This window comes from Notamacropus eugenii, chromosome 3 (genome assembly GCF_028372415.1).
Source record: "Notamacropus eugenii isolate mMacEug1 chromosome 3, mMacEug1.pri_v2, whole genome shotgun sequence".
Lineage (NCBI taxonomy): Eukaryota > Metazoa > Chordata > Mammalia > Diprotodontia > Macropodidae > Notamacropus > Notamacropus eugenii.
In genome coordinates this window covers 294,150,779-294,294,957 of record NC_092874.1, presented here as the reverse complement: position 1 = coordinate 294,294,957, position 144,179 = coordinate 294,150,779, and the positions used below count along the sequence as shown (strand labels likewise).

The 144,179-nt window shown below is 43.1% G+C and overlaps 3 protein-coding genes and 1 pseudogene across 9 annotated transcripts; 3 read left to right on the top strand and 1 right to left on the bottom strand.

The window, feature by feature from the left end:
• Positions 1–15,213: 15,213 nt before the first annotated feature.
• On the top strand, positions 15,214–47,489 carry IL2RB (interleukin 2 receptor subunit beta). Of its 3 annotated transcripts, XM_072655966.1 has the most exons (13): positions 15,214–15,461; positions 18,116–18,181; positions 18,376–18,489; positions 25,959–26,096; positions 27,505–27,619; positions 28,677–28,791; positions 34,026–34,107; positions 35,358–35,460; positions 36,392–36,540; positions 38,859–39,027; positions 40,363–40,465; positions 41,221–41,305; positions 43,029–47,489. In XM_072655966.1, the coding sequence occupies exons 4-13, from the start codon at positions 26,076–26,078 to the stop codon at positions 43,758–43,760; spliced, it is 1,674 nt and encodes a 557-aa protein (XP_072512067.1). In that variant the 5' UTR covers positions 15,214–15,461; positions 18,116–18,181; positions 18,376–18,489; positions 25,959–26,075; the 3' UTR covers positions 43,761–47,489. The 3 variants fall into 3 exon arrangements, with proteins under 3 accessions (XP_072512067.1, XP_072512066.1, XP_072512065.1); XM_072655965.1 differs by lacking the exon at positions 18,116–18,181; XM_072655964.1 differs by lacking the exons at positions 18,116–18,181; positions 18,376–18,489.
• Positions 47,490–66,677: 19,188 nt separating this feature from the next.
• TMPRSS6 (transmembrane serine protease 6) lies at positions 66,678–114,093 on the top strand. Of its 2 annotated transcripts, none has more exons than XM_072655958.1 (18): positions 66,678–67,059; positions 70,904–71,138; positions 71,808–71,941; positions 72,800–72,867; positions 75,190–75,374; positions 76,917–76,958; positions 78,954–79,158; positions 80,805–80,941; positions 83,950–84,062; positions 84,288–84,397; positions 102,033–102,178; positions 103,741–103,839; positions 104,524–104,637; positions 106,809–106,925; positions 108,437–108,605; positions 110,895–111,166; positions 111,854–111,990; positions 112,977–114,093. In XM_072655958.1, exons 2-18 carry the CDS (start codon positions 70,913–70,915, stop codon positions 113,133–113,135), a joined length of 2,433 nt encoding a protein of 810 aa, XP_072512059.1. In that variant the 5' UTR covers positions 66,678–67,059; positions 70,904–70,912; the 3' UTR covers positions 113,136–114,093. The 2 variants fall into 2 exon arrangements, with proteins under 2 accessions (XP_072512059.1, XP_072512060.1); XM_072655959.1 differs by lacking the exon at positions 66,678–67,059 and adding an exon at positions 69,188–69,269.
• A 1,024-nt stretch (positions 114,094–115,117) lies between these two features.
• On the bottom strand, positions 115,118–133,713 carry KCTD17 (potassium channel tetramerization domain containing 17). Of its 4 annotated transcripts, none has more exons than XR_011977417.1 (7): positions 133,340–133,630; positions 130,534–130,642; positions 126,863–126,954; positions 124,678–124,773; positions 123,171–123,296; positions 118,392–118,579; positions 115,118–116,305 (listed from the first exon to the last, which is right to left on the bottom strand). XR_011977417.1 is itself a non-coding variant. In XM_072655962.1 (7 exons), exons 1-7 carry the CDS (start codon positions 133,586–133,588, stop codon positions 116,028–116,030), a joined length of 1,071 nt encoding a protein of 356 aa, XP_072512063.1. In that variant the 5' UTR covers positions 133,589–133,713; the 3' UTR covers positions 115,118–116,027. The 4 variants fall into 4 exon arrangements, 3 of the variants coding, with proteins under 3 accessions (XP_072512063.1, XP_072512061.1, XP_072512062.1); XM_072655962.1 differs by having other exon boundaries at positions 118,459–118,579; positions 133,340–133,713; XM_072655960.1 differs by having other exon boundaries at positions 115,118–118,247; positions 118,459–118,579; positions 133,340–133,631.
• Positions 133,714–135,233: 1,520 nt separating this feature from the next.
• On the top strand, positions 135,234–136,354 carry LOC140532054 (suppressor of hairless protein homolog; annotated as a pseudogene).
• Positions 136,355–144,179: the final 7,825 nt, after the last annotated feature.

Sequence of the window (144,179 nt, the reverse complement as noted above, 5' to 3'; positions counted from 1 at the left end):
TTGCCCTGGACAAGTCACTTAATATGTGCTTGCCTCAGTTTCCTCAGTTAAAAAATAGGGATAGTAATAGCACCTACTTTCCAGGGTTGTTATGAGGATCAAATGAGATAATATTTAGAATGAGTTTAGCACATTGCCTGGTACATAGTGCTATATAAATGTTAGTTGTTATTATTGTAATCAAATTCAAAACTTAAAGTCCTCTTGAAACACCCCTAAGTATTTCATGATAATCCATTATGCATTTTAGCCGTTAATTTAAGTCATCCTTAAATCAATGTTTTGTTCTCAATCTGTAACATTCTATAAATGTACACATAAAGTCGATAATTTAGACTGATAGCAAGAGCCTGGGTCTTGGAGATAAGAGCCTTGCATTTTAATCATTTACAAACTAAATCCCATCACAAACTGGCTCCAGCTACACTTTCCAGGCTGATCACGTATTACTCCTATTCATATGCTCTGGTGTTACCACCAGACTGGTCTAATGGGCTATTTCCTGTTTGCAAAAGTTCATCTCCTACCTTCAGGATTTTGTCTTCTGTGCCTAGAATATGCTCCCTCCTCACCTTTATCCCTCCAAAAGTCCTGCCTCCTTTCAAAGCTCAGCCCAAGCACCTCATCTTTTACTAGGTCGTTCCTGATCCCCCCAGTTTCTGGTGTTTCTCGGGCCTCCCCCGCCCTTGGTAATGTTTTCTGATAGACCTGAACAAACAATAGAGATAAAACAGAAGTACTCAATTCCCATTTTTGCAGGTCTTCTTTACCAAGAGAAATGAAACTCAGAATTTGAAAAAACAATAAAGCAAAAATGACTAGACAGGGTTTAATTCAATCAAATCCAACATCTGTTATGCACCTACTACAGGTAAGAGACTGCTCTGGGGGCTGAGAATTCCAAGATAAAAATCACTACTGCCTTCCCTCAGGGAACTTCAACTCTACTGGGGAATACTGCATGTAAGCAGATGACTGATTCGAGATAATTAAGCATGGAGAGGGTTTAACTTACAAATGAGAGGGGAGCAGGGAAGTGAGAAAAGATGGCCTGAAAAAAAAATTTTTTTAATAAAAAAAAAGGTCACCTTGGGTAAAATTTGGCATTGATGGAAAAGTTAAGGTTTTTAACTTGATTTTATGATTGTTATTTAATCAGGAACTAGAACATGTATAGAAAGTCATGTAAGCCATTTAAGACTTGCCTCAAAAGATGTTACTTAGCCAAACTGAAACCTGGCTATTGGAACTTGCTATTTTAAGATTCTATGGGACTATTAGCTGACTGTTCTTCTGAGTCTAACTCCAGGTATGGATAGCAAGAAAGGCAGTCTGAGCCTCCAATCCATGATGCTAGTAAGCCTGAGATTCTGGTATGAACTGCAAAAGGTGATCTCGTGGGAAGAATGGGAGAGTGGTTGTTCAGCCTGGGCTGAGGTAGGATTCTCCTGACTCAATTCCCCCACTGACACTTGGCAGACTTTAAGCCTGACTGAATGCAAGTTGACAATCTACTCCTGCCTGGAACTGACATGAAATTAGTGAGATGTTGTTTCTCTGCAATGTCCCTACTCTTAGTAGCAATTTCCTATAGTCAAAATAAGCTTAATACCGAATCTATTAAATTATAGATTGTTGGTAGGGGAACATCCGAGATTAAGTCTAAAATTAAGCTATTAGGCTTAGGACCTTAGACCAACAACAGTAAATTAGGGTCCTTTAATTCTTAATAAAAGGGTGGAAACAATTGACAAAGTGTCAAGGGCTTGTGAAGTTAGCACACATAGTTATTATTTGTGTCTCAGTTGGTTAATGTTAAAAAAAATTCGTTTGTGGTCTATATTGTAAATGCTTTAAAAGAAGTATCCCCTGACCAAAAGTTAGAATTGTTTTATGTGATATGAACTGTGTTTAAAAAAAAAAGAAAAAAGAAAGAAAGAAAGAAAGAAGAAGAAAAGATGGCCTGACATCCCTGGGACTTTAGGATGGTAATTCGAGATATTTGAGAATGGAGAGGGTTTAACTTACAAATGAAAGAGGAGCAGGGGATTGAGAAAAGATGACCATCCCTGGGACTTAGAATGGTAATTTTTATAGCTATATTAAAGATTAATTGGAGAAGGGGGGAAGCTAGAGGCAAGGAAATGAATGAAGAAACTATTTCAATAGTCCAGGCAGGAATTAAAATTGAATACGAGTAAGAATCATCTTAAATCACAAATGAACACTCCAAAGCTGGATGGGGCTCTGGGGTCAACGAAGTCCAGCCCCCTTATTTTGTAGAGAAGGTAACTGAGACTCAGAGAGGTTGAGGCTAGCCCAGCATTACACAGCTAGTGAGGGCCTGATTGGGGATTGAAACTAAGTCAGATTGCTCTGAGTTCAAGTCTGATACCTTACTCACTATATCACTCTTTCTCAGGGCGCTAAGAAGGCACTTGACTGACCCTTAGTTTCTAGGACTAGGCTGGAATGAAATATATCCCATGGGTGTTTTATTTTAATGACAGATGTAAATGGTGATGCTGTAACTTGGAGTCAGGAAGACCTGAGTTTCAATCCTGCCTCCGACACTAACCAGATATATGGCCCTGGTCAAGACCGTTTTTTTCTTAGTGTCAGTTTCTTCATCTGTAAAATGGGGATAATTATGGTACTTCCTTCACAAGATTTTTGGGAAGATCAAATGGGTTGATAAATGGAATGCTTTGTGCAAATTATTGTAAATTATTGTTGTTATTATCATTACCTGTTACTAATTGTTGAATGCTGGAGGTGATCTTTGAGGAGTTTAAGAGAATAGAAGAAAGATAATAGCTCTGGATATGGGCAACTCTGTCCCAGTTTTCAAAAGGGAGAAGAATATAAATCCCCAAAATTTTCCATCAGTGCGCTGGTCTAAAAAGTTCTGATGCTTTCCTAAGTCTGGTCTTTCCTGTGACAGACTATCTTGGGTCTAGCTACATCCTGGGATGAAGACTTGCTGACCAGAGTTCCCACCTCCTACTTGGAACTGGACCAGGGAAACTTCCCTTTGCCCAAGAGCATTCTCTGTTAATTATCTTACAAACCTCCCTGAATTTTCTGCCCTCACCTTAAGGCCCTGGTGTTTCTAATCTTTCCAGTCCCTAAGCCAGCCTGGCCGCCTGGATCCATAGCTACATTCTGTGCCTTCCACCAAGGCCACCACCACTGAAGGTTTCTGGTTTTCTCGCTTCCTCACAAATCTCCCATTTCCAAATCTATAAGACCACAAGAGTGCAGTTTCTCAGGTTTATGAGGTGAAAGATAAAATGGAAATTTAGAACGAATGTACCAGGATAAGACAATTGGATCATGAGCCTATTACATTAATACCATATGTAAAGGATCTGTGGGACTTCCTCCCTCCCTCCATCCATCTGTGACTTGGCAGAGAGTTGCCTGAGTCACTCAACTATTAAATGACTTGCTGCCTAGGATCTTAGAACTAAGTGCCAGCAGCAAGATTCAAATCTAGTTCTTCCTAGATTTCCTAGAGCCCAATACCCTATCCACTATGCCTGGCTGCCTCTATGTGAACAGCATTAGATTCTCACCTAACCCTTTCCCAGTGAAAAACAAGAAAACCTCAGCGACTATTTTTTTTCATCACCATGAAATCTTTCTAAGAATCATTTGGACAAGGCTGCTTAACTTTGTTCTGTAGACTTAAAAAAATTATAAGCATTTCAATATAATTAGTTTCCTTTATAAAAGTATATATTTTATATCATGTATTTTAAAAACATTATTCTAAGAAGTTGTCTGTAGGTTTCAGGGGGGTTCCTCCCAGCCCTGACATTCCCTGTTCTAAATTCTTTCCCAGCTCTCATATTCTCTGTTCTAAGGCCCCTCCCAGCTCTCACATTTCCTGTCCTAATGGCCCTTCATCTCTAATTTTCTAAAAGCCTATAGGGGTCAGGGCTGTGATAGTGGAGGCAGAGGCACATGGAAAAAGGCTGAGCTCATCTCATGCAACTATTGTTATAGTCTTGGTTATATGAGATCCATCAAACAATAATCTGGTCTGAGGTTCCCACAATTCTAGTGTCCCTAATTCAGGTCACTGCTTGGGAAGACAGGGTTATGTAAAGGAAAGATCACTTCCCTGGGCTCAGAATAGACTTGGGATCAGATTTTGCCTCAGACAAGTACTTACCAGTCACATGACCATGGGCAAGTCACTTACCATCAAAGAACCTCAGTTTCCACCTCCACAAAATGTGGATAAGAACCCTTCTAGTACCTACCTCAAAAGGTAATTATAAGGAAAGTGTTCATTGTAATGAGTATCTGGAACATGGGCAGATTCCCCCGTGAGCTTGACTCTGATAGAGTCACTGTCTGAAGCAAGCTGGATAGAGTACCAGGCGTGGAGTCAGGAATACCTGAGTTCAAATCTGGCCTCAGACACTAGCTGTGTGACCATGGGCAAGTCACTTAACTCTGTTTGTCTCAGTTTCCTCATCTGTAAAACGAACAGGAGAAGGAAATGGCAAACTACTTTATAATCTGTGCCACAAAAACCTCAAATGGGGTCATGAAGAGTTGGATATAACTGAGCAACAGCAAAAATTCTCTACCATTACTCTCTGGCAATCTAAGCCAAGTTGATGGGGTCTCTGCCCACGTACCAGATTCCTACTTATACTTCTGAACCTTAAATCGTTACAAAAATATGAGTTACTTAAATGAGCCAGTTCATTTGGATCGCTTACCGGGTGTGTGTTAGCTTGAAGGATGTAGGTTACTTTTGAGGTGTGACTGGAAATGAGCACACAACAGCATACAGATATGCAAAGTTACATCCCTACATGTACTCCTCATTCAGTGTAGCCACCCCAAATAGTTTCCCAAACTCTGAAGTGTGCTAGGAGCCAGCGTGTCAAGCGGGCATTTATTAAGAGCTTGCTATGGGTGAAACACTCTGCTAAGGTAGGGGGATACAAATTCTAGAAACTACATACAGGCTGGCCCTCAAGTAGCTTAATAGGGTAAAATAACACATAAAATGAAAAGAAGTTAAAATGGGGTGGGGATGACTAGACAGGAGCAATGAAAACACTTTTTAAATGGAGTTTTAGGGAGGGGGTCATCCAATGAGAGGGAGAGGCTACAGGAGGGTGCTTTCGGCCTGGAGTGAGGCATCAGAATGAAGAGCTAGGGCATGGTGGAGGAAGTCTGGAATTCAGTCTTGGAGAGGAATGGATTATCAAATGTGTGTGGTGACAGTCATGATGAAGCCATCCTAGAGTCAAGTTGGATCCATTCTTCCTTGGCACACATACTGGAGTGTACTGGAGCCAGCAGGGGCTGGGAAATTGTTAAATTGTACAATTTTCAGTATGAATTTACACCTCTGAGATCAGCAGCAGCTACAAACTGGAGCTCGACTTATTGTTTTATTGATTGTCTAGACTTAGAAAGTGGTAGAGAAAGTGTTGATAATGCAGTTTAAAAACTCAAAAGTGTGTCCTATGCACATTCATTTTTTCTGACGGGGGAGAGCTGGTTGTTAAACATTAATCAACACACCACTGCCCTCATCCATGCTTCTTATAGATTTCGCAAAGCAAGAGTATGTCAGGGCAACATCAGCCCTCACAGTGATCTCTCATTCTCTAAGAGGTTCTGAATTGTATTCCCTTGTGCTGGCTTTGGGTGCTGATTCCGAGGTCAATAAGAAGTGGGTTCCTTGTCCCACCCCTTGTTCTGGGCTATGCAGGGGTCTGGTGGGGGGTTGGAGTGGGGAGAAGTTATCAATCAACAAATTTGCAATTGCTAATTAACAGGCTGTGGGATCTAGCTAAGGGAGAGAAAATACATTTCAAGTCATCCATTACCCCAAACAGAATTTAGCTGCACATGGGTACAGATAAATCTGCTGCCATCCTAATTATGTCTGTGATTTATCTCTCCTGAGACAGCCTTGTACAGAATTTATTCATAGCGAAGGCAAGGGCAAAGATGTCTCTCTTCTAGAAGCTTTAATTCTTCTTCCCCCTCCCATTCCTGAACAGGTGCCAGTGTTTTAGAATTCACCTTTAATCATCTGTTCTTCCCTTCTATTTTCTTTCTCCCTTTCCCTAATTTCCCACAGATTTAGTAAAAACAAAAATCACCCTGGATTTAACAGCAGAAGACCTAGGTCTGAGACATAGATTCACTGAGTTCTAGCCATATGACCTGGGCAAGTCACTTGGGTCTTGGTTTCTTCATCCATAAAGTGAGTGTGATCCAGGCTTGCACTACTTACCTCACACAGGTGAGGCAAAATGATTTGCCAATTGGATGATACTATGTGCAATATTATAGCTTCTTCCCTTGTCCTCATTCCCCTCCCTGAAACCTCAAGCAGTTTAAAAGAGGTATGTGAAGGATAAAGGTGGAGGATGGGGGAAACAGTAACCATTTCTTTATTTCATGCTTGGGCTTCTACTTCCTCTGTCCTGATGTGATTGCCATGCCAGCGACCATCTCCAGAGCTAAAACTACATCCTGCTCCCCTTTGGACTAAGAATGCCCTACTCTCTCTTACTTAGCCAATAAGATTTACCCAGCAGGGTCCAGCTTGGACCATCTTGAGAGAAATAATAAATCCTATTTTGGGGGGGAGTGCTTCATAGAAGCATAGAATTTTAGAGCTACAAGAGACCTGAGATCATCTGGTCCACTTGTTTCATATGTGTTACAGATGAGAAAGCAGAGTATTGAAGGGTCCAAATGACTTGCCCCAAGTTCATGACTAGAAAACCATTCAAGGTCACCTAGTGAACTAATGGCAAAACCAAGCCTAGAATGTGGCTGCCTTGTAAGTCCATCTTCTTCTTCTCCAGCACTTCCCCCAGCTCTGGGCAAAACTCAGTAGTTATCTCTAAAAATAATCCATTTTCTTTGTCAAGATCCCTCGCACTGATTTTTCTTTCCCCTCCAAGGAAGCAACATCCTTTGGATTTTGTCTCTCTGCATTCTCCAATCCTTCCCTCCACTTCAGGAGCCATCCCTGATCTGCTTCATTGGAATTCCAGACTTACTGGTAAATGTTTAACCACTAGCACTCTGGAAAAACTGTGTGATGACAAACTTTTAAGTTTAATGTACATTATTAAAATTTTCTCCATCACTTTCTTGAGTCTAGGCAATCAACAAAACAGTAAATCAAGTCCTGACTTGTAGCATTTGCCAGTTTCCCGAGGTGTTAATTGCTTGTACTGAAACTTTAACAATTGGCTCTCAGAGTCAGTTCGAGCTAGTTTAAACCAATCCCTGACTGGTGTTCAATCTCCCTTAGCCTTCCAGCTCTCTTGAGAAAATCTTTGATCTTGTCTTCTGCTCCCTAACCTCCTTAAAATGTTTTGTTCATCTTGATATGAGAAAAGTGCTTTTACACAGCACCACTAACGAAACCCCTGGGCCCTTCTCAGAATAATGGTTTTAAATGTATACAATCAAATACATAGAATTACAAAGGAAGTCAACTATATTGAAATAGGAAAAATTAACTTTTTTAAAAATTTTAAGTTACAAATTCTCTCTCTTCCTATCAACCATCATAATATATACATAAAATAATATTTTATTTTCCCCAATTACACGTTAAAATAATTTTAATAGTAAAAAAGGTTATGAGTTCCAAATTCTATCCCCCCCCCCCACCTTTTCCCCTTCCTGTGAGGAATCTGAGAAGTTATATGCATCATAATATATATTTTTTAAAAATTTCACTGACCCCAGGCTAAAAATCCCTGACCTGGAGGAAGTCCACCACCCTGTTAGTCAGAGCCTCTTTGGACAATTTATGGCAGAGCATAGACAAGAATCACACAAGATGAGGGAAAGAGGGATACAGTGTTCTGCACCAATGAAGAGTAACCCCTACCAATGAGATCGTTGATCAGCTTGAAGAAGCTAAGTATAACCATTGATGATTCAGTTACAAACCTCCAAGCCAGAATGAAGATGAGATGTCTCTTCTGTTCCCTGTAACTTTGCTGGGTCCCTCTGATTAACAAGTTATATCCTTGGTCTAACTGGCCAGTTTGCTATTCTATGACCTCAACATCAATCTCTTGACTCTGTGCCTTATCATGGTCTCTCCTCCATTCCTGGGATTCACTCTCTCCTTCCTTCCACCTCTAGGAATTCCCGGCTCTCCTAAGGCTCTGCTCATATGCCATCTCCTACAGGAAGCCTTTCTAGTGGCTAGTTACCTCCCCTCTATGCTCCAAATAGCCAGTCTTAACTCATTCTTGTCTTGTCACTGGAATTCAAAGACTCTGGAGGAGATAGTGAGGCTGATGACTTTGCACAGCTCTGCCTCACTTCAATCCAATTCACTTGGAAGTCAAGACCTCGCCTTGCTGATGTAATTGGCTGTCTTCCAGAACAGAGGACAAACAGAAACAACAAACTGATAACAGTATGGTCTGTGTTCCCATCCTGGTCAAGAAGCTATCCCGAGGATAAAAACTCTCATTTGAATCTATTCGGATTTAGCCTAAATGTCCAGGCTAATTATGCATTACTTTCCATTATGTTCACAAAGCTTCAGCCAGATTTGCATACTTGCCACCTCTGTGCCTCTGTAGAGAAGGTTCTCAATGACTAATGTGCTTTCCTTCCTCTCTTCCACTTCTTGGAACCTCTACCTCCCCTGAAAACTTAGCTCAAATACCACTTCCTTCAAGAGACTTACATGATTCCCCAAATCCTTAGCGCCACCCCCACCCTGAGATCAGTTGGTACTTATTTCGTAGCCTCTCATTCCCTGGGGCAAAGGCTTTCACTTTTGTTTGTACATGTGTCAAGCACAGTGTTTGGCAAATGGTCAACTTGTTGATTGATGAGTAAATTCGTGTTGTCTCCTCCAGTAGAATATAAGCTTCTCAAGGGCAGGAAGTACATCATTTTTGTCCTTGTATCCCTGGAAGATGGTAAAGGACCTAACAACCTGATAATTCAAGTAAATGTTTTAATTGATTGATTAGCTGATTGGTTTTAGGCAGCTAGGTGGTGCAGGGGATAGAGTCCTCTTCATTTTCTTGTAGTAGCTCTACTTGGTTTCAACTCCATGAACATCTTGCCCTCTATGCTGGGTATCCCCTTTTAGATTCCTTTGGTGTATTAGATTCTAAGCTCTTTGAGGGCAGGGACTGTACTTTTTTCTTTATTTGTACCCCCAGTCCTTAGCATAGTGTCCCTTTCATAGTAGGTGCTTAATGAATGTTTAATAAGCCAAATTGAATCACTGATCAAGGCCTAAATTCAAATTCTACATCAGACACATTCTAGCTGAACAATTCAATCTGTGCCTCAATTTCCTTACCTGTAAAATGAGAGAATTGAACTTGATGGCATCCAAGACTCTTTCAGCTCTAAATCTAGAGTATAGTAGTATATCTACCTCCAGGGATTGGGAAGAGTACTAGAAGACACAAAAAGAGACAGAACACCTACCTCTTAGGGTTGTTGTGAGGATAAAATTAGAATATTTAGAAAGCACTTTATAAACCTTTACATGCTATATAAATGCAACTGTTATTAGAAATGGAATTGGCAGAGAGGTAAAGGGGAGAACCATGCTAGTGTGTAAACAAAAAGAGATTCTACAGTGGTTTGGAAAGGGTCATGGAGGATGAGAAATGAGAAAAGACAACTGGGTTTGATGACAAGGAGAAGTTTAATGACCTTCCAGAGAAGTGTGGAGTAGAGTGGCCAGAAGAGAAACCAGACTATAAACATGAGTGGGAGGTGAGAAAGTGGCAATACTTGGGGGGTGGGGGTGGGAGGGGAGAGGTGTTATGATGTCTTGTTTTGGTCATTTTTATTAATAATAAAGCAGGGCAGAATACAGCAGAATGAACATTATGGGGTAACAATGAATTCTCTTTTGGCTATATAGAGTTTGAGATGCTTCCAGGACGTCCAAGCAGTGATAGGGGATTGGAGGTTGGGAGAGAGTTCAGGACTGGGTATAGAGATCTGGGAGTCAGCTTGAATTGAGATGATATTTAAACCCATTGGAGCTGCCAAATACATGGAATATGTAGAGAGAGAAGAGAAGGTGGGCTAGGACAAAAACCTCTGAGAACACCCACCATTGGGTGGTGGAGGAAGGATGATTATTTTGAAATTGGTGTTGGAGAAGAAAGAGGCAGTTGGGTAAGAGGAGAGTAAAGTATGAGCTATATCCCAGAGGCCAGGACCAAGGACAGACGGATTAGGAGGGAATGATCTGTGGTGTTAAAAGCTATACATGATAAAGGTGGCATGAAAACTGGGTAAATACCACCAGATTTTGCCTCTTAGTAAATTATACTATGGTAGAGTTTTGTTTTCCATAGCTCAATAAAATTCAATATGTAATGTAATTGATTATGGCCCCACTCTCTCAGGACAAGCCATTCAGGGTTCTCAGTTACTCTTGAAGGGATTAGGGAATCTTTTCTCAGCCATCTGTTTGAGTCCCCACCGGCCATCTTTCCTTTCTCAATTGGAAGGTCCTAGTGAGTAGCACTCCAATTTCATTTAATTACTTAACATCGAATTAGCTTTTCGGGGAGGGAGGGTTGGAAGTGGGGGATGTTTAAGAGATAAAGTAAGAACAAATCTACAAACATTCCTCCAAACACCTCAAGGGCATAACAAAGGGGTGTGGATTTTTTCACAGCTTAGCCTATATGGATCTTGCTGTTGTTTAGCTGTGTCTCACTATTCTTGACCCTGTTTGGGGTTTTCTTGGCAAAGATACTGGAATGGTTTGCCATTTCCTTCTCCAGTTCATTTTATAGATGAGGAAACTGAGGTAAACAGAGTGAAGTGAACTGCCCAGGGTCATAAGTTAGTAAATGTCTGAGGTCACATTTGAACTCAGGTCCTTCTCAGGTTCAGGGATAGTGCTCTATCTACTGTGCTACTTGGCCCATACAGCATTACAAGTATAATGGAGCTATGAAGAGAACGTATGCTTCAGTTTAGTCCAATAAAGAATAATATTGTGTATTTGTGTGTGTGTGTGTGTGTGTGTGTGTGTGTATGTCACATTGGTTAGATAGCCAGCCTCTGAGTCAAGAAGACCTGGATTCAAGGCTTGCCTCTGACCCCCACTGACTATGTGAACCTGGGAAAGTAACTTTGCTCCTCAGTGCTCTATACCAAAGGGATCAAACAGAGCCCCTTGGCTGTAAGAGATCTACCATGTGTGGCCCAAACTAGATTGAAATGTAATTGATAAATATTTTACAAAATAAATAAAAATACTATAGAACATAGATAATGCCAAGATGTGATTTTCTAAGTCAATATACAGCTGTAGGGATCCTTCCAAGTTTGACATTCCTACTCTAGTTAAACTCTCTAAGATTGGAAAGAAAGTAGACCTGCGTGGGGAAAGGAAGTTCTTTCTTTCAATTAAACTAGAGGTCATGTTCTGATGCTGCCCCTCCCTCCCTTTCCCATTATCCTGTGGTGTAGGAAATTGTGGTGTGGCGCAGCTTTGAATTGTACGGTACAGTATAGTATAGGAAGCATCAATGGAGTATTATGTCACTTAACGCCAATTGCCTTATCCTGGGTCATCTCCAGTCATCCTGATGAAGATCCGGTCACTGGATTCAGATGGCTCTGGAGGAGAAGTGAGGTTGGTGACGTGCACTGTCCTCCCTCACTCAAAACAAAGTCAAGTGCAAGTCATGTCATCATTTCTCTGATAGCACGGTCTTCTTCTGCAATGAAGGACAAACACATACACACATACACACACACACACACACACACACACACACACACACACACATTATGCAGATAAGCCCAAAAGTCCCCAACAAGCATAGGAGTCAGACTCAAGGAAGACACATTGTTTCACACTCAGTTTACTGGATAATATGCAAACCACATGGAAATATTCCCTCCCACAAGAAGGTGAAGAATACTTTGTCGCCTGCCACTACAGTATAGTCCTGCATGGGGAGGTGTCAGTCAGAGCTGTGATTCCACCTATGCAGGACAGTGCCAGAAAGGAAACTCTGTCCACTAATGCAGATCGCCATCCGTGTCACTACTTAGTCTTAGAATGCAATATGAGGGCAAGGACTGTCTGTCTTTCTTTTATGTCTTTCTTCAGTGCTTAGCACAGTGCCTGGCATACAGAAGGGGCTTAATAAATGCTCTCTCTTCTCTGTCTCTGTGTCTCTGTCTGTCTCTGTCTCTCTGTGTGTATCTCTATCTATGTCTCTCTCTGTGTCTCTCTCTGTCTCTCTGTCTCTCTCTCTCTCTTTCTCCTCCAGAGGTGCTTGAAGTACTAAAAAGTTAAGTGACTTGCTTAAGATGACACAGAAAGTATATATTCTAATTAAGACGAACCCAGGTCTTCTTGACTCCAAAATCATTTCCACATCACCTCTGTCACTGATGCCTCTCCATGGCATTGTATAATAATAGCTCACATGTACATAGTGCCTACTATGTGCTCATCACAGTGCTAAACCCCTTACACTTATTATTGCATTTGATCCCCACAATAACCCTGAGAACTAGGTGTTATTGTTACTTTCATTTTACAGACCAGAAAAGTGAGGCAAACAGAGGTTAAAGTGACTTGAGAAGGATCAAACAGTTAGAAAGTATCAGAGTTCAGATTTGAACCCAGGTCTTCTTGACTTGAGACCCAGTGCTCTAGTATGCCACCCAGCTGTGTTATAGAGGTGCATTATATATTAAACCATTCCATAGTACAGTACAGTAGTAGTATAACTCGGGATTGACAGAGATGGCAAAAATATAGAGTGCTAGAAATAGGAAGATAAAGGTAGATCAGAGTTGTAGAGCATTATTAAGTGCTTGCTATGTATCAGGCACTATTCTAAGACCGGAAATACAGATATGAGCAAATAAGGCAGTCCTTACCCTCAAAGGGCTTATATTCTAATGAGGGAAGATGAAACATAAAGGGAACTGGAAAAGAGGGAGACTGGGGAGCCTGGCTAGCTAGAGTTAGCCATGAAATACTGGTCCAGAGCAGGGAGCCATCCACTGGAAAAGGGGCTGCAGGGACAGAGGTATCTGCAGGGCAAGAAGGCTGGTATGGTGGAGGTGGAAAAGTCCAGAGGATATGGAGAAAAGCCAGGAGAAAAGAGTTCAGAGAATGAATTATAGGATGAAATTGTGAAGTCCTGTGCAGTGAGATATAGTAGTACTGGAATCCCATCCCCCAGTCCAACATCAAGATATAGATATCTGAGTGCTCCCCAGCATAGCACAGTATTACAAGTTGGTCCTGTCCTTCTCTCAGGACCATGTATCCTGTGTCTGCCCACATAGTGTCCTCCTACACAGGACTTGGAAAACCTGGAATTAGCCCAGACATGATGGAAGAGGAGGCTGAGAAGCCTGTTCCAAGGCCCCTCTCAGCTCTGACATTCGCTGTTCCAAGGCCCCTCTCAACTCTAACATCCCCTGTTCTAAGGCCCCTCCTAACCTTGACATTCTGTACTGCTGTATTTGTCTATGAAAAGTGGAGGCCTATTCATTTCTGTTCTAAGTCTGTTTTGCTGTGAGTCATGAAATCCATAGGTAGAGGCATCTTCAGATGCCTTTAAATCTATCATGAAAGAAGGGCACAGACCCTGCCCACACAAACATGAGAGGGTGGGGTGGCCCGATGAGAACTCGGAACAACACTTTGGGCTTCCTCTCACTTCCCCACACCTCATGCAGAAAGCATAGTCCCCTGCCCAAAGGGAGAGCAGGATACAAAGCAGCCACCTCCCCACTCCTCTGAAAGATACCTGAGAATGAGGCTCTGTGTGTCCTATAGGAGTGAAAGCCCTTGTGGGGCCCATGGCCATGACATCTTGTGTCCTCAGTGCCCAACTTCCCAAGGATAGAGGCTGTGTTTGCCCTCTCCTCCCCCCATTTCATGTTGTTGCTGTTTGTCCTTAGTTCTCAAAGAGGACCATGACACCAGGGTGATGCCATGACTTACAAATGAATTGGATTTAAGTGAGGAAAGCCTGTGCAAAGTCATCAGCCTCTCTTTCTCTTCTGGAACCATCTGCATGCAGTGGCCAGGGATGGGTCAGGACTAGTGGAGAGGGTATTGGATGCTGTGGGAGCAAGAACTCTCCAAGGGCAGGGACCTGTGTCTCCTTCTTCCACATCCCCCTTATACCATCTAATGAAGGATTCAGCTCTGCAAATAAGCATTGACTTACTGAATATTTCTTCTGTTTAAGAAGCACAGCCCCAAGGGGGGCCTTGCCCAGGAAGTGCCTCTGGGAAGACAGAAAAGTTCTGGGATGGGCATCTAGGTTGTCCTGGAGAGTGATCTCTGAGATAATACCAGCAATAATGATAGGTAGCACATTAATAGCTCTCTAAAATGGCTAAGCATTTTACATACATTATTTAACTTATGTATTGTGTATGTACTATATGCATATACACATAAATACAGCCACATATGTGGAGAGAGGGACACAGAGAGATACACAGACAGAACTGAGCATGGGACAACATCTGTGAATGAAAGTGATTTTTATGTCACTGTGTTACCAGGTTCTAATTCTTGTCTTCCATGTTTACTAGCTGTGTGACGAGGGCCTAGCCACCTCCCTCTTTGAGTCTCTTTTTCCTCATCTGTAAAATGGGAGTGATGACAACTGCCATACCTACGTGACAGAGCTGCTGTGAGGACTAAATTATATTACACAAGGAATGCAGTTTGTAATCCACAGTGTTATTGGAATGTTTGTTATTAGCTACACATATGTATGTGTAGCACATGTGGCAATGTGTGACTGTGTGTAAGAGAGTACTTGACTTCTACACTGGGTGGTCCGTGTATAAGGTTGGGTTGTAATTGAGCAGGATTTTGTGGTTTAAAAATCTGAGGAGTGGAAGCTGAGGCCTGGGGGGCCTTTCTCTGGAGGTACAGTCCAGTCTTGCCTCTTCCATACAGAATGGGGTGTATGTGTGCACACATGTGCACTTGAATGTGGGATGTGTGCTCAGGCTGTGGGAGTGTGTGGGGGAGATCTCTATCTGGTACCTGGTTGCTCTGTTCAGAGTTTCAGACTTAGCCTAATTTCCACCCACCTCTGTCCCCCTCCCCCAGTCACCACAGGAAGTGGGCTGAGCCTGGGGGATTTTTAGTCTCTGCCCAGGTAGCTGCCTTTTCATACTTGGAGGCCCTGGGCCAGGCCAGTGAATGGAGCCCTTAAGGCAGAGTGGCAGGCTGCTGACAAGGTCCTGCCTCCCTAATCAGGCCACCTAAGGGACAGTGATCTCTCCTCTCTGGGAATCTTCTCTTACTCCAAGAAATCCCTGCCTCGGAGTGCGTTTGCCCCCTCTGGTGGCCCTGGTAGGGGCTGTGTCCCTGAAAGAGGCAGCAGAGGGGGCAGCCTCTGAGGCAGAAGGTAACCAAGCCTGGGGAGCTGGAGGAGGTAAGTCTGGGGCAAGGCGCCTCCTGAAAGAGAAGGAGATGAGGGAAAAGAGATGATATGGGGGCAGAAGTAATGGACCTTGGGAGAGGGGAGAAAAGAAAACAGGAGGTGGGGGAGAAGAGATGCTCAGGGGTCCCAGTTGTTGTGGTGGCTCAACAGCGTTGTACTTGGAAACAAAGGACCTGGGTTCAAATCGTGCCTCTGGTACAACTCAGGATAAGTCCTTCTACTATCCGAAGCCTCAGTTTCCTTCTCTGCAAATATATAGGATTTGGAGCAGACAGTAATGTTTGGATTTGAGTCCGTTTTAGGAAGGTCATTGATATGCTGGAGAAAGCATTGGTTCTAGAATCAGAGATCTTGGGTTGGTCTCTGAGTTCCCTTCCAATTCTCTTATAATTTGGAGCTTGTCCAGGAGAGGGCAAATATGGTCATGATGAGGATGGCACTCCTGCCAAATGGGTTGGAGGATACTGATTCTGAAGGGAAGACTGAGGGGGGGAAGGGAGCATGAGATCTTCCTCCAGATGTCTGGAGGGCTGACTGTCCTATGCAAAATGGGTTCAATTTGTTCTGTTTGGCTACAGGGAGAAGAATTGGAAGGAGAGGGTGCAAGTCTGCAAAGAGGTAGATTTGGGCTTATATTAGGAGAGAGAGAGAGAACTTTCCCAAGAGAGGTGATGGGTTTCCTCTCCTTAGAGATCTTTGAGCAGAGAGTGAATGAGCACTTAGCAGGTGTGTCCTTCAGGGAATTCTTGGTCTGGAATGGGTTGGACTGGGTGGTTGCTGAGGTCCCTTTCAGGCTCTGAGATCTTGTGGTGCTGTCATCTCTTAAGATCCATCCAATCTGAAATCTGTGGTCTTATATCCTCTGTTCCTTTGGGGGAGGGACCTTTGAAGTAGGCAAGAACAGAGGTTAGAGGGGTGGAGAAGGTGGGAAGTGGGGACATGGAAAGCGAAGGACCTTTTGAAAAGAGGGCTATGGTGAAGAATAATAACGGAGAGGTTGAGGGACAAGGGAAAGATAATGGGCCATGAGAAAAGGGAGGGGCTGCCAGGGGATGCTTCCCAGCTAAGGAGGGGGTGGATGGCAGGCACGTATTTAAGTAGTTTCATTCTGACACATCTTTCCCAGCAGTAAGACAGATCTGGGGCCCCGTAGGCGAAAGATTACCATCCTCTATTTTTCTGTTCCTTTTCTCTGGGGACAGCCAGACAGGGAAGTGGCAGCCTTGGAGAATGGGTGAGGAGGATGCTTCCAGATCCCTCCTTCTAGATTTGCTCCCTGGTACCCTGAGATCTGCCTTCCCCCTCCTTCTTAAAAGAATGGGAGGGCATCTAGGGTTGCCCCTCTGAGGCTGTAAGTGTTGAGTTTTCAGAGAGTGGGGTGGGGAGAGGCTTGCGTCTGCCCTTGTGTTTCATCACAGGAGATCAAAATCTATCTCTATGACTCAAGATTCCCCCACTCCTAACCCTTCCCCCTTCCCCTTGTAGAAGTCTGGGGGTTATGGTATCATAGGATGCTGCAGTGATCATGTAGTCCATCTCTCTCATTTTCAAAGGAGGAAAGTGTGCCCCAAAGAGGGGATGTGCTTTGTTTAAGGTCACAGCCAGTAATTATGAGAGCTAGGTTTTGAAAAGAGCTAGGACTGTGAACTCCTGATGAGTCAGCTGTGCAGCTGAGCAGCCTCCAAAGCTGATGTCTTCCTTGGCCACAGGAAGAGTGTCCAGAATAAGGGAGATGATATTCCTACTGATCACTGCTTCAGTCAGCCCCCACCTGGAGCATGGCCTCTGTCATTGACCGCTTGAGCATGGCCAGGAGAGGGCAGCCAGGATGATTCACAGCATCTCCATATGGATGGGTTAAAAGAACTAACCCTGATGAGAGAAGTTTATGAAAGAGAGGGGTAGACATGATGACTGTCTTCAAGTTTCTGAAGGGCTGTCACCTGTGAGAGGGATAAGGCTGTTTTATTGGTGCCAGAGGACATAACTGGGAGAAAGAAACCGAGTCAGCTTGAGGGATGTTATTGATGGCATTCCTGGGCATTCCGAATCTGATGTTTTCCATGATACCTTGAAGCCAGATGCCAAGGACAGCAGAAGTCTGAGCCTCTAAGTGCCAGGCTGGGGGTGAGAGAAGACTGATGTGGGGGAAGAGATAATCTAATGTGAAACATTCAGGGAAGGAAAGGCTAGGAGGAGACAAGGAACAAGATGCTCCCCTTCTCTGAGGTCCTACCTAAGCTGAAGGTCTTGGGATTCCATGAACCTGAGCCAAGGAGAAGAGCGACCAGATTGCACAAGGTCTTCCATTGAATTAGGAGCAGAGCAGGAGTCCAGCTAATCCTCCAGCAGCTAGAGCAGAAGGCTACAATCTGGGCGCCAGGCTTCAGAGAAGACAAGCTTGAGTATATTCCAAAGACAAGTGCTCTATGTCAACAATGTGGAGCCATGGACTCGTGGCTATTTCCTGCCTTGGGTTTACATACAAGCGCACACACGTGCGCGCACACACACACACACACACACACACCTCTATGTTGATGCTGTTGTTGATGTTGCAGTTTCAGTCCTACCTGACTCTTTAGAACCCTGTTTGGGATTTTCTTGGCAAAGATATTATAGTGACTTGTCTTTTCTTTTTCCAGATCATTTTACAGATGAGAAAACTGAGGCAAACAGGCTAAAGAGACTTGCCCCAGGCCACATAGCTAGTAAGTGACTGAGGCGGATTTGAACTAAGGCATTCCTGACTCCAAGTCTAGTGCTCTATCTACGGTGCCACCTTGCTGTCCCAAAAAGCTCTGGTTTTTGCCCCTAAAACCTCATTTTTCCTATCCTGGCTATAAGTCCTTAAAATATAGAAGTCAAATTAATTCAACAAATATTAAATAACCACTTGTTTCAGGCACTGTACCAGATCCTGGGGATACAGAGACAAAATCACAACACTATTCCTGCCTTCAAGTATCATGCATCCAAAGGAGGGGGTACAATATGCAGAGAGACAAGTAAATATAAGGTAATTTGAGAAGAATGAGTTATAAGCTGTTCAAAGCATCTGGTCCTAAACATGAACATTGAAGAAAGCTAGGGATTTTAGGAGGCCAAGATAATGAGGGAGAGTGTGCCAGGTATGACTGACCACCTATGAAAAGGAAGAGACAGGAAATTAAATGTTGAGTTCCAGGAAGAACTTTGTCTGAGACAAAGTATTCGTGAGAGTGGGAATAGTTTGCCTTTTGTCTCTGCATCTTTTTTATTTTGTTTTGTTGTGGGGGAGGCAATAGGGTTAAGTGACTTGCCCAGGGTCGCTAGTGAATGTCTGAGGACAGATCTGAACTCAGGTCCTCCTGACTTCAGGACTGGTACTCTATCCACTGCACCACATAACTGCACTATATTTGTCCCTTTAGGACCCATTGAAGTGCCCTGGACACAGAAGGTGCTTAATAAATGCTTGTTGATGACTTGATCAATGAAGGGAAATAGCAAGAAAAGTCAGGAAAGATTTTCAGGAGTCAGATTGTGCAGGTATTTAAATGCCAAACTAAAGTGTATATTTCATCTTAGGGACTATAGGGAGCCACAGAAGTTTCTTAAGCAGGGATGTGACATGGGAAGACCTCTATTTAAGAAGATTAAATTTGGTAGCTATCTGGAGATTGATTGAAAAGAGGAGAGAGCTGATTTAGGGAGATTTATTAAGAGGCACTAATCTAAGTGAGAGGTGAAGAAGATTGGAGATAAGGTGGTGGCCATCTGAGTGGAGAGAAGGGCAAAGATGTTATGAGAATCAAATTGATGAGCTGGCAATTAGCTGGCAATGGGGTGTCAAGATGAAAGAGAGAATTAATCTATTAACAAGAATATTTGAAGTGGTTGCTATGTACTAGACAGTGCTCTAGGTGATGAAATACAAAGAGAAAAATGAAATAAAGGCAGTCCCTGCCTTCAGGAAACTTACAGTTCAATGGAGAGACAACCTGTGCATAAATGGACATCAATTCAGAGACTATTTTAGTAGTCCTGGGGAGAGGGGATGAGGACCTGAATGAAGATGATGGTGGTATTAGATGATGATGATAACGAGGAGGATGAAGATGATGATGGTGGTGGTAATGATGATGGTAACTATCATTCATACAATGCTTTAAAGTCTGCAAATTGTCTCATTTGCTAAAAAGAAAGGGGCAGATGCAAGAGCTATTGTGAGAAATGAGGAGAGGCAGGAAGACCTTGGTTCAGATCCTGCATCAGGCGCTAGCTATGTGACCCTGAACAAATCACCACCCAGTTCTTTACCCGTTGTCTTCCCATTAGAATATAAGCTCCCTGAGAACAGGAGCTCGTTTTGTTTTTTGTTGTTTTCTTGTTATTTAGAGCAGTGATTGAGTCTTAGTAAATTCTTGTTTATGGGGTGATTATATGGAGATATCTAGGAGGTGATTTGCAGTGGAGGGCTGGAGTTCTAGAGAGATTGTAAGTGACGATGCACAGATTTAGGAATCACTATGAAGACTCTATTTCACAGGAACCTAATTTGAAAGTTGAAAAGGACTTTACGGGTCAATAAGATCCAGTCCATAATTTCATCCGGAACAAGATTATAACTAAACTGTAAGGAGCTGAAAGAGTTCACTAAGGGCAGTTGTAGAAAGAAAAGGATCCAAGACGGAGTGTTGCCATGAAGCCACGTTTAAATTCAAATTCTCTTTCAAAGAATGAGAAGGCACAGCCAGAGAATTGGGAGGAGAACCAAGTCAGAGCATGGTCACAGAATTCAAAGGAGAAGGCAAATTCCCAGGGCAAGGAAGAAGTCAGAAAGTGTCAAAAAAAAAAAAAAACTGCAGAGAGGTCAAGTAAATTGAGGACTGAAGAAAAGTTTTTAAATTATTCCACCAGGTCATCACTGGCAACCTTGGGAAAAGAGGTAGTGGAGGAGGGGTCAAAAGATCCATTAAAGGGATGAGAAATAAGTGGGAAGTGAGCAAGTGTAGGTAATGAGAGTTGTTGTTTTCTAAAAGTTTATTAGTGAAAAGAGAGATATGAGAGGAGAGGTCCAGAGACCTAGAGGTCCCTGAGTCAAGGGAAGCTTTTCATAAAGATGGGAAAGTGTGGGCATGATTGTTGGCAGCTGGAAAAGAGCCAAGAGAGATAAGGGGGGTTGAGTATGAGAGGGGGGAGACAAGTTCCAGGAGGAAGCAGGAGAGAATGAGATTTAAAGCAATAGGGAGACTGAGCTTGGGAAGAAGAGCTACTCCTTCAGAGACTGGAATAAAGAAGATAATGGGGGTTGACATAAAGAGGTTTGAGGTGTGGAGTCAGGGAAAAGGGGGAGTACATAAGAGAAACATTCTTCCACTGACAGAGAAGTCGGGGCGGGGGGGAAGGAGGTTGCGTAATGGACTTAAGATAAGGAAGACAGTTTTGGAATCAACACTGGGGATTGTGATAATCAACAAAGGGAGAGTGAAAGGATTGCCAGCTGTTATGGGGAAGAGAGGAAGAAGAAGAGGAAGTCATAGTTCAACCATTAATTATACTGAGCAGGAAAGTGAGACCTTACTCAAGGTAACAGAGGTAGTGAGTAGATGAGTCCAGATCTGATCTTGCCCCTCTGACTTTGGATAGAGTCCTCTTTCCATGTTAGCACCCTGTTTCCCTTTTAACTGATGGTGGCTTTGGCACCATCATGGTAGTGATTAAGAGATGAAAAAGAAGGCCTAACTCTGGGTAAGGAGGAAATAGCAGAAAAAAATGATTTTAGCAAATGAAGCTAGAAGGAGGATGAGATCCCCTCTAGTAATCAGAGGTCTTGGGTGGCCAGGCTCAGAAAGCCTCTGTGTGTGATGACTTTCTGAGTATTTAGCACAAACTCTAGACAGAGTTTTGGAAGAACATGAAAAATGAAAGAACATTTAAAAAAAGTTAGATAGAGTATATTAGAGTAGGAATCAAGAAAATGTCCTTTGCAGATCACCCCAAATAGCTCCTATTATATTCATTGGTTAAAGTGGGCACCAGGGGTTCCTCTGAGAATAACCCAACTTTCCATCATGGTTACAGTACAACAGAAATATGTCAAAAAGATTTTGAGAATGCATATCTTGAGGAGGACCATAGGTTTAGAACTAGAAAGAACCTTAGGGGCCATTAAATCCAATCCCTTCATTTTACAAATGAAGAAACTGATGCTTATGAAGGCTAATTGACTGGACTAGGGTCACACAGGCAGTAAGGAATAGATCTCAGACTTGATCCCAGACCATAGACTCACAGAGAGAGAAATTAATTTATTAAGTGTCCACTATGTGCCAGAACTGTGTTAAGTGCTTTATAAATTTTGTCACTTTTGATCCTAACTATGACCCTGTGAAATATATGTTGTAATTGTTATTCCCATTTTGTAGTTGAGGAAACTGAAGCAGTCAGAGGTTCAATGATTTGCCCAGAGCCACACTGCTTGCAAGTATCTGATACTAAACTTGAACTCAGGTCTTCCTAACTCCCAGCCCCAAATTTCATCCATTGCCTCACTCCCAGGATCCCTCAGGATCATAGCCCTGGAACTGGAAGGGACCCTTGAAGCCATCTATTCCAAACCCCTCCCTTTACAGAAGAGGAAATCCCTCTGTAAAATCTGGGGGGTTGGGCACCAGGATATCTCAGGGTTGTCCCAGCTCTGATGTTTTCTCTGATGTTCTGTGCTCCGGTATGCAAGAGGAACCCCTGACACAGGAGAGTGATGTGGTTAGACCCAAACTACTGCCTCCCCACATTTTCCACATCCTGTATTCATGTAGCTGATTATTGGACCCAAGTAGAGGCCTATCCTTATTCATCTCCCTCCTCTTCAGTTCCGTCCATCAGTGTGTCAACTTTTTTAGATCCTGATTCTTTCATCCTACAAGTTAGATATCCCTCGCAGCTTTGTGACATGACTTCAGTGCCTTCATTCGAGGAGCCGATGGGGATAAGAGATTGGGGCTGGACCTTGGATTCCATCAAGAATGCTTGGATGGAGGAAACGATCTTCAAATGCAAGTTGGCATCTTCACCCCAACTTGGAGTCTTAGAGATTTGCCTAGGGCACTGAGAAGTTTAGAGGCTTGCCCAGGATCATTCAAAGGCAGGATGCATCAAAGGCAGGACTTGAAGCCAAGCTTTCTTGGCACAGAGCCCACTTCTCTATGTGTCAGTCATCGGGCCTCTCAAGTCATTGATTGATAAGTGTTATGTAGAATAGGACCAAGGACAGAGCTCTGGGATACTCCACTTTTCTCCAGCTTAACGCAGATTCATTCAAACCATATTATGTCAGAACTGGGAGGAACAAGCATGTCATCTAATCCAATCCCCTCAATTTATGGATCAACAAAGTGTTTTGCAAACCTTAAAATGCTATGAAAATGCTCACTGTTACAATTATCACTTCATTATTCAACTCAGCTATATTTACCATTAATTAATGATTGATCTTTATATGTCATCATTCTTTGTCTCATTGTCTTTAAACTCATCTAATGGGATCATCATGTAGTTCACAAGGATATTGTGGGAAACCATCAAAATCCATGTTTATTACCTTCCTTTGATTTGCGCGTTGGTAAGTCCATCAAAAAGGGTATTTGGTTACCATGGCATGACTTGCTTTTAGTGAACTCATACAGATTCCCAGATTATCGCCACAACAATAAGAACTGAAAAGGGTCATAACATTTTTGCTCTTGGAAATTACTGGTGACTGGAGGGTCACCAGTGGACTGGAAAGAATGGAAGTCATATTGAAATGATTAGAAGGAGGCAGTAGTGAGGAGGGAGAAACAGAGAATACTGTGAGACAATCAGGCAGTGCAAGGAAGAGTTATCAAGCCAAGGAGAGAGGAGTGCGTGTTTGGCCTCTGATCATGACCTTCAAAGTGCCCAGCTGTGAAGAGAATGGGGTGTTAGCAGCTCACCACCACTTCAAGTAGCAAACCTGGGGGATTGTGGGATATAGGAGTAACAACCTGAATTAGATGACATAGGAGTAGAGGGACGAGCATTAGACGTAAGAGTGAGGACAGTGGGATTCCTGTGCCAATTCTACAACTTACTATGTGACCCAGGACCTCATAGAAACATAATTTCCTTGAGTGGAAGGGACCTTAGAGGTCATGTAGTCCATTTTGTGGAAAGGCAGTGTGATCAAATGGTTAATGTGCTGAATCTGGAGTTTGGGGACCTGGGTTCAAATCATAGCTCTGCTACTTTCTATCTGTGTGATGTTGGGGAAGTCTTTTCATATACCTGGACCTCAGTTTCCTCTCTGTAAAAGGGGTAGGGTCAGACTAGATGGCCCCTGAGCTCCCTTCCAGCTCTAAATCTATGATCTCTGGGTCTCAGTTTCTCCAACTGTAAAATGAGGAGGTTGGACTAGATGTCTTCTAAGGCATCTTCTACCTCTGGATTTGTCATGTTATTTTCATACGCTTAGGCTCCCAAAGAGGGAGATGATCTTGGATGGCAAAATGGCAAAGGTGGGATTCTAACTCACTGTCCTTGACTTGAAATTCAGCAATCTTCCCCTCATGCCACACCACTTCTCTCTGGGTCTCAGCTTCCTCCTCTGGAAAACTGGGTAATGATGTTGGCATTGCCCCCATCCTAAGGTTGTTGTTAACCCTAAAGTGTGCATTGAATAAAGGGAAGTTATTAATTTTACCATCATTTCACTTTTACTCTGTTGTTTTTCCACTCAAAAATCTCTGATGCCACACTTTCCGCCACTTCTTTGAATGATAAGTTATAGACACCTAATGCCCACAGTTCACCTCTTCATGGCCCTTTGGATGACTGTCAGGGAATTCTCTTCGCCTTTTGGCAGAGGCATATTCATAAGTGATGGTCTGATGACTGTGGGTCAAAGATAGGAGGCCAAACTCAAAGTAAAAAAGATTAATTACCCTGCTAAGGAATCTCCTTCTGCCAATAACATATTCAGGTTTCTGGAGCTCACATTTGACTTTTGTGACCTTTCAGACTCACCTCAGCCAATTATCAGCATTCTGTGACAACTTTAAAACAGTAAAGCATTTCATAGGAATGGGTGGGGAAGAAAAAGTTGAGGATCAATCAAGGGAGAAAAGAGGAATATTTGGAATGCAAGTGGCAAGATTTATTAAGAGTAAGAAAATGTTCCCTGTTCAAGGTCAGGAGGCAAGGGGAAAAAAATAAATTGCTTTTGCAATCATGAAAGAAGTCCTTTAAGATAAAACTTTGTGTTCTCTTATCCAAGGACAGTAAGTAGTTGTTAGACTAATGGATGAAACCATTGGCTTTATCATGTACTTATGAAGAACTTGAGGACTTTTTAATATTAGCCCATCATGTGGTTGAAAGATTTCTAGTTAGTTCATAAATATGTGAAATGATTGTTTTTCCTATTTTTTTCCCATATTCACCACTTTAATTCTTTGAAGACTATAGTGTTGCAGGGCTCAAAGCCACAAGATATCCCTGGGAGAATGTGAATGTTACAAAGAAGAGGTTTTGCTTGAGACAGAAGCTAGTGTTGCCCAAAGAAAGTGGAGTTTTCCTTTAAGGAAAGCAAAGCATGAGCTGCTGTGTGTTTTATTGGTATCTATAATGATATATCAAGGGTCCTAGATGGATTCCCCATGGACAAGTCACAGGAAGATATGGAAAAAAGTTCCATGGGATGATTGATACTGGCAATAATAGAGATGATAGTAATAAGAATGAGAACGCTAATGGAATTGATGACTGTGATGATGGCGACAGCAATGGAAAGGATGCGGATAGTTGCCACAATCATGATAGTGTTGACAAAGATGATGAATATGAAGGTAGTGTTGACTAGGATGGTTATGGCCATTGGGAGGAGGGGAATGCCTGTAATGATAACAGGGAAGATTATATAATGGTGGTAATATTGGGGGTGACAGCTGTGGAAAATGGGAATGATAGTTATCGTGATGAAGATGATAACAATATGATGGTGATGGTGTTGGTGATTCTGATTATGGTAATGTAATAGTAGTAGTAGTAGTAGTAGTAATAGAAGTAGGAGTAGGAGTAGGAGTAGTAGGAGTAGGAGTAGTTGTAGTAGTAGTAGTAGTAGTAGTAGTAGTAGTAGTAGTAGCAGCAGCAGCAGCAGTAGTAGTAATAATAGAAGTAAATAACTTTCTCTAGTGTTTGATTTAATAATTATGAAGTACTTCCTTCATGGCAACTTGAGGAGCTATATTATGTGCTTATTATTGCTGTGATAACAATGCTGGTGATACTTTATCATAGTGATGACCATAATTACAATAATAGCTAATATTTGTGCAATTCCTTAGGGATCACAAAAGGTTTTGCCTAGCAGGCATGGATGGGTTGCAGTTTGCATCTCTGGATGGAGTCCTTGTGCTGAAGAGCTCACAACTCCATTGAAATTAGTTCATTGTGGACCTGAGCCCTCTTATCTCTTTCCTTTTCCAGATGAGAAGACTGGGGTACAGATGAGCACCAGGCCTGATCCAAGACTCCCTCCGCTATTGATAGCTGAATCAGGAATAAAACTCAAGAGGACTTGTATCTGTTTCTAGGGACCTAACTATGCAACCTTCTCTCCAGATGGTAACTTCTGGGATCTTTGTTCTTAGTATGTTAGAAAAGGCTGAACAATAAATGGCTGAACCATTTCCCCCATTCTCTTTCCCCAAGTGTACATAACTTAAGCATTATTGGAGGGGGAAGAGGCAAAGGATCAAGCCCACTACCCATTTCCCATCATTCCTACTCTATTCCGTTAAGTCCCTTCAAAGAGGTAGTGTGATAGAATACCTGAGCAATGGAACTGGCATCAGAACTTCGTTGATGACTTGGAGAAATCATTGACCCTCCCTTTGCCTCAAGTTTTCCTCTCTGTAAATAAGAGGGTGATCTCTCCCATTAGATTTTAGGTTCTATGGTCCTAAAAACAGCATGCAATAGTGGCAAGAGTCTTGGACTTAGAACCAGAGGCTCTAGCTTTGAACATTGGACCCAACACTTACTAATTAATAGTTAAGTAAGACAGAAATAGGATTTTGAACTTAGAGTCTGGAAGTCTTGAGTTCAAATCTGCCCCACAAATACTATCAATGTAACCCTGGACAAATGACAACTTCTCCATGCATCAGCTTCCTCATGTATAAAATGGGGATGAGGGCAGCATATCTCCCATAACTGACATGAGGATAAAATGAGATAGATATTTGTAAAGCACTTTCCAAACCCTAAGGGGCTATATAAATATTAGTGGTTATTATTAACCCTGTGACCCTGGGCAAATTAGTTTACATCTCTAAACCATTTTTTATAAACTGTGGACTAACAATTCCCCAAATATTTATTGATATATAATTATATATTTATATATACATATATTAATATATACAGGGTACTTTTTAAGGTGCTGAAGATATGAGGTAAAACCAAAGCGCAGTACAGGATAATCTGAGGGAGCAGGAAAAGTACTCACAAATGGTACACAATATATTATAGTCTTTTTGTGGCTACTGCACACCATCATCTGTCTCTTGGTGACTATAATCTGACTTCTTTGGATAGGTACTCATTGACTTGTAGCCATATGGCATCTCCTGAAGAATATTTATATTACAAAGAAGTGCCTTGCTCCAAGAAAAAGGTTGAGACCATTCAGAGGATGGTGTAATTTTCTAAAGATGATAGAGCTGCCATTTATTGAGATCAAAGGATGGAGAGCTGTAAGCCTAGTTGATCTCCTTGTTGCAACAAAGGAACAAGAGGAAGACCCTCCTCCCCCGATTGTTGGTTATATCACCTGAGGAGGATTGACAGGAAGCCACAAACCAGAGCCACACAGGAAGATGATAGTGATGAAGGTGTTAATGCTATTAGTTTTGATGATGATGGTAGTGATAATAGAGGTGACAATGCTCTTGAAGATGATAAAAGTGACAATGAGAGTTGTGGAGTGATAATACATTGGGGATATTCTCTCTTCCATTCTCTTTTCCAGGGACCCCATACTCAACTTCACCCTGTGGGCATGACCACCTGTTCTCCTCTTCCATGGTACCTACCTTTCTTCCTCCTCCTCCTTTTTCTCCCTTGGATCCAAGGAGCCTTGAACGGTGAGGGAATCCTGTGGTTTAAAAAGCTGGTGCAAAATACTGAACTTCATAGGAAAACTGGCTTTGCCTTTAGTACCTCTGTGATCTTCCACCTCTCCTTGAGGTGGAATTGGGCACAATTATCTCCTCTGTAAAATGAGAGTGTTGGACTAGATGGTCTTTTGAGTCTGCTTCAGGTCTATGGTTCCATTATCCAACATCTACCCTGATCCAGGGAAGGGGAACCCATCTCTCAGTCCCATGCTCCATAACCTAATTCTACAAACTGAGCATCCAGCTTATAGGAGAGTGTGCGCGTGTGTGTGTGTGTGTGTGTGTGTGTGTGTGTGTGTGTGTGTGTGTTGAAGGTACATCTAGGGATAAAGACCAGGTTGTGAATTTTGAGTGTTAGGAACTCTCCTACATACTCAGAAGTCTTTGTAATGGACTGAGGAATTGACCCTGGGTTGGCATGAGAGTAGAGAAGACCAAAGGAAACAGACTAGAAGAATGTTTAGTGCTTCCTAGCATAAGGTTCCAGAAATGACTGAGTCCAATGTGGTCCAGTGGAAGAAGTGTTGAATTTGGAATGAGAGAATCCCATTTTTGTAACCACAGTAATAGGCATCCATAGCAGATCTCTCTGAACCTTAGTTCCTTTTCCTGTAAATTGAGAAGATTGAACTAGATATCCTTTAAGGTCCTTTCCAGCTCCATACCTGATAAACCACGGGCACTTCCAGTGTAGATGCCACCTAAAATCACCCACAACTTTGCTTAAGGAAAATAATTCAGGAAGAGGAGTAAGGAAGCCTGGGTTCTAGTTTTTTCCCAGCCACGTATTAACAATGTGATCTTGGGCAAGTCACTGAGCCAGTTCAGGGACTCAATTTTCCCTCTGTTAAATGGAGATGATAAACCCATCAAACATAGAGTTGTTTGCACTGAGAAAGAAAAATCATTCCATGACCCAAGGGGAAAGGCTGATGATGGGAGAAAGGATGAAGGTAAATAGTAAATGACAGAGGATATTGATGGGAGGATTTTAAGCCTTGGTTGATGTTTGGATTTCTTTCAGACTCTTCTCAGCTCTCTTGCTTCTACAACTCGAGAGCCAATATCTCTTGCACCTGGAAGCCAGAACCTACCTTGAGGGTTGAGCAATGCCATCTCTCTGGCAAGTACAAGCAAAGGTAAGAAGAGGTGGTCATTAATGCTTCTCCCATTTCCTGTGCTTTTGGCTGTCAGGTCTCGATGCTGTCTCACTAGGAGCTGTTCTCAGGACTGCCTTTCCCCTCTTGCCTGCTGTCAGCTAAGGTGGTCTTGAAAGTGATGGGGAACCACATAATGAGGCTTGTTGAGCTGAATAGGCTTTTTCTACATATTACAATATAATGAGTTAACCTTGCTTGGCTGGAGCTTCCCAAGTGGAAGAGGCCATTTCCCCTCTTGTATGTATCTCATCCCCTTTCAGTAAACTCTGGTGGCTCTCTCTTTCCTCCAGAATTAAATAAAAATCCTTTTTGGTTTTCAAAGTTCTTCAAAACTAAAGCACTCTCATCTTTTCTGTCTTTTTTACACCTTACACCACTCCTTCCCCCATTTACCTGATGATTCAGTGGCACCGACCACCCGGCTGGTCTTCTCATAAGCTGCTCCATCTCCTGACTTGGAGAATTTCTGCTGACTCCCCCTCCTTCCACCCCTTAGCTGGGATCCTGTCTTTCCTCCTATCTAATTCTCAACTCTCTTGGCTTCCATCAAGTTCCAGCTAAAAGAAACCTTTTTCCTGTCCCTCTATTAATTCTACTGTCTTCTTTCTGTTGGCTGTCTCCAGTTTATCCTGTACATAGCTTGTTGTACATAGTAATTTGGTTGTCTCCTGTATTAGATTGGGACATCCCCCACTCCACCCCTCCCATCCACTCCCAAGGCAGGACTGTCTTTTGCCTTGCTTTGTATCCCTAGCACTTAGCATAGTGTCTGGCACACAGTAAGAGATTAATAAATGCTCATTCACTTGATATGAGTGTCTTCAATTAAAAACCAGATAAACCCTTGTTGATTATATTCCAAAGGGGTAGAGGTCATGCATGGGGTGGGCAAGAGGCCCATTGAATTCCTTCCAACTTTGAAATTCTTCTATCCCTTTTCGATAAAGTAAAGAGCAAAGAGTTGTGACAATTGTTTCTGTGATTTGTTCAAACACCTTTTCATTATTGTTTTAACTCTATCTGTGTTTTTGACCTCCTCTGAGTGGCTGAGGTTGCTGATTACCCTCCTGATCATGACTACTGGGATGGTAAGGAAGGAAAATAGCATCTGACAGCCACAAATTTAAAGCTGAAAGGGATTTCTGAGGCAATCTAGTCCAACCTCCCCATTTACAGATGAGAAAACTGAGGTTCGGAAAAGTTAAGTGACACCCAGAGTCATTCAAGTATTAAATGACAGAATTTGAACTCAGGCCTTCCTGACTCTGAGTGTAGCATTCCATCCACTATACCTTCTAGCTTCCATACCCAGCAGGCTTATAGCCCAGTAGGCTTCCATAGTAAGAACTCCCAGACAACTAAGAGAAGCAATGTCATGAAATCAATAAATCAATCATTAATCAATAAGGGTAAGTAGGTGGCACAGTGGATAGAGCACTGGGCCTGGAGTTACGAAGACCAGAGCCCAAATCTGACCTAGCTTTGTGACCTTGTCACATGACCTTTGTGACCTTTGTCACATACTAGCTGTGTGACCTTGGGCAAGTCACTTGAGTCTGTTTGCCTCAATTTCCTTATCTGTAAATTAAGAGAAGGTAATGGCAAACCACTCCAGTATCTTTACCAAGAAAACCCCAAATGGGGTCTTCAAGAGTTGGACATGATGTCAAATAATTAAACAACCAAAAACTCATTTAGTAACTATTAACCAAGTGACAGAGATACAAAAAAGACAAAAATGACAAAGCCCCCAAACTTAAGAAGCTTACATTTTATTAGAGGAAATTTCATGTACAAATATATGTATTATGTATATCGATAAACCAACAAGCATTGACTATGCTCCAGGCACTCTGCTAGGGACTAGGAAGTCAGTGACAGACAGTGAAACAGCCCCTTCCTACAAATTGCTTGCATTCTATTAGAGGAAAGAACTTACCATCAGTACGGTAGTTGACCTTGATGTGGTGTTCATCCTCATTGAAAGCATTTGACAACATGGCTGAAAACATCATACTAAAAAGTATGGGAGCAAGCACACAGCCCTGTTTCACTCCATTGGTGACTGGGAAGGCACGAGAGCTTTGTCCGTTATCCAGAACCCGGGCAAACATGCCATCGTGAAATTGATGTACAATATTGATACACTTCTCCAGGCAACCAAATTTTGACATAATTTTCCATAAACCCTCATGACTAACAGTGTAAAAGGCCTTGGACAGATCTATAAACGTTGTGTACAGACCTCTGATCTGCTCCTGGCATTTCTCCCGGAGTTGTCGGGCAGCAAACACCATATCAACTGTTCCTCTACCTTTTCTGAAGCCACACTGCCTCTCAGGTATATGACCATCTTCCAGGTGAAGGATCAGTCTATTAAGGAGGACTCTAGCAAGAATTTTGCCAGCAATGACTAAGAGAGAGATCCCCCTGTGATTGTCACAGGACAATCTATTCCTTACCTTTGTAGAGATGGACAATGGAGGTATCCAAGACCAAAGTGCAGGGAGTGTTGGTGCATGATTTTCTGTTTGCAGATGATTATGCACTCAGTGCAGCCTCTGAAGCTGAGATGCAATAAAGTATTGATTAATTCTCTATTGCCTGTGCTAATTTTGGCCTGATAATTAACACCAAGAAAACACAGGTGTTCCATCAGTCACCACCACACCATCCACACGTGGAACCATCAGTTACAACAAATGGAGAAGTTTTGAATGCTGTGGATAAGTTCACTTGTCTTGGTAGCATACTTTCCAGGGATGTTTACATTGACAATGAGGTTGATGCACGCATTGCCAGAGCTAGCTCAGTGTTCGGGAGGCTCCGAAGAAAAGTCTGAGAGATAAAAGGTATTAGACTGAATACCAAACTGAAGGGCTACAGAGCTGTTGTGCTGATCTCATTGTTATGCTTTTGAAACATGGACAGTCTACCAGCACCATGCCAGGAAACTGAATTGCTTCCATCTGAATTCCCTTAAGAAGATTCTGAAGATCACCTGGCAGGATAAGGTACTGGACACTGAAGTCCTTGCTTGAGCTGAACTGCTAAATATTTAAAGTATGCTTCAGAGAGTGCATCTCTGATAGGCTGGCCATCGAATGGAAATTGTATGCTTGTCAAAAAGACTATTTTATGGAGAACTCACATGGGCCACGCGATCACATGGTGGCCAGAATAAGCTTTACAAGGACGCTCTCAACATCTCTCTCAAGAACTTTGGATTTGACTGTGCAACATGGGAGACACTGGCACAGGACTGCTCAGCATGGCGTGCCCACATCAGAAAGGGTGTTGTATTTTTTGAGCAAAGCAGAATTGAGATGGCACAATGTAAACGCAGGATGCACAAATTTGGGATATCCACTCCAAATATTCACATGGATTATCTGTGCCCAACCTGTGGTAGAGCATTCTGAGCTTGTATTGGTCTGATCAGCCACAGTCGGACACACTGAAGTTTCACCTTATGGTGATGTCATTTTGATCCTCTTCAAAGACAAAGGATGACAGCCATTAGGGGAAAGTCACTACAACCAGAAGCATTATGCAAATCAATTAATCTACAAGCATATATTAGGTAATGATAACTATGGCCCAAGCCCTGTTGTAGACATTCAAAGACAAAAATGCCCTGCCCTCAAAGAGCTCCTATTTAATTGTAACAAGAAAGAGAGAGTATCAAATACTCCCTGATGTCAGATGTTAAGGAGAGGAAAAGGAGGAAGAGGGCTGAAAAAAGGCCACTGGATTTGATGATTGTTAATTCACTGGTGCTCCAAGAGAGGACAGTTTGAACAGAATATTAGAAGTAGAATCCAGGTCTCAAGGGATTGAGGAGTGAATGAATGATGAGGAAAGAGCAGCTATGAACACCCTTGCTTCTTTCTAGAAGTCTGGAAGGAGAGAGCAAGCTTGAATTCCTGGGAATGGCAGGATTGAGGACATTATTTTTTTTTCAGGATAGGAAAGACCTTAACACAACTATAGACTGAAACTTCCCCTCCCTTCCCCCAATAGCATCATTTCTGCCAATTCTACCCTCTGGAGCCAAGCAGACTATCCACCTGACAGCCTTTCAAATATTTGAAGACAGATTTCATGTCTTCCTCCCCACCTCCAAATCCAGGTCACCCTCAAGTATTCCCCTGTCCAGATTCAGAGTCCTCAGTTTATTTAGCCAGGCTTCATAGAGCATAACTTCAAGACTCTTCAAGATCTTTCTTCCACTTTCCTGAATGCTCAACATTCTGAATTCCTTGGATAGGATTCTGTCCGGCCTAACTGCCGTGGGCTGCCCTGGTCATCTTACCTATCTCCAGGTCTTTGGAGGCCAGCCTGATAAAGGTATTGAGAGAAGAGACTTCCAGAGTCAAACAGAAGTTGTAGGCTTTATTCCGGATCTTAGATACATGTCAGCTTGCAGGGCAAGTTCTTCCTGGGGAGAAAGGAACCCCACCCCCCAGTATGCAGGGCTAGTGCTCCCCGCGGGAGCCCCTTTCTCCTCCCGAGGAGCAAGGAAAAGACAGGGAGAGCCCTCAGGCTTTCCTGTCCCCATTTAAGCTCTCCCCCTGCTAATTTGCTCCTGGACACCGTGCATGCTCTCATACCCTTAGCTAATTAACAACAGGTGTGCTCAGACCACGGACCAATCTCAAGGGTGGGATGCTCTCCCCAGCATGTTTCCACTGAGAAGAGGTGGAAAACAAGATAGCTCGTGTCTCACTCCTCAATTCCCAGCTGTTCCCTGGGGGGCCTCGTGAGAGCTTGGCAGTTTCAAGAAGCCCTCACCTTTACCCGCCCGAGACCATTCACGTGAGAACTGAGCTTACACCCCAACAGGATTCCAAATTGTAGACTATATTTTGGCCTTTCTCTTTGGATACCATGAGTGTTATAGACTCCAGGTGACCATATGGCAGCTAGAGAATGGGCAGTTGAACCCAGCAATCCAATAAACAGAGTAAATATTGTTATGGTTATATTAAGTAAAGAAAACACATGTTTTTCTATGGTCAGACACAAGTGCTGGGGATAGAAAAAAGGACAAACACTACAACGTGACCTCAAGGTGCTTAGTCTACCAAGGGGAGATGACATGTCAACAACTATATACAAACAAGATATAAACACCTCGGGACAGATTGGAATGACTCGATTGCTGGATGCCCTAAAAGAGATTTAATTTTTTTTTTTAATTTTCCTCTTAGAAGACCAGGGAACCCACGCTGTGAGCTTCTCCATGTGGAGCCAACACTCTGGACTTGTGACTTGATCTTAGGAGAAATTGATGTAAGTGGCTGGAATCCTCTGAGCGAATAGGGCTGAGAGGGTAGAGAGGGGGAGGGTGAAATCCTTAGGCAAGAGGCAGATTTTCTCTACATTTAGACACATAGCCAGCAGACGGCTTCAGATCTGGGGTCTGCCACTCACCATCTGACCTTACAAAGATTTCCAACCTCTATGAGCTTTAGCTGCCTTATTCATAAAATGAAGAGATTGTATTAAATTACCTTTAAGGTCCCTTCCTGTTCTAAATCTGTGATCTTTCCACTCTTAAATCCCTGGCGTTATCTACCATCCCAACCCTCTGGACCTCCTCCTATGCCCATATAAGTTACAATCTCTTCATATTGGGCAGCTGCAATGGGGATAGAATAATGTTGGATGCCTGAAGGAACCACAGGATTATATGCAGAACTGGAAGGATCTCAGATGCTGTCCAGTCCAACCTCCTCATTTTATAGATGAGGAAACTGAGGCCCAGAGAGTGAAGGGACTTGAAAAGTACCTTGAGGGCCATCAGTACAACTGAGGAAGGAGAAAGGAGCAGGAAAAGTTGGGGATGTTGAAAGGAAACTCCAATTGCTTCATAGAGCAAATGTGTAGTGACTAAGTAAGGACAGACTATCACTCAGGGATAATCCAGGGTTCCTTTGACAGCATCGTAAATCTAGAATTGGAAGGAATCTCATGGTTTCTATCCCAGCTTCCTAATTATACAGATGAGGAAACTGAGGCCCAAGAAAATAGACTTGTTCAAAGTCAGGCAGTAAACATTGTCAATGGGATTTGAGTGGGATTCTAGCTTCAAGTCTGCCATTGGCTTTGGCTAAGTGACCATCCCTCTCTGACTCTTATTTTCATCACCTCGAAAAGGAGATGAGATGAACTCTTTGAAATTAAAATGTGACTATATATATCTTGAACTACCATATACAGTAGAATTAAATGGCATAGAGAGAATGCAGGAGAGGGCATCTTGGGTCTTCAGAGAATCAAAATAGGAGTGACCTGGGAGACTTTGGGCTTTAATTCTGTGGCCCTGCTCACCTGGAAAGTGAAGGGGTTCAACTAAATTATTTCTAAGGTCCATTCTGATTCTACAGTGCTATGAACCTATGAAGACAAGGTATGAGGGGAAGGGGAGTTTATACAAATGATTTATTGTTGATGACCCAGGTCCATTTTCTCACAACCCTATCTTCGTCAGATTTGGCTTCAGGACCACTCATTGTAGCCCTGACCTCTTATTCTTCCAGAGTCAGTCTGTGACTGTTGTAGATGTCCTGGTCATGAAGGTGAGCTGTCTAATTGGGGGACAGAAGATGGAGATGGAAGAGGAATTCAGACCATTTGAGAAGAGTGAGTGAGGGTACCCTGGACAAGGATCCAGGGTAGGGTGGGAAATATGGACCCAACTTTTCTCCCTTTTCTTGAATGTAATAAATAAAATAGGGCTGGTAGAAAGTCAACTCCTTTTCCTGGATTCATGGTACCAATGATGGGCAAGATACGGGCTTTATCTTCTGCATTCTGGTTCTGTGCCTTGCTTTTCCTTGATTCATGCTCCCTTTTGGGCCTTAAACTCATCCTCTTGGCCTTGGAAATGAATGTGGTTCCAAGGGCCTTCCCAGTTCTGAGGTTATAGAATTTTTGGACTGTTTTAGCCAATGCTAAATTTTGTTATGGTTATATTAAGTAAAGAAAACACATGTTTTTCTATGGTCAGACACAAGTGCTGGGGATAGAAAAAAGGACAAACACTACAACGTGACCTCAAGGTGCTAAGTCTACCAAGGGGAGATGACATGTCAACAACTATATACAGTCTGTGGTCAGCGTTTAGATCTACTCAAATATTGACTCTAGCCTCTGCAAATTTATCCTATGCTTATTTTCCTGCTTCCTGATTTAATTATTTTTTTTTAGCTTTTCTCAGTTGAATTAAGTATGAAGAAGAGAGACCTGCTTTATTATACCGTGGCCATGATGGCGGTGCAGGGATAAGAGAGGCCAGAGAACCCAGATGATGGGACAGTTGTCCAAACAAAATGGGTGGAACTAGCTGGAAGAAAACAGGAGGGAGGGGGGAGGGGACAAAAGGGGAGAAAATTTGGAACCCAAAATTTTGTTAAAATGAATGTTAAAAGTTAAATAAATTAATTACTAAAAAAATAAAAAAAATAAAAAGAAAGAAAAAGAAAGAAAACAGGAGGGAATAACTGAGTCCCTACTGTATTGGAGTTTCCTCCCAGCATCCCCAACATTTCCTGCCTCATTTTTCCTTCTTCAGTTCGACTGATGGCCCTCAGTGACCTCTGCCTAATCCAGCAAGAAGAAAATGCCTACAATGTGTCCTGGGCAGTCCCACTCTGTTCACACTACCTGGAGAAATACCTGGTGTTCGAGGCTAGATATAAGGTTCAGGGAAGCTCCTGGGAGGTGAGTGAGTGTTGAAGTTTTGGGCTCAGTTGCTTTGTTCTCCCTGACCCCTTAGGGCTACTCCCAACTCCCCTCCCCTGACTTCTATCATCCCACCAGACACAGCCAGTCCTTCAGAATTTGGGACCTTTCTGGAAAAATCCATACCTACCAAACCCTCTGTATAGCCCAATCCCACCTGTCTATGGCAGGCAGAAAACCACAGGATTCAGAGCTGGAAGGGAAGATTCTCAGACAAAATCAAGTCTAGGAGTTGTTTATCTGGGATCAAAGGGGTCCATGAAGAGATTTCAAGAAGACTGTGAAATTGGATGGGGAAAAACAATCTTCATGTCAATAGAATTATTTTCCATTGTAATCCAATTTTTTAATGCATTTACAACCATTATTCTGAGAAAGGATCACTAGACTTTGGTAGTTTGACTATGCAGGGTGTACAGAACATAGAAAGAAGGTTAAGAGCTGCTTCTCTAGGGCAGGGAGCGTTCCGGCTTGGAGTATTATTAGGATAGCTACCCCCATGCCTTCTTTTCCTACTTCTGTTCCTCTTAGCCCTCTTGTGGTGATGGATAGTTTAAAACGGGTTCTTAACCTGGAGACCATGAACTTTGAAAAGTATTTGGATAACTATTTCTAGATAATTGATTTCCTTTGTAAGACTATATATTTTATCCTGTTCATTTAGGAGCATGATTCTGAGAAGGGATTTCACCAGACTGACTATCTTAAGGGTCCAGGACACACATAAAAAGTTTAAGAACCTCAGGACTAAAGGAGCTCTTGCTTCTAGCCTGAAACATAAATTAAAGGTGTAATGGAAGAGTATGATTACTGCAGAGGCGATTTGGCAGAGAGAAGAGAGTAAGGGAGACCGGGGTTTAGGTCCCACCTCTGATATATAATTGGCTATGTGACTTTTGACCTCTCCGTGCCCAAGCAATTCTCTTAACTAGTGGAGAGGAGATGCCAGTCTGCTTTGGTAGAGGGTGTTTCCTCAGTGGGGACTTCCTGATACCAATGAAAAGTCAGCAATTAGAAGCAAATATAGCATAGTTGAGAGAGACTTGGTTTTGGGTATTTGAAGACAGGAAAACCTGGATTCAGGTCTAGCCTCTGACACATACTAGCAGTGGGACCCTGGGCATATCCCTTCATCTCCCAGTCCCCTAGCCAGCTCCTTGAGCTCTAGAAGTGGCCAAGGAGATACTGGTATGTATTGGTGGAATTGGAATTGGAATTGGTGGGATTGGAATTTCTTATCTGGGATTCCTTATGCCAATGAAATAATCTGTCCGCTCCAAAATGTATTATAAAATATATAATAACAAAATAATAATTGTTATTATTTACTGGGGCATATTATTACATTATTGAACAGCTTTAATCTTTAGGATGTTCTTCCTTACATCTGTACAAAGTCTTATTTCCTGTAAATTATTTTGCCGTCTGGGACCAAGTGAAACATTAACCAGGACCAGTTGTCACCCTTTAGTCCCTTTACTTGAGTCAGTCACACCCATGTAAAGGGACACACCTTAAACCATTATCAGTTGATTATACTTTGGTATGAATAAGGAATTGGAGACTAGATGCAGAGTGCCATAGAGAGAAGACCAAGAAAACATGAGAATGTGAGCACCACTGGAAGAGAGGTAGTGAAGGGAGAAGGAGCTGATTATTAACGGGGCAAGAGAGGACAGGGCAGTGTGTGTGGAAGACTTCACTGTCCCATCATTTTATTGCTGTTGTCCTGAACCCTGCATATAGAGTTCTGTTGATATAAAGCAGGTCAACAAAGAAACTCATCTACACCAAATAGTCCAAGATCCTAAAGATCTCAGGATTCTAAAAGTTCAAGATTTTATGATTCCAGGATTCTAAAATTTTATAAATTCCTTTGCTGCCCCTAATACACAATACAGTTCATCTCTTGTGCTTTTGCATAGGCTAGGCTGAGCACCTGGAATAGCCTTTCTTCCCTCTGTTTCCTTCAAAGCAGGGTTAAAGTATTGACTCTTCCAGAGGATTTCTCCCCTTGCCAGTACTTCCCCATCCCAATCACCTTGTGTTTAGTTTGTGTGTGTGTGTGTGTGTGTGTGTGTGTGTGTGTACACAGAGAAATATATACATATATGTAAATACGTAAAAATGTACAAAGTTATATGTTATTTCCCTTTCAGAACAGAAACTCCTTAAGTTGAGGATTGTTTTATTTATCTTTTTTTGTCTTTGTGTCCCAATATCTAGTTGAGCCTAGTTCTGGACACACAGTAGGTACTTAATAAATGCTTATTGATTAATTCATTGCTTCTCTGTAGAAAGCCACCGTGCTGCACATAAAGCAAAACCAGAGGTGGGTCTACATTGCAAAACTCTCTCCTGGCACAAAATATGAGTTCCAGGTCCGAGGCAAACCAGAAAAAGATGGGTGTTCAGCATTCTGGAGTCCCTGGAGCCAGACCCTTGTCTTCCAGACAAAGCCAGAAGGTATCTAAGGAGAAGATCATTGGGGGAAGAAGTAATTGGGAGCAGGGATGGGGTTATGATAGATAACTCTGAGCAGAAAGATTTAAGGAGGGAAGTCAGGGAAGGGGAAGAAGAGAGGAGAACATGACAGTTAGATGTGGAAAGTGAGGGAGAGGAGCAGGGGAAAGTTTGCTACTGAGGGGAATGGGGGAAGATTGGACTGGGACCCCTCCATGGTCTAAGAAAGATAAATAACCCATTGGCTGGTAAATTCAAGAAAAATTAATTAGACTAGAATGGTGGGTAGATTCTAATGTGAGGAAATATAATAAAGAATAAATGTAAAGTTCCACATTGAGGCTCAAGAAATCACGTGGCCAGGTAAAGGATAGAGGCAGCTATGATTGGTCACAACAGTTTCTGTGAAAAAAGATCCTGGGTCTTTGGTGGTCTGAAAGTGCTAAACAACTTAACAAGTTATTCGGATTTTATCAAGTACCTACTATGTGCAAGGAACTGTAATAGGCACTGGGGATATTTCAGCATTCTTATTAATGTGGCTATCCCAGTCAATGATGCAGATCAGAGCTCTTTTCCATTGGCCCCCTCTGATCACCTCTTCTCCATCCCCATCCCCCCCCCCCCCAATAAATCATCTACAACTAACCTATTCCTAGGAGACTTTGAGTTCTCTTAACATTATGTGAATATCAATGGGAACCTTCAGTGCATGGAATACTAAGATGAAAAACAAAACAATTCCTACCCTAAAGATACTTCCATTATCCTGAATCTGTCCATGTGAACCATCCTTAAAAGCTCTACATATATTTTCTACATGTATAAATGCCAGGCAGCCAACAATCATTTATTAAGTGCCTACTATATGGAAGGCACTGTGCTAAGTGCTGGAGATACAAGGAAAAGAAAAGGAAAGTCCGTACTCTTAAGGAGCAATTCATCTACGTGAGCTTCAATTTTCCTCTCTGTTAAATGTAGATAATCTTTAGTTGCCTCACAGAGTTACAATGAGGAAAGAATTCTGTCTCAATTGGAATTGTAAAGGAATAACATTCATTGGGTTTGAAACTGAAAGACCTAACTAAATTCTAGCCTTAGCTTGTCACTCACTGACTACCTGTGAGACCTTGGACAGCTCACTTAGACTCTTTAATTGTCAGTGTCCCTCATCTATAAAATGGGGCTAGTAAAAAATATATCCTACTGATCTCAAAGTGCTATAGGATTCTATATTGGGGGCCAAACCTGGTACTGAATCTTCCCCGCATTATATCCCCAGATCCTTGACTCGGTTCCATTTTTAGTAACTCCCCTAACTTTTTCTCCCCTTTCCAGTGCCCACCTTCAAGTGGTTGTTCCACTTAATTATGGGTCTATGTGGCATTGTCAGCATCTTCCTCGTGCTCCTGCTGGTGCCCAGGTGGTACCCACAGAAATGGTGAGACATTTTGACCAACCTTCCTTCCTGGATGCCTCTCTCCTTCACTGACCCATCATTAAACACCCTCATCCTCTCTCCCTTCCCCTTCTTAGATCCCTTGAAGCTCCTGGTTGGCTCTTGGTTAAAAGTAGTGAAGAGCCTGCCCCTCCCCATCCTTCAACCTGAGAAAGACTGGGTGGTCTGAACTTGATCTATTGAAGAAAAAATTCCTGCATTGTGGGAATGAATAAGGAAGCCATAATACCCTCACATATCTTGGTGTCTCAGACTCAGTGCATGTGAACATGTATGTACATGTGTGTAGAATTTCGCATGTGTCTATGTATGCTCATGCCCGAATGCACAGTTGTGTATATCACCTTTGCACTGGTGTTTTGGACAGGTGAATTTTCCACGTTTTTCTTTGTATTCATGCTTATGTGCATGATGTGAAAGGTATTGTGTTTCTGTTGTGGAGACCATATTTGTATACATCATACCTTGCATACATTGCAGCATACATGTGTGTTTTTACGCATTGCATATACATAACATAGTTGTGTTTATTGCATTTGCATGTGTTCTTGCATATTTGTGGACACATGTTATGGATGTCTTTGTATGTCATTGTATATATGCATGGAAATATGTTCCACTGCCAGTCCTGATAATAATTGTTTACTATTTTAAAAAAAGAACTCTGGGAAGGAGGAAGGAAGGAGCATCCTACCTCCTGGTTTTCCCCTCTCTCATCCTCATTTCCTCCTTGGCAGGTTGAAGAAGGTTTTAAAATGTCACATTCCAGACCCTTCCAAATTCTTTTCCTCGTTGAGCACAGAGCATGGAGGAGATTTCCAGGTATAGTTTTGTGTGTGTGTGTGTGTGTGTGTGTGTGTATGTGTGTGTGTGTGTGTATACATAGGTAAGGTGAAAGAAAGTAGGAATTGGGAAGTGTAGGAGGGGAAGGTGAATGGAAGAGGGATTGGCCCCTTAGGGGGAATCCTCATTATTTCTATTTAATAGTGAGAGGGAGAGGGGGACAGAATGCTGAAGTTGGAAACAATATCACCTTTAGGCCTCACACCCTCTGTGTCAGACATTTAGTCATTCAACAAGCATTTATTAAAAGCTAGGTATTTTGTGAAGTGATGGAGATGCAGAGAAAGAAAACACACATACGGGGTCCCTTCTTTCACAGAGTTCACAGTCTAATGACTTGGTGGCCTTGCAGAGCTGGGCCACCTCCCTTTAGGCCCCAAGTCCCTACCTCAGCCTGCTTCCCATCCTCCTTGTATTGAGTCTTGACATAAGCAAGAAGTTTCTGATATCTGTAGCTGTCCAACAATGAAATGGGCACTGCTTTACAACTATTATCTCATTTAATGCTCAGAACAACCACAGGGAAGGAGGTGCTATTATTATCCCCATTTTACAGATGAGGAAACTGAGGCACAGAGAGGTTAAGTGCTTGCCAAGGGTCACACAGCTAGTAAGTGTCTGAGGTTGGATTTGCATTCAGGTCTTCCTGACCCCACATGCAGCACTTTATGCACTGTGGCATCACCTATCTAAGTCTTGTCTAATCTTCCCCTTACCAAGGAAGTGGTCATTTTAACTCTGTTTCTCCTTCATCCCCAATTCACAGTAACCCACAATACCTGACAGTCAGATCCACTTGCTATTTGAAATTCCAGCAAACGAAAAGCCATCTCCTCCTCTTGTTCCATCTTTCATTTGTGTTTGCTTTTTCTTTCTCTCCTCATTCTCTCTTTTTTTACCAAAAATTCCCCAAAGTCACCAGTCCCTTTCATGAAAAGGGCCTGAAGAGGCCAGTGAAAGGTGATTCTAAAAGACCAACAAAACGTGTAGCAGTACGCTTCTCATCCTTCCTCCCTTGGGACTGGCCAGCCCTCTACCAAAGGAAGTGGAAAGAGAATTAGTGGAAAAGGAAGGAGGGAGGGAGGGAGGGAGGGAGGAAGGGAGAGAGGGAAGGGAAGAAGGAAGGAAAGAAAGAAGGAAGGAAGGAAGGAAGGAAGAAGTAAGGAAAGAGGGAAGGAAGGAAGGAAATAATTAAACACTATGAGCAAGACACTGCTAAACACTGAGCCTACAAATACATAAAACAAGACATTCTCTGTCCTCAAGTAACTTGAATGGCAACAACTCATTTAGGGCAGTGGTGTCCAGGGAACAGTGTTTTGATCTGGGAGGTCACAGTAAAGGTGAGTGGAGGTATAGGGTATGTGACTGACACAGCTTTTCCTGGAATGATGGTGCTGATTTGATCACTGCTCCCAGAGGCAGGGCAGGAAGACTAGTGGGAAGGGTACACTGTTGACACAATGCCAAGAATAGGGCCAGAGAGTGCAGTTAGTGAGTCTGGGGCACACTAGATAGGCTGAACTCTTGACAACCAGAAGGAAAAAAAAACACCAAGGGTGAACTATGCCCTAGGAATGGGAGAAAGAGTCCTAGTCATGCTCAGAGTTACACAACTAGTAACTAACTGTCTCAAGTGAGTCTTGAACCCCGTGAGTAATGACTTGTAATTTTGTATCATCACTCTTCCCCTCTCTGGCAGAAGTGGCTCTCGTCTCCTTTTCCCACTGCCTTCTTCACCACCAGCATTTTGGCTCCAGAAATCTCTCCCCTGGAGGTGATGCAGAAGGAAGACCCAAACTTGGGCTTGTTGCTCTCCAAGGAGTTGGTTCCAGCCTATCGATCCCCAGAGACCAGCGGTCACTCTCTGTCCAGCTGCTTCACCAACCAGGGTTACTTTTTCTTCCACCTTCCTGATGCTCTGGAAGTTGAATCCTGCCAGGTATATTTCACTTATTCTCCTTTCAGTGAGGAAGAGGAAGACAATAAAGAAGAGGGAGAGCAGGGCTCCCAACTGCCCCCTGGAGGGCCTGAAGATGACTCATATTGCACATTTCCCCCTGGAGATGACATGATCCTCTTCTCCCCCAGGGTCTTTCAGGGCCCTGGGAATAACCTGGCACCCCAAAGCATCTCTTTCTCAGGAAAGGAGGCAAAGAAGGAGACTTCACCTCCTGAAGAAGACATAGCTACTACCCCATCCTGTGACCCCAGTTTCTCAAGATCCCAGAATTCCTTGGATTCAAGACCTGAATTAACCCAGGATAGGGTTCTTCTGGGTCCTGGAGTGGGACCTGCTCCTCCCTTTCCCTGGAATGTTCCCCCTACACCAGACCAGACTCATGCTGTCTCTTCTACCTATCCAATCCTGAACACTGGTGCCTACCTCTCCCTGGGAGAACTCCAGAACCAGTACCATACCCATTCAGTCTAAGCAGAGAGACTTCTCCCAGAGAGGACAGGGAGGAGAGGCATGGAAGATCCCCAAGACTCAGGATAACTCTTGGACAATGGAGCAAGAAGGGTTATTTATAGGTAAAAAACTGGATTTGGCTTCACACCCTTCACATACCTTACTACCTCCATGACTTTGAACATATCACTTTAACCTTTGTGAACGTCAGTTTTCTCATTTGTAAAAATGAAGATCATACAAAATAATAGCAATAAGAGACTTGATTAAAATATATAAACGTGGAAATTATATTACTCTGAGAGAGATAGTGAATTACTTTCAATATTAACTTATATACATCAAATGGTATGTAATCTAAATACTTAAAGAAAAAGTTAAAGAAGTTATGGGGGAACAAAAGTCAAATTACAATAATGGAAGATCTCAGTGTAACCCTTTCTGACACATAACCCCTCCGAAAATAAGTCAAAAAAGAAAATAAGATCCTTGAGTAGAATTTCTAAGTTAGATATGACAGCTCTCTAGTGATTTTTACAGGGGAATAGAAAGGAATATATATATTCTAATATGTGTATGGAATATTTATTAAAATGTATCAGATCATGAAAACCTCAGAAATACAGAAAATCAGAAATATTAAATATATCCTTTGCTAATTAAAATGCAATAAAATTATATTCCATTAAACGCTACTAAAGAAATTATTAAAATTTACTGGGAACTAAATAATTTAATCCTAGAGAATCAGTACATCAAGGAACAAATCATTGAAATAATAAAATAATGTCATTGAGGAGACACATACCAAAATTTGAAGTAGGTAACCAAAACGGTTCTTAGAGGAAAAATTCTATCTTTAAACAGTTTCACCAGTAAAAGAGAAATAGAAGAAATCAAACTGGGCATGCAGGTAAAAATGCTAAAAAAAAAAAAAAAATCAACAAAATTTTAAAACTAAATTAAACATCAAAGTAAAAATTCTGAAAATCAAAGATATTAACAAAATTGGAAGCAAAAACAGGAATGAATTTATAAGAACCAAAAAAGTAGAGAAACTATTAGCTAATATGATTTTTTAAAAGAAAGAGAAACATAAAAAATCAAATCAGTATAAAAAATATTTTTTCATGAAAATTGAACTGTAAATTCAAAAAGCTACTTCACAACAAATGAAGATGAAATAAAGAAAGTTATTAGAAACTATTTTGCCTAAATATGTAAACAAAACTGACAACTTAAATGAAATAGATGGATATTAACGAAAATGTAAAATGCCCAGTGTAATCCAGCAAGAAACAGAAAATTTAAGGAGTTATTTAATTATTGAATAGTTATTGAAAAAGTGAACTCCCTAAGAAAAATAAATCTGAGAACCAGGTGATTTACAAATGAATTCTATCAAATATCTAAAGAACAATCAATTCCAATATTATATTAATGGTTTGCAAAAAAAAAAAAAAAAGGAAAAGAAAGGATTCTTCCAAAGTCCTTTTGTGATATAAATATGATCTTGATACCTAAAGCAGTGAGGGTCAGAATTAGGCATTTTAGAAATCAAAGAACACTATAGACAATTATATCTCTAATGGAAATTGACACAATTTTTAAAAATAAAATCTTAGTAAAGAGATTCCAGAAATGCATCAAAAAATATATACAATATGACCAGGTCATGTTTATACTAACGATGCAAAGCTAATTCAATATTAGGAAAATCATAAATATAACAAACCATAGAAATGACAAGAAGAGCAAAAAAGTTTTTGAAAAATAGTGTGCCCATTTCTGGAAAAATAAAAGCAAATAGCAATAAATGGAATTTTCCTTAAAATGGTGAGTAATAGCTATCTAAAACCAAGAATCAGCATTATATGTAATAGGGATAACCTAGAGTCTATGTCAGTAAAATTGGAGATAGAAAGAGATGGTCCATCACTACCACTCCCATTTGATAAAGTGCAGTAAATGCTACCTAGCAGTAAGACAAGAAACATAAATTGAAGGAATAAATATAGGCAAAAAATAAACACAATTATCTATTTTTCCAGAAGGTGTGATAGTTTATTTAGAAAACTAAGATTCAACTAAGAATTAGTTGAAACAATAACTTCAGCAAAGTTGCAGGATATAAAATAAATCCATACAAATCATCAGTGTTTGTGTTCATTAGTAAGATCTAGCAGAAAGAGATAGGAATTCCATTTTTAAATAACTATGGAACATATAATATGTATTCCATATATAAGATATATAAGAATATATAAGATACATGGGAGTTTACTTAGCAAGATCCACACAGGAACTGTATGTATACAACCACAAAACACAAAACAGCAAGCCTAAGTAATTGAAAGAATATTAATTGTTCATTGGTAGCTTAAATTATAGAGTAAGGATAATACTACCTAAATTAATTGACTTGTTCTGTGATGTACCAATCAAACTACCAAAGGATTGAAATAATAATAATTATTATATAATCGTATTATGATATTATATCATAATAATATTATAAATAATAATTATTATTGAACTAGAAAAATTATAACAGAATTTATCAGGAAGAACAAAAGGTCAAGATTAGCAAGAGAAATAATGAAAAAAGTGAAAAGAAAGAGGACCTGGCAGAATCAATTCTCAAACAATATTTCAGAGTGCTGATTAAAAACAGAGAAGTCAGTCAACCAGCATTAATAGCTACCATTTCTATAGTACTTTAGGGTTTTCAAAACACTTTAGAAATATTATCTCATTTGATCCTTACAACAATGTGGGAAAGGAGGTGCTATTATTATCCCCATTTTACAGATGAGAAAACTGAGGTTAAGCGATTTGCCCAGAGTCATACAGCTAGTAAGCGTCTGAGTCTGGCCTTGAATTGACTGAGGTCTTCCTGATGCCTTCTACAATGTTCCATCCATTGCATCACCTAAATACAATTTAAATCAACTCTGAGATTCCACCTCAAACCCATCAGTTTTGCAAAGTTGATAAAAAGGAAAATAAAACCATTGGAGGGGATGCATGAAAAACCAACCCATTTAGGGACTGCTGCTGGAGCTATGAATTGGTACCACCATTTCGGAATGCAGTTTGGAATTATGCCACCCAAAGTCACTAAACTAAGCCTACATTTTGACCTATGAATGTCCTGAGGAAATCAAAGAGAGATCTTTACTTTTTTTGGGTGAAAAAAATAAATGGTCACTGTTTTCTTCATAGCAAAACAGCAAACACACACACACACACACACACATACACACAAACAGACAAAAACGAAAAGGGAAACCAAAAATGTGCCCACCTACTGTTCATGGGCTAAAAAACTGGCATGTAAATTTAATGGAATATTGTTGCACTATAAGAAATGGCAAGTTTCAGAGGAAACTGGAATACCTTGTGTGAACTGATGCAGAGTGAAATCAGCAGAACCAGCAGACCAGTTTACAGGAGAAAGGCAACATTAGAAAAGGTTTAACTGAAAGACTTAAGAACTCTGATCAGTGAAATGTTCAATCACGATTCCAGAGGATCAATAATGAACAATACTGCCTGTCTCCTGACAGAGAAGTGAGGGACTAAGGATATAAAATGAACAATTTTTTTTTTTACTTGAACAACATGAGAATTTGTTTTGCTTGGCTATGCATGCTTGCTACAGGAATTCTGGGGTTTTTTTTCCTATTTTTTCCCCAGGGTGGGATGTAGGAGGAAGAGAGAATAAATGTTGATTCATTGAAAGAAAAAGTAGCATTTAAATTTTTCTTTTAAATGAGTGAGTTGGATTATGTGGCCTGTCAGGGTCCTTTCAATTCTAAGTTCCATGATTGAAATGATAAGAATTCAGGAAAATTCCTGACCCTATCTTTCCTAGTCTCTCTCTCCTACTACCCCTGAGATCATTTCCAGGCAGGATAAGTTGAGATCTAACTAGTGTAGGCATCTTCAGGCTGGAACTTTCAGAGGGACACAGGACCTTTTGTTTCCTCTGTCCTCTGGCTAGGTATTTGAGCCAGCCCCAAAGGACCCATGCCAGCTGGGACTGGGAGAATGAGGGCCTGTCCCCAGCAGGTGGAAAGTGAGGAGAAAGTCTGGGCTTGGGGCCCTGGAAGACAGAGCTGGATGGTGTGTCCAGGGAGGGAGAGGAGGGATGCCAGGTGGAGAGAGGCTGAACAGATGGAAAGAGTGTGGGAGATGAAAGGGGAGATTGGGGAAGCAAGGGGATAGGATATGCAGGGTGGGTTCCCTTTGGGGCCAGGCCAGGTGGGAAGTAGAACTGAGCTGGGTTGCAGGGCAGAGGAATGCAGTCTATCTAGGGACAGAAGTGATAACTGAGCTCCTCAGTGAGGGGACTGCACAAAGCTTTGCCAGGTGGAGGGGGACAGAGAAAGAAAGAAAAAGAAAAACCACTAAGATCCCCAAACTCTAAATCTGAGGTTGGAAGAGGGATGACAGTTGGGTGGTACTCTCTCAATTCCGTCCAATTCATTCTTGGCTGATCAGAACGTAATTCTTTGAAGCCCTAGATCACCTCCTGCTCAGCCAAATCTCTGCTTTCCACTTGCTATATTTCCCACTCAAGATAATGTCAGGGGAAAAGCTCCAGGATTGTAGCCAAGAAGCTTGGGTTCTGACACTGTAGTGTAGAGGATAGACCACTAATGAGACTTGGAGTCAAGGACACCTGGGTTTGAATTCTGCCTCAGAAACTTACTAATTTGTGAGGACATGGCTTTGCTTATCTGGGTCTTAAGAACCTCATCTGAAAAAAGATGTGCTTAGGTCCCTTTACTTCTCATCTGCCTATGACTCTGTATCCTTTTGTGCAAAACACTTGACATTCCTAGGCCTTGGTTTCCCCACCTATAAAATGAGGGGTTGGCATGAGAATGTACTCAAGAACTCTGGACCTCCAGGTAGAACAATCTCTGAGTTTCTGATGCAGAAAGTCATAGACTGTGACCTTAGAGCCCATCCAGTGAGGCTAACTGTCACATTTCATAGATGAAGAAATGATCAGAATATTTACCAGGTCAGTTGTGAATATTATGAAATCCAACATGGGAAAATTCTCTGAACTGCAGAAAGGACTACAACCCCAGAAGGGATCTTGGCTGTGTACACCACAAGTTGCCTAACCCAGGACTCAGCCCTCCTTAAGGGAAGCCTGGAGTTTTCTCAAATGAAAGGGGTTCATGTGGTCAATACGGAGGTTCCAGAAAGGATCTCCAAGAAGATGTTGCTGCATTTAGATCCAATGATAAAAGTCATGGGCTGCAGGGGAAAAAAATCAGCAGATTTGGAGTCAGAGATATAGGTTTCCTGTTACAGTGGGAGGACCTCAGGTAACCTTCCCTTCTCTGGGATGCAGCTTTCTCTCCTGTAAAAGTGTTGGAATTATAATTAGTTGATCTTTTACCTCCTTGCCAGCTCTGACGTCCCACTTCTAAGATCCCTCCCAGCTCTGACATTCCATGTTCTAAGGTCCTTCCAGCTCTGACATTCTGTGAATTTTGAATTCTGAAATAACAGCTACAAAAGTAGATTCTTAAAAACCCTTAAAGACTTCAAGAATACAGTGGCCTTTTCCTTGTACAGGGGAGAATATCAGTCTTTGCACCTCTTACCTGAAAATGTGACCTTTGATGGAAAGTTTTTTTTTCTTTCATGGAACATTACATGAAACTGCAATTATTCTTTTGGCAGGTGGTATTTACATTAATTCAATTATTTTATTTTTAAAAGATATTTTCAAGGAAGTACCAAGACATAAGTACCTAACAACAGAGAAGAGTCAGAAAAGGACTGATATATTTTGTTCCAACCCTACCTCTAAATTTCCCCTTTGTGACTTACTACCTGGGTGACCATGGACAGGGCAAGTGTCCTCTCTGGACTTTAGTTTCCTCATCTTATAGATGAGGAGTTTGGACTTCCTGGCCTCTGAGTTCCCTTCAAGTTCTAATATGATTTAAGTCACTGAATCTCTCTCAGCCACAGCTTACTCCTCCTTAAAATGAGAAAGTTGGAATAGATCAGGAGTTTTAACTATGAGGGTGTGTGTGTGTGTGTGTGTGTGTGTGTGTGTGTGTGTGTGTGTGTGTGTGTGTGTGTGTGTGTGTGTTCCATCTCCCTTTGGTATATCCTATGGTATCTTTTCATAATTATATTTTAAAATGCACATAATGAAATGCAAAGGATTACAATAGAAACCAATTATACTGAAATAGTTATCAAAATATTTTAAGATGAGCTCCTTCTCAGAATACTTAAAATTTAAAACCCCTAAAATAAACATAGAAAGAATCAAACCAATTATAATAGTAATTAATTTTTAAAATTGTTTTAGTTATCAATTTTTTAAATTCATGGAACCCAGGATACAAACCCAGTAGACTTGATGACCTTTAAAGTCATCTACCTCTAGCTCTAAATAGATAATCCTCTGATCCTGGTAAATTCACAATTTAACTTCCCACCATTAACAAATGCCATCCCTAGAAATATTTCAGTTCAATAGAATAGAATGTTGATTGTGGTCACAGCCCTACATGAAATGACCTAGCTATCAAGGCCTTGTCATGATTGAGTGTCTACCCTCTTCTGGTGCCAGTCCATGGTCCTCACATCTCTCCTTGTACCTGGATGGTCTGTGCCACTGTATTCTAGCACCACCCTTTTTGGGTCCCATCACACTTTGCTGCTGCTGCTCCCACTGGCCCCTTAAACTGAACATGCCACAGACCCAATTCCTAGTCATCACCTTGGTGATTTCCCCTTTGGTTAAAAGGAAGGAAGGTCGATTGCTTCCACTTTAACAACTGAGTACCAGTGTAGACAATTCTTCTCTTATTTTTTTACCCTATCATGTGGCCTTATACAGATGCCTTCATGTATATTTTTTTGTGGTCAGTAGATTTATTTTCCTATATATCAGCCTACCTCAGCTGATAAAAGAGCCTAGAGTCAGGATGCTTGAGGTTCAAGACTTACCTGCGATACTTACTAGCTATATCACCTCAGAAGTGACTTCATCTCTCAGTGTTATTTTTTTTTGTCGTAGTTAAGAGTCTCTCCTTTCCCTCTCCTCCCTTTGACCACAAGGACATTGGACAGATTCACCTGAGGACCAGGGCTGGCTTATGTGATGCAGCAGAAAGATAAAGGAAGTTTGGTGATCACCATACCTGAGTATATGTCCCAGTTCTGTCAATGACTCAGTGTGACCTTGGGCAAAACTGTGTTGGGGAAAGAACTCTGGACTTGGAGTTAGAGGACCTGGCTTCGAATTCTGTCTCTCTCACTTTTTATCTGTGTAACCCTGAGCAGGGTAACTTCCTTTCTCTGGGGCCCATTTTCCTTAGCTCTAAAATGAGGTTAGGTTAGATTATCTCAAAAGTACTTTACAGGTATTAAAAAAGATCTAAGTCTCAGTTTCTGTATCTGTCCAATAAAGAGGTTAGATTTAATAACCTGCAGCTCTTTAAAAAAAATCATGTAACTTGAAATCACTCCCTTCCCTAGAGTTTAGTTTTTTCAGCTGTCAAATAAGTGGATATATGAATGAATGAATAATGAAAGAGCATTTATTAAGTGTTTATAATATAGAGAGAGATATGTATGCCAACTGATTGTGCAGTCATTGGGAAGAAATCAAACTTTAGGCAATTTTCTTGGGCCCCTCTCAGATCTGACCCTATGATATACATCTGAGGTAATGGCCTCCCCAGCTAAGCACTTGAGACCTCTGCCGATTCATTGGCCGTTTCTTGGGATTTTTCTAGTGAGTCTTGGGGGGCAGGGAACTAAAAACCTAACCCAATCTTCACCCATTTCTGGAAAAGGTGAAAGAGATCATTGCTAGGATTTACAGTTAGGAAACAACCCAGTCCACTTAGTTCAAACCCCTCACTGTCAATGAACCTGAAATCCCAAAATGTTGAGAGGCTTCTGTAAAACTACAGATCAGGATTGGGACCCAGGCCCTCTGGTTCTGAATCTAGAGCTCCTTCCCCAGCACCTCACTGTTTCTGAGAGAGTGGATCAAGTAAACAGGTTTTTAGAAGCCCATGTTGGCTGGTTCAACGTAGACTTTTTTTCCATGCCTGGTAGCCCTGTCTGTTTTTTTCTAAGTATGGCATGCCTGGTGGGACATTAGATGATCACATTTCACTAGGGGGGGGTGAGGTGAGTGTGAAGCCACAGGCAGGAAACCTGGGGTGATAGAAATGATATTCAGAGATACCAGGACTTCTATAACAGGAAAACAGGATGAAGAAGACTGCGTTGGGTGATGTGGGGAAAGTAGAGATGAATTAGAAGGCTGAAAATCATTCTAACCAAAAGGGACCAGAGATGTGTAAGCAACTGGAGGTGGGATAGGGATGCCCATTGACCTTGGCACTGACTTGGAGATGCTGCCCTTCCGCAAAATTGTGAAGTTTTGTGAAAAGAGCACTAGACTTGCAACAGAAGAACTGGTTGCAGGCAAATTCATCCCCTGTGGATGAATTTTCCTGTGGGAAAGCCTCTTCATCTCCATGGACCTCAGCTTCCTCATCTGTAAAATGAGATCATTGGACTAGATGACTTACAAAGGCTCTCAGCTCCAAGTCTATGAACCTATGTTCCTCTCCAAGATCAGAACAGCCCCATCCAGATCTGACATCTAAAGGCCCCTCCCACTCTAAATTCTATAACCCTGTCACCCTATGAACATGTATACAAATGTTTTTAATACAAGGTGATCCTGGAAGAGAGAGAGCTAAATAAAGTGCTTCCACCTTAGGGAGGTAGGCAAGGCTGTTAGTCGGGACATGGAGGGAAGATAGTACATCCCAGGGATTGGGCTGTGGGCTGATGTAAGCTCTCTCTCAAGGCAAGAGTCATTCCCCAACTCTGAGCTTTAGCTGTTGGATTGAGATAATAGAATTTGTACTCTCTGGTTCACAGGATTAGTGCAAAGACCAAATTTGATAATATAAGTGATATACTTTTAAGAATCAGCTCAAAAAAATTTTAAATTTAAATTAAAGAAGGAATCAGCTCCATTTCCACCACCTGTAGGAAATTTATCACTGAACCCCTCAGGCTGGTTTCTTCCTATCTAAGGCTATCTTTCCTCTTACCTACTTTACATGTATCTTGTGTGCACTTTTAAGTGAACAGACTCTTGAAGGCAGGGACCATTTCTCTTTTGTATTTGTATTTCCAGTCATTAGCAGAGTGCCTAGTGTACAGTAAGTTCTTAATAAAGGAATATTGATTAATGAGAATGTAAATCCCTTCGTCATTTGGAGCTCTCAATTTCCTCTTTATCACCTTTCAACTTGGACACCACTATTTTTTCCATTCTTCCAAGGACTCATAAACAAGAAATACACTGTTGGCAAGTTAATGTCTTCCTCTATCTATGAGGCAGAAAAGTAGGAGGAAGGATGGGGAAAAGTATTTAGTAGACAAGACACTAGCCAATCTACTTACAAGCTAAACTCTCTCTGTGTGCCAACACATTCCCTCTCTGGCTAGTCTGATAGTCATAAGTCCACTCTATTTTGGAAGTGATAGGGAAAACTAAATTTGAGCTTCTTCTTTAAAAAATCCGCTCTTCCCTTTGAGCAGAGGAAAATGGCATACTACTTTTGCTCCCTTATGACAGGTATGTGAGTGCAGAAAGGTCCATTGGTCATCAGAAAGCTTCCTGATTGGCTGAAAGTGAGCCAGAGATTACAGAATTAACCAATGATCTTACACCAGAGATCCCTAATGGGTTCATCTCAAACCAGCCCAGGGATATTTTGAGGAAAAAGACATAATGTTGGGAGAGGGAGGAGAGCAGGTATGCTATCTCAAAGAAACTCAGCATTCCAGAGTAGGGAAAGTCAAACTTGGGATAAGCCAGACCTGGAGACTGAAAGAGAGCCACAATAGCTTAGATAATTTAGGCTTAGTTCATATGTAATCCTCTTAATGTTTATCTTTAAATATTAAAATGTTCATATTTGCTAATTTTTTAAAATTCATAATTTTTTTAAAAGTACAGGCATCAACCACATTTGGGATTGGATAGTTTTCTTTCACTAGCATTTCTCATGACCCCAATGTGAGATGATATTATTCTTTTCAAAGCTTTACTGATGCCTTGTGTTGATATACCACAGTCACTTCCTGATATACCCTTTCCTTTGAACCTTCTCTTATAACAAAGAAAAACAGTTAAACAACAACAAAAAAGCCTACAGACAAAACTGAATGTGTCTGGCAGGCTATGAACATTTGGCTCCTATGATCTCCCTTCTTTTCTGCCGAAAGGAAAAAATTATATGAAAAGGATAAAGAGTGGACCCTTCAATCATAAGAGTTCAGCTGATCTTTAGTGCCCTTTCTACTTTCATTGTGATAGTCATTCGATATATATGTATGTGTACATATACATGTGTGTATAAGTGTGTACATCTATATATGTGTGCATATACTTATATATTTACATACATATGTGCATACAAATATACAGTGCATACAAATCTCCTTAGGTTTCTCTGGTTGTCGTTGTCTGTTACAGCACAACAATATTACATTACACTCATGGGTTAGAGATAGGCAACCACTCAGCTTCCAGTGTATTGCTAACTTTGGTACATTGTATTGGAATTTGTAGATTCCCTCCATATTTGCCTATGAAAAAATACCCTAGAAATGTATTCCTGTTATAGAGTATGTATGCACTTGCAGAGGGAGGGAAGGTAAAGAGGGAGAAGATGTCAGATTAAGGTATCCAGTTACAGTAATGGAGGAAGAATGGAGAAGATAACTGGAGAGAATGGCAGACTGCTAAATCTGAAAGCCAGATTATCTCTGGGGGCCAAGAAAGTGAGGAAGCCTGGCCTTGTTAGGGTAGGCTATTTGATCAGGGAAATTGTAGAAAATGATAAAAGATGAAAGTCTTGGAACTGAGGGGAAAGCCCACCTCTCCACACTGATTTTTAAGGAGGAGTTGGCTCACTGGTCATATCTGCGCAAATAATAACATTGTCAAAACCCAAGACACAGATTTGAAGTCCTTCACATCCTATTACACTTTTAGTTAAAACATCCATTCATTGAAAAACTGAGCCAATGACTGCATTCATGAATCAATGCAATCATCATCATAGTCCTTTGCTGTTCATAAATCAATTTATCCGATAATAGGAGTAATATCTAGAAAAAATAGGGATTGATAAAAGTATATAAGAATAAGAACCATTCCCCAGTATACAAGTGGCCAAGAGGAGAAATGTAGTTCTCTGACTCATTTCCTCTATTTTGGTTTGTAATTCTCAAAAATACTTGTTATTATATTTTCTATTACATCTATCTTTCTCATAATTCTATAAACTCCACTAAGGCAGAGTTATGTCTTCTCTAAACTTTGTATTATCCTCCCTCAACATCTGCATAGTGCTCTTCATGCATTAGGTTCTTTTTTGAGAGAGGGGAGTGGAAATAGACACCCTTTATCCCTGGCTAATATCTTACAAATTGGAAGTCCCTTATCATCATTATATACCGCCTTCATCTCAATTTTGTGACCTGGGTGAGAAACTCATCACCCATTTCTTCTCTCTGGCTAGGTAGTCTGCAGTCTACTTTCCTTCCTCCTTTTATCCACTCCCTTAGTAACTAATCATGGTCTGTGATTCTAACAGCTCATGATTCTATAGATCTGAGGCTCCATGATTCTAAGATTCTCTTTAAATTGTATAGAATATAAATGCTTCCTAAAATTTGTGAATTTCCATGTAGATGTAAGTTTTTCACAAATAGCCATTTTGAGAAGGGACCAAAGAAGGCATCTAGCTAAACTCTTTCCTAATGAAGGAATATCCCTCATAACACCATGGTCATCTAAAGTCTGCTCAAACACTTCCAGTGTCTGGGAACTCACTACTTGACAAAGCAATCACTTCATTTTAAAAGGAACTTTCACTAGGATTATCTCATTTTGAAGAGCATTCAATGAGGAACCAAGTGACATAATGTCTAGCTTTGACCTTGTAGCTAAGTATCAAAGTGACCTTGGATATGGTTGTAGATCCCTTCTCTAGTTCTCCATTTCCCTCATCTGAAGAAGTGAAATTGATGGTCTCTAAGGTTTTTTATATTCTATAAACAAGAGGGTGTCTGAATGGAAACCTGTGGCATGTCAGTTTATATTTGTTTCTTGGTGTGGTTAAAGCCAGGCCTTCTGTCCATGAGTACACCTGACTCAAAGTTTCCATTATCACAAACAACGTGAGAAAGTGTTCTTTTAAAACCCCCCAAACATCTTTCTCAGCCCTTCAACACCAGACCACTGCTGGAGAAAGCGGCAAAACTGTTAATGCCAGAGTGGGCGGTCATGACCACAGTAGGGCTCCTCCTTCAGGCAAATGGATGTCAACTTTTGGGGGAGGTAGGGGTTGTGAAGGAATGTCTTACAGGAACACCACTGGCATTTTTGCAAAAAATTTCACTACAAATCCAGACCAGTTATTCTAAAATACTAAAATGTATAGGCAATTGGATAAATGAAATTTTAATAAGAATTATTTCATTGTGTCCATGTCACAGTACCTGGCACTTAGTAGGCACTTTAAAAAACACTTGTTGGTTGAATAAAATGACTTTAGAGCTAGACGGTACCTTAGAGTTCATTGAATCTGACCCCTTCAACTTAAAGAAGAGGACAGAGAAAGGAACAAGCTCAAATTCTCCCATCTAACAAGTGGCAAAGATAGATTTTGAACTCAAGTCCTTTGATGGGCAGTTATAGAATCTCAATCTTAGAAGTCATCTTGTTAAACTCCCTTACAATGTAGGAATCATGATACATTAATTGTTCAGTAAATGTTTGGTGAATGAATAAGTTAATGAATGAACTAATACTGAACTTGGAGTCAAAAGATCTATGTTCAAATTCTTACTCTAATACTTGAAAACAGATGCTTTCCCCACCATGAACTTTTTTTTTCCTTTTCTGGAAAATGGGGGTATTGGATTAAATGACTTCTCAAGTCACTTCCAACTTAAAATATGTGACCCTATGACCATTTTAGGAGTAGTTAAGAAGGGATGGGCTAGAATAGTCAGGGAAGACTTTGTGGGGAAGAGGTAAGGGTGGAAAGGGAAGAGGAATACTACAGGAAAGTTGAAAATGACCAAGAAAAGCATTGAGGTGATTTCTGACTGGAGGAAGGTCATACCCTAGAAAGGAGGGACAAGTGAGCAAGAGAGTCAGAAAAATAATGACATAACTTTCATTCTAGAATGTCATGGGGTTTATGAAGAATTTTCTCCAGGGAATGCAGTCAGGGTCATCCTCTGAAAGCTTGGAGAAAGAGCTATGAAGAGTAGTTAAGAATTGTTCCTTTTAGTCATTCACCACTTGATAAATGGTCAAAGGATATGAACAGGCAGTTTTCAGAGGAAGAAATTAAAGATATCTACAGTCATATAAAAATGCTCTAAATCACTATTGATTAGAGAGATGCAAATCAAAACAACTCTAAGGTATGAGAGATTGGCTGACATGACAAAACAAGAAGATGATAAATGTTGGAGAAGATGTGGGAGAGTTGGAACACTAATTCATTGTTGGAGGAGCTGTAAGCTGATCCAACCATTCTGGAGAGCAATTTGGAACTATGTCCAAAGGGCTACAAAAATGTGCATACCCTTTGACCCAGTAATATTGTTTTTAGGACTGTATCCCTAAGAGATCATAAAAATGGGAAAGGGTACCACATATACAAAAATATTTATAGCAGCACTCCTTGTGGTGGCCAAAAACTGGAAATCAAGGGGATGCCCATCAAATGAGGAATGGCTGAATAAATTGTGGTATATGAATGTAATGCGCAATGTAAAAAGTGATGAGCGGGAAGACTTCAGAGAGGCCTGGAAAGACTTATATGATCTGATGTTGAGTGAAAGGAGCAGAACTAGGAGAACTTTGTACACAGCAACAACCACAGTGTGAGAGGATTTTTTCTGGCAGACTTAGAACTTCATTGTAGTGCAAGGACTTAAAAAAAATTCCAAATGGTCTTTTAAGGCAAAATGCCTTCCACATCCAGAGAAAGAACTATGGAATTCAATCCAGAATGTAGCAGATCATTTTCTTTTGTATTATATTTTGTTTTGTTTTATGGTTTCTCCCATTCATTTTAATTCTTCTATACAATATGACTATGGTAAAAATGTATTTAATAGGAATGTATATGTAGAACCTATATAAAATTGTATGCTGTCTTAGGGAGGGAGTGGAGAGGGGGAGGGGAAGGAGGGGAAGGGAGGGGAAAAAACCTAAGTTATATAGTAGTGATTGTAGAACACTGAAAACAAATAATAAAAAATAGAATTTTTCTTTTTATCATTGTTCACATCTCTGAGACAACTCTTACCCCAACTTCAGGGGAAGAAATTACACGTTAAACTAAAACTGTTTTAATCATCTGAAAATTAGGATGGGACTTAGTTAGAGAAAGAGAAAGAAAGTTTACATAAAGGCCAACACTATTCATGACTTCCTTTAAGGCAACTCAGGCATTCCAGCACTCTGTGTTGTCTCCTGAATCCACCACCATAAGCCATAAGAAACATTATGGTGCCAAAGGTTGGGGATTTGACTTGGGTGCTTAATTTCTGTGTCATCTTAGGCTAGTCACTCTGAACTTCTGAGCGTTCATTTCTTTTGCTGGATAATGAGAGTGATAAGACCCAGTGCCCATAGTTGATAGATTGCTAGTCATAGTGTCAAGAAGCCCTAGGTTCAAATTCTGCCCCTAAACCTAGCCTCTGTGCCTCTGTTTCTCTTTTGTAAAATGATGAGTTAGCTAGTGTCTCCTGAAGCCCCTTCCAGCTGTAGACCTCTTTTCCTCCAAGCTCTAAGCTCCCTCTCAGCTCTGACATTCTATCTTGTAAGTTGCCTGGCTGGTTGTTTCTCTGATAGTTTCATCGAGACAGCCCCTTACCACAGAGGTGATGTCAAACATCCCACACAGATTTTCAGAGAAATATCATCAAGTCTTAGTTTGTCAGTGATTGCCGAGCACATAGCTACTTTTCCAGGTACTATAGCTGACTTTTAGACAAGGGATGAGCTGTCTCCCACTGAGAGTCTGTGACACATCCTTGAAAGGGTTTTAAGAGGTCCCCCGAGTCTGAAACCTGTCAACTATGCTGTTTACCCTAGAGATGGATCAACTTATCTACCCCATCCCTCTTGACCTTCCTACTTCCCCTACTAATAGCATCACTTGTGCTGTCTGCTGCCAGTTTGAGAACTGGCTCATGAACTCTGCTACCATCACTGGGATGGATCTACCCACCACAGTACTCACGTGACTTTGGGCAAGTCACTTGACTTCTATGGGCCTCAGTTTCCTCATCTATTAATTGAGGGTTTTGAGGAGGTGCTCTTGGGGTTGTCTATCACCGCTAAGTCTTATAATCCTATGTATATTGTCGAAAAGACAAAGTTTAGAGAGAGATGGATGATGATGGTGATGGTGATAATGATGATGATGGTGATGGTGATGGTGATGATGATGATGATGATGATGATGATGATGATGATGATGATGATGATGATGAGGCAGTATGTACATTGGTTAAAGCACTAAGATCCTGTGGACTCCTATTTACCATCCATATGACCTTGGTCAAGACACAACCCCTTTGAGTCTCAATGTCTTTATCTGCCTTCTTTGGTCAGCTACATCTTCCTCTGTAGACCCCCTGGATCAAATGAGATAGTATTTGTAAAATGCTTACTTAATACAGTGTCTAGCACATAGTAGGTACTTAATAAATGCTTATTTCTTCCCTCCCTATCTTCCTCAAGTACTTTTGTTGGTTCTTCTTTGGTGCCCTTAACAGGTAATATTAGACATTGAAGTAATCTGCAAAGGCATCATCCTTCTATGATACTTCATAAAGATAAGGACATCTCTCTAACCTGCTCATCTTGCTCAGTGCTCTGTATACAATAAATGCTTAGCAAATGATCCCAAGGCCCCTTCTAACCTTAAATGCCCTATGATCCCACAGGTAAACCTAGGTCTGCCCCACTGTTAACAGAGTCTTTATTTAGTTCTCCATTGTGTGCTTAGCCTGGTATTCAAAGACCCTTGAGTTAAGGTCCCACAAAAATCTGGCTGCCAGAATTTCAGGATGTCTAATCTAGATATAGTTTAGAGAACAGAGTATTCTTGCAAATGTCTTCTGGAACATCCATGTTTGAAGTTGCCTGAGGTCATGGGCACAGAGAACATTGGAAGTGTCCTTCAAGTGATGTTGACTCTGGGATGGTAACATCATCCTAAACAAACCTTCTGATCTTAGAAAATAGAGTAGGGATCAAGCATGGATGTCCCAGAAGACATTTGTAAGAATACTCATCCAACACAGCAAAAGCTACCTAGCAAGAGAAGACCACCCCCCTTCCCCAGAGTCAGGTAGTAGCCTTTCCTTCCTTATAAGATATTCAGTCACTTCAGTAGAACATGCTGGCCTAAACACCAGCCAACAAATTTGACTTCTCCCTGTTTTCACCAGCTACCTCAGTGTGGGAGAGAGGTTGATGCCTTTCTTTAGTTTTCTACATTAGTATCTGACTTCCCAGTCCTAAAGTCAATTGTCCTTCTGATTGCACTTCTCAGAGATGTCTGCTCTATCAGACCTTTCAGAACTTTCTACTCTCATCTCCCTTTTATTTTCATTAATCATCCAATACTCCATACACACCTGATGACTTGCCATCCCTCCAATATATGTGTGTGTATGTCTTTGCCTCTATGTGTAGTTCTTCCTTCTTCTCTACCTAGAATGTCCTTCTTCCCATGTCAGTCCATCACCATCCTCTCTATCCTCCGAAGTTCAAGACAAAAGTCACCTCTTCATTGAAGTTTTCCAGGACCTACTCCTTTCATCCAGACGTTATTTTTCCTTCCTGGGCACTCCCATAGTATGATGTACCTTTCTCATGCACATTTTCAGCATCCTAATATTTGGGCTGGAAAGGTCCTCAAAAACCTCCAATCTAGCCCACTTATTTTGTTGAGGTTGGAACTTCCTTATCACATGATTGTTTTACATTGCAATTATTTGGGTAAATGGTTCCTTTCATCTCCTCGGTCCTTGAGACAAGGATAGAATTGGAAACAACTGAATCTCAGGTTGAGTTCTTCCTCTTCTTACTGGTTACTTGAAATTGGCCTCTCTCTGGGTCTTAGTTTTTTCATCTGCAGAAGAAGATGTCAGACTAGATGGTGCCTAAAGTCATTAGTCTTTGAAATTGGTAATAAGTATAGTCATAATGGTAGCAGTGCAAAACCATGCTGTAAATTCAAAACAGTTCTGAGAATATTGGATATATAAGAATAATAGGGTGGTGGTAACTTGTCCTTGGACTATTTCTATCTGAAACCTTTAAAAAAAGGTGAAAACAAAATAGAAAGGAGGAGGAGGAGGAAGGTAGAATGAGTGGGAGGAAGAAGAAAAGGAAGAACAATGATGGTGTTGACAATGATAATGATGATGATGACTTACTGCTGCCAGTCTAGGAAGGGGCCCATGGGCTTTGCTGCTTTATTTGAGAGACCCTTAAAAGTCCATGTGACCTTCAGCAAATCCCTCAACTTCCTGGAACTTCAGTATTTTCATCTGTAAAATGAGCAGGCTGGACGTGATGGTTATAATGTAAATTATACAAAGTATCTCATCTAAGCCTCAGAAAGTCCCACAAAAGTTGTCATTATGTCCACGTCAAAAATGAGAAAACTACCTACTCTGAGGGGTCAATTGCTCACCCAAGCTTCAAGGCTGGAGATAATATTGGGACTCTGATGGAGCTCGTCTGAATTTGAGTCCAGGGCCATGTTCTCCATACTCTGCTACCTCTGAAGAAACTTCCTTGGTAGTAGGGGGTTCTGAGGGAGGAAGGAAGGAAGGAAGGAAGGAAGGAAGGAAGGAAGGAAGGAAGGAAGGAAGGAAGGAAGGAAGGAAGGAAGGAAGGAAGGAAGGGAGGGAGGGAGGGAGGAAGGGAGGGAGGGAGGGAGGGAGGAAGGGAGAAATGGTGGGAGGGAGAAAGAAGCATTTATTAAGTGCTTCAAATATTAACTCCTAAGAGAAAGAACTTTGACTGACATATTTCCATTCCCCTCCCAGTATCTCAAATGGGGACCTGCACAAAACAGATGCTCGTGAAGTGTTTTTAGAAGAAAACAAAATAAACCATTCTTGGGGCTTTTCATGGAAATTCTCCTTGACTGGGATAAAAGGTGAGACTGCCTTGTATCATAATTCTTCTCTTCAGCAAATAATATTCTAGAATCATAAAATGTCAAAGGTGGGAGAGAGCTTAGAACAGGGAATGTCAAGGCTGGGAAGATATTCAGATTTAGAGCTAGACTGACTATGGAAAGAATGTAATCCAAATCAGTCACTGTACTGACAAGCAGGCGGTTTTCCGGAGCTCACAGAGCCCAGCAGTGTCAAAGCCAGAACTAAAGCTCGTGTCTCGGAGATCAGGGCCAGTATTGGTCACTCTCACACCTTCCCAATCACCTCATTTCATGGGGGTATAGCCTGAGGACTAACGCATCCCAGGCTCTCTGTGACAGAGCAGTTAACACCTCTGGGAGTCGAGTTAAAACTTTGGCCACTCCTCAATCCATCCCTAGAGTTTCATCTTTACCCTGAGGAGCTAGAAATAGGTTTGTTCGAATTGAAGGTAGGGAGGGAGCCTTCCTCATGTCTTTGAGGGGGGGGTGAGGGAGGTGGGGCGGGGTTGGGCTTACACAATCAATGTATCAGGCGGATTCATGCTTATTCTGCAGGACTTTTAGGAAGGAGGCAGGGTGGTATAAGGCTAGACCAGGAGGTGGGAGGTCTGTGTTCAAATTCCATCCCCCAACATTAAGTACCTGTACAACCTTGAGCAAGTCCCCTCTCTTTGCTATGGCTGTTTCTTCTTTTGTAAAATGAGGATATTCATAAGGTCATTGATTTAGAGGACAGAGGGACCTTAAGCACCACCTAGTACAACCTCTTCATTTTGCAGATGGAGAAACTGAGGCTTCTCCCAGTTCTGGAACCAAGGATCCCTCGGCATTATGGTTTGATTGCACAGTTGGCAACATCTTCAGTTCCCTAAAAACAGGGAATCTTCCCCTGGGGTCCTCCAATCTGGCTTTTTAAATGTATTTTGATAATTCTAATTTAATAAAATTGGTTGCTTTTGTAATCCTATGTATTTTATTTTATGCATTTAGTAGTGTGACTCCGAGAAGATACATAGGCTCTGCCAGACTGACTGCCCAAGAGATCCGGGACACACAAGGAATTAAAATCTGTGCCTTTAAACCCTGTCTTCCTCGCCTTTTGCTATCCTTCAGTAAGGAAAGGGAAGGGTTACTGGCTCCTGCCTCTCCCTTGTACCCTTACTAGAGGGTTCAGGCTAATATGGTCCCCTGGGCTCTTGGCTGAGAACCCAGGTCAGAGCTCCCCAGCCTGTTTGCACAGGGGAGTCATTGCGTAAGCCAGGCCACTTCTGTGACTTTCTCTTTGAACATCAGCCTGACCTCTGTAAAGTCACAACCCCCAGAATGGGTCTGGCAAGCATTGCAGGAGAGTGAGGGAGAAGGGGTCTGTCATCCTTGGGGCCTCTGCTTGCAGCCCCCAGCTAGATTCTCTGGTCCCCACCCCCACTCTGCTGAGTACTCACGGGGCAAACACATAGACATCTTGTTAGCTTCACCCACCTCCCACTTCCTCTCCACTGTCAGGTAGGGGTTGTCCCTAGGGTGAGGGGTTGTCCCTTTGGGAATAGGTGGAGGGAGGGACTAACAATCATCCCCGAGTGGGTTGGGGAGGGTTGTGTCTATGGGTGTGAGAGGCATGAGAGGCATGACACAATGGAAGGAGTAACAGCCCTGAAGTCAGGTGAGCTGGGTTTGATCCCTGCTTCTGACACTTACAACCTCTATGACCTTAGACAAGTTCCCTAACCTCCCTCATCCTTAATGTCCTCATCTGCCAAATGGGAGGGCAGTGGACTTAATGGCCCCTAAAGTCTCTCAGTTTCCTCATTTATATGAAGTCTCCATGACCTCTGAGGTCCCTCTTAGGTCTGAATTGATGAGCCTGGGAGCATGGACTCTTACACATCTTCTTTAAGGTGAATGAAGGGTCCAGGTTCTCTCTGGGGCAATAATGAGGGATGGGCTATTTTATATAGTGGTATATAATGGGGATGGGATAATAGTCCCTAGGGCTATTCCTGGAGATGGGGAAGGGTTAACCCCATGAGAGTAAAGACACCAAGGATAGGGTATTAAGGACCCAAAGCAAGTGAAAAGCCAAGGACCATTCTAGGTGAGGGTGGAGGGGGGAAAAGGGGAGAAGGACAAGAACTATATGTATGAGAATGAAAACCTCAGAGCTCTGGGATGCTCTTCTTGGAGCTAAGGATAAAAAATGTGGGCTAGAACCTGGAGCTGTGGAGAGAGATGCTACAATAAACACCAGTCTCTTTTCCTTTCCCTGCTCCGTAGATACCCAGGACCTACGGTCGATGCTGATCGATTCTAGCAGCAAGTTGGGCCTTCAGAGAACTGGTCAATGCACGTCACAACTGAGGCTGACCTCAGAGGTCATCTAGTCCAGTCCCTTATCTTTGCAGATGAGGAAGTAGGAGCCCAGAGAGAGCCCAAGGTTATCCAGGGAGTTATTGTCTGTTCATCAGACCATGTGACTTAGAGCCAGAAGAAATTGTGACCAGAAAGAAAATGCACCTTCCTTCTTTCTTTGCAGAAGTGTGTGTGTGCATGGGGGGGGGGGGCACGGAGGGATGCTACAGGTATGGAGCACAACATACAAGGGTGGGCCTGCTGACTTGAATTTTCTCTCTTTTTTGTTTCATAAAAGATAGCTCACCTGATGAGGGAGGAGAAGCTTTTTGTTTTGAAAAGAAAGTAATGGACAAGAAGATCATCAACTAAAAGGGACCTGGAGTCCCTTGGAGTCTAACCCTCTTACTTTAGAGGTGAGGAAAGTGAGGCAAACAGGGTTAAGTGACTTGTCCAGGGTCACACAGCTAGGAAGTGTCTGAGGCCAGATGTGAACTCAGGTCTTTCTGACTCAAGACCTAGTTCCACTGGACCACTTAGCTTCCTACTTCCTGACTGTGTGACCTGGGACAAGTCAGTGAAATGCCCTAAACCTTTTTCATCATCTGTGGAATAAGGGAATTAGATCACCAGATGATTTCTAAGACTCCTCCTGTCTTCACATCCTATGATCTGATGAATATATGACACATATCTACCAGTCAATCAATTCATCCACTCACTCATGCTGAGCCTGTAACTTTGGAGAACTGAACACCTATTGGCCCATGGGAGAGACAAGGCACAGGAAAAAAAAAAAAAAACCTGTCCTCAAGTGGCCTGTAATCGAGTCAGGGAACAAAAGGATGAGAGAATAAAAGAAAGACCAGGTAAGCCACGAGCCCCAGGGCCTAGTTTTCAGAGCAGAGTTTGAGCCCATGATGCCACTCCATACTCAGTCCTCAGAGTGAGGACCCCTTGCCATCTTTTCCACTCCAGCACGCCCAGATTTCATTCCACCATCAGATTCCTCTCCCTTCTGAAGGGGTCTGGGTTGAGGGTCTCGAGCCAGGAGAAAAAGCCCTGCAAAGGGACCCATGGAATCTTAAAATGTGTTTCCCGAAGTTTTAAAAAATATTTTGATGACTGTGTTTCAATACAATCCATTTATTTTATGTATTTAAGAACATGATTCTGAGATGGGATCCAACTGACACTTAGGAAAAGGAGCCAGGACTTAGAAAAAGTTGAAGATTTTGGATTGTGACCAATAAGGCCAATGTAACCACCAGTGGGGACTTTGAGACAGTTTGGGGTCAAGGAGCTGAGATTAAGCAGAGGAAAGCCTAACTCTGGGTTACTCCAGAGTCCCTGCCATAGTCATCCTTAGCCTCCCTGTGCCCCACCAACCAAGTCTGCCCCACCTTCCCCCTTTTCCTCTTCCTCTCTTAGTAAGAGCAACGTTGAATAGTGGAAAGGCTCCTTGCACTCAGGAGACACAGATTCAAGTCCCACTTTTCTCTGAACCTCAGTTTCCTTAGCTGAAAAATAGGGATAATCATCATACCTATCTCTCAAATGAGATCATAAAGGTTAATACGTTGCCTAAGGAACTCCTATTTCTGTAGGATTATAAGGGTTACAGAACATTCTCCCCACAATAACACTCTGAAGTCAGTTCTGAGGGACCTGTCAAACCCATTTTACAGGTGAGGAAGCTGAGACCAGAGAGAAATGGCACCTGACAGGTCTCTCTGAACTCCAAGTCCAGTTATTTTTTTCTGCACTTCCTTGTCTGGCATAGCCACCCATGCTCGAATTCCATGGATCTGAGGATATTTTCGGCACACTCACATAGCCCAGCACACAAACACACATGCACACATACGTACACATGGTAATACTAAATCTATCAGCTCTGGTTTCGGTTCACAGACCTTGGATTAGAAGAAATCTAAATGCTGTGCCCAGAGGAATATTGCCATCGAGAGAATTTACCCTCTTGCCTCCTCTGCATCTCGGGACAGACTTTCTCATGTTTCTCCTTTGAGCTATGTCCCTTAGACCCCAGCTACAGGAAAGGTGGGAGAACCAGACCGGACCAGAGGAGAGAGCATTCTCTGAGGATGGCCCAGTTGGGACACACACACACGTGTAAAGCAAACTGTTGGGTATGCCCCACCTCCTCACCCACTTCACCTATCCTTCCACACTCTCCGTACCTTTAGCCCCTCCTCAAACTCCTAATGGAACCTGGGAACAGTAGATGTAATCAAGAACTCTCAGATATCACTAGGCAACTAGGGCTCCCCTGGGGGAGAACTTCAATTTCCCGACACCTGCCTTCCCCAGGGTGCCCATGGAGGGCAGGGGCGGGGGCTGGCTTCCTTCCCCAGCTGTTTACAGCATCAGCAAGTTGATCCCAGCCCACTGGGGTCCCCCCCAGCCCTGGATAAGCTCAATACTCTCTGGGTGGCCCAGACTGGCAAAGGGAACCGGAGGTGCTGGGCATCATGGAGCCAGGGGCCCTGGGCCAGGGGGCACAAGGGCCGGAGCAAGAGGCCATGGTGTCCGGTCATTGATCTGGGGCCCGGGAGGGGGGGAGCAGGGGGAGAGACCTTGAGCCTGGACAAACAGGGCTGCCTGTGGCCCGCATTCTGGCCCTGCCCTACGCGTGGCTTACAAAGGTAAGTCAGATTCTCCGGGAACCCACCCCCCTTCCTTCTCTGAGTCAATGGGGGGTGGGGGGTGGGCAGAGGGGAAGCTGGGACCTGTTTCCTTACAGTGTCTTCTTCTGGGGTCAGGGTGGGAATGTCCTCTCATGATCCGGCATCTGCTGAGAACCCAAACACAGGTCTGCTTCTTTGCTCCCAAAGGAGAGGGCCCACAGGGGCTGGCTACCCAGGAAATGACCAAGGAGAAGCGGAAGGAGCTGGGGAACGTGGGGGAACATGGGGAAAGAGGGAGTGAAAAGACAGAAGGGGCTTCAGTGAATGTGTTCTCAGGGGTACTGGGGAGGGCAGAGGGATGAGAGGGGGAGGGACAGACACAGAAAAAGGTGACCTAGAACAGAACAGGAAGGCCCCTTTGATGTGATCCTAGAATTCTTAACTGCTATGGTGTGTCCCCGATCTCTTGGGCAGTCAGTCCGATGAAACCTCTCAAAATAATGTTTTTAAAGGCATAAAATAAAATTCAGTTTTACAAAGGAAATTAGTTATATTGAAATAAAGACCGATGTGGTTTTCCCCACCCACGTTCCCAGATCCCCTGAAGTCTGCCCACAAAGCTCAGGAAGAAGCCCTGGTCTAGCCTAGACCTCACTTGTCAGGTGAGGAAAACAACAACCAGAAATGGGTACAATGGAAGCCAGGAGTCAGAGGCCCTGGTTTCAGAGACAGGCTGCCACAGTGAAATCATTGAACTTTACCGGGCCCCAGTTTCCCCATATGTAAAAAGAGGAGCTGGAAGATGGTCCCTGAGACTACTTCTAGAGCTGGGGCTTGGATCCAATGACTTTCCCAAGATGACTAAGGAAGCCAGGGACTGACAGCTGTCTTACTAACTTACAGTCCATAATTCTGGCCACACATTAAGCCAATGAGCCCCGGATTAAGGGACAGGGGATAGTTCTGTCACGTCACGACTGATCCTGCCGGGGATGTGCACTCCAGAGATCACCTCTGGGAGAGGGGAAGGATGATTATTCCCCAATTATCTATTCATTTCATTAGAGGCCTACCTGCATCCTAATGCCCAACCCTACCCCTGAGACTGGGTAAAGTAGAGGTCTATCCAGGCTTAATTATGCCCATTGCCGAGTCTCACTTACTGGCCTGAATCTACTGGGCACAGAAGCCCTCCCCCAAGTGTCCACAGGGATGGGAGAGATCCTAGCACTATCTTCCTCCAAGTCTCTCATTTTAGAGACAAGAAAATGAGGTCTGGGGAGGCTGAGTGATCTAAGAGTCACGAAAATTGTAAATGGTAGAGACAGAATTCAAACCCCTTCAAACTCAAATGCTGAATCCAGTTCTTTTCCCACTCTGTCACACTCTATGACAGTGAGGGTCCTGGGTGTATGGGGGAGAGGAGGGAAATTATAGGAGGAGAGTGGGACTTGAGACTAGAGCCTTTAAAAACCAATCATCTCTCACACACACACAACACATACACACACACACGTGTACATATATAAGTGTATGTATGACATTTCAGTGTCCTGTCCTAAGTAGAGAGTCAGGAACAATTGGGTGAAAGTCCTACCCTTGATGCATATGGGCTGTGTGACCCCAGGCAAATTTACTGAACATCTCAATGCACCAGGCAACTAAGACCATGTATTGCAAAGAAAGTGCCTGTCTGCATCAAGATGTCCCCTATTCTAATGAGATCACAAGCCAATCCCTATGGATGTGGATGTGGATGAGTATATGTATATGTATATGTATATGTATATGTATATGTATATGTATATGTATATGTATATGTATATGTGTGTATGTATACGTATTGTGTATTGTAAATGGGTATATTATATATGTGTGTATATTTGTGTGTTTATGTTATATATAAATATGTATGTGTGTGTATATATGTGTGTGTATGTGTGCATGTGTTTGCATGTATATGTATTATGAATATGTATGTATATGTGTAATGTATAAGTGTATTGTGTGTATTATATATGTGCACATGAGTGTGTATGCATATATCATATCATACGTATTGTATTGAAGAAATTAAATGGATTTTGTATAATTTTATAATTGACCCTATTCTGTATTGCTGTCCCATTTTCTCTCTGCATTAGTTTAAAGGTTTAAAAGTTTAAAACTGTTATCTACCGTACCTTATCTTTGAAGGCCTACAAGCTGACCTGCTATATTTTCACAAGGTATAATGCCTGTCTTTGCCTGTCCTTGTACAATTAAGGAGGATCCTATCTCTCTAACAAGCCTTCCTAGGCACCAAATTGAAGGGTCTACTAACAAATGTTCATTAACAAGTTCTGCAAGATGTCGATGGTCCCATAAAACAACAACATTTCTTAATTGTTGGAAAGGAATGGTCACTAGCCTGATGCAGTTTTAGCTGCTTTCTTAAAAATAACCAATCATGTTGTCTCCCCACCGCCAAGAAGCTGTCTACCCAATTGTGATGCCTTCCCCACCTACCCAACTCTGTGCTCCCTGAAATTATATTAAGGCTGGTGAGCCCTATGTCAGGGTCTATGCTCATTGAGAAAGGCCATTGACCCAATTTCTTATAGCTTAGCTGAGAAATCGATCACACTCAGATCGTTGTCTCTCAGTTTACCTGAATTTTCTAACAAAACAGTATATGTATCTGTAAGTGTTGTACATGTCTATGTATGCATGCATAATATAGAATGTTATATACACATGTGTGTGCATAGTATGTATGTATGTGTGTGTTTCTTTTCTCAAAATTCTATGAAACAAAAAATGTAGAGTTAACCCTCTATTTGCAGATGAGATAACTGAGCCTCAGCGGTAGAAGAACCATATTGCAGGCCCAGTCAGAATCTGGGGGGTTCCTGACTTTTGGTTTAGTGCTCTTTCCTTTCTACCAGATATCGAGTTTTTTTTTCCTATAATCAGTTTCTTGACAGAAAACCAAGTCCCATTCTCAGAGTTGAGTCCCGCAGGTGGTGGATCCAGCCAGTCTCCCCCCCTTTCCAGAGTTCTTGCCTATTAATCCCCATCACCCCTCTACAGTGTAGCCAAACCAGCTGTCTTTCTGTTCTCTAGAGATCTCCCACCTCCACGCCTTTGCATGGGTTCCCTCTGCTTTTTAGAATCCTTAACTTTTCAGAGGTCAGGTTATTCACCATCTCTTGTGGGAAGACTACACTGATTTCTCCCCTGCCCTTCCAAGTTTCTAATGCCTTGCCTCCAGAAATTGTTGTCTGCACTAGGGATTTCATCAGCATGGATTTCAACCTGGTGTGGAAATGTCCTTTACTGAAGCAGATGGGCACCTTCTTGACAAATTAGAGCCAGAGAGTTTTCTGGGCAGGAGAAGTGGTCACAGAGGGGTCAGAAACAAGTCGAGAACTCAGGTCTTCCTATCTCCAGGGCTAGTCATCTATCTACGAGCTCTCCACCTAAATTTAGGCCTGGAACTTAAGGTATGAATGAAAGACAGGGTTCAGGGTTACAAGACAGAAGGAGGCACATAAGGACAAATTGGATAAGGGAATTTTAGAGTTCTTGACCATTGAAGTGGAACATGTGAGCGACAGCCTACTATGGAAAGAATGTTAGATTATGAGTCAGAGATTTTTAGATCCTTATAATTTGTAAAAATAGATCCTTGCAGGTGTTATCACTTTACGGATGAGTAAACTGAGTGACAGAAAAGAGAAATGGCTTGCCCGTGGATATACAAGTAGTGTTGAAGTCAGGATTTGAACCCAGATTCTCTGACTTCTTTCTACTATTGGAACATGTGAGCCACTGGGACTGGTCAGTCTACCTCCCCCTAATACTCCTTCTCTTTTGCCAGAAGTCTGGAATGGAGGTTGAAGAACAGAGGGGCAATGGGCAGGCAATTCAAGGGCAGTTATATGGAGTGCACATGGAGGTGCCAGGATCCAATCAAAGAGGCCAGGGCTCAGTTGGGAAGGCGAAAGCCACTGATGACCTCAAGAGAAGAGGATGGGATTACATGCGCCTGGCCCCTCTGTGGCTTGCTCTGCTGATGTTGGTAGTAGGTGGAGTCCTGCTCTGGTACTTCCTAGGTAACTAAATGCTAAGACATTGGGGTAGGGATGAGAGCTATGAGTAACACATGGCAAATGGAGTTTTGTCACAGGGTGCTGATTTCTAGGGTGGTGTGTTTCCTCTCTGATAGAATGGACAGCCTGAAGCTTGAACCTGTCCCCAGCTAGTACCTACAAGGTTCTAGGATGGCCCTACCCCCTCCCAGGTAGCCTTCTCTCCCTATCCCTAAACCTTGCCAATTTTCTCTGGGATTGGTAGCCACCAAAGGATTGACTTTTGTGCCTCCCAGACCACTTCTCAACTTGTCCCAGGGGCAATGATATCTAGTTTCTGCTCTAATGGCCACAGGTGTCATTATAATTAGGGATCTTTAATTCATCTGTTGGCCAGAGTTTGAGAAATAACTGGGAAAGATAGCCTTGAAGGTGAAGGATAATCACCCTTAATTGGTGGATCTTAAGTTAGGTAGAATTAGAGCTACTTCTAGGTAGTTACCAGGAGGAAGATTCTGTCTTGAGATAAGAGAAGAATTCAGAACAATGAGAGCTGACCAACAGTGGAGCAGACTGCTTTGGAAGTCAGTACTTTCCCTGTCACTGAAAGTGTTTGAGAGTTAATGATCACTTTCAACATGTTCCCCATGCTCCCACCACTGCCAGGCTAACATCCAGATCTGTTTTGAGCAGGATACAAGAGAGAGGTGACTGTCAGCCAGCTGTACTCAGGCAGTCTTCGGGTGCTCAATCGTCACTTTTCCTTGGACCTCTCCCGCCGGGAATCCAGTGCCTTCCGCAGCGAAACTGTCAAAGCCCAGAATATGGTAGGAAAGGGCTGAAAGGGAAAAAAGGATGGGTGAGAGCGGGTGGTTCTATGAGGTGGGCTGGACAGGAGTTAATAGATCTTCAATATAATCTGGACAGGAAGGCGGTATGAAAACTTATCTTTCTGTGATATAAACTGCCCAGGATAGAAAGGTAAAAAAGTAATTCTAAAAAACGGGTCATCTCCTGAATTGGGAAGGCATGGGCTGGCATCTTGGAAAAGGAGGGCAAGAAACCAAGTCACTTCGTGACAGTCAGAAATTCAATCTGAATGGCCACGATGTGCAGAGAGCCCTGTGCTAGGCATGGTTGAGGGAGGAGGAGACAGAGATAGGAGGAGATATAGTCTTTGATCTTGAAGTAAGGTTGGAATCACAAGGGTCTAAATATGCTTGCAAAGATATGTATAAATGAGTAGAAGCTAAGAGAGGGTTTATCCATGAGTGCTGATGAGAGAGAGCCACCCATGGGACACATAAGGTTGAATGGGATTAATCAGGAGTGTTTCATGGAATGGGCAAAACGGAACGCGGAGGGGTGTGCTGCACCCAAGACTGTTAAATTTTCATTGTGAGCATATGCACCTCAGAAATAGCCTTGATCAAGGCTTGATTTATTGTTTTCTTAGTTGTCTAGACTAAAGAAAGTGTTAATAATGCAAATTAAATTTAAAGTGTCTCCTGCATACAATCCCCCATACCATCTGATTGCTAAATAGCAACTGGTGATTAAACATTCACCAGCACACACCTTGGGAGAGAACTAAGGTCTGGGAACCAGAGCCAGACAATGGGAGAAAGTTCTGGGTGGGAGTGTGTGGGTGTGAAGGGAATGACAAATTAAGTTTCTCTTTCCAGCTTAGAGACCTCATCTTTGCTACTCGCCTGGCCCCATACTACAACTCAAGCACGGTGTATGCATTTGGGTGAGTCATGGACCCCCTTCTCTCCAGCTCCCTCTTAGATGGATGCAGTCTAGAACCATTAAAGGTGGAAGGGATCTGTGAGATCATTTTTTATAAAGTTCTCAGCTAGCCTACGCTGGGTCTTTCCAGTCATATTATGCCCTCCTTGGTTCAGAGGAATATCCCATTGAATTAACAAGGTTTTGTGAAAATTGAAGGCAATAGCAGGACCTACTGCTAGTAGAATAAATAAATGTTCTGGAAAGGACCTCAGAGGTCATTCAATCCAATGTCCTCATTTTACAAATGAGGAAACTGGGACCCAGAGAAATTAACTGATCAATTTAAGGTCACTGAGGCAGTAAGTGGCTGAACTGGGATTCTCTGACTCCAAACCCAGTGTTGTTTTGTTTTGTTTTTTTTTCCATTATGCCACATGGCTTCTCAATGAGTGATTACACTCTAAAAATGAATCAATTTTTGGTGTTTTAGATGCCATCTAGAATCAAGAGGTTCTTAACCTGGGGTCCATGAACTTAGACAAAAATTAAATAACTACATTTCAGTAGAATCAGTTCCTTTCAAATCCTTTGTGTATATTTACAAGCATAATTCTGAGAAGGGGCCATAGGTTTCACCAAAATGATGGCCAGAGGAATCCATGAAAGGAAAAAGTTCCTGACCAAAGTGAACTCTTTAAGGGACAAAGGAAGGAAAGGAGGGCGGGAAGGGTTAAGTGACTTACATAAAGTTCGCCGAAATTACTTTGCATTTACTTTCCATTTTCTTATCTTGGGATATGTTTCCCCCAGTAGAATATAAACTCTTTGAGGACAGGGACTGTATCCTTTTTGTCTTTTGACTCCAATGTCCAACACAGTTTGTAGGATCATATATTTAGATCCAGCAGGGAGTCTGGAGGACATCTAATACAACCTCTCATAGGACTATAAGTTTATAGCTGTACAGGCCCAACCTCTTTCACTTTACAAATGAAGAAAGTGGAGCCCCTACTGAGGTTAATTGATTCACCATACCAAGAGGTATTAACTGGCAGAGTCTGGATTGGAACCCATGTCCTCTGCCTCTGAATTCAGTCCTCGTTCCACTCTACCACATTGTGTGTGGTATATAGCAGTCACCTAAAAATATTTGTTGAATCAAATTGAATTGAAATGACTGTCTAGTAAGAATGACTAGTAAGTACCTGGGATAGGACTAGATCCCAAGATTCCCAGCAAAGGTGATCTCATGATGCTTTAAGAGAAGCAAAGTGTGTAAAGAGGGAGGCAACATTTCTACTGTCTTCTGAGGTGCTCAGACCATATCTGGGGGACCAGGATCATCTTTGGATGATGTGTTTTAGAAGGACATTGGAGAGTGTCCAGTGGGGAGCAAGCAGGATGATTCAAGAACTGGGAACCATGGCGTGGAAGGACAGGTGGAAGGAAGGAAGGACAGTTAGCCTGAGGAATGCTGCAACTTTGCTCTCCAAATACCTGAAGGACATTTGGGTGGAAGATTGGATGTGTTCTGCCTGATCCCAGAGGGAAGAACTAAAACTGAGGGGTGGGGAGTACAGGGGGCAGATTTTGGTCTCATTGTAAGAGAAATTTTCCCTACAATTAGAGATGTCCTAAGGTTGACTAGGTTACCTTTTTCAGGATCATCCAGTAGTGAGTTTCTCATCATGCTGGGTATGCACAGGCTGAATGGCCACTCCGGAGTCACAGAATGGAAAATCTTTTTTCTTTTAAGTTTGTAGGAGGTGACTTCTAAAATTATTTTCAATTCAATAATTTAACAAACATGTGTTAAGCACCTGGGGTTTCCATAGTTCCATACCCATCAAAGATCTTTTAAAGCTGAAGGGCCCTCAGAACATAGAATGATATATATTAGAAGAACTTCAGAATGTCAGAGCTAGAAGACACTTTAGAACAGGGAATGTCAGAGCTAGGAGGGACCACAGAACATACAATGTCAGAGTTTGGAAGGACTTTAGAATATAGAATGACAGAGAGGAAATTTAGAACATAGAATATAAAATCTGGAAGGGACCTTAGAACATAAAATGTTAGGACTAGAAAGGACCTTAGGTATCATCTAGTCCTATCCCCCTATTTTACAGATGTAGAGACTGAGGCACACAAAAAGACAATAGAGTGAGGAATTCCTAGAGGTATTGAATTTGAAAGTAATGTCAATATTCACTTTTCTGAGCTCTGGTTATGTCATTCTATGAATCCCTTTTCCAGGGATTGTCTCACTGTCCCCCTCCTAGCATCCTAGAAAATTTAGAGGAGGAAGAGGCCAGAAAAATGTTGACTTTTTCCTTCTTAGGGAAGGGCCTCTGACCTGCTTCTTCTGGTTCATCCTCCAAATTCCTGAGAATCGCCGTCACATGCTGACCCCAGATGCTGTGAAGCAGGTGCTGGTGGAGCGGCTTTTGTCCAATGTCAATGAGACCAGTGGCACACCTGACCAGGAAGAGTATGAAGTGGACCCTGGGGGCCTTGTTCTTCTTGGTCAGTATGGTCAGGATGGGTTCAAAGACTGGGGGTACCTGGGAAGGAATGGGGGCAGTCTTCTTCTCAGCCACGTAACAGAATAAAGTTGGCTTATGAAAGAGCAGTTGGGGAGAAAAGAGTATATCTGGGATGATAAGCATGAGGGAACAGCTGCATTCACAGATACAAGAGCCAGGGCAGCTTCCCCAGGTTTGCCTTTATTCTATACCCTCTTGGGCACCTAGCACAGTGCTCTGCACAGAGTACACACAATAAATACTAGATTGGACTGAAAGGTGACATGGGTTCATTCATTCATTCAACAAATATTTTGTTAAGCTCTTACTATTTCAGGCCAGACACCAAGGAAAATACAACTTGGCTTAGATGGAATTCAGCATCTGCCCCCATGAAGACTCTAGGAAATCCTGGAGCAAAGCACTAAGCTCTCATTGACTAAATGAAGGGGGTGAAAAAAGGTTAGCTCAGCTAATCCTGTTAAGTGCCTCCTGGGAGTCTCTAACTATTGGTTCAACGGGTTGTAGAAACCAAGAGCAGGACAAGACTTCAGAAGTCATCCATCCTAAGCCCTACAGGAACAGGAATCCCTTCTGCCCATCTCTGAGAAAAGACCATCCAGCCTCTGTTTAAAGCCCTCTGCTCTCTACTGAAGGAGCAAACTTCACTGTTTTTTTAATACCTCTAATTTTTTTTTAGGTTTTTTTTTTTCTCTTAGGATCATTGAGTTGGAAGGGACCTTAGAGAGTATCTCTGTTGGATGTGTCTAGATAGATATGATGAGCTTCAAACTGTAAATCCTGTAGTTTAGACCAACCGCCTCCTTTTACAAAAGAAGGAAATTGAGTCACAGAGAGGTGGAGTGATTTGCCCAAGATCACAAAGGTTAGCAGATTTAAACCCCAGCTTATCAACTCCAAATTCTCTCTCTCTCTCTCTCTCTCTCTCTCTCTCTCTCTCTCTCTCTCTCTCTCTCTCTCTCTCTCTCTCTCTCTCTCTCTCTCTCTCTCACTGCCTCCCCCCTCTTTTCTTTTCAGTGTTGGGAACTTCCACTGAGGAAAAGCCCTCCATTGATATCAATCATCACCTATTCTCTACCTTACTGCCTTAGAGGTTTTCCTCAGGGTCCTGAGAAATGACATGACTTTGCCCAGGGCAACACAACCTTTAAGTAACAGAAGCAATACTTGAACCCAAATCTTCCTAGCTCCAAGCCCAGTTGTCTGCCAGTGCTACAGAAAACTCTTCCCTTCTCCTTCACCTAACCCCTAATCCCTGCCCTCTAGGACCAAGTTTGGCTTGAATCACAAATCAGGCTACTTCTTTTGAAGGAATGTGGCTTCATGAGTCCACAATAGGGGAGCAACTTGGTAAAAGGAAGGGTGAACAGAGGGCAAAGCATAAGTGGGGAGGGGGAATAGGATCCTTGCCCCCCACATACACTCATTAGGCTCCAGGTATGGCTGCTCTGGAAGTTTCATTGGATTTCATTTTCTTTGAGTTTTGCTTCCATTCATTTCTTCATTTGTTCCTTTTTAACAGAGACCAGTGTGAAAGACATAGTTTTGCTGAATTCTACACTGGGTAGGCTTCTTTTTGTCTCACTTTCTTTTTGAATTTCCTTATTTTGCTTGGATGGGTTTCTGAGGAGCAAGGAGAGGTAGGGGAGGGCACAGGACTCACTGAGTGTGTAGCAGGGATGTTTCTGGCGGTAGTGCCAGGGTAAGAAAGCTAATGAACCTTGAGATACAGCTCACATGTGTGCATGGTCATGGATTTTGAGTTGTATGAAATATAGGTGTGTGTATACATGTATATCTGTACCTGTTGGGTGTCTAGATTTCTTAGTGTGTTTACCTCCTCTTCCTCTTCGTTCTCCTCCTCCTTCTCTTCTTCCTTCTCCTTCTTCTCCTCCTCCTCCTCCTTCTTCTCCTCCATCTTTTTCTTCAACTTCTTTTCCTTCTTTCTTCCTCCTCCTACTTCCTACTCCTCTTCTTCTTCCCTTGCTTTCTTCTCCTTCCCACTTTTATCCCTTCTCACTTCTATTGCCAAAAGTTCTTCTGTGAGCTTGGGCGCGGTGGGGGGGGGGGGGGGAATGTGTTTGTTGATGTTTACAAGGAACCAACCCCTTGTGGTATGTGGTGTGGGGGTGTGAGTGTGGGGGTGGGTTGGGGCATACATACATGCACACATACCACTTGTGTAAACAATTTAGCCCACAATAATGTATGTGCAGCTCATACTAAAGACTCCACACAGAGTAGAGTATGGGTGTGTTCTCTGAACGATGTAAACATCCACTAGCTTCCTCCAGAAATGTGTGCATGTGAAGAGGTGTGGGCCTACATGCTTCTGTGAGACTGCGACATCTTACTGCCACTTTCTGATTGTGTGTGTATGGGGGGGGGGGGCGGATTTGCACTGGAAGGTTGCATGGTTAGTGTTGATTCTTTCTGGGGTTAATAACTGCAAAGTAGGTTACATTGTTTCTGCCTTACAACACTGTGGTCCAAGCAACTGAAAACAGCTTAAAATTTGTCCTTTTTAATTTTTAAAAAACCTATCTGTTTCAGGAAACAAAGACTCGATTTATTTCTATACCACAATATAATAAAACAAAAAAGGTATTACTATCCTGCAAAGAGTGATAATTAGAAATAATTCTTATAGTATTCTGAAGTTTGCAAAGCACTCTGTATAACAACCCTGTGAAGAAGGTAGTATAAATATTGTTATACCTATGTTACAGAAAAGGAAACTGAGATACTAGGAGGTTAAGTGTTTGCTCATGATTACTCAGCTAGTAAATGTCAGAGGCAGGATCTGAAACCAGGTCTCCTCCCAGCATGCTTTCTACTTTACTATATTGGGTATAACTGTTTGATGTACAATTTAGAGCAAGATTTTTAAAAAATATGAACACGGGTACAATCCAGGACCACCTAGCTGAAGAATCACAAGCAGTCCATGGGACCCTGCCCTCACTCTATGTGTGGTTGGAGTTCCCCAGTCTCCCTGAGGACTAACAGCCACTCAGCAAGGAAAATGTGGGAAGGGAAAATGAACACCTAGGCAGGACAGTCAGCCCTCCAGGTACTCCTGTGTACCAGTCAGGGGTGGTGCGTGTGTGTGTGTGTGTGTGTGTGTGTGTGTGTGTGTGTGTGTGTGTGTGTGTATATGTGTGCGTGTGTGTGTGTGTGTGTGTGGTGATCAGGGCTTTTCATTCATCAAAGGAAGGGAATCAAATTGGTCATGGGAGAAGACAAGAGGAAGACAGGCAAGAAGGGAGAGGGGGCAGTGGGAAGGATGAGCCAGGTTGAATGGAAGAGGAACTGAGTAGGTAGAATGAGACCAGCAGAAGAGAGAGGAGCCACAGGTGGAACCTGGAAGGTGGTGAAGGAATTAGGAGAACTAACCCAGCTTGATTTAGGAACTAACCATACCCCCTAACCTCTACTCTCCACCACATCCTCCCCATCTCCCTTCCTTATCCCTGGGCAAGGACCCTACAGGCCCCGGCTCCCCAAAGCTCTCTCCTCAGGGCTAACAGCAGCCAGGGGCTCTATCTCTCCTCTCCAGGATGCTACCGATACAATTACATTGGTGAAGGCCAGATAGTGCGGCTCAAGGGCCCTGATCACCTTGCCTCTAGCTGCCTGTGGCACCTTCAGGGTCCTGAGGACCACATGATTAAGCTTCGACTGGAATGGACCCTGGCTGAATGTCGGGACAGACTGGCCATGTATGATGTTGCCGGACCCCTTGAGAGCCGCCTTATCACCTCGTAAGTTACCCTTTTGCCCCAACCTTGAGGAAGGACAAAGTACCAGGGGAAAGATAGCCCAATGGGCCAGGGATAGTTGACAATAAGGATCACATCTTAGCATTTCTTAACCTGTGACAAATCACTGTATGGTCTTCCCTCTCTGGATCACAGTTTTCTCATCTCTCAAATGAAGGGAATGAAAGAGATAATTCCCAAGATTCCTCCTAGATTTCACATTTTAAATTCTGAGTCTATGTTCTAGCATTCAGTGTTCTACACCCCCTTTCAATTCTCACATTCAACATTCTAACTTAAATTCAGTCAATAAACACTTATTAAGTGCCTACTATATACCAGTCACTGGACACAAAGGGCTTGGGAAAGGAACCAGGAAAGATCTCTTGCAGAAGGTGAGATTAGAACTGAGTCTTGAAGAAATCCAGGAGGGGGAGACAAGGAGGGAGAAGAAGCCTGGCTTGGGAGGGGACAGACAGTGAAAGAAATCGATCTGGGAGATGGAGTATAGGGAAGATCAAGGCCAGTGTTAAGGTATAAAGAGACAGAAAATTTAGAAACAGACCAGGTTGTGAAGGGCTTTCAAAGCCAAACAGGATTTTCTCTTTGGTTCTAAAAATAATAGGGAGCCATCGGGATTATTGAGTAGGGGAGTGCACTTCAAGAAAAACAATTCGAGAGCTGAGTGGAATATGTGCTAGGGAGAGATTTGAGGCAGAAACAAGCCCAGGATCACGCACTAGTCCAGGCATGAGGTATTCTAACATTCTATGATACATTACTATGTAGATGTTTATCCAAAAAACTTTATGCTACAATGTTCTATGTCCTACCATCATTTCATTCTTAGTCTCTTTGGTAAAATTAGCATTATTACTTCCTAATGATCAGGAAGTGGATGATGCTAATGCACAACTAATGTGCAGTTTCCTAATGAGGCAGTTGTGGAAATCATACTGGAGAAATTCACCTGGATTTGGGTTCTTCCTCTATTTATTACCTGTGTGACTTTGGGAAAGTCACTTACCTCTTCTGGATTAAGGTATAGTCAGTCTGTTTCTAGGACAGGTAACTAATTCATCTGGCACTTATTAGTTATTTAAACCCTGTTATGAATTAGTTTGTTGTCAGCTAAAATCTAGTTGCTAAAGGAATAGGGCATTGGAGTGAGAGAAGAGAGACAGAAGAGGTAAGTTAGGGGGATGCTAACACTTGGGTGGGAAACCAAAAAGCCACAAGACAGGGGGCGGGGGGCCTTTCCAGGGAGCCCCAGTGCTATCTCTTCCTGCTCCAGCCCAGAACAAGGCAGGTGGAGAGCCTCAGAGGGTGGGGAGCCTCAGCGAGTGGGTCCCTGGTTTTCTAGCCTTGGCTGTCAACTCCCAGCGGAAAGAGGTTGAGCCATGTGATAGGTCATAGGAACATGGCATTTTAGAGCTGGGACGGCACCCAGACATCATCTAGTTTAACCCTTCATTTTCAGATAAAGAAACTAAGGCCGAGGAAGAGGTAACTTGCCCACAGTCCCAGAGATTTCTGTATCAGGCACCATATTGGAACTGAGACTCTCTGGCTTCACAGGCAGCCTTTTTTCCACTGAACCATTCTGACTTCTCCCCAGGTGTAATGCTACCTTACCCATCTCCCCTCAGACTCTACGGCTGCAGCCGCCAGGAGCCAGCAGTGGAGGTCCTGTCCTCAGGACACATCATGTCTGTGGTCTGGAAGAAAGGCCTGTACAGCTACTATGACCCCTTCACACTCTCTGTCCAGGCCGTGGCCTTCCAGGGTGAGGTGGGGACATTGATTATGGATGGGGGATGGGGAATCCTCTCAGAGAGGGAGGGACTCGAGTCTGTTGACTACAGATTATCCAAGGTGCTGGCCTCCCTTCTCTGCCCTGTGGCTCCAGACCCCAGCACCCTCACTCTTTTTACTCTACCCCTTCCCTGATTCCCTAAGCAGGTCAATCCAGCTTTAGGATGCACCACAGTGGTCAGTCAATAGCCAAAGAACCACTGAGGGACCTTTGGCATCTGCTCTCTTCTCCACCTTGTTCTCTTGTACCTCCTTCCTGCTCTTTCCCTGGTCTAGCAGCAATGACAGAAGCCAGCACGAGCGCACAGCCCTCTGGGCTTAAGTAGTGACAGAGTAGATACCTGTTTGTCCCATAGTTCCCTATGGGAGCGGGGAGTGCTTTGTAAAACAAAGTGATCCATTGATGGGAATTATTGTCATTCTGTCATCTCCATCCCCAGAGGGGACAGCGTGCTAGTCGGGAAATCCCCTGACTGCAGGACTCTACAAAAATCACTTTTCTGTGAGTCTCAATTTCCTCATCTGTTAAATGGGGTTTATTCATTTGGGGCCCTGCCTACTTCATGAGGTTGTGGTGGAGATCAAGTGAGATAATGTCGATAAGGCAGTTTAAAATCCCAAAGAGCTATCTCAGTGAAAACCGTTGTTATTTCTGTGCACTCTGTCTGTCTCTCTGTCTGTCTCTGTCTCTCTGTCTCTGTCTCTCTCTCTCCCTTCCTCCCTCCTTTCCCTCTCTCTCCTCTCTCCATTTCTCTCTGTCCTTCTCTCTCTCCCTCCCTTTCTCACTTTCCCCTCCCACCTTTCTTTCTCTCTGTCTCTGTCTGTCCCTCCCTTTCTTTCCCTCTCTCCCTTCTCTCCATTTCTGTTTCTCTGTCTGTCTCTTCTCTCTTTCTCTGCCTCTCTGTCTCTCCTTTTCCTTGTGTCTCTGTGTCTCTCTCCTTTTTCTTACTCCCCTCTTTACCTCTCTCTCTCCCTTCATTTCCCCCCCCTGTGTGTGTGTGTGTGTCTGTATCTGTCTGTCTCTCTTTCTCACTCTCCCTTCACCCCCCCCCATTTTTCTCCCTTTCCCCCTTAGAATTATAAACATTAAAAAGGATGTAAGGTGCCATCCAATCTAACTCCCTCATTTTATAGATGAGGACAGGGAGACCCACAGAGGGGCACTGTGCCCAGGTCACACAATGAGCTACTACCTAAGTTGAGATTAGAATCCAGGTCTTTTGGCTTCAAGTGTTCACTCTTTCAATTCAATTAAACAGTATCCTTTAAGTGTCTGCTTAACAGAGGCACTTTCAGGGATGCTGCGTCAACCCTTGCCCCAGAAGAGATCATATGCCACAGTTTTCCACTGCCCAGCACTGACTTGAATTGTGTGATATACAGTTAAGAGCAAGATTTTTAAAATACAAACACTACTATACAGTCAAGGACCCTAGAACTGAGGCGTCATCATCACAAGTGGTTCGTGAGGCTACTGCCCTCATCCTTCCTTCAGCAGCACAGGACCCAATTTCCCCGAAGGATGACAGTCACCTAGTCAGGTGATAAAGGAAGGGAGGGTGCTGAGGCCAAACAGGAGAATCCGCCCTCCAGGTGAGTTTGTGTGCACGCCTTCATGGGTTACAGGGAAACAGATAATAAAAAAAATACAGCAAATGTGTGTTAGAAGGCTCTTTAACAATTAGGAAGAGCAAGAAATCCTTCCCATAGGGGGTCCTACCTGAGCTGTCTCTTGAAGGAATTAAGGATTCCAAGATGCAGAAGTGAGGAAGGAGGCTATTTCAGGGATAAGAGATAGTCTGGGGCAGCCCAGAGACGGGGTATGGGAGGTTGAGTCAGGGAGTAGAAATTGATCAGTTTGACTCCAGGGGACTTTAAGAATGAAAAGCACTGGCAAGGACCAAGAGAGCTGAGCTGTAACACTGAGCTAGAACACATGATCAGTCAGGAGGCAGGACAGTGCTTCCCATGGCCTGTTATAAGAATGAGATGGAATGGGGCTGGGAAGGCAAGAGGATGAAGCCAGATGACATCATCCACATCCATCCCCATGATAGGTCTGGTTGATTCCAAACCCTGAGCTACACCCTTGTGCTTTACCAGGCTCTACCTCTGCAGGGGCTCTGGCTGAGTCCAAAGCAGCTTGTGCTACATGGCCTTGAGCAAATTATTTTCTCTTCCAACCCTTTGGTTTGCCATCCTGTGAAATAAGGGTGTTTTTACTAAATCAGGGACTCTAAACCTAGATTCTGTGAACTTTTAAAAAAATATATTTTGATAACTGCATTTCAATATAATTGTTATTTTTCCATAATCTTTTGCATGGCATGCATTTAAAAAGCGATTCTCAATGGAGGATGAGAATTTGAAACTCAAGATTTTTTTAAAATGAATGTTAAAAGAAGTAATTGAATAATAAAAAAACTGAAACTTTATAATTTAGCAGCATCCATGACATAAAAAACGGTTAAGTATGCCTATCCTAAATTATCTCTAAGATTCACATGAAATCCCAGCCTCTCCTAGCATGGGTGGGCCAGTCACCTCCCCACCACCACCACCATCAATTCCACCCTGCCAGGGTCCAAGGAGAGATAGGGTTTATTGTGACTTAAAGAAAGGGAATTAGATAGAAAGTTCTGAAATATAGGAAGGCACAGGAAAATTATTCCCATAATGGATAGTGTGTTTAGATTCAGAGTCAGAGGACTTGGAGGCAAATTATGACTTTACAAATTACCAGTTGGGTGATGTTGGGCAAAGTACTTCATGTCCCTGGACCTGTTTCTTCATCTGGAAAATGGACTATACAACCTCAGACAGTCCTTCTATCTTTAAATGGATGATCCTATAATCTTCTGAACTGATTTATACTTGTATAGATTAGGCAAATCAGTTCACCTTTTAATCAGCCTCAATTTCCCCATCTCTAAAATGGGCATGAGTTGATTTAACTGAGTTCTTTTTCTCCCTTCTCAGATTGCCAGGTGAACCTGACCCTGGAGGGCAATCTGGAGTTGCAGGGATACATCAGCACCCCCTACTATCCCAGCTACTACTCCCCTAGTACCCACTGTACCTGGCATCTCACGGTAAGTTCCCAAGGACTCAAGACTTGGACCTATCATCCTATCCCAACCCCTCCTCCTCAGCCTCCTGGAACAGTACAAAGAAGTCTGGATTTGGAGTGCAAAGACTTGGGTTCAGATCCTGGCTCTTCCCTCATGCCCCTGAGGCCAGTTCATCTCCCTGAGTCCTCCTGGGTTCCTTCCTTTGGGTTGGTCTGGATGTTCACTCCCAGTCCCCCTCCCCTGCAGGTCCCATCTCTTGACTATGGAGTGGCCCTCTGGTTTGAGGCGTATGCTCTGAGGAGGCAGAAGTATGATTTACCCTGCACCCAGGGGCAATGGACCATACAAAACCGAAGGTAGGAGGGTGCTTGGGGGATGGTGGTGTCCTCCTCTTCTTCAGCTTTTAGGCTCTCTATCCTCATCCCTACTCAACAACCTTGCCCATTTCTATAGTCACCTGATATTCCTGGTCTGAACCAGTAGTAGGACTACTGGTTCTTAAAACTCCCCTCAACTCAAACTGACTTATTTCTACTCCCGGACCCAACCTTGCATGCCCCACCTATGGGCTGTCCCAGGCTATTTTCTGGATTATCATGAACTAGGTCACTAGAAGAAGGGGATATGAAGGGTCAGGGGAATGGGATGTGAGCCTAAAAGCTTTATCAATAGCAAGAAGTAAGGTCCAGTTCAGATGGTCTAAATTAGTCAATTTAGTTTTAATCAATTTTTTAAAACCAATTTATTTAAACAAACAAGCCATACCAGGTGCTGGGGATATTGACACCAAACCAAACAGTCCTTGACCTCTATTGGGGATGGGGGTTGGGGAGAAGACACAACATGTCCACAGATCAGACAATCCAAAATATATAAATAATACAGATGAAAAGTTTGGTTGAGAAACAACTCTAACAAACTAGGGAACTAGGGAAACTAGGGAACTAGGGAAACTAGGGAAACAAGAAAGATTCTCTGAGAAAGGTGCCAGAGTTGAGCTTTAAAGGGATCAAGGGCTTTCAAGAGGCATAGGTGAAGAGAGAAAGTGTTCCTGGCATGGTACACAGCCTGGACAAAGTCATAGAGTTTCAAAAGCAGAAGCTTCAGTTATTTTTGTAAAGGCAGGCAGAGCATAGTCTAATTTGTCTGGTACACGGAACACATGAAGGGGAGAAATACACCACCAGCCTGGAAAAGTAGGTTGGAGGTAGATTTCAAAGGTCTCTAAATGCCATGCGGTGGGGCTCTTTTGTTATCCTAGAGGCCAGAGGGGGCCCCTGAAACTTCTCAAACAGGAGAGTGAGGTGGTCAGAGCTGTGCTTTAGGACTATCGATTCAACCGTGTAAATTATCACAGGAGAACAGAAACTGGGGCACAAGGACATCATTAGAAGGTCATCTAAATAGTGAAGGGGGTGTTGATGAGCTGTGTGAGTGGAGAGGAGAAGGATATGGAGAGGCTGAATCAACAAGATTTGACAATGGATGGGGAGAGGGGGGAGGGGTAAAGAATCTCAGAGTTTGAGAGTTGGAGAGGACCTCCATGGCCATTCAGGCCAATCCATACTTGAAAGGAATCTTTTACCATCACATAATGGAAAGTGATCATCTATATTTTGTTTGAAGATCTTGTCAACCCTTCCCCCAGGAGAGAGAACTCCCCACTTCCGTGGGCTACTCATTCAGCTTTGAGACAGCTCTCATTGTTAAGAAGATTTTTCCCAAGCTTAAGTCTGAATTAACCTTTTTTTTTTTTTTGTAACTTCCCCTGGTTCCTTCCCTTTCTTCCCTCCAGGGCTAGCTAGAACAAATCCCCTATTTTCTCCAAGTGACACCCCTTCAGATACTTAGAAACAGCTCCATGCCTCCAAGACTTCTTTTCTCTAGTTGAAGAATGCCCCATTCCTTCGATCCTTACCTAACAACGATTCAAGACTGTTCACCAACCTGGTCACCATCCTCTGGACACTCTTCAGTTTATTAAGATCTTGGTTCCTTGAGGAGAATAGAACACTCCAGATGAAGTCTGACTAGGGCAGAGCACAGTGAAACTCTCACCTCCTTAGACCTGGAAGCTCAGCCTCTCTTAATGTGGCTCAAGATTATATTATCCTTTGGGGACTGTCACATTCCATTGCTTACTCATGTTGAGTTTGCAGTTCACTTAAAACCCCAGATCTTTTTCAGAACAGTTATTACCTAATCATACTTCCCCAAGAGTGTGTAATTGATTTTTGTAACCATGTATAATAGTTCATACATTTATCCCTGTTGGATTCTTTCTCATTAGATTCAGCCCAATGCTCTGTGCTAGGGATTCTTAGCCTAGGTTCCATGGGATTGTGTGTGTTTTTTTAATATTTTGATAACTCTCAGAATTATTTGTAAACCAATGTAACTATAATCCCATAATTTCTGTATTTCCCATGCATTTTATGTATTTAGAAACATAAGTCTGAGAAAGGATCCATAGGTTTCATCAGGCTGACTGCCCAAAGGGGCCAGACACAAAGAAGGTCAAGAACCCTTCTAGTCCATCAACATCTTTGTGGATGTTGACTCTGTTAGCCAGTATGTTAGCTTTCCATCATCCCAGCTTGGTGTCAATTACAAGTTGTAAAATTGTACAATCTATGTCTTTATCCAAGTCATAGATAAAAATAGTTTTTTTCCCCTTTCTTTCTAATTTATTTATGTATTTTTAGTTTTCAACATTTATTTTCACAAGGTTTTGAGTTCCAAGTTTTCTCCTCATCTCTCCTCTCCACCCACCCCAAGACAGCATGCATTCTTATTCCCCCTTTCCCCTAATTTACCCTCCCTTCTATCACACCCTTCCCTTCTCTTATCCCCATCTCCTCTGTTTTCTTGGAGGTTGATAGATTTCTATACCCCATTGCCTGTATATCTTATTTCCCAGTTGCATGTAAAAACAATTTTTGATGTTCACTTTTAAAACTTTGAGTTCCAGCTTCTCACCCTTCCTCCCTCCCCATCCATTCCCACTGAGAAGGCAAGCAATTCAATATATGTTATACATGTGTAGTTATGCAAAAGACTTCCATAAGTTATGTTGTAGAAGACTAACTATATTTCCCTCCATCCTATCCTGCCCCCATTTATTCTATTCTCTCTTTTGACCCTACCCCTCCTCAAAAGTATTTACTTCTAATTACATCCTCCTCCTATTTGCCCTCCCTTCTATCATCCCCCCACCCCTACTTACATAGATAAAAATATTAAACAGCCTAGAACCAAATGGAGATTCCCTAGTGCTCACTGGAGAATTCCTGATACATCAGCTTGGAGCTGGTAACAACTAATCTTTAAATCCAACTAGGTTCAAATCCATCTTATTGTATCCTCATCTAATTCACATCTATCCAGCTGATGAGATACTTTATGGTATCCTAGAAAATCTAGGAAAATTATAGCTGTAATATCCCCTTCATCTCTGGTTTAGTAACCCTGCCCCCCAAAAAGGCAAGAAAGTTTAGGCCAGCACATCCTGTTCTTGATGAAGCTGCCTTTGTAATCATCACTTTTCTTTCAAGCTATTCACCAACCATCAGTTCCAAAGTTTTCCCAGAAACCAGGTCAGATGTACTACCCTATGGTGTTCAAACTGTTCTCTTTCCATTAAAAAAAAAATGGAATATTTGTTCCTCTCCAACTTTGTTGACTTTTTCCATTTTTTGTGATCATTCTGAGATCACTATTCAGTTCTTTTGGGACCCAAGGATGGAGTTCCTCTGGGTTAAAGGACTGGAATTCACCAATGGCATCTGGGTGCTCTCCGCTTATTATCTTGGGCAGCACCTCCTTGTTTGTTATTTTGTTCTGTCTTTCCCAGAACAATGATGAAAGTTTGCGTAGTTGGGTTACTAGAAGGATGGTTGCACTTTCCTTGATCCCTCCCAGCTGAAAATGATGCCCTCTCTCCTGGGATTTCTCAAAGCACATTACCTAATTTCTCCTTTGCCTCTCCCAAATCTACCTTGTACCATACATATTAATGTTTGTGTGTTTGTAGCATATCACCCCCAGTAGACTATAAACTCCTTGAAAGAAGGGACTATATCATTTTCTAGCTTTTTATCCTTACCTTTGAGCACAGGCACAGAGCAGAAGCTTAGTAAACCTTGCATTGAACAATACTTATTTCTATATTTCCTTAGTGATTTTTGCAAAATTATTTTAACAATAACATGAGCCTTTATGTAAGGGCTTTAAATTGCACAACAATTTAGTTATACATTAACTTGTTTAATCCTCCCAACGACCCTAGGGGGTAGTTATTGTCCCCATTTTACAGATATGGAAACTGGGGCTGAGAAAGGTGAAGGATTCGCCCAGGGACACACAGCTAGCAAGTGTCTAGTGGCATTACAACTAATGTCTTCTTGACTTTAGTCCTTCACTCTCTCTACTCTGCACAGTCTTTTCAGCCTCACTCTGAACCTTGTCAGGTAGGCAGGTGGAGGTTCATCACCCTCATTTTAATCAATTAAACATTTATTAAGCGCCTACCGAGTGCGAAATAAGGAGCAGAGTATAATAATAGGTGACATTTATAGAACACTTTAAGGTTTACAAAATGCTTTGCATATCATTACATTTGATCTTCACAAACATCTGGGAGGGAAACTTTATTATTATTACCATTTTACAATTGAGGAAAATGAGGCAGGTTAAGCAATTTATCTAGATTCACAAAGATAGTGAGTAATTGAAGCTGGATTCAAACTCAGGTCTTTCCTGCCAGGGACAGTACTCTATTTACTGTGCCACCTAGCTGTCTCAGAGAGTCAGACTATCAGTTAGGGCTCTAGTTTTCAGACAGAGGCTGAAAGAGGCATTTAACTCTTAGAACCTGGCTATGGGAAATATGACAAAAAATATCCCATTCCCGGAGAATCTTTAAAGCAAGGGGTTTTCCACACAGTGTTCCTCTTCCAGTCCACTCTAGGGGCCCCAGCACCTTAAATGTCACCAGGGATGCCAAGTCCCTCCCCCCACCCCCAAACCTGCTAGGGGTTAGATGGTGGCCAACCATTCAACATTCATTCATTTCAGAGACCTACATTCTAATTGTGGCTTTGCCACATTTGATAGGTGAACTAATCTTTCTGGGGCTCTGCCAAGTAAGAAATTTGGACCAAATAATATCTACAGTCACTTTCAATCTTCACATTCATTTTTTATTCTAAGTTCCCTCCCAGCCCTGACCTTCGCTGTTCTCAGGTCCCTCCCAGCTGTTAGTCTAGTGTGCCATTCTCTGATACCATCCATTCTGCCATTCATTCAACCCTGTTTGAATCATTCCTTTTACATTAAATCATGTGATGCTAAGGGATGCAACAACACTGCTTCGTGGATCTCAATCCTCCTCTTTGATTTAGTTATTCCCCCAAATTTATTAAGCACCTACTGAATACTGGGCATTGTGCTAAGCACCTAAAGAGCCAGAAAGATGAAGAGGATACAGCCGCTCCCCTCCAGGATCTCATCTCTATTAGGGAAATAAAAGGAAGTGGATCTGTATATGTTAGTTGGTATGAGAGAAGTGCAAACCAAGCTTTGGGGGACCTCAGAGAACAGGAAGCTCAGAGTGACATTGTAGAAGAAGGTTTGGAAGGACATGGAGGACTGTGGCAAGTAGAAATGTTAGTGGGAGAGGGACAAGAAAAGGAGGAATGACATCCAGGGCAGAGGGAATAATAATGTAGCCAAAATTACTGAGATAGGAAAGTTTGAACGGTTCTGGATAGAGTGTAAAGGGCAGAGTGGACACCAAGATTGGGCAAATGGGTCAGGGTAAAAGGATGAGGAATTGATATCTAAAGAGGTCCTCAGAGCCCATCTGGCTCAATCTCCTCACTTTATGAAGGAGGAAATTCAGGTAAAGGGACAGAAATCATACATGACAGAGTCAAGATTTGACCCTAGGTCTCTCCATATCTTCTTTCCATGCACCATGTTTTCTCCCATTTGGGCTTATCTTAGTAGCAATGGGCAGACGCAGAAGATTTTGGATCCAGGTTGTCCTTTAAAAAAGAAAAATTCACTGATTCACCAAATATGCTGAGGGCCCTTTAAGATTTACAAAATTTGTTCCTCTCAATCGCATTGTGAAGTAGGTAGGGTTGGTGTCATTATACCCACCTTCCAAATGAAGAAACTGAGACTTAGAGGAAGTGGCTACAGAGCTAACATCAGAGTTCTCCCTCACCCTTGGATCTGACCCATATATATATATATATGCAGTTTTCTTTCCTCCACGTCATGCAGATTACCATAAACCTAAAACTTGTGACAGAAAATTATACTCTAAGGTTTACAAAGCACTTTCCAACATCCTCTTGAGGTCAACATTGTAAGCATTATTAATCCCCATTTTACAGATGAGGAAACAACTGTGGCTCTGAAAGAGGAAGTGACTTGCCCACAGTCAGATAACTGATAAGGACCAGGGCTAGGAATCGAACCCAGGACTCTTCTGACACCGGGTCCAGAGTTCTTTCTGCTATACCACCATATAGTGCCTTGTCACATATAACAAAAGGTTACCCCAAACCAGTCCTTGGCATCATAAGGTGATTCTGTATAGAAATGAGGAGGAGGAGAATGATGGTGATGATGATTTGAGGCATCAGCGAGTCTATTGGAATGGGATGGGGACAGATTGGCAGGTGCCTAAAGGAGTCATTGGAATTACACTAATCTCTAAAAGTAAATTGGGTCTAGTTCTTTTAAGAGACTTAAAAGCAGGATGAAAGAAAGCATAATCCATGACTTCTCCTCAGAAAAGGTCCTATACCTTACCTGAGGAGATCGGATTAAGGCTTTATCTCAGAAGTTGGGGGCTAAATGAATGTGTCTTCTATATTGTCATCAGTTCTCTCCAGAAACCTGTCCTGTCCCTGCTTGGGTCTCTTCTTTCTAGTCCAGGGGTTCTTAACATGAGGATCACCAAACCCCAATGGTTGAGAGATTTCAGGGGGTCTGTAAATTTTGTTGGGAAAAAAATACAGCTTTATTTTCACTAACCTCTAGCTGAAATTTAGCATTTCCTTCCATTGTGAATTTAAAAAAAACCCCAACAACCTGATTCTGAGAAGGGGCCCATTGACTTCACCAGGCTGCCAAAGGCACCCATGAGAACAAGAAGGTTAAGAACTACTACTTTAGTCCTTGACTGAGCAACAATCAGCCTCTCTTTGGAGAATCCACTCTTAGAGTTCAAAGGAAATTCAGAGGCCATCTGATTCAGCCCATGGACTGAGCAGTAATCCCTTCCACAATATCCCCAGCAAGTGGTCATCGATGATGCCTCAGACCATACAACCACCATTTTAACTCAGATTGTCATCAGCTCTCACCCAATTAGCTTCCTAATTAGTCTCTCTGCCTTAAGTCTCTCACTCCTCCAGTCCATCCTATACACTACTGCCAAGATCTGACATCTATACACTTCAGATTGGACCGTGTGGAAAAGCTCCCTATTGAGCTCTTCAGTTTAGCTTGCAAAGCCTTCTATTAATTACCTAGTGCCAATCTATTTTTCCTGTCTCATTAGACATTACTTCCTCTACCTGTCTGCTATTTGTCTGTTATCACACCAAACTGCCTTTTCTCTCTGTTCCCACATACCAATCTATCTCCCCTCTACATGCCTTTGCATTAGCTGTGCCTTATGCTGGGAATGATCTCCCCTTTCCCTACAACCTAATAGAATCCCTCTCTTCCTTTAAGACACAACTCAAGTACTGTCTTGTATAGGAAGCTTTTCCTGTTCCCCTAACTGCTGGCATCCTTCTTCCTCCCAAAACACTTTGTTTTAAACTACTTTGTATTTATTCTCTCTCTCTCTCTCTCTCTCTCTCTCTCTCTCTCTCTCTCTCTCTCTCTCTCTCTCTCTGTCTTTGTCTCTCTCTCTCTTTCTCTCTCTGTCTCTCTATGTGTGTCTCTGTCTCTGTCTTTCTCTTTTTTCTCTCTCTTTATATATGCACATATTTATGTGTTGTGCATATCCTAACATATGTACTTGCTATCTCCCCATTAGAATGTAAACTCCTTGACAATACAGAGTTTCTTTTTTTAAAAAAAAAAAAAAAATTTCCTCAGGACCTAACACAGTGCCCACCACGTAGTAGGTACTTTATAACTGCTTGTTGATTTCATAGTTATAGAAATATAGTCTATTATTATTTGTCATTATCATTGTCCTTCTTCTTATATTTAAAGATGTGAGAAATGGTTCTAGAAACAGAACCTGGCTTCAAATACTGCCTATGTGACCACTGGCAAATCATTTACCCTCTCTAGATCTCAGTTTCCCCCACTGTCAAATGAGGGAATGGATTCAACAGCGTTAAGTTTCCAGGTCTAGGCCTCTGATGGTCTCTTAAAGAAGTGTATTGCATTTCAGGGCCTTTCAGTTTGTTAGAAACCTTTCCCTAACCTGAACCAAAACCTGCCCTCTGCTACTTACCCACATCCCTCCCTGGGGCCATGACAAGCAAGTTTGTCCTTCTTCCTCATGCCAGCCTTTCAAATGCTCAAAGACAACATCCACCCCACCCTTTCCCCTTACCACAACCCTGTGCTCTCTCCCTCTGGTCTAAGACTTCCACATATATCCTGTATGAGAAACACCGGGATTTTGGAATCAAAAGAGCTAGACTGGAATCCTAACTCTGACACAACCTAACCTTAGATAAATCACTTCCTCTTTGAAAGCCCAGTTTCTTCATTTATAAGATAGAGTATCAGTAAGGTCCCTAACATAATGTCCTCATACCCTGTGGTCTTGTGGTGGCAGAGAAGGACCTGTGTCCCCCCCTAAATAATCAGACCTGGGCTGTGCCTCCTTTGCCCAAGGCTAGGTGCCTGACCTTGAAGCTGGTTGGGGAGTTTGGAAGGAAGAGGAGCATGAAAGATTATTTTACTTTCTGCTTGACCTCTTCTGATTGCAGAAATTCTAAATTTCCCCAGTTCCTTCCTCTTCCTGTCCCACTCACCCTCACCCTGGATGTCTCCATTTTATACCGTTCTTGGTAGAGCAAGTAATGTGCTCTCGTCACATTTCTGGGTATCATGGTAAGGGTGTTTCCCGCCTGACCTCAGTGATGAATCTGATATGGCAAGCCTTGAAGAGTGAATAGAGCTCAGAAAATACCTGGGGCTCTGACCTCCCCCAAGGGGACCACCCCAGCAAGCCAACAGACCCTTCCCTTTACAGTGAGTAGATTATGGGCTTGGAATCAGGAAGACCTGGGTTCGAATCAACCTTCCACTAGCTGGGCAATTCGCTGTGACTTAGTTTTTTCACCTGTATAAAGAGGGGATTGAACTCAGTGACCTCTAAGGTCTTTTTCAACTTTGACTCTATGGTCCTATGATCCCTGGCACCAGGTACCACCTAGTGGTGCTTGGCCCACAGTTTTGTCCAGTGATGACTCCTTAGAACATTGACTCCCAATCTTCCCATTTCCTGTCTGTGTGACCTCAAATAAATTTCTCCCACTCTCTGAGCCTTCATTTTCCCATTTATGAGATGAGAATGTCAGACTACTTAGACTATTTCTCAGATCCTCCTTCAATTTAACAAGCATGTTTTAGATAATATTATTATATTCAAGGCATGATGCTGGATGTTAGGAGTACCTAACAAAAATCAATCTCTACTCTTATGGAGTTTGCAGTCAGTCCTAAATCCTATAATCCAATGATCCTAGAAGACATATGGTGGGGCAGGGGGAACTTGAGAGAAAAAAGAATGAGAAAAGTAAGATTTTTATTACCCTGCCTTTTCAACTCCAACCCAAATGGCCAAATTGTAGGACTCTTCAGTCTAGAAATTCAGGAAAGATCTCATGAATACAGTGTGACTCATAGGGAGACTGGAAGCTGACCAAGATAACCAGGCAATCACTCCCTGTGTGTGCCCCAGGACAGGGCACTTAACCTTTACCTGCCTAGAAGAGGGGAATAATAACAGCACCTACCTGCTAGGGTTGTTGTAAGGATCAAATGAAATAATGTTTGTAAAGTCTTTTGTAAATCTTAAAGCACTATGTAAATGCTGTTATTAGTCAAAATTATTATCATCATCTTGGTTGGTTGGATGTTGTCCTTTGTTCCCAAAGAAGACCTAAGTGACATCAGTATGTTATATTATTAATTAAAATTATGATCATCTTGGTACCTAGTTCATCAATAGAACAGGAGGCAGCAACCTTCGATCAATGATGTCTCCCTGGACCTCGGTTTCCTCATCTGTAAAATGAAAGGGCTGGATTTAGAAGAGTCTCTGAGGTACCTCTCTGCTTTAGACTAGGGTCTGATTATCTGAGAAACTAGGTCCTGTAGTACAACTAGATAACCTCTCCTTTCTCTTCCAGCACTCATTTTCTATCAGTTAGCAAGTATAATCGTCCCTTCCACATGGTGGCTTTCCCCATCACTGTTTCAATATATCTTGGATGGGCATAAGAAATTAAATGGGAATTTGGGGGTAGTTTTGTGGCAGCTGCAGATGACATGTGAAGGCCAGCAGATGATATAGAAAAATGTTTAGAAACTCAGAAATGCACTATATATATATGTAGTATTGTATAATACCAACATATTTTATCTTTTAATACCGTAATAATTTAGACTTCTTCTCTGGTATGAAGGGAGGATCAAAAAATTTTACATGGATTTTCTAGGTCATAGGTACCGTACGCCTAACCCCTGCAATGTGGAAGGGTTAACTGTATTGTGTCTTTAAAGTGCATTGTATGAATATCTTTTGTTCTTACATCACCGACATTTCTCCCTACATCCTTCCTCCTACCCTAGCCAGAGACCCTACTCTTATAACAAAACTACTTTTTAAAAAAAAAGAAAGAAAGAGAAAAAACAACCTGCAAAAGCGATGAACACCCACTTTGGTGAAAGAGCTTGTAGGAGGAGATATTTTCTCACGCCTCTTCTTTGGGGCCATGTCTGATCTTGATGATTTTGCAATATCCGTTTTCAATTGTTTTGTGAAATTTGTTTCTTTCCATTCACGTTGTTATGGTCATTGTGTCTAATATTTTCCTGGCTTTAATTATTCTACTCTGTTAATTTCTAGAAAATTCTTCCATGTTTTCTATAATCCTCCTACGTCTTGTTTCTTACAACACAGTAATACTCTATTACATTCACAACTTGTTTCGTCATTCTCCAGTCAATGGGAATTTACTTTGTTTCCAGTTCTTTGCTATCCCTGCCTCTCAAAATGCTACTCTAAGTATTTATTAATGACCTTCTTGTGGTGGACGCTAAGCAGTGGGATCCCTATAACAAAGGATATGGACATTTTAGTCACTTTATCTGTTGTTAAGTTGTTTCAATTGTATCCAACTCTTTGTGGCCCCATTTGTGGTTTTCTTGGCAAAAATACTGGAAGGCAGTTGCCATTTCCTTCTCATTTTACAAATGGGAAAACAGGGTTATGTGACTTGTCAGGATCACCCAGGTAATAAGTGGTAAGGTAGTAAGGCTACGTTCGAACTCAGGTTCTCCCGACTTTAGGGTCAGCACTCTATCCACTGGACCACTTAGCTTCCCTATTCACTTTATTTGCATAATTTCAAATCAGCAAGCATTTATTTAGCTCCTACTATGTGCCAGCAACCAAACTAGATGTTTGGGCTAGAAACACAAAGAAAGAATTCTACTCTTTACCTCAAGGAGCATACATTTTAATAGAGAAGAAAATGGATTCTATCACCTTTTTTCCTCTCCTGAAGGATCCATAGAACTCAGGGAAATTAACTATATGATCTACTGGAAAGGGTTCTGGATTTGGAGTCCCAAGGTCTGGGTTTAAATTCTGCTTTCTATCTGTGTGACTTTGGATAAGTCACTTGATGTCTCTGACTTACTACCATGCCCCCCACCCCCATCTTTAAAAGGAGCTGCTTGGATTACAAGATTCTTTCTTAAGGTCCCATCTCTTCCCCTTCCACTTTCCTGCTCAGTTGTCGCCCAAACTGAGCATGTAAGAGGGAGTGGTTTGGAGCCTTGGATCCCTTGTGAGAAGTTGATCCCCAGGTTCTTTTCCTCCTTCATTTAACTGAAATTCACTTTCACCTTCACCACTTCCCCAGCCCTCCCCATTTCCAGGAAAACCCTTCTGACCAGCTTCCTCTTGTTTGTTTGTTTTTTCTGTCCTTCCTACATGCGCTCTACTCAGACATTTCCAGCCAGGGCAGGCCCTCACTCACGAAAGCCAAGCTACAGGATGGAAACTGCCCTGCTCCCCAGAGCGCAGGCGCCAGACCTGCTCAGGTTCTCATTCCAGCAGCGTTTGCGTTTGTTAAGCACCTGCTCTGGGGAGTAACCTGCTCCCTCTCTCCCCCCTCCACCTGCCACTCATTGTTCCTTGGGGGGAATCTTCAGTCCAGCTTCACGACTGTTCTCACAAATCACTTCATCTTCTGACTCCAGACGTTGTCGTGGGCTGGCCCTTCTACCTGGCATTCTCTCCCCGTCAGCCTATCTCTGTCTCTTGCCCTCACTAGCCAAAACCCCGCCTTCTGTGAGAAGCCTTTCTCAATCTCCCTCAGTTCTAGCGCCTTCCCCTCTCTGACTTATCTCCATTTTATCTTGTGTGTATCTCCTTTGTACGTAGTTATTTACACGTTAATTCCCCTGTTAGTCTGGGAGATCTTTGAGGGTGGGGATTTTCCCCTCCTTTTCCAATGAAATAAGCCCTTCTCTCAAGGAGTTACATTCTATTACTAAGCCAAGAAAGTGAGTACTTTCAGCCCTTCCCTGGTCAATGGACAAGGGAAGGGCTTCCCTTCTCCAAGGTAATCTGAAAGAATGAGTGAGTGAGTGAGTGAGTAAAGGAAGGAAGAAAAAGAGAAAGGAAGGGAGAAAGTAAAGAAGGAAGGAAGGAAGAAAGGAAGGAAGGAAGGAAGGAAGGAAGGAAGGAAGGAAGGAAGGAAGGAAGGAGCCTTCATTAAGATCTTCTTATGTGCAAAGCACTGTGCTAAATCCAGAGGTTATAAACTGAAAAGCAAGAAATTAAAAATGTGGGATACAGCGCTATTCCTGGGGCTCACCTGCCCCAGAAGGAGCTGCTCTGTGGTTGGTGTTGGTCAGGCCCTTTTCCACAAGAATTGCTTCCCTAGATGAAAGCTTCAGAGGGGAGGCTGGAAGTGGATCTGGTGATGGGGTTTGGGGAAAGGACCACTGTTATTCCTAGAATTCGCTGCGTTCACAGAAGCTGTTACTCTCAGCACATTCAGACTCAGGGCCCTATGCTGTATCCCCCTGGGGAGGAGTCGGTTGAGGTGGTAACAGGGGCTGCATCCTCCTGACCTCTGCTGCCTCATGTCTGTCCCCCAGGACATCTTGCCGATTTCACTAGGTTGGCTTATATGTCCCCACATATCTGTGTGTATATAGAGGTAAAGTGTGTATGCATATATGTGTGTCTATATATCTATGTATAAATACATATACAAACATATACATATATGCACATTCATATTAATATACTATTAGTGTCTGTCATGCACACAGGTATGATTTTATCCATGTAGGAAGCTTTCTGGTATGAAAAAATTCCTTTGCTCATACACACCAGCAGCCTGTTAATCTTTTCATGGAATCCTGTGATCCTACCTCTAGAGAAGGAAGGGACCTCCAAGACCTTCTAGTTCAACTGCATCTTTTTGCAAATGAGAAAACTGAGGCCCAGTGAAGGGCAGGGACTTGCCTTGAATGGTGACCACTTCTGCATAGTCTTTTAGAGTTTACAGAGTTCTTTCACACACTTTTTTTTTTCATTTTATTCTTATAGAAAACCTACAAAGTAGCCAGGGGACTATTACTATCCCCTGCTTTTTGAAGTCTGGAGACTGGTTACCAGTCAGTGGACAGTGTGGCCCTGGACCTCACCTCAAGTTGAATTTAAACTCTGTGAGAGCAGGGGCATGTAGTGTATCACGCCTGGTCCTAGCGCATACAAAGAGATTTAAAGGATGATGTTTTGGGGTTGAATTAATTGAATGTGGTTCCAGAGTGGGTGCCTGCATTTCCAGGTGTATTTCTAGCTGTTTGTCAGTTTCTGCCTGTGTCCTGTGGAAACCAGAAATGAGACTCTCAGTGTTTAGGACTCTTAAGCTGTCCATTTCCATCACACTCCACCCTTTGCCCAACCTTTCCCTCCCAAACCGCCTTGGGCTTCTGTGGGAAAGATAGTTAATTGTCTGGGCTCAAATTAAAGCTCTACCTCTTGCTACGCAGTCTAGTGATTAGAGAATTAACCATATAAGGAAGTAAGAAAGGCCTGAGTCCAAGCGTTATTTCTGTGAACCAGAGCATATTGGAATGGGGTCAAAGATTTAAGGTTGGAAGATGCAGGGATGCCAAAACACATGACCTAGGGGCTATATAAGACCCACAACTCTCCCAAATGAGACCAGAACCAGGTTAAGATGTAAATGGGAAATTTTAACAAAATAAATAAAAATACGATAAAAAATAAATAATCCTACTTTTAAAACTAAGTCAACATGTGGCACATATGGATCCCCATGTCTTTTTTCCCCTTTTAGAGACATTCAGGGTTAAGTGACTTGGCCAGGGTCACATAACTAGTAAGTGTCTGAGGTCAGATTTGAACTCAGGTCTTCCTGACTCCAGGGCTGGTGCACCATCTAACTGCCTATGTTTCCATTTCTATTTGAGAATGACAACACACCTTAGCAGTTATCAAAGCTAACACTATGCCTGAAGAAACTGTCCTGAGAGTAGTAAGTCTTTGAGGAATGACTCCTTTCTAGGTGTTCCTGACTCCATGTCTAGAGCTCTATCCACCTTATCATATTGAATGCTGTTTGTGTGACCCTGAAAATTACCTATATCAGTGTCTCAGGTTAGGTGCTGAACTCATCGAGTTTTTTCCTATACCAGTGAAATTCCAGATACTCCCGAAAGGAATATTTATTAAGAATAATAACCCCTCCCTTCCAGAGTTGTTGCAGTACCCAAAAGAGATGACACATTTGATGAGTTCACAGATACAGATGAACAGTTCTCTTCAGAGACTTGCTCAGGATTGCCCCCCAGTGGTGGTACCCAAGCAAGTACAGGTTCTGAAGTCCAAGGCAAGGGTTGTTAGAGCCAGGAGGAATCTCTGAGAATTAGAGGCAGAATTTGGAAAACACTAGGGATGTCATAGAGGTCAAGCCTCTCATTTTTGTAGAGGAAACAGTTCTAGAGAGAAGAAATGACTCGAATGAGAGCACAAGCTAACAAATGGTCAAGTTGGGAGTTCATGTCTTCTGATTCTCAAGAGAGCAGATTTGGAGTCTAGGGAACTAGGTTCAGATCCCAAATGCATCCCTTACTGTCTTGTGACTTTGGCAAGCCCCTGACCCTTTATGAGACTCAATTTCCTTCTCTGTAAAGTAGGGACTTTTTGTAATATACCAAAGTGCCTCTGACCTCTGATCCAGGCTCCTTTTTTCATAGAAGGGGAAAATGACAAAGAATGAAGTGCCCAAAGTCATACATGTAGTAAGTGACAGAGCTGAGATTTGAACCCAGATCCTTGGACTTGAAATTCAGTTCTCCTATTATGCTGCCCTGCCTCTGGTTTCTAGTTCAGCTTCCTTATTTTGGAGATTTCAGAAACTAAAGTTTAGAGAAGGTGAATTATATCTTCAGGCCCTTTAGGGAGTAGGTGGCAGACAGGACTAGAACCCAGGATTCTTGACTCCCATTTAGTGCTTTTCTTACAAGCTCATTTTGCTTTTCCAGGGGCTTTTAGGCTCCTAGAGCAAGCCCAGCTACATAAAAGACAAATCATTGTATAGATGTCTAATTGTCCTATCAAAGATCTTGGCATCCAGGCCTTATCTGAAGCAGCAATCTCCCTGACAAGTTATCTAACCACTACTTGAAAAGCCTTGGGGACGAGGAAATCATCACCTCCCAAAGTATCCAATTCTTTGTCCTATCCCAGTTAGTATGTCAGGGGAATCAGAATCAAAGAGATCCCTGATTTCTTGTATCCAGCCCCTCCCTGAAACATGAATCCCCTTTGTAACAAGTCTTCCCATCTAGCCTCCAAGTGAAAGACCTTATTGATAGAAAACGCACGATTTCTCAAGGCAGGCCATATATAGGAGCAGCTCTAAACCTTGGGAAGCTATCGTTTCTTTGGGGTTGAAATGTGTCTCCCTACAACTTCTATTCATTAGTTCTGGGTCAGAGAGGAGGAATGTAATAGCCTAGAAGTGGGGGAATACAGAAACCAAAAACAACTTTTTCCAGGTCCTTCCCTAGTGATGAAAAATGGAAATCCCAAACATTTCCTCCTGGAAGTAATGTTTAATGGCCAAAAGTGTGGGAATCTGCTTGGCTTTCTCTATGGGAGTAGACTTTCTATTTTCCTTCCACCCAAGGCCCGTGGTGATTAAATCAATGGCCTCCCCACATCAAAGAAGAGCTAATTACCATTCCTTTCAGTATAGTGATTCCTTCTCACAGGCATCAGTTACCACTAGGGAAGACTCTAGGTACAACCACCTGATTTTAGATAGGAAGGAGTAACTAAATAATGTGTTCTACCACCTAAGGGATGAGTGGAGTCCATGGTGGGTCATGGAAGGAACACTGGACTTGGGAGTGGGAAGAGTCCAAATGTTGACTCTCCCCACTCCCATCTCTCAGTGATTCCCTTTCTAGGCCTAGCTGGTAGTGCTGCTGTTCCTGGGCTGGTTCAACACAGAAACAAATGAATGCATTGGGTCTCAACTGCCTGGTTATTTCATCCAAGCCTCACAGGACAAAACTGAGTCTCCTTAACTCATCCCAATACATTTCCTGTGAACTTCACTCCTTTGTTTTGCTTAGACCATTAAAATGTTGAAAACCATCAGCATCATTTCATTTCATCCAATGGTTTGATATCCTTTCTCCTACTTCACTACTTGATCAACTTAGTTTAATTAATGACTTTGTTGGCAGAGTAAATGAATGATTTAACAGAAGTGTGTTCACTCAATAAAGTTATCCAGCTCTTGTTACTTTGGTTGGGGTGAAGAAGTGATGGATTGATTGGTTGGTTGGTTCAATCTACCTCCACTTTTTCATACTGGATGCTAAGGATGGGAAAGGAGGAAAACAGAAATATATAAGATAATTCTCTGCTCTCCAGGAGCTTATAGTTGGTCTAGAAAAACTTCACACACACACACACACACATGGGCACACATGCACACACATGTGTATGCACACACTCACTCACACACATGCACATATCCTACAGGAATGACATAAGATACAGCTACATACTAAAGTATGTAACTGGAGAATTTCCAAGTAGGAGAGTGATGTAGGTAATCAGGGAAGATATTCTGGAGGAGCTTGGGAATTTTCTAAGAGCAAAGATGAGGAACCATTTCAAGTAGAGAGCCTGAGGGAAGGCTATTCCTGGTCCTCCCAGTTGCTAGCAGCTTCTATTCCAAGATTATCTTCTATTTGATTTTTCTATATCTATATGTACACATATCATCTCTTCCAGTTAACTAGGGAGGTGACAGGCTACTCTGCCCTGCCTTAATCAAACCCTATAAATAGAGCTCTTCGAAATCTTTAAAGCAAGTATCCCTTCTGTAGAGTATATGGGGCACTACATTTCGGGAAGGACATAGGGAAGTTAGAAAGTGCGCTCACCACCAGGGGGCATCAAGAAATGGGATGCCTGAAGGTCTATCATACAATTCATCCACTCAACCAAGAGTTTTCCAGTTTTTCAGGCTGAGGAGAAAAGGGCTTGGTGTGGAAAAGGGTCATGTTGCCTCCATGGGGCCATGTTTGTAGCAAGTGATTTTATTGTGTGTGAAATTTTCTCATTGAATTAGGTCATTCCAGTGTCCTTTCCTCATCACTCCTCCCCTCCCCTCCTCTGACCTTCCTCTTTCTCCTCCTCAGGTTGTGTGGCCTTCGGACCCTACAAGCATATGCAGAGAGGATCCCTGTGGTAACCTCAGCTGGCATCACCATCACCTTTACCTCCCAGATCTCCCTCACAGGCCCTGGGGTGCAGGCTCACTACAGCTTATATAATCAGTCAGATCGTGAGTATGGGGAGCATGCACACTCATGTGTTTGTGCTCAGAGATGAAGACAAAGGTGGAACACATATGGTCAGTTGATCATCAGGAGGGTTATATTCCTAGCAAATACTAGGAGTTTCTACCCCAATGTCCTCTTCTGGTTTGTTAAAGCCCAACTTTGACAGATCCAAATTAGAAGGCTCTAAATATGGGACTCCTGATGAACTATGTGTCTTTTATCCAAAGAACAGCCTAGTTAAATTCAAGGGTTCATCACCAGGAAGTTGCTCACCAGGTGGGGACTTCTTCTGACCCAGCAACTCACAAGACCATCTATAAAGGCATAAAAGAGTTGTGATCTCCAATGATGGGGTGAGATAAGCCCCACAATGATGAAGTCATGCTTCCTTGAAGTATTGGAGCCTAGGTGTCCATGGGCCCTGCCCCCCTTCTCCTCAACAGGAGCCCATTTGGAGTATATGCCAGGCCCCTCCATCATTAACTTCAATAGGGTCATTGCCAACTTTCAAGTCATAGAGATGCATAACTACTCACTGCGCTCCACCTCCGAACGAACCAATAAACTCTGAACCAATGGTGATGTCAATCCATTTCATGTTTTTTTCATTATTTGATCACTTCAGTGGTCACGGGAATGTGCCCCACAGTATTTTCAGCTACCGGGATCAATATCCCATGGGCCCCTCCCCTTTCCCAACTTTCTCTCTAAGAATTATAATTATTTGATTAAATATGACTTAGGGGCTTTTAAAACCCCATTTCTGACTTGTTGTGATGGATCTCACCTTCTTGTGGTACCAGAACACAGAGGAGAGGCTCCCACTTCTATCTTCTTCATCAAGCTGATCATAACATCAGGGTTTCTTTTTATTTTGGGGGGAGGGAAGGAATGCCTGTCACTCTATTGCTTCCCCATATACTCCTTAAATTTATTAGCACAGTGCACAGAGTCAAGAAGACCTGAGCCCGAATCCTGCCGCAAATGCTAACTCTGGTCAGGTTATTTCCCATCTCTCAGCCTCTGGTTCTTCATCTCTAAAACCGTGATATTAATTCACCTTCCCTTAGTGTTGCTGGGAGGATCAACTATGTAAAACATTTTACATTCCTGAAATCACCATATAAATTTTAGCTATTGTTAGTTATTGTTATTGTTCCTGTTTTCTGGAACTAGAAGAGGAAGTTGCTATTATTCCAGTTTCCTCACATTGGCCAGGGGGCCAGACCAGTAAGTGGTATGACCAAAGCACAAATGGCCAACATTTCAGGATTTCTGTCAAACATCTCAGCTCCCCCCATACTGCCAAGGGCGCAAGAAGTCACTGCTATGCATCCATCTGGTTGACATTTGTTTACTTTGCTGCCCAAGATGCCACGACCATTCCACCATGACATGAATGATGAGTTGGGTTTTCATGGGGTCATCATCATCACCCTCATCGGAGAGGCAGTGAGATACAACGGACAGAGGGTCTAAGAGTCTGAAGTTTTAGCTGTGTGTCTACTTAGCTCTTAATAATGACTCTCCTTTTTCCTCTTACTACCTCTATGGGATTTCCTAGCCTGTCCTGGAGAATTCCTGTGCTCAGTGAATGGCCTCTGTGTGCCAGCCTGTGATGGGATCAAGGATTGCCCCAACGGCCTGGATGAGAGAAACTGTGGTGAGAGGTCTTGCCCCTCCCTACAGTCTCGCCTTTTCAAATCCTTGCTTGAGCAGAGACTATAGTAGACTAGCCAAGCATGCTTGGGGCTTCCCAAACACCATGTCCAGCCCCACCCCCATTCACACTGCCCTGTCTTGGTATCCCTCCTTTTGGCTCCTGCTCAGATAACCCATCTTGGCATGGTGGAGACCTGCTTTGGATTCTTGCAAGTTGGAGACTGAATGATGGTCTATGTGCCATCCTGGGAGGGCCAGTCTAGTTCAGTTCAACAGAGTTCATTCTTACACTGTCCACAGAGAGAATCTCTTTTCATATCACCCCCAGTGAGGGGTCCTCCATGATGGATGACTAACGGGGTCCTGATATTTTTAAGCAGAGAGCCTCCTGAGGTACCTAGCAGTGGAGGGAGGGTCCACAGCAGTGAAATCACAGAGCTTTTGAGGAACTTAAGCACGCATCTTGGCAACAGTCATCCCAGGACTGAAATATAGGTCTCCTGACACTGGGCCTTCCCCTTTTCCCCCCACCCAGGAAGAAACTCTGCCCATTATCCTGGTAGTCTAGAAATAAGAACACTGAATCTGGGACAGAGAAACTGTAGAAGTGGGCTGCACAGACCAGGAGTTTCTCAAATGGTTTCTCTGTCTGATTTTTGATTTCTTTCTGTGCTTTGCCTGGTAGTCTGCCCATCTGCCTTCCAGTGTGAGGAAGACAGCACATGCATCCATCTGCCCAAGGTCTGTGACCAACACCTGGACTGTATCAATGGGAGTGATGAGTGGCAATGCCATGAAGGTAGGGCTAGCTGATTCCTGAAAGTCATTCATTCATACATTTACTATGGACTCATTGTGGACTCAGTGCGTGCCTTGCCCCAATTATCAAATGATACAGAGATAAAGAAAATTCTGTTACCTGCCTTCAGAAAGTTTCTAGTTCATTCTAGGGAGGTGAGACATCAAAATTAATGTGAGATAAAATGTGTGTGAGCTTCAAGAGACACACAAACAGGAGGGACCAGAGGAGGCAGAGATTGCCATAGGCTGAGAGTGGTCAGGGATCTGAAGTGGCCAAGCAAGTGGTAGTAGAGTGGCTTGAATGGTGGACTTAGAAAACCCTGAGTTCAAATCTAGCTTCAGACACTTACTAACTATGTGACCCTGGCTGGGCAAGATACTAACCATTTATCAGTCTCAGTTTCCTGGTCTTTAAAATGGGATGATAATAGCATCAGCCTCACAGGGTTGTTGTAAGGATTAAATGAGGAAATAACATTTGCAAAGTGCTTAGCTCAGCACCTGGTAAATCATCAGTGCTTAATAATTCTTCCCTTTCCTCTCTCCTTCTGCCAGTCTTTCTGACTTTAGGTCCCACACTTCATTCACTGTGCCACCTAGCCATGTCAGACTCAAGGTTAGAATAGCTGTCTCCATAAAAATGGAAGGATTGAACTAGATGATCTCAAAGGTCATCTCTAGTTGTAAAATTCATGGGACCACAAATCACAAATTCAATCAGTTAGTCAATCAGGCTAACTTCTTCCTGCTACAGATGAGAAAAACTGAGAGTTGGCAAGTTGTCATTTGCCTCTGATTACACAGATCAGAATTAGGTTTACAAGACAAGACTTGAACCCTGGTCTTCCTGGCACCTAGCCTAGCACTAAATCCTTTATACTAGTGGCTCTCAAAATATGATCCAGGAACCCCCTGGAGTTCCCCAAGAACCTTTTGAGGAGTCTATAGGGTCAAAATTATTTTCATGATAAATCATTTTCATTTATAACATAGTAAATATCTGTAGGTATAACCCACATAAACAAGTTTTTTAATATCTTGAACAATTTTTAAGAATATGATGGGATCATGAGATCACTACAGTATACCACACTTAATCTCAGAGTCTAATATTCTGATATCTAATATTCTGATTCAAGCAGACAGAGATGCAAGTCTGTGAGAAGTCGGCTTCAAGAGAATCATGAGCAGGCAATAGTGAGTCAGAGAAGGTATTGGAGCAAGGGGCTGACCTGATCAGAGCCATGCTTTAGAAAATTTTCTGTGTTTGCTTTCAGATACATTGGAGATGCCAGATAGGAGGCTTTTGTGATAAGACTGAGGAGGAGATAGAAGAGAGAAAGTGGAGGGAGAATTTTCAGGACTTGATAACTAACTAAATGTGGGAATTGAGGAAGAAGGAAATATTTTAAAAAGAATAGAAAGATTGAAGTCAACAGAAACAGAAGAGTCAGGAGGAGAAGCTGGAGAAGATGCAATAATGGCAGATTGTCCCAGGACCGAATGCTGGAAAGAAATATGGAAATCAACCAACCTAATTCCCTCATTTTACAAATGAGGAAATTGAGGCCCAGATCCATAGAGTTGAAAAAAAAATGATCTATATGTGTGGATTATAGAATTGGAAGTAGTAAAAAGCCATCTTGTCCAACCCCCTCATTTTACAGATAAGGAAACTAAGGTCAGTGGAGGATAAGTGGCTTGCCCAAGGTCACAGAGGTAGCAAACTATGAATGACCAGTTGGGGATGCTGTACAGAGTTTTTCTATTCAGATATGGGTTGGACTAGGTAAGTTCCAAGGTACTTTCCAACTCTGAAATTCTTTTATTCGGTGAAATCTACTTCTCTGAAACTTCCACCTGGCTCCTGATTCTGCCTTCTGGGCATCAAGAAAATGTAGCTAGTTCCTCTTCTAGGTGCTTGACCAGAGCACTTAGATCCTCTCTGAGTCTTCTGTTCTCCAGGCTAAACTTCCTCAGTCCTTTCGACCAATCTTTGTATGGCAGAATCTCCAGTCCTTCTGCCATCTTGGCCACCTTCCTCTGGAAGTATTCTCTCTCACCAAGGTCATTTCTTTAAAAATGGTTCCTAGAATGGAACACAATACTCTCAATGTGGTCTTATCTGGGCCACATAGAGAAAGGGAGCCCTCCCTCTCTCTCTTCCAGGGGTGCCCTGTGGGGCTTTCAAATACAAGTGTGCTGATGGGAGCTGCCTGAAGAAACCCAACCCTCAATGTGATGATAATCCTGACTGCAACGACCAATCTGATGAGCAGCACTGTGGTAAGGAGCCAAAAGCTAGGCTGGGGGCTGGATGGAAGATGGATCTTGTATGCTTTTGGGCAAGGCCAAGAGTGGGCAGAGCATCTCATCCTGAAAAACAGGGTGAATGACCCTGTAAGTCAAGAAACCGGAGACCTTGCCTCAACTTTGACACTAACTCACCTGCATGACACTGAACAAGTAAATCACTTGACTTCTCTGAGTCCTAGCTGCCTAATCTGTAAAATGGAGATAATTATTCTGATCCTGTCCATAAACAGGTAGTCATACGGTATAGTATATAGAGAGTTGGTCTCATAATCAGAAGTACATGAAGTTCTGTAGTTTACCCATACATGTTTCAGTATGTGCATCTATTTATCCTTATTTCCACCATGGCTGAGAAGCAGCATACCCTAGTGGATAGAGAAGCATAAGGCTTTGGAGGCAGGAAACCTTGGGTCTGACACTTACTGACTAAGTCACTTAACTGATCTAAGCCTTAGTTCTTCATTGGTAAAATAGGGAGATTGTACTCAAAGCTATGAGCCTATGACCTCTGTCTGACATTCTATTTATCTAAATAGCAAGCAGCTTTGGAACAACTGAGCGTAAAACTGCTCTCTCTATTGGGCATACCAGGTACCATTCCAGCATCTTAACAGTGACCATCAGTTAAATAAATGAATGGAAAGATTTGAAAGCCAAGGGCCAACAGAGCCATCATTGGCTGTTGCTGGAGGACTGTCATCCAGGACCCACCCCTATTACCCATCCGTTGGCTGCAGGACTGGGAGGAGGAAGGCCAGGTTGACTAAAGTCCCCAAGACTGGATACTGTATATTTAGATTGTCAGGGGAACTTTAAAAGCTAAAGAATCTTCCCCAACACTTTGTTTTAAATACAGTCTACACAAGGGTGTGCTGGAGTCAACTCACACTGTTTTCTCTGGAACTGATTGTTAAATTTTCAGTGAGGATGTTACAAACTTTCTTGTTTTGTGGATTATCTAGACAAGAAAATGATGGAGAAAATGGTAATAATGCAAACTAAACTTAAAAGTGTATCCCCTATGCTTTTTTCCCCCTGGAGAGCCAGTTGTTAGACATTTACCAGCCTGCTCCTGACAGGGGCCTCCTTCCCCATGCTGATGTTGAGCAGCAGAGACACCTTGAACCTGTACCTGGATGGGAACTAGGGGATGAGGGCTGATTGTACAATGATCAAAAGCTGATCATTTAATAGAAGGAAGAGAGAGCTAGCTGACTGTTTTAACGTCAGTACCTACCCTGAAGCATGTAAAAATACTTTTTCTCTGTAAGAGGGTCCTGGTTCTTCAGAAGAATCATCACACACTATCACTAATGACCTAGGTTTCAGTTCTCCTGCAGCTGTGGCTCAGAGCTGGTAGCCAGAGGTGCTCCACAGCTGGGCAAGAGAGTGAGGAGGGCCAGGTTGTGGTATTGGAAGGTTGAGACTTAACCTTGTTTCTTCTTTCTCTTCCGACTTTCTTCCTGGCCCAACGAACTCAGACTGTGGGCTTCCGATTCCTGCCACCAGAATCGTGGGGGGTGCCACATCTGTGGAGGGGGAGTGGCCATGGCAGGCTAGCTTGCAGGTGAGGGGCCGGCACATCTGCGGGGGGACCCTCGTATCCGATCAGTGGGTAGTGACAGCAGCTCACTGTTTCCAGGAAGACAGGTAAGGAATTGGAGAGGGAAAGAGGGCCATGGTCTGTGAGGAGGGTCAAGGAGGCAATGAAAAGATAGTTGGAGGGGACCACAGTGACCAGGGGAGGGCTTATCAAAAGCTCCTAGAAATTGGTAGCTATATGATACAATGCACTTGGACTCAGGAAGACCTGGATCACTTATTAGCTGTGTGACCCTGGACAAGTCACTGAACCTCTCTCTGCCTCAGTTTCCCCATCTATCAAGCGAGATAATAACAATACATACCTCCCAGGATTGTTGTGAGGATAAAATGAGACAACATGTAAAACATTCCATAAATACTAGTGGTAATTATTCCTAGTCATGTAATTGGACTTTTACCTTATTAGAATATAAGTTCTCCCAACATATTGCAAATAGCAGGTGGTTAATAAATACTGAATAGATTGATACAGTGGAAAGAGCTTTGAAGCAATCAGAGAAGCCAGGTGAAAATGCAGGCTCAGTTGCTTACTTCCTGTGAGACCAGGACAAAGTCACTTCCCTTTCTAAAACCTCAGTTTCTTCCTCCACATAATTAAAGGGTTGGACTAAATGACATCTAAGCTTTCTTCCAGCTCTAAATCTATGAAGTCTTTGATGTGGTCAGTCAATACCAGAAATCAGAGACGTGACTAAGATGGGGTAACTGGGACTTTGTCCTAAGGCACTGAAATGTGAAACTCCCAAAATCTGACACATGTACCCTAGCCACAATATTAACTAATTTCCCCTTGTGCTTAAATTAGTGTATTTCAACTACTTCTTGTAATACATATATATACATATATACACAAAATTCATGAATCCAGTCAAAAACCTTTTTTTCATATCATTAAATAAAAAGTTGATTTCCTGGCACTGGGTAACAAAATTACTAGCTACTATTCCTTCTGTCATGGTCTGAGTGTTGACTCTAATCAGAGCCTGGTGCTCAGTAAGCAGGGGGAGGAAATGAAGAAGGAAACTCAGGAGCTGGTAGCTTGATAACAAGGAAAACTCTCTAACAATGTCAGCTATTCCAAAGTGGAATGCATTACCAGTAGAGGTAGTGAGTTTCCCATCACAGGAGGTCTCCAAACAGAGGCTGGATGGCAATTTGTCAACGATATTGTGGAAGGCATTGCTGGACAGGAACTGGTTGGAAAAGATGGTCCCTGAGTTCTGGACTTCCTACCTCCAAATTTTCAATTCTCTAACATTTGTATAGGACTCTATGGGTCCAAAAAACCTTTGCATCACATTCCTATAATTCCCCTGTCAGTGATCTGGTCCATCTGGCTCTTTCTACAGATGAGGTCACTGAGGTTCAGAGAAAGGGAAATGATTTGCCCAAGCTCACTCAGGTAGGGAGTCAGACATCAATACAGATTTCTTTATTTCAAATGCAGGGTGCTTCTTATCTATCCTCAAAGATCTGCCAAATGAAGGGATAAAAGAAGAATGAGAAGTAAATCCACATAGGAACACTATGATTTAATCCATCACTGCTTTAGGGAATGCTTTAAGATCATAAACTGGGGAGAAGTTGCCCATCTGCCTTAACAGAAGCAGTTTCTTTTATCAGTGAAATCCTAGATCCAGTTCATATCCTTTTAAGGTTTACAGAGCACAGGTTCACAGTTAGCTTGTTGGATTCTCACACAGCTCTGGGAGACGCTATTATACTCCCATTTTACAGATGAGGAAATTGATGCTCAGATTGTTTAGTGACTTATCTGGGACAAAAGAAGTGTCCAAATTCTGATTCTGGCAAGGGGCTCCTGATTGCAAGTTAGAACATATATTCTATACACACTTATTGTCTTTCCTTCTAGCATGTAAGCTCCTTGGGAGAGGGACTTTCAATGCTGTCTTTGAGACTCCAGTGCCTGATCAAGTACCTACTATGGAGTAGGCATTTAAGAAGTATTTAATGAGTGAATGATTAATTGAACTTGGGTGGGGGTGATTAGGAAAGGCTTCTAGGGGAGAGGTGATCTTAGAGGAGGGTGTTAAGGGAGAAAGAGGGACAAGTTGGTAGAGAGAAGGACCACAGTTCCAAGTCAGTGAATGACATATGTAAAGCAGCAGCAAGTGATCGATCCAGCAATCCACAAGCACAAGTCCCCACTATGTACCACATATTATAGTAGGCATGGGTAATATAAATCAACTAATCAGCAAGAATTGACAAAGTAACTACTATGTGCCAGTCACTGTACTGGGTGCTTGGCTGGTGGAGGGTGCTCATCATAAGGGCAATAATCAAGTCTTCTCCTCCACACCTGGCCCCTAGCATGGCCTCCCCATCGGTCTGGACCGTCTTCCTGGGCAAAATCCATCACAGTCCTCGATGGCCTGGTGGGGTATCCTTCAAGGTCAGCCGCCTGCTCCTTCATCCCTACTATGAGGAGGACAACCACGACTATGATGTGGCCCTGTTGAAGCTGGATCACCCTGTGGTCCGTTCATCTCTGATCATGCCCATTTGTCTGCCTGCCCCATCCCACTTTTTCCAACCTGGCCTCCACTGCTGGATCACAGGCTGGGGGGCAGTTCAAGAAGGAGGTAGGTATCTGTCAGGAAGGGGAGGGCCTAAATGGAATCCTCTGCACTTATATCCATGTGCTGAAGAGTGGATTCAAATTCCACCACGTCCTTCTCTTAAGATGACCAGACTAGAGAAAATGTGGAGGCCAGATTGGAGGCCAGATTGAGGCCAGAAGGGACCTTAGATGCCAGGGAATTCAATCCCTTTATTTTACAAAAAAAAAAAGAAAGAAAGAAAGAAAGAAAGAAAGAAAGAAAGAAAGAAAGAAAGAAAGAAAGAAAGAAAGAAAGAAAGAAAGAAAGAAAGAAAGAAAGAAAGAAAGAAAGAAAGAAAGAAAGAAAGAAAGAAAGAAAGAAAGAAAGAAAGAAAGAAAGAAAGAAAGAAAGAAAGAAAGAGAAGGGAACTCAAAAGATCATTTGATAAGTCATTTAGAGTTAGAAGGCACTTCATCCAGTCCAAACCCCTCATTTCACAGACCAGGAGATTGAAGCCCAAGGGAGATTAAGTGGTTTTCCCAAGGTCATGCAAGTAATAAATGTAAGAGCTCAAACCTGAACCCAGGTCCTCTGCCTCCAATACTTTCACAATGCCCCTCCAAGATTGAGACCACGGAGAAAACTTAAGTCAGGGGAAGTAAACAAGATAGGAAACCCCAACTAAGTTTAGCTGCTTCTCAGCCCTCTCCCTGGTACCCCACTTGGCAGGTCCCTCCAGCAACACCCTCCAGAAGGTAGATGTGGAGCTGATCCAGCAGGACCTGTGCAACGAAGCTTATCGCTACCAAGTTACCCCTCGGATGCTGTGTGCTGGCCATCGAAAAGGCAAGAAGGATGCCTGCCAGGTGACTGATGCCCACGGGATTGGGCCCCTCCCTACAGAGGCAGCACCCACTGGTTCACAGAATCATCAGTGTAGAGTTGGCAGAAATCTTAGTGGGATCCAGTGACAAGAGCACTGGATTTGTCATCAAAGGAGCTGGATTCAAATCATGCTTCTGGTACTGTGTGACCATAGACAAGTCACTTTCTCTTCTCTGGGTTTCCATTCTCTCATATGAAAAACAAGGATGTTGAAGTATGTCACCTTTATAGTCCCTTCCAACCCTAAATCTCTGGTCTCTTGACTCCTAATCTGGAGTTCCTCTCTCTTTCCTGATCTATTTCCCCTGATGGCAGCAAAAGGGGAGAAAATGAAGGCTTGCGACATGACACTCCTTCACCATAGATAATCTGTATGAGATCTGGAGAAAACAAAGTTCTCCTGACACTCAGGTTTGAATCCCAGCTCTGTCATTAATACCTGTGTGCACTCAGGAAAATCACTTCTCTCTGAACCTTTGTTCCATCTTATATAAAAGGAGAGGGTTGGATCCTTCCAGTTTTAGACATAGGGTTCTTACCTAACCCAACTCCCTCATATTACAGATGAGTGAACTGTCTACCAGAGAAGTGACTTACCTAAGGTCCTGTAGTCAGAGGACTTTTTGGGTTTGAGCCCCAGTTCAGTCATACTACCTGTATGACCTTAGGTAAGAACCCTATGTCTAAAACTGGAAGGATCCAACCCTCTCCTTTTATATAAGATGGAACAAAGGTTCAGAGAGAAGTGATTTTAGAGTACAGCCCTGTTTTAATATTATATTTGAAAATATATGACATACCTACATATACTTAGTAATGTATGTAAAGTGAAAAGAATATATGTAAAGTCCTCTCTAAATCTCAAAGTGTTATACATGTTAGCTATAAGCATTAATCTTCTAACAACCAGAACCCATGGGTGACTCTAAGCTAATGCCTCTGTGTCCTGATGGTTTCTTCCCTCTAGGGTGACTCAGGAGGCCCCTTGGTTTGCAAGGAGTCTAGTGGTCGGTGGTTCCTGGCTGGCTTGGTGAGCTGGGGCCTGGGGTGTGGCAGACCCAACTACTTTGGAGTCTATACCAGGATCACTCGGGTGATGGGCTGGATCCAACAGGCTCTGTCCTGAAGATGCTGCATCTGTCTGGACCAGCTCTGGGTCACCCAATGGCCTAAAGCCCACCCAAGAGCTCAGAAGCCCTCCTCTGACTCGCTTTGCTTCTCCTCTGTGGAGGGCTATGGGTGCTTCTATCCAGCTGGTGGGAGAATTGAGGTTTTCCAGGGAGGGGTGAGACTGAGGCCATCTACTTTGCTCTACATTCCTTACTGCTCTGCTTTTTTGGGAGACTCTTCTTACCTGCTTCTTTGCCCCACCACAAGGAATGCAAAGATGTGATTTGGCTTTGGAATTGACCTGGACAGGCCCTAATGACATCTGGGTGGTGAAGGAACCTTCCCTCCAAACATCAGCAGGCAGTATCCTTGCCAAAGGCCCACTAGGCTGGTTATGATCCCAGTCCTCTACTGCCCTTTCCTCCCATTCTTCTCTGGGCTTTAACCCTTCATCAACTCTCAGAGGCCACCCCAGCCTGGACCCCTTTGGCAGGTCCAATTGAATGGGGAAATTGATCTGGACATACAGTAGACAGAAGCTCAAATCCCAGGGGCTTCCCCTGAGACAAAAGATTCCCAGAGAGCGTCCTTCCTCTCAGTCAATGTTAAAACCAATGGCTTTTCAAGAACAAGCCCCTACGGACATGACAGGACAAGCCTCTTTGCTTTGGGGGTGAGAAAGTACCTGAGTAGAGATGCCAGGGAAGCTGGGGATAGGGACTTCACACCCACAGCTATTAAAGGAGCTCCAGCTCCCATCCTAACCTATAGGGATTTTTCACAAGCCAAAGAGGAAAAGAGGCTTCCAGCCCTGAAGATTTCCTCCACCTCCCTACTCCTCACCTGAACATCTCGCACCTCAAACCTTCTCTGACTTCTCCCCACCTCCAATTCTCACTACCCCCTTGGCCAAGAGGGAGGCATAAGGAAAGTCACCCTCTGAGATTAGACCCAGAATAAATCTGATTTAAGAACCCACTGAGTCCAGTTTTTACTGACCCTTCTCTCCAAAATTATAGGATCCTAGACTGGATTTGGAGTTAAGGGGAATGTTATAGATGGCCTCTCCCAACCCCCTCTGTTTATAGAGGATAGAATATAAACTCCTTGTGGACTTATTTCTTAGTGCCTAACATATAGTAGGTTCTTAATAAATGCTTGGTTGATTGGAAGAAAACTGAGACCCAGAGCAAAGGAAAGTGATTCACCCAGGGTCACATAGGAAGTATTGGAACTCTGGTCCACTGACTCAAAATCCAATGTTGGAACACATCGCCATGCCAAAGCAGTGACCTAAGGACCTGCAAACAGCTGCTGGGATGGTATCCAAAACAGGTGGATCAAGAGTGTTCCCTCCAGCTAGCCTTGGATTTCTTTCCCCTTGCTCTTCTGCTTAGCAGCAAATAATTGAGGGGACAACCTTAAAACATGCTAGGAGGATGGAATGATCCCCAGTCCTGTGACCTCTGGAAGGGCCTGGTCTTGATGAGGTTAGGGCAAACAAGATCAGGAGCCATGAGCCCAAGTCCTTAGGCTGAATGCCCAGGGTTGGGCTTACAGCCTCTCCCTCTCCCCCTACCCCTTCTCTCCCAAAGGAACAGGGTGGGTTCTACCACTGCCACTGGGAAAATGCCCATTCTCGCTGTGGAGTCCAAGAATCATAGAATGGAAAGCAGGGCCGTGATGTTGCAATGGAAAGAACCCTGGATTTGCAGCCAAAGCTTCCAATCCCAGCTCTTCCACTTTCTTCTGGCATAACCTTGGGCAAGTCATTATGCTCTAGGCCTTGGTTTCCCCATCTGTCCAATGAGGGAATTGGATCAGATGGCATCTGAGGTCTCTAGTCCAGCCCCCTCATTGGAGAGATGGAGAAGAATAGAGAGAGGAAGGGGTCCAAGGTTCCTCCAGCAATGGGAGAGCTGGTATTTGAACTCAAGCACCCTCCTCTCCTTTCCCTGACCTGATCCCTCCCCAGGAGAAAAGTGAGTCAAAGGATCCTGAGGTTTCTATCAAGGCTTTATTAACAAGGCTGCATCCAACACAGTTGTGAAGCCCACCACTCAGTCCCCAGGATACAGAGGGGCATCTCCCTAGGGTCACACTCTCACTGATTCAGTCCCACATCCCAATTCTGAGGGTCAGGATGAGGTGCCTCAATTCACCTTCCTTCACCCTCCTTCAAGGGCACCCAAGATATGCTAACATGGTCTTCTTTCTTCTAACTGGAACAGTCTGAGAGAGGAGGGCAGTCACAGGAGAGGGTGGGGATTATTGCAGAATGAGAAAAGGGTCAGTTGGACATGTCCGTGGGTGGCAAACTGGGGGCAGAGGCTGAGTTCTGCAGAGGGTAGCCTGATTCTCCCCCTACATTTCTATCGGAGGGTACCACCATGAAGTAGAAGGGAAGGAAGATGAGAGATCCCCAGGACAGATCTGTCTTTATTTCTGAGGCTTATCCCCCATCTAAATGTCTTCCCACCAAAGCCTGAAACTCCACCATTCATGACACATTCCTTGGAGTTAAATTCCATTGTCTCCCTGAGAAACATTTTGCGGGGGGGAGGGGTGAAGCTAATCCCCTTGGGACAGGCCATAAGAACAACTCACATCAATAGTTCCTCTGAATATTTTCATACATTATTAGCTCATTCTATCCTCACAACAGCCCTGTGAGGTAGGCAAGGCAAGGGTTAGTAGCCCCAATTTACAGGCAAGGAAACTAAAGGCTGGAGGTGATGTTACTGAGCCCACCTTAGTAAGGTAACCGCATATTTTTCCTCCCTGATGAATGGGTACAGAACTGGGAAGGAGTTGTGGGCCCTGGAAACCAAACACTATTTCATCATTTTTCCCAAGGGAAGGAGAGAAGGTCCCCTGCCCAGGAGCCTGGATATCTGCCCTCATGGCATCACTGCTGAAATGTAAAAATCCCCATCTCAATTGCCCCTACCCCGGCCTGACCAACCAAAGTGAATACTCTGTGCCATCTCCTGGGTTTGGGGGGAGAAGGAACCAGAGGGAGTGCCTGGAAAGGAGAGGGATGAGGGTAACTGACGGGGCAATCTGCTTCAGCCCAGGAACGCTGCCGCAGGCCACAGTACAAAAATAAAGATTTCAGAACAGAAAACAAAAATTCCCGGAAGATGATCAATGTTCTCACATCTGGGAGCCTCTGGCTTGTAACAGCTAAAAAATAAGAGGGGTTGGGAGACAGAGGATGGGAGAGGGGTAGGAAGTGAGTGGGGGGACGTGCAGGAGTGGGAGTAGGGAGGGTGGTGCAGGGGGGCCAGGTTGGTGGTAGAGAATAGGAGATAGAAATGGAGAGAGGGAGAGAGAGAGAAGAGAGCAGGTGAGTCACATTCATTGTCTCAAAGGGTAGATATCAGGCCGAGGATGGAAATGTTGGGGAGACAGGCGGAAAGCTGGACTAGGGCCCACGAATTCCAGCCTTGGCCCCAGGAATGAAAGAATGAAGAGGCTGGAGGGAGTCCCTCCGAATGGCCCTTAATCCTTTCCCCTTTACATCCCCTCCCCTTCAGGTCTCTTCCCCTTCATCTCTTCCTCCTCCCCTCCCACCTCCACCCTCCGAGCTTGGCCCTCTTTTCTTATGCAGATTAGGTTCTAGGGCCTGAGGCCAGGAAAACAACCCAACCTTCCAAGTCCAAGGGAGGGGAGAAAGCCCCGCCTATTAGCACCAGGAGTCCAATCACTGCCTTCCCTTTGCTAATGGAGCTATTGAGTCCCCAAGAGGGGAAGCACCTTGGCCTGGGCTGGCCAGTGGCCGAGTCAAACCAGGCCCTCCCCCACCACCCGACGCCAAGTTCATTGCCTTTCCCACCAGGGATTTAGGACCTCCTCTTCTTTCTATCCAAGGCCGCCTGAGGCTGCCTAGATCTGCGATACTGAGCTCAGACTTTAATCTGAGAAGCCTGGAGAAAGGATCTCATTGTCCCCAAGGTAGGATGTTCCAATTGGAGGCTCAATGCCAAGGGCGAGGAGAAGATATGATGATGGTTTCTGGGAAGTTCTCGGGAGGAAGCTCGGGGACCTGGAGCCACCTGGATTGTTGGGTCTCTCTTCTCACCATTCTCCTCTCTCTTCTCTCTCCCTCTTATCCAGTCCCTGCCACATCTAAGCAAGTGTGTTCAGGTCTCTATTCTCCCACCCCACCTGCCCAGCCCCATCTTCATTCTCCTCTAGTATCTTCGAAGCCCAGATCACCATGGAGATGCACCAAGAAAAAAGAAAATTAAAAAAAAAAATTACCCCCCTCCCAAAATGCTTAGATGTCGTCAAAGGAGTAGAAGGCAAGTCCCCTTCCCCTCACACCCCCATCGTTGCCCAATCCAGGAATTGGGAGCTCTGCAAGAGAGGGATAGGATAGGAGTCCCTCAAACGGAGCTCATTGTCAGGCTTGGGAGGGTGTGCGGAGAGGAACCTGAAAGGAGGAGAAGTGATCTCGGGAGGAGGGTGGGGCCCTCTCAGGACCGGGGTGGGGTGGGGTTGGGGTGATGCAGTTCACAGAGCAGAGTCCTGAGACGGAGGCTAGAAGAGGAGGCCTGGGCAAAGTGGTGAGGAGGCCAAATTCCTCTCTAGAGAGTGTGGAAGCAGCCAGGACAAGGAAGACTCTAGAGGGAGAAAATCCAAAACTGGAAAGGTCTTTAAAGGTGATCTAGCTCAACCCACGGATTGGACAGGTGAAGAAACATAGGCTCAGAGAGGGAAATAGACATGCCTGAGTCCATAGGATTCTAGATTTAGAGATAGAAGGGACATTGGAGGTCATGTAGTCCAACTCCATTTTTTCAGAGCTGGGATTTGAACGCAGGTCTTCTGACTCCAAATCCCATGCTTTGGGATTACACTGAGCTGCCCTGGACATCGATGTTGGAGGAACCCTGCCCTGGGGGGGCACTGATGGTGTGAGCACCCCTCAGGAGGGGGGAGTAGGAAGAGAGGAAACAGGGGCAAGAGGTGAGAGAGAGGAAGCAGGGAGCAGATGAGATCCAGGAGGAGGCAGAAGTGGGTGGAGATGAGATGGACCCTTCAGGAGGAGAGAGAGGAACAAGCGGAGGAAGATGAGACGGCGAGAAGGGGAGAGAATGAGCACGATCCCGAGACAGCTGCACTGCAAAAACAAAAACAGAAACAAAGCAAGAGAAGGGATGGTTATGACCAGCGCCCGGGGGCAGGGGCTGAACTGATGAGGGGCTGTACCCGGCACCCCCCGGCACCCAGCACAGCTCGGCGGCTACCTCCGATGGACTCTCACCAGAAGGGACAGGTGGCTTTATGCTCAGGCTTTTACTAAAATCATTTTCCTCAGGGGGTTGCTGCACCTTTCTCGTCCGAATCTGCCTCGGGTTCCACCTGCACCTCATCCACCTGCACAACCTCCTCCTCCTCCTCCTCCTCCTCCTCCTCCTGCCGCTCTTCCTCCTCCAGATCCTCCTCCGTGCTCTGTCCCAGCCGGCCGGACCCAGGGAAGAAAGAGTGGAGACACTTGAAATGTGCGTGAGCACAGCTCCCGAGACTGGGGGCTTCGAGGGCTGCAGAAGTCTGCTAAATAAAGCTCCAGGGGAGGGGAGGCAGGGGCTACATCTGCCTCTTCTCCCCCCACACCCTGCCTAGACTTGTGGAAGGGGATCCCTCAGGGTCAGAGAAAAAGGATTAGTCAGAGGGAATCAGAGGATTCTGAGCAGAAAAGGACCCCCCTTCCCCATTTGACAGAGGAGGAAACTGAGGCACAGAGAAAGCAAAGCATCCCAAACCTAAATTTAAAAGAGACTCTAAAGGTCATTCAGTCCAATTCTTTTATCTTATATATGGGGAAACTGAGGCCTAGAGAGGTCATAGGTCTATAAAAGTCCTCACTTCAGAGCTGGAAGGGACTTCTGTCTACTCCAGTCACTTTGTTTTACAGAGGAGGAAACTGAGGCCCGGGGAACTTGCCCACCGTCAGAGAGATGAGAGAAAATGTCAAGAGCTGGGAGCTGAGATCCTCCAACTCTAAAACAAATACGCTTGTCAGTCCTTCAACCCATTTCTATGGGTTCCTGTCTTTAGAGACAACCTGAAATATAGGATTTTGAGACGGGAAGGGACCTTCTAAGTCATCTGGGCAAGAGAAGGACCAAAGGATTCTGAACTGGGAGGAACCAGGCCACTGGGATTCACAGAAATTCAGGCCCAGGAGAAAAGAACAAGGGTTTGAACCCAGGGCCCCTGACCTCAAATCCAGGCTTCTTTCCAGAATAGCCCATTCTTTTATACCTATCCCAGGCATTGTGGGATAGTGGATGGGGAACTGGCTTCCAAGCCAGGAAGGTCTGGGTCCTGCCTCTGGATCATATGTATGATCCTGGGCAAGTCATTTAACTCCTCAGTGTTCCAGGTAATTCTTTAGGAATATATGTAGCTGATGTACATGAATAGGAGTTCCTTACCTAATACTGATGCAACAGCAGGTCCATTAAAAATTTAAATTTTTAGATGTAATAGATTATAATTGACTATATAAATATCATAATGTTATATTTCATATAATTCTAATATACAATATAAATATTATAGTGTATATAATGGTGATAATATAGAAATGGCATAATAATTCTAATTTATATACTTATAAATATTCTAATGTATATAATTATAATATATAAATACTATAATTCATATAATTCTAATATAAATAGTATAATTTTATGTAATTCTAATAATGTGATACAAATATTATGATAATTATAACCATATATTGTTATAACGTAAATTATCTAATAATTGTCATTTATGTAATGTTGCCATTTGGTAGATTTTTAGTTGTATCTGACTCTTCTTGACCCCATCTGGGATTTTCTTGGCAAAGATACTGGAGTGGTTTCAGCCATTTCCTTCTCCAGCTCATTTTACAAATGAGGAAGAAAGACAAATACAGTGAAATGACTTGCTCAGGGTCACACATCTAGTAGGTGTCTGTGGTCAAATTTAAACTCAGATCTTCCTAACTCCAGGACCAGCATTCCATCCACTGTGCCACCTACTACTCCTATAGAATTATAATAACACATAAATATTATATCATTTTATGTAATAAGATAATAATATAAGATACAAATATTGTAATATTATAATAATAAATTTAGATTTATTAATAATAATAGTAAAAATAGCTTTAAGGTTTGCTAAGTGCTTTAAAATTGATTCTCACAACAACCCTGGGAGGTAGGTGCTATTATTATTGCTATCTTACAGATGAGGAAACTGAGGCAAACAGAGGTTAAGTGACTTGCCCAGGGTCACACACCTTGTAAGTGTCTGAGGCTGGACTTGAATTGAAGTCTTTCTGAGTCTAGTTCCAGAGTTCTATTCATTGCCCCATCTAACTCCTCTAGTACTTTAAAAAGTATAGTTTTAAGAAAAGCTAGTGACATGCATGGGATAGGAGTGGGGGTTGGCAGGAGGATAGGTACCCCACCAACCTAGAAAGGGACTTGGTTTCCAGACCTCCACTCAACCTTGCTCCCTCTGTAATAAAGAGGTAGTGAAAATCAAAGGAAATATGGCTTCCTGGTAGACCTGGGCATCTGGGACCCACACCACTGTGCTCCGCATTTCTTGGCACTGTCCTCAGGAAAGACACACTTAAAGTTCAATTTCCAGCTCTGCACTAGTTTAGCACTTTAACAGTCACACAGTAGGACTTAATAAATGCTTTTTCTTCTGTGATCTCAGCTTTCCTCATCCAGAAAATAAGGGATGTGTGGGGTGAACTAGGATCAAGATCCCAGAGGCCTAGATCTTGCGGGCAGAAGGGGCCTCAGAGCCCCATGTGAACCATCTAACCTAGAAACATGCTGGCTAATGTTGGGTGTAGAGGGATGTATACCTGACACAATTAATAAGCATTAATTTTTCTCTCTCCATTATTTTCTTAAGTCTGGACAATTCACAAACTATAAATCAAGCCCTGATGGGTAATATTTCTGGATTTTTGAGATGGAAATGCTCACATATAATCAGATCCTCACATTTTACACAGAAGGAAACTGAGAATCTAGAAATGAAATGAAACTTTCCAAGATTACCTGATGAGCAAAGAGCACAAGTGATACCTCAACCTTGTCCTCTGCCTCCTGGCTTCAAGTTTTTGCCATTGCTTTACAGCACTCTTCCTAATGTGTACCTCTGCAGGCACCGGAGAGTGGTAGATGATGTAAAATTTGGAGTCAGGAAGGCCTAAGTTCAAATCCCTCCTCAGATACTTACTAATTGTGTGACATCAAGCAAGTTACATCCTTTCCCTGAGCCTCAGTTTCCTCATCTGTAAAAAAGGGATTCTTAGACTTTTTGTGTCATGGATCTGTTTGCCATGCCAGTGAAGAATACAGTCCCCTTCTCAGAGTGATCTTTTCAAAACCATAAAACAAATTACATACAATTACAAAGGAATCCAATTATACTGATAGTTGGTGTTCAAAATATTTTTTAAAAACAAATTCACAGACCCTGGTTTAACCCAGACTGGAGGGCTAAGAAGTCCCTTCTAGCTCAAGAACCATGATCCTATAATATTCCCTTAGCATCAGTTTCCTCATCTGTAAAATGGGAGAGTAGGATAGTTGCATTTAGAGGGCCTCTAAGTTCAATGCTACATCTAAATCTATGATCCTCCATTCACCCTTTGAAAGATCTCCCCACTTCCCTCAAGGATGGGGAATTCACTACTTCACAAAACAGCTCATTCTACACGAGGACAGCTCCAATTTTTGGAATCAATAAATTGGTCAGCACATACTTGTCAAGGCTTTAGAAACCACAGAGGACATTACCATAATGGAGCATGGGAGAGATAACAATAGGGGCAGACGAACAGACAAAAAGACCTCTACTTCATAGGAGAACAGGCCACCAAAAGGAAGAGCACACAGCCATCTCTCTCCTTCCAAAACACCTCCCCTTACTAAAAGACTCTGCTTTAGACATGAGAAGGTCAGCCTGTCTTCCCACTGGAATCTATCAGCTCTTATGCACCATCTCAACTCATCCTTTTTATCTAGGGTTCTCTGACCCCTCCCTTCAGGAATCCAAAAAAATGCCACCTCCACCCAGAGGCTTCCAGAAAAAGTCAGATGGCCTTGGGTTCAGCCTGTAGGGCTAGCTGGAGGGCCACACAAAAGCTTGAACCCAGCAGAGAGAAGGAAGCTGTTTCTATCAGATGAAGAAGGAGGGCTGGCTTCCCCAAGGCAGGTGCTCATGCTGCGATGAGCTAAAGGCATCCCCAGCCAGCCAGCACTTCCCTGAGGATCCATTTAATGTCACCCAACCAGCAGGGGATACTTAGGAAAGGAAAAGACTCAATTATTCAGGTCCTAGCTCACTCCTTACAGACTCTAAACCCCTCACCTAGGAAGCCACAGCTAGGCCAAGGGGATCCTTGTGGCTATAAGACTATCTTTATAGGCTCTCATCTATCAAATAGAACCAGAGAATGTCAGAGCTGGAAGGAATCATAGGGATCTAAATCCAATAAAGAAAATGACACCTTGAGAGTTGAAATGATTTGCTCAGTTTGGAGAAAGGGAACTAAAACCCAACTCTCCTGGCTGCTCACAGTCCTAAGTTGAGACCAAAACCCATCCCACTGCCCAGTTCATAATGCCATGTCTCCTTGTGGCTAGACTCCAGCACTACCATGTACCAGGTCACATCAGATCTCCTAGTGTGTGGACTTAAGGTTCCCTAAGGTCCCTTCCAGATCTAAGCCCTGGGACCCCATCACTCAGCCCAGAAAAGGAGTCTACACTCACCATAGCCTCTGTTACACCTGGCCAAGCCTCCATCCAACAACTAACCTTGCTTGAGCCTGCTTAATTTGGATGCGCTCACAGATAGGAGCACAGCATGGGATGGGATGGCTGTGACTATGGAGCATTATGGATGCCAGAGCAGGAAGGGTGAAGACAGAAGAAACAGGAATAACAGGCTAGGAGAAGGGGAAGAGAAGGAGAATCTCAGTGGGGCAGAAAGAGTCAGCCTGTAAGTTGGGTCTCACCTTGGCTTTCCGGCTGGGCTCTGAACTCAATCCATTGGGAGAGTTATACAGCTCCTTGGAGACGACACACAGGAATTCTGCCTGGTCCTCATTCCCATAGTTATAAGAGGACCCAATGTTCACCAGCTAGGAAGGAAGAGTATGGAAAAATTTCAGATAACAATAACAATGAGACTGCCACTACTGATCCTAAAACATGCGGTTATTTCCTCATCCCACATAACCCAGCAGGATCAGTAGTACAAGTGTCATTACACTCATTTTACAGACAAGGAAATGTAGAAACACAGAGGTGGTGTAATTTGCCCAAGGTAACATATGGCAAATAATAGTGGAATCAGGAGCTGAACTCACTTCTCCTGACTCAAGTCAGCATCCCATGTACTAGTTTGCCTCTGTATAGCAGGCATGTGGGCCAACCACTATTCATTTCTTTGATAAACATTTACTAAGGGCCTACTAGGAGCAGCACACTGTCCTAAGCATTAAGGGGGATAAAAAATTTAGGTAAAAATCTTAATATGTGCTCTTTGAGGGTAAGGACCGTGCTATTATTTTATTTTGGTATCCCCAACAGTAATCTTTAACAACAGTCTATTCTTCATACAAGGTACCAAAGTCAACTTTGCAAGGCACATGACCAATGTGGTGACTCTTCTGCTCAAAAGCCATCAGTGAGTCCCTAGTGTTTTTAGGATAAATGGCAAACTTCTGGGTCTGGCAATTTGAAGTTCCATGAAACCTGGCTTCAACTCACCTTTCCTTCACAAACCAAAATTCCAGTCCAACAGGATGAGTAGCTACTTTCTTGTCTCTTCTTACCCTCTATCACATTTGGGCAAGCCAACCTTTCCCATTCCTAGAAAGTGCTTTCTTTGCCCAGATTGAATTTTTTTCTCTTATTTTAAGATCCAGCTCAGGTGTCCCTTCTTTCAGGAATCTTTCCTGAGATCCTCAGTGAGTAGTAAGCTTTCCCTACTCATAATCCTTATAATACTTTTTCTAAGCCTTGCCTTTATCATACTCTACTTTCTATCATATCTGTCTGTTTATCTATCTAGCCACCCATCTATCCATTCACCTATCCATCTATCCATTCATCTTTATCTATCTATTCATCCTATGTATCTATTTTTCCATCTATCATTCATTCATCCATCTATATATTTATCCATTCATCAGCTATATATCTATCCATTCATCTATCTCTCATATATATATGTATATGTATATATATATAATATCCATTTATCTACCTACCCATCTATCTATCCTATTTATCTATCCACCCATCAGTTGTATTTCTAGGCATTCATCCATCCATTTACCTATCCATTCATCTATCTACCATCCATCTCATCCACCCCTCTCCCTTTCTCTCTCTCATATTCCCCAAGTAAACTCTATGAGGGTACCTTCTGGCCTTTCTGTTCAATTCCTAAAAGCACATATTCCACCCCTCACCTATCTCCATTTTGCCCTGTGTCCCTCCCCAGCCCTGCTGTACCTGCTCAAACCTCCAACCATCAGACATGGTGGAGACCATCTGAGTGAGCTCTTCCTCCTGACATTGCAATACTCGGTACACATGCTTAGGAGGCACCTAGGGGAGAGAAGAAGCAGGTATTAATGAAATGTGGGATGGCACAGAGATAGAAACTGGCAACTCTTGCCTAGGGAAGGAAGGAGAACATGGAGTAAGATAGCATAATGCAAAGGAAAGAATGGTGGATTTGGAGAGGGTTCAAATCCTACATATTACCTGTGTGGCCTTAGGCAAGTCACTGACCTCTGAGCCTCAATTTCCTCATCTGTAAAATAAAGTGATCAGAATAGATGGCCTCTTGAGTTTCTTTCTAGCTCACAGACTATGCTCCTATAAACCTATAAAATACAGTTTTAAAATGCCTGCACTACATGAGGCTCAACTGAGATTACACATGTAAAAGCACTTTGCAAACCTCATAGCACTAAGTAAATGTCAGCTGTCATTAATGCCATGATCAACATGATAGCCATCCTCTCACTCAGTTACTGTAACAATTCTATGTAGTTCCCATTTTCTAGATGAGGAAGCTGAGGCCCACATAAGGCAGTGACTTGCCCAAGGTCACAGAGCCCAAGGTCCTGGTTGAGCCAGGATGTGAGCTTTGGTCTCTTGACTCCCAATCTAGTGTCCATTAGAGGTGTTTGGGACATTGTTCCTAGAAGAATAGTGCCTTTCTCCAGTGACTCTTCTGCCTTCCAAATGAAACCCTGAGGTTCAGAGGCTGCTTCCAATTTCTCTCCACCTCCACCTCTCCTATAGAGAGATTTGGGCTCATTTCTTTCCTCCCAGGAGCCATCTTGGACCTAATAGACCATCCAGTCTAGCCCCTCCATTTTACAGATGAGGAAACTGAGGTCTAGAGCATGACTTGGCTGAGGTCACACAGCCAGAATTCTCACACGTCCACACTGGCACACACATGTAACAGGACGTCTCTTTCTATCCTTTCCCCTCCTTCATCAGTCTGCCTCTGAGGCCCAAGGGCTGCTTCTACTCCTTCCTCAAGGCACAGAGTAATATTATAATCATTACATTCTAGATTCATAATCATAGATAGAGCTACAGATCATTCCAGCTGAGCCCTTTTATTGGACAGATGAGGAAACTGAGGCCCAGGAAGGTTAATCACCTTGCTGAGGGTCTTACATGGGATCATAGCTCTAGAACTGGAAGGAATATCAGACATCCAACTCTCTCATTCTACAGATGAGGAAGTTGAAGCCCAGGAGAAGTGACTTGCCTAAGGTCACCCCTCTATCTAGAGGCAAATTGAGAACTCAAACCCAGATCTCCCATTGCCAAGTCTAGGCTGTGTTCTCTTTACTTCCAAAGCACATGGCCCCATCTAGGATAGGCAGGAATTTTTGTCTTCTTATCCCCAACGTTCAGCCCAGAATGAAAGTCTATACCATTTTGTTATCATAATCATAGCATGTTCCCTGTAAAGTAGGGAGAGACAGCTGTTATTATGACTCCTCTTAACCCAGCGCCTTCCCTATAGAATTATTTCCTATTTATCCTGCATATAGCTTGTTCTATAGATTTGTATGTGTGTTGTCTCCCTGATTCATTTGTAAGCTCCTTGAGGGCAAGGACTGTCTTTTGCCTCTTTTGGTATCCATAGTGCCTGGCACACAGCAGGTCCTTAATAAATACTTATTGATTGATTGATAGACTCAAGCTTCACCTGTGGGGACTGAATCTCAGGCAGGAGCAGGGACTTGGCTTCAATTCACCCCCAGTTGGTAAAAGCCAAATCAGGACTAGATTTGAGCTCGATATTCTGGCTCCCAAGCCAAGGGCCTTTTGTTTTCTGGAAACTTGGCTCCTCTGGATATGCCAAGGACCTCCCAGAGCCCATTATAGGGTGGCTTTTCATCCCAAAGATAGACAATTTCAGCAATTTGATAGGAATAACACCACACACACACACACACACTCTGTCTCTCATATACACACACACCCGTACACACACACTCATACATACCCTCACACACACACACACTCACACGCATATACGTACTCACACACACACTCTCATACACACACCCTCACACACACACACACCCTCACACACACACACACTCACACACACACACTTTAATCTCTTTCTCCTTTCCCTCTATTTCTTCCCTTGACCTACCTGAGTCACCGTGTAGTCCTTCTCCTCCAGTCGGTCCTTGATGATCCGAATCAAGGGGCCAATGTTATAGAATTCGGCTTCCTCCAGAACCCCTGGAAGAAGAGATGACAGTGATCAGTGACTGCTGCCCCAACTCTCCTTCCCAGGGGAGTCAGGGCAGTCTGGAATAATTGTTTTTCTAAATGAAGAAAATAAAATACATAGGATTATAATGGAAACCAAGTACATTGGAATATAGTTATTCAATTTTTTTTTTAAAACTTTCAGAGAGGTCTGGGTTCAAATCCCACACTAGCTGTGTGACTTTGAGTGAGCCATTTCTCCTCTTTGAGCCTCAGTTTCCTCCTGTGTCAAAGGAGAGGAGTAGACTTGATGATCTCTCTGAGGTCTTTTCCAGCTCTAGCTTCTGAGATCATCGGATGACTCACATTTCTGTGATGCCTTCTTAACAAGTCTGGCAGTGCAAGAATTATACCCATTTTGCAGGTAAGGAAACTGAAGGTCAGACAAATAAAGGGAAAATGGGAGGTTTTTCAGCTAGTAAGTTACAAGGCCCAGACGTAGAATCTCAGCACTAGAAGGGATCCCCAAGTTCATTCAGCTCATCCCCAAACTGAATAGGAATCCTCCTTACAATGTCTTTGACAAGTGGTCACCAGCCCCTTCTTAAAAGCTCTAGTGATAAGAGATAAAGGCTCTTTCTACTTCCCACCCTAGGAGCAAGGAAGGTAGGCACTGGAGCCCCATTCAGAGCCTTCTCAACCCTGGGGCGTAGCTCAGCAGCAGTAACTCCTTCCAGTCTCATGAAGGAGTCCCAGTTGGCTCTCTCTGGGCTGAGACAGGGAGATTGGGACCGCCCCAGGCAACTGCCCCAGGAGCGCAGCGCATTGTAAACAGAGGTTGGCACAGCCTGATACAATTTGCATTTCTTCCCTCTGAGATTAGTACCTGAGTCCCAAAAGTCACTTACAGGTATGTGCCTGCGTACATGAGTGAGTGTGTGTGTGTGCATGTGTGTGCATGCGTGTGCGTGTGTGTGTGTGTGTGTGGTGATAAGCCACTGGGGCCAAGGAAGTAATCATCATAAGATCCTAGATCTAGAGCTAGGAGGGACTTTTGAGGCCAACTAGTCCAACACCCTCATTTTACAGATGAGGAAACTGAGGACAAGGAGGAAAAGAGATTTGGCTACCTTTCTCAGAAACCCCTTCTGTGTTTGTACAGTTCTGGTCTTTAGGGGATTTTTGCCTTATACTGAGAAAAAATCTGCTTGCTAAGAAGTAACTTGGAAGGGGCCATTCAGATTGTAGGCATAAAGAATATGTGCATACACACACACACACATATATATATAGAATATAGTGCATAAAGAATAATTAGAATATGGCATGCTGGGATATCTCAGGGAGTCTGCTCAGGCATCTGTCCTGGATTCTGCAGCTCACAAAAAAGACAAGCTTGTAGGCTCATAGACTTAGAGTTGGAATGCACTGAACAAATGATCAAGTCTAATTCCTTTACTTTACAGAGGGGGAAACTGAGTGATTAAGTGACCTGCTCAAGATCATACAGTTAGTAGTAAGGTCAGGATCTGAACCCAGGTTCTGTGCCTCTAAATCCAGGAAGGAAGTAGGGGAAGAACAGTGTATTTGTAGTCAAAAGCCTGGTGTTCAAATCTGCTTCTGCTGCTTATTACAGAGCAACTAGGTGGTACAATGGATAGAATGCTGGCTTTGGAGGCAGGAAGATGAGAATTCCAATTCTACCTTAGACACTTAATGATCTTGGATAAGTCATTTAAGCACTGTCTGCCTCAGTTTCCCCATCTATAAAAGAGAATGGTAATAGGACCTATCTCACAGGGTTGTTGTAAAGCTCAGATAAGTAAATATTTATAAAGTGCTTTGGGAACATCAAAGTACTAGATAATAGCGAGCTCTTATTATGTGTGACTGTGGGCAAGTCACTTATCTTAGCACGCCTCAGTTTCCTCCTCTCTAAAAGGATGGAGTGGGCTACATGGTTTCTAAAGTCCTCAGGGGTTTTATCAGGGACTCCATGCATAGATTTCAGAGGGCCCGTGAACTTAGATGGAGAAAAAAAAATTGCCTCTTTATTTTCACTAACTTCTAACTTAAATGTAGCATTTCATTTAATTATTTAAAGCCATTCTCAGAGAGGGTCTTTGGGTTTCATCAGACTGCCAAAGGAGTCGTAAAAGGTCAAAAAAACCTAACCCTGTTCTAAATCCTAAAAAATCACATCTCTGGGACTCAGTTTACTCATCTGTCAAAAGAGGAATCTAGAAGGTGCCTGAAACTTAAGATTGCAGGAGACTGATGTTTATTAGCTGTGTGACCTTGGATAAGCCACTCATTTCCCTGAGCTTCATAACCTTCCTCTTTCAAGAGGGGGTTCAGGCTTGAGGGCCTCTGAAGTCCTTTCCACTTGGAGAGCCATGATTCAGTTCTACCCCAAAAGATCATTGTCTACTGTGTGGAGGACATCTAGCCCGCATCCTTAAGGAATATAATACGTAATTAGGTAGGGGCCGATTTAGCCAAATAATGACAGGGGTAGGCAGGATTCAGAGCAAAAGGGAAGTGAGGAGTCAACAATCACTGCCCTACCCCAGGATTCAAATCAATCTCTAAACCAACAGAGAAATTGGAAGGTAAAGAAAGAAATCTTCCACCACACCCATCATACCCATCCCCACCCATTCTCTAGCCTAGGTGGGCCCCTGTAGGGGTTCTAGCTCCATCACCTGCCTTCCCAAGAAGCCGGCAAAGCAAGCAATGGGGAGAAGCTGTCTGTCAAGGCAGAAACTCCCAGGCGTCTTGGATATTTCTCTTTGTGGCTGGCTTCTCAATCCCCAGACAGTGCCAGGCCACTGGGCCCTGGGGCTCCAGGGAGTGCAGTCATCTGGGGCGTGGTGCTTAGTAGCCGCTCCTTCTGGGATGGAAGTAGAGAACAAGGCTAGGCCTAGGCTTCCTCTGAGTGGCCCAGGCTCATAGGGATTGAAAACTGGAAGGGCTTTCAAGATCACTTTTGACCAATGAGGATGGGCAGGTGAGGGGTGTCTGGGAACCTGGGTTCAAATCTCACCAATGCTACTCCTATCTGTGTGATATCAGTCAAATCACTTCACCTCCATAAGCTTCTGTTTCCTTACCAGTAAAAGGAGGGGATTGGCCTGTGAGGTCCAAGTCTCTTTGAACTCTAGAAATAGGACCCTGAAATCAGATCGGAAAGGCTTGCCCAGGGAGGTAATACTAGGATTTAAATTCTTAGTCATTTTAGGGGATGATGGGTACTTTGGGCTTTCAAAGGTTCCAGCAGATAGTGGGGTGAGTGGATACCAAATTTAGGGGGCACAGAGGACGTTTGCAGTCCTCTGGTGAGTTGTTCCCCTTCCCCTTTCCCAGTGGGAGCCCATGGTAATTTTCTAAGGTCTCTCACTGTTTCCCACAGGGCAATGTCGCATCATCCACTCAAGTAAAACTTTTCATTCTACTTGTCTGAGGTGAAGTATATGCACATTGGGGTACAAAAATTCCTAATTATAGATCTGGGGTTCCAAGGCCAATTGATACAGCAGTGGCCCAGGAGCAAGTATTGATTGGAGGAAATCAGAAACAAGAAATAATTCTGGGCTGCTAGAAACATACCCTCTTCAGCCATATCCTTGTCCAAAACGAGTTTGCCATGACGAAGAAAATTCAGGATTGGGCCAAAGTAGGTGGGATCCCGGTCTATGAGATATGCCCCTGTTTCATCCTAGGGGCCAGAAAGATGTGATGAGGAAAGTAACTGTCCTCCCTCCCACTTCCAGGACTCTCCATCTCCCTCTGCCCCCTGAAAATGCTATTAAAAAGTGACATGATCGAAGGCACACTCATATATATGCTCACACACATACACACACACACACACACATTCACATGCTATCAGACTCACACGTGGGCACACACACACTCTCTCTCATGGGCACACACAAACAAACCACATACACACATACACACACACGTAATTGCACCACTGTGGTACAGCGGGAAGTCAAATTCAATCCTAATTCACTTCCTTACCACAGGCAAATCATGTCTCTGGGGCTCAGCAGCCTTATTTGTCAAATGGAGAACATGGTCTAGATAATTTCTAAGGTCCTTTTTCTGTAATAGCCTAGCCTAGACTAGGTCTCTGCACAGAGTTTGTCTCAGTTATCCATCTGTAGAGTCTAGTCAGCAAACATTTTTAAATGTCTCCTCTGTGCCAGACACTGTGCTAAGTACTGAGGATACAAAGGCAAAGGACAAACTGCCCTCAAGGAACTCTCCATCTGGTGGAGGAGATAACACGCCAACAGCTAGGTACAAACAAGTTCTAGACAGCACAAATTGGAGCTTATCATAGAGGAAAGACACTGGCATTGAGGATGCCCAGGAAAGACCTCTTCTAGAAGATGAGAGTAAGAAACCAGGGAATGGAGGCCAGGAGACTGAGCATTGCAGGTGTGAGGGATAGCCAGAGAAAATAGTCAGAGTCAGATGGAAGGATTATACTGGATTGCACAATGGGGAGTAAAGTGCAAGTAGAATGGAAAGATGGGTAGGGGTCCAAACATGAAGGACTCTAAAAGCCAAATGAAGGCTTCTCATTTGATCCTGGAAATAATAGGAAGCCACTGCAATTTATTGACTGGGGGCTGGGGGGGCAGTACGTGGTCAGACCTAGACTTTAGGAAGGTCCATTTGACATTTGAATGGCAGATAGACTGAAGTGAGAAGAGACTTGAGCCAGATACCAAGTAGCAGGCTACTACCATAGTCCAGAAGTGGAGTGATGAGGGCTTGGACTAGTGTGGTGGCAATGTCAGAATAGAAAAGGGGATACATATAAGAGTAAAAGAGTCTAGGATAATATTTTTCCCTGGGAGGTCCAGGGAAGGCATAAGTATTGAAATTGGGGTCTTGAAAGGGACCTTAGAACTCACTGATTCCAGACCCCTCATTTTACAGATGAAGGAAACTGAGGCCAGTATGTGACTTGCCCAAGATCACAAATACATGAAAGAGGCAGGATTCAAAGCCAGTGCCCTTTTCTATAACTTCCATTCTCAGAGGAAATGATACCCTTCCTGATACCCTGTATTTGTAGTTTGCCTTTACTTACCTACATACTCCTTTCTATAGAGCCCAGAGGTGGAGATACAGGAGGCATTTCACATTTAAGCCTTAGTTAAAGCCTAAAACCACACTAAGACTTTTGGTACTCCCTGTATTTCCATTTTACAGAGGAGGAAACAGAAACATAGAGGTTGAGTGACTTGCCCAAGGTCACAGCAATGATCATCTACTTTGCCTGGACTGCAGCCCGGATGTTCTGATGCCTCCTGCTCCCGGGTTCTTTCCACTGTCTCCTTCTAGGGCAGACGTGGTTTAGAATTCCTGGCTCTGCTACTAATTATCCGTGTAATCTTAGGCAAGTCACTTTCCCAAGGGAGGACTCAGTTTCCACTTCTGTAAAACTGAGAGAGATAGGTGGACTGGATGATCTGATCAGAACTGGAAGGGACCTCAGAGGTCACTGAGTGCAATCCGCTCCAGACTGGGAAGGTGAGGTCCAGGCAGATTAAGTGACTGGAATAGGGATCACACCCGTAGCTACCCTCCGAGGTGGAACTGGAACTCAGGACCCCCGACTCCTGCGCTAATGCTCTTTAAAGATTCCTTCCTGATTCGGATCCCATCACTGAAGTCTTCCTTACTCCATCTTTTGCCCGAGATCTCCTGTAGCAGCTCACTGGCCCAGGCTGACTCCTCCTCCGCATCCCTCCCCCCTGCAAAAACTGGGGAGAACCAAGCTCAGACACTTGCGAGTTGGTAGGTGTTTGGCAAGGCCAAAAAGGGACCCAAGCGCACCCCCGCCCCTTCCCACATGCACTTACTCACTTTTTCTCTCAGAACCTTCCCCACTCAACAGCTCTGGGGGAGAGGAGGTGAGGGGGGGGGGGGGGGCGGGAGGTTGGCGGAGGGAGGAAAGGAGGAAGGAAACAGCTTGAAGAGGAATGAGCTGCTTTCTCCCAAATGGTCTGGGGCCTCCTGCCAGGGACAGGGTTGCCATGGAGAAGGAAATAGCATGCCACTCCCCCCAAACCCCCACCCCAGCCCCCAGCCCTGGCTTCCTAACGATTCCCCGCCTCCGGTTTCAAGTGAAGAGGAAGGGAGGAGGGGTTATGTTATTGTCCTGGGCCGGTGGGTGGGTGGCAAGGGGAGAAGGGGGGCTCCCAGCTGTGGGCTGCGGAGGCAGAAAGGAGGCGCCTCTCCCAAACACACACACACACACACACACACACACACACACACACACACACACACACACACACACACACACACTCGTTCGCCTGAGCACACTCACAGAGGCGCGCCCCCACAGCGAGCAGCGCCCGGACCCGCAGCCCCGCTGGCCCAGCCTTACCCGGTCAGACTGGAGCTCCTCCCCTTGGCAGAGACGGCTGAGGAAAGACTTCTGCTCGCGGCATAGCGTCTGCCTGGTGGTCAGAAAGATCGTGCCCCCCACGTTGAGCCTGACCCACTTGCCCCAGCTGCCCGGGGCACGGGCTGCGGTTCCCCCAACGCCCGGGCCGGTCGCGGGGACAAGTGGCGGCGCGTGGGGCCCCCGGTCCCGCTCCGCCGCCTGCACTTCCCCACCCGCTTCCATCCTCATCTCTCTGCGCTCCTCTTCTGTATCCCTCCCCCTGCAGTCCAAGTGGAGGAGCCCTGGGCAGGTGTTGGGCGCTGGAGGATGCTGGGAGCTGTAGTTTGCTGGAGGCACAGAGCGAGGGGGGCTGAATTAGCTGGGCTTGGGGGGAGGTGGGACCTGGAAGTGGAGAGAGGAGGGATGCCCAAGAGGACCTCATCCATGTGGTGTCCTTGCCTTACCCGCCTCATCCAGTTTTGTCCATTCTAGAGTCGAGGTCTTCATGCCTGACTCTTGGCCATCCTGGCTGTGATGGATACTTGCCAGCCAAACCCCCACCTCATCTGGGCCTCAAAGTCAAGCCCTCTCTAGGCTGATCTTTACACTGAGGCCCTGAAGTCTTCCCTAAAGGCTAAACCTTTCTCCCCCACCAAAAAAAAAAAAAAAATCTCCCTAAGGAAGTATTCCTTTACACTCATCCTCCCACTTAATTTAGCAAGCTACTCTTTTGGTTTCACCATTATCTTAAATACACACAAGCGCGCACACACACGCACACACACATACAACATTGCATCGATGGCATCAGTGGAATTTTTTAATTTGGCTGAAGCGCTTCTACTTTCCCCCAGCCAAGTAGGCAGCAAATCACCTTCAGGCCATACCAGGGAAAGATTGGATGGAATCCTCAACTTCTGTGCCAGGCAGCTTCTGGCAAGTAAAGACAGAGATGACATCATAGAAGGAAAGAGCTAGAAAGGACATTTTTAGAAACAATATAAGATGATAAAATGTTAAAACTGGCAGGAGCCTTAACACAGAGAATGGTAGATTCACTTCAGGGCATTTTAAAAGGTAAAAAATTGGAATCTTCTCTGGAGCAGCTTGGAGTCATGGAGGAAGAGCCTGACGCTCTTATGCTGGTGCTAGACCATTTCATTACATCATGGTGGTTGAGCTGTGCATTTTTGGAAGGAGAGCAAAGAAGAGGGTCAGAATTTCCTGAGACTCCAGCCTCCAAAAAGAATGGTATCTTAGGTATAAGGTGATCAGCTTGATTTGTCCAGTGGTATTGGGTTTCACACCAAAGAAAAATGTATTTCTCTCTTCTGTTTAAGTTATTGAAATTCTGTATGAGACATTGAAAAGGAAACGTTATATAGTTCTTCAGAGCCATTATGATCTCCAAAGGAAAGAAGTATGATACACTGCTGAGGTGTTTTGAGGTGCATCAGAAGTGTACCAAGTCATGGATCATTTTAACATGTTCTCGAAGTACCATGGCATTGAAGGAAATTTGGTGACCAGTCCAATCTTAACAACTCACTAGGGAAGCAATTTGAAACTATCTAAAGGTATGAGGTGATGAAACCGTACTAATCCTTCATGTAAAAGCTGCACAAAAGTTTTATGGAAATGAAAAAAGGGGGTTTTGTTCTCCTCGTTGTGTATATCTTACGGGCAATGGATGGAAGGGAAAAAAAAGACCAAATGGAACATGATGGTTCTTCTGAACACGAATCTCAACCATGTGCATTTATTGGAGCAGGAACTAGGGACCACAAAATGCAGTAGCTGAATTTGGAAGGGAAGAATTATTGCACAATCAAAATACTATATGTATCTGATTTAGACAAGTGAAAGCATTTCATGTCATCTGTAAAGATATTCAATGGCAGAGGTGAGGAACTTGTGGTTTCAAGGCCCCATGTGGCCTTCTAGGTCCTCCAATGTGACCCTATGACTGAATCAAACTTCACAGAACAAATCCCCTTCATAAAAGGATGTGGTCTACAAAACTTGGACTCAGTCAAAAGGCTGCACCCAAGGACCTAGAAGACCATAGGTAGCCTCAAGGTCAAAGGCTCCCCACCTCTGCTCTATGACAACAGTGAGGACATTGGTGAGCTCCTCAGTAAACAGATCAAAATCATCTCCAATGCTTGTAAAAAAAAAAAAAAGGATTAATCATTGAAAAATGCTGGCTTATGCATAACTTCAGGAACAAAAGTGTCTTTATTTAGTTGACTTCGATCACAAACAGCACCAGGTATTTACACATAGAAAGAGGGAATTTCCATGCTACCTCGTAATAGTGGGGAGAATTTTATATTCACCTTTCGGATGATAATGAATCAGAAGGAGAAAAATTCACAGTGAGAGGAGCCTATATCTTTAGGGATAGACTGTCAGACTTGTGTGTTCAGTTACAGGCATGGCACTCCCAAGGCTGATGATTCCAAAAGTTGATGAACAGACCACAATGCTAGATGCAGATGATCCGATGTCACAGCTACATAAATGTTCATCTTTTCTTAAGGATACAGAAAGAATGTATTTGTGCCTTTCCAAAGAGACAATAATCCAATTTCAAGCTACCCCATGCCTCCCAAAAACCAAATAAAGAAATGAGAAATGTTGGAGCTTTGTGGACAATCCTTAGTACAAATAAGACAGAATGCACATTGTATGAGGGAGTAGGACCTGTCCATGTTCCAGTAACACCTATGAGATAGTCTTCAATTGAATGGTGGTGCTAGAACTTACAGGACAGAATTTCACTCCAAATTTACACATCTGGCTTGGGGTTGTGGAAGCTAAAACTATGTACATATGTGCAGAGAACATGCTTTATGTTGTCCAGACATTTCTGCCTTCCCAGAAGACTGGAGGTGGGTTTGTCAGCTTGTCCAGGTCCTAGTAACTGTGGTTGGTAATGACGAAATAATCTATTCTACCAGCCTGACCTTTACAATGCAGCAGAAGCAATCCTTCAAGTCACTTCAAGTCTAATGGCCACTAAGGAATTAAACACAAAGGGTGAGGGAAGTCATGCAAATATCAGTTACACTAAACAATGTGACATCATCTACAGCAACAGTCATCTCCTAACTTCTGTGGTCGCCTCAGACTTATCCTGACCTCCAGTGCTGCAAAGGAGAAAATGGAACAAGCTTTTGTGGCTGCTTGGGAAAACTACCCATTCTGATCAATCCTCTTTGAGCCCTGTTACTATAAGTGCTGATTTAGAAAAGCAGAAGCCACAATAAAGAAGTCAAAAAATTAAAATATTAGACTAGAAGAGACATTAAAACAATGCTGTTCATCCTTCATTTTCAAAGAGGACCAATGATATCACAGGCAATGCTTTGACTTGTGCATGAATTGGATTTAATCAACTGACAACTTTTCAAAACTCTGTCTCACTTAAATTCAATTCACGCACAAGTCAAGTAAGTTAAGGGAGGCAGAATTTCCCAAAATCATTGGCCTTACTATGTCTTCCTGAGTCATGGAAGTCTAGTGGCACGATAAAAGTCACGATGACTGTTGATGGCCCAGGATTCATTGGATGACCTTGGTGTCTTCGATGTCTGACCAAGTTCCAAGCACTTCACAGTGCCTTCCAAAAAAGTAACAGGTTATCTGGCTGCCCTCAACGAGTACAACTTAAAAGGTGTTTTTTTTTTTTTACAGAATCAGCAGTTAATGTCAGTGATTAAAGGACGATAGAGGGTACACATGACACCATAGGACTGGAGAAAACACAGAAGATGTGCTAAAAACAACAACATAATAATAACATAATATTAGTTTTGGAAGGAACTTGACAACATAAGAGATAGACGAAAGGAACCTTAGAACAAAATGTCACAGCTGGGAGGCACTTTAGAAGAGAAGATGTTCTAATTTTAAAAAATCTAATGATATTCTAATGTCTAATAAAATATGACACTTATAAGAAGCCTTAGAATATAGAATTTTATAGCATAGAATGTAAGAGTGGGAAGAAGCCATAGAACAGACCACCAATATTGAAAAATTTACTTCACAAAGTAAACGCAGGATGCACAAATTTGGGAAATCCACCCCAAATATTCACATGGACTATCTGTGGTAGAGCATTGCGAGCTCATATTGGTCTGATCAGCCACAGTCGGACACACTGAAATTTCACTTTATCATGGTGATGTCATTTTGGTCCTCTTCAAGAATGAAGAACAACAACCAATATTGAAAAGGACCTTTGAATGCTGAAGATTTGAACACAAACTATCCCTGAAAGGGACCTTAAAACAGAGAATGACACAACATAGAATGATAGAGTTGAAGAAACCTTGGAAAACAGGATCTTAAATCTGGAAGGGACCTTGGAATAACCTGCAATGTCAGCCTTGGAAAGAACTTTAAAATGTAGAAAGTTTGACCTGGAAGGGACCTGAGAACTCCTGAGGATATCAGAATGTGTAAGTGACATCCAGAGCGACCTGTTCATTTTGCAGATCCAAAGTGGCACCATGGTCTATGGTGGAAAAAACACAGGCTTCACAGTCAGAAGACTGACCTGTTGGTTTAATTGGCCCAATTGTTTAATAACTTTATAGCCATAAGCAATTTCCTTATCCTCTCTGCCTCTGCCTCTCTGCCTCTCTCCTCTTCATCAGTGGGTATAGTACTATACCTTTCTGGGCTTCGCTGAAGAAAGCCCTATTGAAAAATGAGCCATCGTTATCTCTGTGGTTTCATCCATCTCAGAATCTGATGGGAAGCTATGAAAAACTGAGACAAAGGTCAGATGACCTACCCCCTGGCTCACATAGCTATTAAGTGACTCTGCAGGAACTGGTACCCAGGTGTTTGGATTCCAGCTCCCAGGCTCTTTCCTCTACATGAGCTGCTTCTTTAGGGAAGAGAGCAAAGAATTGCCAGAGAGTCTTCATTCATTCTAGCAATAGCAACCTCCTCCTCAGACCTGTTTCAATACCCTGGAAGAATCTTTTCTTCTAACTGTGAAAATATCTGGTGGGGGAAGAAATAAGAGGATATTAATAGCTAACATTTACAGAGTGTGTTAGAGGTTACAAAGCACAGATGTAATCTTTTTTTATCCTTCCAATAATCCTGGATGGGAGGTACCATTCTTATACCCATTTTACAGATGAAGGAATTGTGACTGAAATTAAGTGACTTCACCAGGACCACACAACTAGCAAGTGTCTGGTAGGATTTGAAGGCAGGACTCTAAAGCAAGTGCTCTGTCTGTGGTGCTAGCCAGTTGCAAGATGCTAGGAAGTGTTTACAAATTGGATGAGAGACCCAGAGAGGATATGGTGATTTGCCCAAATCCTCATCCCCCGTTAGAGAAAGGAATAGTGACAAAAGTAATTTCTTAGTGAGGAAAAACAGGGAAAGCGTGTGACTTTAAGCAAAAGGTGACCATCCATGAGCAGAGTGGGAACAAGGACCAGGCCAGTTGGGAGTTGTCTACATGGCAGCTGGTGGTGGGAGTTGATGACTCCAAGTGTTGTTCTTTAATGCTAACGCTTTTTAATTTGAAAAATGCCCTTCCTTCTGACTGCTAGGTATTTATTTAGGCACCATAGTGAAAGCTCAAAACCTCAGATAAATAGACAATCACATGGAAGAGACATCATTTCCCTACCTTGACTTGGATGAACAGATGCCTGACCTCAGCCACCAGAGGGGGAAATGGATTGTTTCTCAAATGATCTTGGTCAAGTCTCTTTCCCTCTTTTCCTCACCTGTAAAATAAGAGGATTGAATGAGATGATTACTTAGGTCCCTCCCAGCACTGCCATTTTTTCTCCTAAGTCCCTGTCCCCAGCTCTGACATTCCCTGTTCTAAAGCCCCTTCCAGCTCTGACATTCTGTGCTTCCTCCTAGCATTAATATAATAATGAAGATGACACTAGCTGACCCTTATATAGTGCTTTAAATCTTGTCAAATTTTTCCCATGTATTATATGATCCTCACAACAATCCTGGGAAATAGATGTTGTTGGCATTACCTTTTCTATAAATGAGGAAACTGAAGCCAAGAGAAGTTGCCAGAATCACACAGCTAGCTGGTCTCCCTGACTTTATGACCTCAGTCTATGATTCTCTATTTCTCTATAAAATCAGAGGAGCAAATGCTTTACGAATACTAATAATTTTCTAAGCTGATTCTCAGTCCCGCTATGTGTCTGTTGACTTGAAATTCTATGACCCACATAGACTCTAAATTCTATGCTCCTGTGATCCTATGATCTCTAATGGTCTTTTTAATCTAAATTCCATAATCAAGTGACAAACTGAGAACAAATGAATGTGGGAAATTAGTCTCTGGAGGAGGGAGTTATGAGCTCTTACACCAAAGAAGAGTGCTGGGTATGTACTCAAGAAAGGACTTCCATGGCCCAGAGTTCCAGCAGTCATCAGTAACTTCTCTGTCACATGTGGATTCTTACATGTATGCCCCATTCCCACTTTACTTTAAGTTAGTGAGTCTTGGGAGGGTGGAGCCAAGATGGCAGAGTAGAAAGATGCACATATGCTAGCTCTTACCCCACAGCCTATAAAATACCTGTAAAGAAGAACTCTCAACAAATTCTAGAGCAGCAGAAGCCACAGAACAACAGAGTGGAGGAGATTTCCAGCCCAGAGCGACCTGAAAGACTGACAGGAAAGGTCTGTCGCACCCTGGATGAGGAACAGAGCCCAGCCCTGCCTTGGCCACATGGCACCAAAAGGAGCAGATCTGAGCAGGCTACAGGGACAGAATCTCCAGCACAGTGAAGATCCCTCAACCCACAGGTGACAAAAGTCAGTGAGAGGGTCTTTTCAGGTGGCTGAGAAGGGAGCAGGGTGTCCCCATAACCCGGGCCTCCTCAGGTAGAAGCAGTAGAGGCAGCAACAGACGGGGTCTCCCAAAGCTGGCAGTAGCCCATATCCATTGTTGAAGGTCTCATTGTAAACCCCCTGAGGGAACTGAGCCCTGGGTGGTGGCCCTGCCCCCACCGAAGCAGCTGATCTTAATCTCACACTGGATAGGGGCCCTGCCCCCGCCTAAAACCCCTGAGGTTTTGGAGCAGCTCATCTGAATCTCAGCCCCCAGTGCAGGCTTGGCAGAACTGGAGGCCAGGTGATTGTGGAGAAGAAACTCAGAAGTCAAGTAACTGAATGGAAAAATGCCCAAAAAAGGGAAAAAAAATAAGACCATAGAAGGTTACTTTCTTGGGGAACAGGTGTCTCCCCCCCATCCTTTTGGATGAGGAAGAACAAGGCATACTGTCACAGGAAGTCAAGACCTCTGCCTCCAGGGCCTCCAAAGGGAACTTAAACTCGGCTCAGGCAATAGAAGACCTTAAAAAACAAGTTAGCAGCTTACTGAAGGAGAACCAAAAAAATGCTGAGTAAAATAACAGCTTTAAAAAGAGGCTAGCTCAATTGGAAAAAGAGGTCCAAAAAGCCAATGAGGAGAAGGAGGTTTTAAGCTAGTGACTCTTCCTGTGAACCTCTGTGTATTTGTGGGATAGTTTGCCCCATGACTTAGGGGAGGAAAGTTTATGCCAACCATTCTTGTTATATACTTTCTTAGTAAATACCTTTTCTAAAAGTACTGAGGTTGTTGGCTGATTATTAGTGGGAAGTGCTCTGATGAGAACTTGTGAGTGTTAGAAATCTAGCTCCTCAAGGTGACGCCTATAATCCCCCCAAACTGAGGCAGAAGTCAGCCAACTCTCTGAGAACCCCAAACTGTGAGTGTGTCTGGAGGAATAATCCTAGAAGGCAGTGCTAAACTAATATCTTTGAGATACCTTTGGATTTTAAATCTGTGATCTTGTGATAACCTAAGTTTCCTTCCAGCTTAAATCCTTTGAGAGGAGCTCTTCAGAAAGTCTGGGGCTTAGTGGTGAAGAACTGTAAATTTAGAAGGTACCCATCAATTGAAGAGATGCTGGAAAATACAGTATATAAATATTATTGCATTATATGAATTTATTAGAGACAGCTTCAAAGAAACCTAGGATGACTTGTATGAACAGATACAGAGTGGATTGAACAGAAAGAAGATAATTTATATGATAACCACAGCAATGGAAATACAAAAAATTTTAAGACTTAAGAACTCTGGTTATTGTGATAACCCTCCATAATTCCAAAGGACTTATAATGAAGCATATTAATTACCTCCTAACAAGATGCCCAAAGAGACATGGCCAATGATGGATCTTGTTTTGCTTTGCTTCAGTCATGTCCAAGACATTGGAGTGGTTTGCCATTTCCTTATCCAGCTCATTTTACAAATGAGGAAACTGAGACAAACACGGTGAAGTGACTTATCTACAGCCACGCATCTAGGAAGTATCTGAGACCAGATATAAACTTAGAAAGATGAGTCTTCCTGACTCCAAGCCTACTGCTCTGTGCACTATGGCACCACCTAGACAGCCCTTGTTTTGCTTGACCATACCTATTTGTTTAAAGGATACTGTTAATCTTTTTCTTTTCCATGGGAATGGAGGAAGAGGAAGTAAGAGAGAGAGTAGGCTTTGGAATAGGTTTCTTTCCCCTCTGGAAAAAAAAAAAAAGATTAAAAGAGAACAGAAGCAAAGCCAGAAAGAAGCACAAACAATCATGACAAGTTTGAAAATTACACGTTGAATTCATTATAGATTTTTAAGTAAAAGCAAGTTGTCCATAATAACATATACAGAAATTCTCTTTTTGGGGAGGATAGGGCAGTGTTTGTTAATTTCAGAATAGAGAAGGGAAAGGAGAAAAAGGCTAGGGTTAGAGATGACAAAGGCAGCTAGGTGGCGCCATGGTGCAGAGAGGGCCTGACCTGGAGTCAAGAAGACATATCTTCCTGAGTTCAAATCTGGTAGGTCTGACCTTGGGCAAATTATTTAACTGTGTTTACCTCAGTTTCCTCATCTGTAAAATGAACTGGACTACTCCAGTATATTTGCCAAGAAAACCCCAAATGGGATCACAAAGAATCGGACATGACTGAAAATGGCTTAAAAAAAAAAAAGATAATCAGAACAGTTGATTCAACCCATTTCAGCAAACAATGATACAGTGTCTAGTATGAATCAGGCACCATGCCCTGACATTTCTTTATAGCATAAAAATTACCTTCTGTCACACCCTCTTTGGGGCCACTTCCTCAACTGGGCACTTACAGTGTCAGAGTGGGTCCCCTAGGGCACTGACAACTAATCCCTTTAGGGTTCTAGGGTTCATTCTGAGGAGTTGAAGGTTCTAACACTGTAGCTCTAAAGCCCCCACAGATGTGCTCTCTATGATCAATCAACCAGTTGAGTTCTATTTGTTTTAAGAAAAGGGATTTATGGAAAAGATATAGCAAGAAGAATCGGTATAAAACATTTCACACAAACCAGGGCGCACTCTCCTCTTGCACACCCAATGTCACTTCAAAGAGTAGGTTTAAAGCCTCAAATACAAAGGTGCATATGTTGCAAAGGGTACCCTCCTGACCTTTGGAGCCAAATGTTATTTTCTCCTTTAATAGGGTGCTCAATAAAGTTTCCCTTTGACGTAGCATTCAGCTTGGCTCAGAGGACTAGACTCCAGGTCTGGTACTCACTGTACCTTCTAGGGTACAAAGCTGGCCTATTTCTCTTCATATTCCTGAAAACCTTCATCACCCTTTCGTGATGTCTTTTCACATTTGTCAGCAGGCTCTTCCTTTGTTATCACCACTGCTGCTTCAGCAGTCACTCTTCACCCCCAACTCCTTTCTGCTTGTGTGCTGAGAAGGGAAAGATACCAGCTACCTGGACTCAGCCCTTGTTAAGCTCAGTCATGGCTGGGCTAGGTCACTCAATTGCCACCCTGAAAACCCTCCAGATATTGTGATGCCCAAGAGATCATTATCTAGGCAAGACTGCTGCTTCCTTACCACATGGCTCCTGTGGCTACTGTTACCAGCTCTGGTAACCTCCACTCTCTGGAGGGACCTCAGGCTCTCCTGAATTTGTGTGCCTGGGGACCAGGCACAATTATTCCTCAAATTACTTCCATCTCAGAATACTCATTCACTTAAGACCAGGAAGGAATTCACACACATACACACACACACACACACACACACACATGCACACATGCACACACTCACATACACATGACAGAGGCACCATGTGCTCATGGACACATTGTGGCTGGATGGGGTGAAGTAGCCAGTTGCCTTTCCTTGACTTGTTGACTCAGCAATCCTGGCCTTGCTCATGGCCAGGTAGGAAAAAGGGATTCATTGCTGTGCTGGTAAGTACTCTGCAGACCTGCCTTTGCACATCCTAAGTCATTGGTTCTTGTGAACCAATAGTCAATGAGAAGACTATTCATTATCACATCATATCAACCCCTCAGCCACTCATGGCTGGAAGTAAGCTGGTTAGCACATGTTTAGATTGGAATTAGGCAAAGAATGTCTGGGCATGATATGAGTTAATCCAGGCAGAAAATTAGGCATGGAATGTTCATGCATTCTTCAGCTCCCCCCCAAAAGGTCAACCTGACCCTACTTAGTTCACAATGTGGAGCTCTCTAAATACATACTATTTCTAGGCATATGAATTATAGACGTATACTATATCATATCATATCATTACATTTACAATACATACACATATATGGCACAGTTGGAGCACTGAAATTGTAGTCAAGAAGACCCGAGTTTGAATCCAGCCTCAGATGCTTGCCAACTGTGTGATGCTAAACAAGTCCCTTATCCTCTCAATATCCATTTCTTCATCTATAAAACGTGGATAACAGCAGCAATCAATCACCATATCAGATTATTATGTCA

Excerpts from the sequence above, each read along its gene's own strand:
- IL2RB (XM_072655964.1), top strand. The coding sequence starts at position 26,076 with ATGCAACCTTCTCTCCAGATG. Across the intron at positions 26,097-27,504 it reads TGCAACCTTCTCTCCAGATG|GGACCCCATACTCAACTTCA; the intron begins GTAACTTCTGGG and ends TCTCTTTTCCAG. Across the intron at positions 40,466-41,220 it reads AGGTGGTACCCACAGAAATG|GTTGAAGAAGGTTTTAAAAT; the intron begins GTGAGACATTTT and ends CCTCCTTGGCAG.
- TMPRSS6 (XM_072655958.1), top strand. The coding sequence starts at position 70,913 with ATGGAGGTTGAAGAACAGAGGGGCAATGGGCAGGCAATTCAAGGGCAG. Across the intron at positions 71,139-71,807 it reads CCTGCTCTGGTACTTCCTAG|GATACAAGAGAGAGGTGACT; the intron begins GTAACTAAATGC and ends TGTTTTGAGCAG. Across the intron at positions 71,942-72,799 it reads CTGTCAAAGCCCAGAATATG|CTTAGAGACCTCATCTTTGC; the intron begins GTAGGAAAGGGC and ends TTCTCTTTCCAG.
- KCTD17 (XM_072655962.1), bottom strand. The coding sequence starts at position 133,588 with ATGAGGATGGAAGCGGGTGGGGAAGTGCAGGCGGCGGAGCGGGACCGG. Across the intron at positions 124,774-126,862 it reads AGGACTACACGGTGACTCAG|GTGCCTCCTAAGCATGTGTA; the intron begins GTAGGTCAAGGG and ends TCTCTCCCCTAG. Across the intron at positions 118,580-123,170 it reads AGCCCAGCCGGAAAGCCAAG|AGCACGGAGGAGGATCTGGA; the intron begins GTGAGACCCAAC and ends CGGCTGGGACAG.